This window comes from Furipterus horrens, unplaced genomic scaffold (genome assembly GCF_987537825.1).
Source record: "Furipterus horrens unplaced genomic scaffold, mFurHor1.1.pri manual_scaffold_9, whole genome shotgun sequence".
NCBI classification, from domain to species: Eukaryota; Metazoa; Chordata; class Mammalia; order Chiroptera; family Furipteridae; genus Furipterus; species Furipterus horrens.
In genome coordinates, this window is record NW_028327179.1 from 884704 (window position 1) to 1023038 (window position 138335).

At 61.6% G+C, this 138335-nt stretch overlaps 3 protein-coding genes and 2 long non-coding RNA genes across 5 annotated transcripts in view; 1 reads left to right on the forward strand and 4 right to left on the reverse strand.

Moving 5' to 3' along the window:
* The first annotated feature begins 43432 nt into the window (after window positions 1–43432).
* On the forward strand, window positions 43433–46795 carry LOC150001175 (uncharacterized). The gene is made up of 2 exons (XR_016513171.1): window positions 43433–44035; window positions 45865–46795. It is a non-coding gene; the product is annotated as an uncharacterized LOC150001175 (long non-coding RNA).
* An 8076-nt stretch (window positions 46796–54871) lies between these two features.
* LOC150001176 (uncharacterized) lies at window positions 54872–55516 on the reverse strand. The gene is made up of 2 exons (XR_016513172.1): window positions 55402–55516; window positions 54872–55315 (listed from the first exon to the last, which is right to left on the reverse strand). It is a non-coding gene; the product is annotated as an uncharacterized LOC150001176 (long non-coding RNA).
* A 4582-nt stretch (window positions 55517–60098) lies between these two features.
* On the reverse strand, window positions 60099–120098 carry PKD1L1 (polycystin 1 like 1, transient receptor potential channel interacting). The gene is made up of 57 exons (XM_090287764.1): window positions 120014–120098; window positions 118943–119069; window positions 118633–118815; window positions 117812–118134; window positions 116287–116460; window positions 115853–115972; window positions 115289–115457; window positions 114605–114844; window positions 113770–113902; window positions 111410–111616; window positions 110673–110854; window positions 109545–109766; window positions 109152–109312; window positions 107620–107922; window positions 106761–106820; window positions 104542–104718; window positions 103671–103748; window positions 101764–101906; window positions 101088–101208; window positions 99398–99509; window positions 96695–96887; window positions 95920–95976; window positions 94307–94519; window positions 93235–93462; window positions 91735–91845; window positions 91467–91624; window positions 90729–90829; window positions 90325–90517; window positions 89140–89223; window positions 87653–87860; window positions 85512–85618; window positions 84740–84962; window positions 83891–84064; window positions 82670–82789; window positions 82524–82593; window positions 82101–82147; window positions 81165–81315; window positions 80079–80217; window positions 79154–79238; window positions 78644–78820; window positions 77827–77945; window positions 77519–77574; window positions 75911–76103; window positions 75531–75641; window positions 73149–73275; window positions 72422–72505; window positions 71570–71955; window positions 70291–70525; window positions 67546–67650; window positions 67263–67403; window positions 66091–66207; window positions 65754–65957; window positions 65141–65359; window positions 63259–63420; window positions 62455–62589; window positions 60956–61195; window positions 60099–60164 (listed from the first exon to the last, which is right to left on the reverse strand). Exons 1-57 carry the CDS (start codon window positions 120096–120098, stop codon window positions 60099–60101), a joined length of 8859 nt encoding a protein of 2952 aa, XP_090143890.1.
* Window positions 120099–123289: 3191 nt separating this feature from the next.
* Window positions 123290–129508, reverse strand: HUS1 (HUS1 checkpoint clamp component). The gene is made up of 8 exons (XM_090286986.1): window positions 129439–129508; window positions 128704–128831; window positions 128418–128594; window positions 128151–128267; window positions 127270–127344; window positions 125684–125783; window positions 124546–124665; window positions 123290–123534 (listed from the first exon to the last, which is right to left on the reverse strand). The coding sequence occupies exons 1-8, from the start codon at window positions 129488–129490 to the stop codon at window positions 123452–123454; spliced, it is 852 nt and encodes a 283-aa protein (XP_090143112.1). The 5' UTR covers window positions 129491–129508; the 3' UTR covers window positions 123290–123451.
* Window positions 129509–131804: 2296 nt separating this feature from the next.
* The window catches only part of SUN3 (Sad1 and UNC84 domain containing 3), a 9962-nt gene continuing 3431 nt past the window's right edge, over window positions 131805–138335 (reverse strand). Inside the window, exons 5-8 of the mRNA XM_090287765.1 lie at window positions 134730–134845; window positions 133348–133515; window positions 132977–133069; window positions 131805–132075 (exon numbers count right to left, since the gene is read on the reverse strand). Of these exons, the coding sequence (XP_090143891.1) occupies window positions 131956–132075; window positions 132977–133069; window positions 133348–133515; window positions 134730–134845 (497 nt within the window). The 3' untranslated portion in view covers window positions 131805–131955. The remainder of the gene's footprint in view (window positions 132076–132976; window positions 133070–133347; window positions 133516–134729; window positions 134846–138335) is intronic.

Consider the following 138335-nt stretch of genomic DNA (forward strand, 5'->3'; position numbering starts at 1 on the left):
CAGCGCTGAGTGGCTCGCCCCCCAACAGGGGCTCCGGGTCATGAGTCGGAATCCTGGCGCCCACGCATCTGGCGCTGACACGCGACATTTTTCCAGGATGTCCTGGAACTACTATTCATTCCCCAGGCGTCTCCGGGAGCCCCGGGAGCCCAGGCCGAGTCCCGCAGGCTGGTCGGAGCCTTTGTCCGACGCTCTGCGCAGGTTCGCCCGCGAGTCAGTGCGGAGCCCCGCGCCCTCGGAACCGGCTTCAGGTGCAGCCCGGGGACCAGACGCCCGCGGCACGGCCACTGCCGGCCTGAGGGTCACGGCTGACGGCGCCCACGGCCTGGGGTTTGCAGACGGCAGAGGCCCGTGTCCGCCCCGACCCGTGCGTCTCCCTCGGCCTCCATCGGAACCCCTCCGCTGTGGCCCGCGCCTGCACCGGCCGCCCCCTCCCCCGGCCCCCGACGGCGGGCTGCGCGCACGGGCCGGCGGCGCTCGGGGGTGTGGCCGCTGCGGGGCGATCGCCCCTCGGTGCCGGCTGAGTGCGCCCCGCGAACGCCGCCCGGGGACACGCAGGTCCAGGCGTCGGGGCTCCGCAGACGCTGCCCCCGGACCTCGCGGCGGCTGCCTTGCGATGCCGCGTCCGCCGGGCGCGCGGGCTCCCCTTGCGTGTGGCCGGGGCCGCGCGGACGGAGAGGAGGCGAGGCCCCACGCGTCCTGCCCGTGAGAACGTGGGTCCGCCGCCAGGGGTACGTCAATGTGCCAGCGCAGAAGAGCGGCCCGTCGCGCGGACGCCCTCGTGGCCAGCAAAACTGGCGGCTTTGCTCAGGGCCGGGGAAAGGCTGGACGGGACGAACCCACTGAACCCTCCGAGCTTCGGGGAAAGACCCGAAGATGCAAGCGAGTCAGCGGAGCTCCGGAGCCCCCGCGCGGCCGCAGGACAAGCCCCGTCGCCGTCTCCCCCCCCCCCCGCCCCCGGGGGGCTTCGCGCTCTCTGGGCTGCTTCCTCCTGGGCGCCCGCCTGGTCTGCGTAAACCCGGCCAGGCCTTGCCCGGCGGGGGCGGGGGTAAGCGGGCTGAGGAGGGGAATTCCAGGGTTTAACGTTTGGAAACTCCCACAAGGTTCTCAGTCTGTTTTGCATTTGTTGTTTGTCCTGATTGGGTTTAATCAGCAAGAGAATAAAAAACATGGACTCACCTCGGCACGAAATCCCTTGACCGTCAATAATTTGCTTGCAGACCCCACAGACTTTGGCTTTTTTGAAGACCTTGTTCTTAAAACTGTGCAGACTCGCTGTTGATTCTTCTGGCTGAAAAAGTAAAGGAGAAACAGTCAGCTCTTCAAGGCCCCGCTTGTTTGCTTTTTCTTCTCCCTTTCAGGGGACAATAAATCTAGCAGAATTGTGAAGAGCTAGAACCGGAGCTTTCCCAGGCAAAGAGGGGAACGAGGAGTCACCCTGCCAAAGCGGGGATCCCCAGGGGGTCTCAGACGCCCTGCCAGCATTCCCGGCGCCAGAGTCCCAGGCGAAAGTGCACACTCGCCCAGCTTGCAGATCCCCTGCAAAGTGCGTCAGGAGCTGCACGCGGATCAACGTCGCTTACGGGATCACGTTTTAGCTTCCAGACTAGAGGCTTACAACCACCTACTCCCATGACAGAGTAATCCGGGTGCACTCCCAGAGTCTTAACGCTTTTTCTTCCGGAAGAAATGGTGAACAAACAGCAGGCTTATGTGCAGAAGATGCTACCTCACTGACTCTCCTGGCCCCTTGGCCTCCCTGAGCTGAGGAGCATTTCTGAGAGGGAGAGGCAGTGCTGAGGCTAGTGGGGTAAGATACGAGCTTCCTCCTCAAGCCTGGGATAGCGCTGAATCTGCCCCACACACTGTCACTAGGAGAAAATGAGCCTCTCATCACCCACTGAATTCATGTTTGTAGACTCAAGGCTCACAGCTGTGTGAGGATCTTAGATTCACTTTTCCTTGGAGTCCAAATACCAGTCACTGTACCCATTTCCTGGTATGTGACAATGTGTTCTATCAGTAACTGATATCCTCATGGACGCTGAGGCCATCACTCACCACCAGAATAACTACAGTTTATTGAGAAGAGGAACTGTTACCAAGAATCTAACGAACAAACTGAACTAACAAGGAAAATGGGGACAGACTCATAGGTGGAGAGCAAGATGACAGCTAGTGCGGGGAGGGAGTAGGGAAAACAAATCAAAAGAATTTTTTTTGTTATTTAAAAAAAAGAATGAAAAAAAAAAAAGAATGTGGAACAAATGGTACAACTGCTTTGGAAAACTGTTAGTTTCTTATTTTTAAATCTACACCAACCCAATGACTCAACAATTCCACTCCTCCGCACACTAGAAGAAAATAAGTGCAAATGTCCACAAAAGACTTGTGCAAGAATGGTCACAGCTGCCTGGTGTAAAAGTGCTCCTAACAGAAAATAACCCAAACGTCCATCAGAGGAAGTCTGGGTAAACCAGCCATGGTACGTGCATACGGTGGAACACTGTTCCAACATACACAAGAGCAAACTGCTGATACATATAACATGACAGGTGTACACCAAAAGCAGTATATGCTGAGTGAAAGAAGCCAGACATGCGCGCACAGAGTGAGTGGTTCTATTTATAGGATGTCCATGAGCAGGCTAATCTATGTATTTCCTCTGGGGCAGAAAAAAATGAGGCGAGCTCAACAACTGCCCCAGATTCCTGAATGGAGAGAGTCTCCAGGAGGCAGAGAAGGAAGCAGGAACCAATAATACCTGGACCCAGGAGGAGCTCAGAGTTCAGGCAGGAGGAGACAGCAAGAACTCGCTAGACAGAGCATGGAACAGAGTTTAAGATCTCTGTTTAGTCCCTCTCAAGCATTTGGCTGAGTACTGACAAGCACACACATGTGCATGTATGTACATGCATGTATGAGCAAGCTGCACCAGCAAGGATCAGAGGAAACAGTGCTCAGTGTCCTCACAGAGCTGGGAACAGTGCGTGTTCCTACAGCCAGATCTGAAGGTTTATGCAGGATTGCCTAGAAAACATAGAAAGATCTTGCCTTAATCGTGGGGGACAGGGAACTCTAGACTGAGCACTGCTCCTGTTCCACCTAAAAGCAGCACCCAAAATGATCAAACTATTCCCAAGTGACTTAACTGTGTTCTAGAACAAAGCAACAATACCTACAGGAATTTAAAAATAGCCAGTACTCAGTAAGGCAAAATTCACAATGCCCGGTATCCAATCAAAAAATAACCTGGTACCGAATCAAAAATTATCAGGCACACAGAGCAGCTGGTAAACACAGCCCATGAAAGTGACCCCAAGCTGACAGAATTAGCAGAGAAGATATTAAAGGGGGTATTACCATTGTACCCTGTATGTTCAAAAGGTAAACGGGGACCTCGAAGGTAAAAGGATCCAAATCAAACACCTGTAGGAAAAAATGGGCGGGCTCATTGGCAGATCAGACCCCGCAAAGGACAGGTGAGCGCACTTTAAGGCCTCACAGTACAAACTTCCCTAAAACACGGCACAGGAAGGAGAGGCAACCTATGTGAATGAAAACATAAACAAGCAGGCAGTATCAGTGGGACAGAGTTGTAGGACAACTTTGAGAAGCCTAACATACATGTGATTGGAGTCTCTGAGAAAGTGGGGGGTGGGCATCTTTAAAAAAATGGCTGAAACTTTTCCAAACTATAAACCCATAGATCAAAAAAACTCAACAAATTCTAAGTACAAGAAATGTAACAAAAACTACACCAAGGCATATGATAATCAAAATACACCAGTGGCAGAGAAAAACCATAAAACTACCCAACAAGAGGAAAAGAACACATTACATCCATGAGCCAACCTTTAGCAAAATAGCAGGTTTCTCAAAAAAAAAAAAAAAAAGTGAGAAGACACAGGATCAGTATAAAGCACAGAGAGAAACTCTGCCAATCTAGAGTTCTGTACCCAGCAAAAACATCTTTCAAAAATGAAAGGGAAGTAAAAGTTCTTAACATAGAGAACAGCTTCAGCCACCCTAGCCTTCCAGCGTGCACGGCCGTCCCGTCTCTCTCTCCTGCGGCTCCATCTCTCTGCAGGCCCCACCCTCCCGGGCGCTTCCTGAGCACCTTGACCTCCTCGCAAGTCCTGCCACTGACACATCTCCTGTTGTGCCTTTCAAAGGAGGGAAAGTGTCCTGCACCAAGGAAGAAGCCTTCACACCGGCTCAGCCCCCCGCGGTCTAAGGCCAGGGCCTCCAGGCAAGTCACAGAGGACACCTGCCCCCCTCCACCCCACGACTCCCAGAGCTCGGGCAGACGGCCAGATGCTAAACTAGACGCCCGCTGCAAACACTGGCAGAGATTTTAAAACAACTGCACCCCAGACTCGTTAAAGCAGATCCCACGGAGGTTGGGGTGGCGGAAATGAACTCCTTCAAAGCGCCCCGCGGTGATTCCAACGTGCAGCCTGGACTGAGAGCCCCCACTAGGTGACAGACTACACCGTGAAGGCCTCTTCTGCATACGCATCGGGCACTGCCATGACGTGTGTCTACACATGTGTATCTGGTTTCTTCAAGAGGTGGCAGGCATTTCGAGGGCAGGACTCCTGGCCCAGGTGCCTGCCGCAGAGGGGGAGGGCGCCGCTGCTGTGAACTTTCCAACATCGGCAGGGCCCTTCTGTGCCGTAACCGCGGTCCTCGCCATTCCACGGACCGGATGGTAGCACGCGAGACCGAGGCCACAGCCATGGGATGTGGGGTCAGGCCACCACACGCAGCAGGAAGCGCTCAGGCACCTGACGAGCACAGCCCTCTGTTTAGTCCCCCGGAGGGCACATATGCTCCCCTCAGATTGCATTTGTCATTTGTTTATACGCCTCCTCTCCTGGCTGTGCCGCCACCTCCCAGACCCGGGACACCGGGCCCTTGTCCCGCTGACCCCTGAGGCCCTGCATGGCGCCTGCAGACCGTGAACCAGGGGCCTCAGTTAATATTTGTTGACCGAATGAATTGGCCACAGTCTGTGGGCCAAGGCCAGACACTGTGACCCTTTATTCCTGACAAATACTTTTATTCCACCCAGGGAGAAAGAGGCTGTGTTCCTGAGGCTCTCCTGCCATGGGCCCCAGCTGAGAGGCAGGGACGGGAACAGCGGGGCTGCTGTTGGGGGCTGGACCCATTTCCGTGGCTGGATGCCCGAGGACTCACTGTGGGCAGTGTAGTAACATCTGCTCCTGGCAGCTGCACAAAACATCTCCACGGAGAAAGGAGCGAGCCCGGGTCAGGCTGCCTTTGTTCTCACCTGAGATCTGCTTTCATTTCTCCCAGAGAGGTGGGGCCCATAGCTGGGATGGGGGGCTGCCAAGGGAAGCATTTGGCAGCTCAGTTCAGGAATCTAAATGGCATTTAATTATTTGGAGCAGACAGTTGGGAGGGAGAGAGCAGGCCTGCTGGGTCCGCAGGGACTCCCTGGGGGTGTGCAGTGCTGAGTGCTGCTGGTCTTGATTACGAGGTGGTTTTCTTTTTGAAAGAAAAATCTCTGCAAATGTGAGCAAGAAAGTGCTCGATGTGAGGGCAGAACAGGAGCCCTCTGCCCTGCAGACGTGCCGCGGCACGGAGCTCTGGGCGGCATCCTCCTCGCTGACACTGTGGTGGCAGACCACCGGTCACCACACAAAAGCTCCGTCTCACAACCGAAGCCACACCCTCTCCTTGGGAAGGAGGATGCGGGAGAGCGTTCTGGTCCCTGGGAAAACTGCAGGGCATTCCAGGGAGGCAGACGCTGAGCAGAAACACAGATCAGGTCCACTCCGAAGTTCAACAGCCACGAAAGTTCCCACAAGGGCAGAGTGGACCCCAAACCTGTGGGGTGATCCTGCCTGGAGACGTGTCCACCACCGGCAGCCTTTTCTTAGCCAGAGAAAGGACTGCTCAGCGGGTCTGCCTAGTGGCCAATGTCCTCCTAACACCCAGGAACGGGGTCCAAGGAGGTGCGTTCAAGAGGCAGCTGGATTAGAAAGTTAAGCCTTGATTGTCTCTCAGTCCATGGGGCTCACCAGGGTGCCCGCCGCCCACCAGGCAAGGCCCCCCTTCTCTCCCTCCCTCCCTCTCACGTGCACACACACAAGAGCACACGAGCACACGCGGGCACATACAAGGACACCCTGGCACGAGCAGACGGTGCACGGCACATGTACAGACTTGCACAAGAGCGCGCGGGAGACGCGCACCGTCTGAAAGCGCCTCTGAGCGCCGGCAGACCCCCGTGCCCCCGCTCCGAGCACCCCACGCCCACTCACTTGGCGCCGCTGCCGGCGCGCCCGGGCCCCGCGCGCGCATCCTCCAGGCGGCCCCCGGGTCAGGGCGCGCAGCCGCATGGCGAGCCCGGCGGGGTCAGGTCCGGGATGGCGGGGGTGGTGACCCTCCAGCGGCGGTGCCCGGCAGCGGTGCCTCCTGGGCCTCAGCGTCTGGGAGTCCCAGGAAAAGCTCGACGCCTGGAGGCCCGAAAGGACGCGCCGCCACCCCACTTCACTCCGCACTCAGAAGTCAGAGGCAGGGAACAAAAGCCAGGCAGCGAGCGAGCGCACGGTCCCCAGGCGAGCCTCCATCTGACACGAATTAGCCCTCCCTCCCCCACCCCGGACCGCAGCTCCTGAGAGGAGGCTAAGGCTTCTCAGCCAAACCCGGGGAGGGTGGCGCAGAAACGCCCCCGGGCAGAGGTGGGGGCGACCTTCCGCCGCTGGGACCGGATTCCTGCGCCTGTGGCTGGGGCGCAGCCTGAGGATTTCAGACCTCGCCAAGAACGCAGACCCGGGGGCCTAAAGTGAACACCCGCAGGCCCTTTGGCCCGGGGGATTTTAAATCCTGACCTGTCCAGTCACCCTGCATGAGAGGTGGCCAGGGTCACTGGTGAGCTCCTCTGCGCCCCCCGCCCCCGCCCTACCCCGTGAGGGGTTTGCAGTGAAAGGAAAACCCTCAGGCGGGAAGACTTTCCTTTCCCATTTGCCTCTTCAACTCAGGAAACAAGGAGCTGCCTTGCTAGGAGGGGTGAGGACCCAGGGAGGCTCCAGCAAACTCAAAGCAAGGGACCAGCAACTTTCCGCTTTGGGGGTGGGGACCCCCAGCCCCCTCCCATCCTTGCCGTCCCCAGTGCTACCCAGCTTCCCTCAAATCACATCCCGTTTCCAGTCCCCTTTCCCTCCCCAGGTCGGCAGTTTGAGAAGGAAATTTAAAGCCTGGAGTTTGGGAGGTGAAGGTGATGAGTGCGGTGGGGGCAGGGTGTCACGTGATGAAGCCAGACACCTGGGAAGTGGAAGGGTCCCTCTGCCTGAAGGACAGCCAGAGGGGCTGCGCACGACCCACGGAGAGCACAGCTCCGTCCACTGCCTGTCAGGTCTGCAGGGCTGGGCTGTCACGGCTGTCGTCATGGGCGCCGTCGCGGGCAGGGGGGCGTTGCTTTCCACCAGGAGAAGCTCTGGCACCTGGGCTCAGGTGGGAGGAAGGAAAGGCTGCCCAGACGGCGGACACGCGCGCTGAGGCCGCCTCCTTGCTGCAGTGGGGCGTGGTGGCCCTTGGTGCCCAGTGTGTGCGGCTCCAGTGGCTGGCGATGCTGCCCCCACCCAGGCCTGTGCTGGCCTGACCAGACCTCAGATCTTCTGCTCAGCTTGCAACTCCTGATGCCTTGGCTCCGGCGCGCAGTCTGGGTGGGCTAGACAGGGCCTTTATGGTTAACACATGTGCGAATTCCAGTCAAGGATTCGGGCGGCATTAACCTCTCAGGGTCTGGCGCTGCACAGCCGTCTTTCCGTTTCTGCGGTGGAATAGCAAAGCTGCTCGGGACCTCCGGCCACAGAGCGCGGGGAGCCCGCCATGCCGGCTCCGGCTCCCCACCCTCCCGCAGACACGGGGCCCTTGCGGCTTCTGCCTCCCAGCCGTCCACTCGCTCATTCGTTCGTTTGCGTGATGTGTTCATCATCCTCTTTCTCCAGCGTCTGTGCAGACTGTAGTTTTTGAGCCATCTCTCGGTCCTGTTTCTGCAGACGCAGCGCCCCCACCCCCACCCCGTGGCCGCAGGAACCCCAAGAACACATCTGGGTCACCTCATGTCTGTTTCCCCTGCATCTCACATAAGCCGGGCAGAGCAGTGCGGCCAGGCAGGCTGGGGTGAACGGGGCACATCCTGTCCCTGGAGGCAGCGGGTTCCCGCAGGCCCGTGCCCCCCAGCAGATGCCAGGGGGCCCCCACGTGGTGAAGGCTGTGGGGCCCTGTAAGGGGTGGGGCCCGCCCAGGCCTGCCAGGTGGGCAACTCCCAGACCACCACCCACTTACTTAGAAGGTACAACGTTCAGAAAATCTTTACACTATTGCTAACAAGTCGCATGCACAGGATGCGCCTCACAGATGGTGGCGCCCAACAGGCGGTCACGAGGGCAGGGGAGAATCGGCAACCAGGACGAGGCCTCTGGGCCAAAGCCCGGACTACCAGAGCCTGCAGAGTGAACACCCCCAGATGCAAAACTGGAAACCCTGTGTGACCTCCACCTTGCCAGCCAGCCCCCACCCCCCACCCCAGCTCACATCTCAGGCTCCTGCTCTGTGCCCTGGAGCCGCGCCGCACTGAGGCTCTGCAGAGCCTTTCTGGGCTCAGCTGCAGACCCACCCCTCCCCCACCGGCCTTATCCTTGGGCCCAGCCCCGAGCACGGTCACCCGGTCATCCCCGCGCTCCTCCCATCTGCACGTCCTAACCTCTGTCTGGGGTTTTCCACTCACGCAGCAGCGCGGGGGCCGTAAATGCTCTGCTCTTGTGCCACGCCACCGGACGCTGGCTGCTCACTGCCTGTCTCCAGTCTCCCCTGAGGGTCTCGGGCAGCTCAGCCTCGGGGCCTCTGGAGGAACCAGGGCAGGCACCAGGCCACTCCTTCCGGTGCAAACCGTCCCAACCCTCGGCCTCCCCTGGAAGGGGCTGCCAGCCTGGCCCGAGCCTCCCAAGGCCAAACCCCCTGCTTCTCTCTGGCCCAGTGCCTACCCCCAGCACTAACACGAGGCTCTTCCTGCAGGGGACGGGCATCAGGGGCGCCGGGGCCTGGATGGGGGACAAGCTGCGGCCTCGGGCCTCGGGCCGCATCACTTGTCTGGGGCTGGAAACCCAGGGCTCTGGGGATGGCAGCCCAGCTGTGTGGCCGACGCCAGCACCCACGCAGGGGCCGGTGGCAGTGATGACACTGGATGAGGAACAAGTGAGTAAAGGTGACATCCAAGAGCCCATGGGTCCCACTGGTGGAAATGAAGGAGCCCAGTGAGGGACTGAGGAGGAGCAGGTCTCACAGCGTCCCCCACCTGGAGGGACAGGGAGGGAACAGGAGCCAGCTCAGAGGGATCTGGGGGGTTTCAGCTCCCACGTGTCCTGGGAACTCGGAGCCACATCTGCCATCTGTCACTGCCGCTCTGGAGAAGCTCTGCACAGTCTCAAATCACCTCCCTTATTTACTCTAGAAAGAGCAGGAGTCTGCCTGTGTCTGCACCAGAGAAGGCTGGCCAGGCCGCCTCGCAGGGGCTGGGCTGACAGTGGCCTTGGATGGGACGCATCCGCGGGGACAACACAGCTCTACAGCTGGTGCTCCTGCCAGGGCACAACCTGACCCAGCGGTGACCAGGGCTCCGCAGACGCCCAGGCAGGGCCTGGGTGCTGAGCTCCGTCCAGGCTCCCAGCCCAGTGTCTGCAGTGAAGTCACCACGTGCTGAGGGCAAATGCCTCCTGTCTGCATCCCCAGCCCCCAGCACAGGGCACCTGCGACGGCCCGGTCACTTGCTCTGTAACCATGAGTGCCAGGGAGTCTCCAAGAGCCACCTTTAAAAACACGTAGCCTCTGAAAACAGAGAGGACCCTTCAGGTGAAGGAGTTCCTTTCCCTTCAGCACAGACCTCCGCACGGCCCTGTCCTTGTCCCGTCGGTGGCAGGGACACCCAGTCCTGGTCACGGCCCTGGCCTTGCTCAGGCCCAGACCTCGGGGAGACCCACCTTCCCCCTCTTGCCCACAGGCTCCGTTCTGAGCCACACCTGGGAGCGCGGGCCACGCGTCAGCAACTCCTGGTGGGAGCACGATCCCGAGGGACGACCAAGGCCCCAGGGGCCTGGGAGATGGGCGAGCCCGGGGGCGGGCAGGGCCTGCGGGGAGCGTAGGCACCTCACCTGACCCGGGACATCTGTGAGGACAAGGGGCCGCCTCGCAGGCTGTGTCAGCACTAAAGGAGCTGTGGGCTTCACGCCGGCCCGCAGGGATGCCTGCGGTGCGTGGGGGACGCAGGGCTGAAGGCCTCGCTCCAACCCCAGCTTCCTGTCACCCTTCACCTCCCTCTGTGCCTCACAGAGGTCACACAGGTGCTCGATGACCCTGGGAAGGACGCATGGGTCCCGTGGCCTTGAGGGAGGTCACTTGGTCCAGCCAATTTAACCAGAATGTCTTGGTCATTGGCCACAGAATGTCAGGCAACTCTGGGGAGCCCACAGCCCCTCCCACACCACACGGCTTCTTAGAAGGAGCCAGTGGGCTGCGGGCAGCCTGGGCGGCCGGTTTTGCATGGGCTCAGAACAGGGTTTCTCACTTCCCGTCTCTCTCCCGGCCTCCGCTTCCTTCCCCGCCTTCTAGAAACAGAAACTGACTGCACAGTCAGTTTCCAGTCTGTGCTCTTCCCCTTCCCTGACCAGCGACAGCGCCTGTTTCGTTCAAGAACTCACAGAGCACAGCCGTGACGTGCCCCCCGTCCCAACCCGGGGTCTGCCCCACTTTCCTCCTTGGTCTCCCGCCAGCCCACCATCCCGGATGAAGGCCTCTCGGGGTGGGGCAGGCGGCTCCTGCCCGGGTGGGCACCAAGGCCCCAGCCTCCTGGAGGGGAAAGCCAGCCCCCCACCACCTCCACACTGGCTGCTCCACTGCCCCTGGCCGGCACAGCTCCCGGGTCCTCAGTCTCACCCTGGGGACAGTCACAGTGGGCGCGTGGGCACGGGACAGCACACATCAGAGGAGGGGAGGTCCGTGCCGAGACAGCCCAGGGCCTCCGCCCGCCTTTCTGTGTCTCCCACCCGAACCTCACACTCAGGCCGGCCGCCCACAGCCCTGAGCCCCCGGGCCTCCTGCCCCTCGCCCGCTGCTCCTGACAGTCCTGGACTGAGCAGGGCTGGGCAAGCCAGTCCCTCCCCCACCCCGTCCTGTCCTAGTGGCCCTCGGCACTGAGCCCCCCGTCCCTTCTCAGGATGTGAGGGTCACCGAGGCCCAGGGCTCAGCCCAGCACCTCTGCACCACCGCCTGCTCCACGCGCACACGCACGCGCCATGGGAATGAGCTCGTTCCTACGCACACTGCGAGACCCGCAGTGGGGGTGGACTTCGCTGCCCCCAGCACCGGGGATCCTGCAGACAGAGGATAGTCCCAGGCAGCGGCTGCTGCTCTTGGGCCTTTAAACTCTTCCCCATGGGCTTCGTGTTGAACTATTTCATGGTGACTTCTTCCTCATTTGGAGGAGAACCAGCCCAGCCTTGAAAGCCCCCCACCCAGGAGCCCCAGCCCCAGGGACATCTTCCTGTTTCTTGCAGACCGGTGGGGGCTCCAGGGCCACAGCAGAGTGGGTCCCCGGGGACGGGGGCACAGTGAGGACACAGGGACCCACGCCCCACCCCACCCCACTGGCCTTGTGCTAGAGGATCCCGGCCCAAGGCCCCACAGCTGCCCCTGTTCTGCCAGGGCCTGCCTTAGACAGTGACTGGGGACAAATGGAGACAGGGAGGCTGTCTGAGCCCTGCGTCCCCCAGGCTTGTCTCGGGAACCTCGAATTAACGCCAGCCTTCCACTCCTCCCAGTCCCTCCCAGACGGAGAAGGCTCTACCGTTTCCAACTTGGAGCAGACACGTCAGGGCCAGACCACCTCCGGAACTCGGGTGGGACTTGGCCCCGGAGAACCCAGCATGACACTCGGGGTCCCACCTGGCACCAACCATTCTCAGCCCGACCCCAGAGCCTCTTCCCAGCCCCCTCATGGGCCTGTGGCCTGCAGCCGGTTCGGGGAGTCCTGGGCACCAACAGGTGGGGACAGCGCGTGGCCTGAGCATCACCCCCTGGAGGCAGAACCGAGGTGCTGGGGCCTCCTGCCACCTGCTGCGTGTCTGCAGGTCACCTCTCGTGGGGGTGACACGTCAGTGTCCCTCTCAGAGAGCTGAGGACCTACCCCCAGATCACACTCAGAAGGCTGTCCAGCAACGTCCCCACAAAGGGGTCCCCGCAGGCCGAGACAGGAGGCCCCCCCGGGATGTACGACAAAGCAGCACCGACTCGGAGATGGCGGGCAGTCTCCCCCATTAACGAGTCTAAACTCCTTATTCCTGAGGGTTTTTAAAAAGCAAAAGTTGCTCTGTTCATTGGCACCACCACGCGTCCCCGTTTTTCTTCTCAGGCGGGGATAAGGCGCTTACTTATTTTAAAACCCTAAGGTGACGGAAGCTTTTATAATTTATAGTTTTAAAAAGGTAAAGTGTTTTTTATTATGAAAGGAATACTTCATCAGAGTCACAATACCTGCACATTTCTTTTCATCATGAAGTTACCAAACAACCCTTGCCCGTGTTTACAGATAAGACGCACCAAGACATTCCTCAGCGCCCACATTCCTGTTCCCCAGCTGTCACTGAACTCACCGAAGAAATCTGGGACGTGATCCACCTACAAATGAGTCCCGGCAGCGAGGGGGTGTGGACTCGGCTCTCACTCCTCTGGGCGCTCCATTCACAAAAGCACAACTGGAGCATTTTAACGGACTCATTCGCTTGCACGCCGCCAGGCACGATGCAAAGCAGAATGTGGTGACTCAGCCCCGCTGCAGGACTCGAACCCCTGCTGCCGAGAACGGACGGGTGGGAGGGGGCGGGGGGTCACCCAACCTGTACCCGCCTCACAGCGGGCACAGACGCCCACTCATCATGTTACACACCTGAAACGAAGCGTTATGGCCGCAATGCTTTAATGAAAGTAAATTGAAAATAAAATAAAGTCCAGGTCAGGGCCGCATTGGGACTGCTGGGTTTGGGTGAGCACCATGTCCCAGGACACTGCCGGCAGGGAGGGCTGGGCGGTCACCTCAAAACCGAGATGAAGGAAGAGTAAGTCAAAGCAGTGCAAGTAAAGAGGCCGGGGACGTTCTGGGTTTGGGTGAAAAAGAGGTAAAGCGTACGAGTCTGAAAGTGTGCAAGGCTCTCGCCCCCCTCCCCCTGGGGCTGCTCAGGTGGCATCTGAGTCCCAGCCCTGCCCCGTCCCTGCAGGTCAGACAGAGGAGCGACCTGACTGGGCCCCTGCCCGTCACTGCCCTGCGCTCGGGGGCCCACTCAGGCTGTTGCCACGCGGCATCCGCTCACCGCGTGCCCACCCGGGCACTCCTTGCTTTAGGACCAAGGGCGGTAAATCCACACAGACAGACGCCGGGCCCCAGAGGCCACGCCCACGGTGACACCTGGGCTGGGCCGCTGCCCTTTGGCTCCTGACTCACAGCCCCGCCCCTCCGTCCTTCCACTCACCCTGTGCGCCCAGAGGACAGAGCCTGAAGGGGTGGCACCCCATGCACAAGGATGGCAGTGCTGAGGCGGCAGAAACAGGGGCTCCTGGCTGGTGAGCCCACAGGCAGAGGGCAGGGGGCCGCAGGGGGCGAGGGCTCCCACCCCTGTGGCAGCAGCGGGGAGCTGGAGGCTGCCCCCCCCCCGCCCCCGAGGTTGAGGGGTCTGGTCGGGGCTGGTGAAAGGAACGCACCCGTTGGGAGCAGAGCCTCCAGGCTACCAGCTCCAGAGAGCACAGCAGTTGCAGCTTAGATGGGCCAGCCCCCTTCTGCTGAAACCGAGGTGGGGGAGGGGCGAGCAGTGGCCCTCAGGACCCCCCTGCTCCCAGGGTCTCGGCCACCACGAGCACAGGTCACAGGGACCACCTCCTGTCCTATCAGCAGGCCAGGCCCCCACTGTGCACCTGCTGTGTAAGAGGTCGACCTAGCAAAGGTCGGGGACACCGCCAAGGTCACGCGCACAAGAAAAAGTCCCTGTCCTCAAGGACCCTACATTTTCCTGGGAGAACCAGCCAGGAAACGGACGCTATAGATGTGGGACCGGCTCCCCACGAAAACAGGGCAGCCACACTGTGCCAGAGATGGGGCGCGGGGAGGGCGGGGCCCGCTGAGACGGGGCGCAGGGCGGAGCCTGAAGAACACTGAGCCAGGGGTGGGGACCGGCCGCTCCAGCCACGCACAGCCAGGCGGGAGGCAGTGGGGTCTCTGTGGTGGGACGGGGACCGGCCTGTGGCCACTGTAAGGACTTGGTCTGTGACAGGGAGGGAAGTGAAAATGGGGGGAGGGTTTGAGCACCGGAGCCAGGAGGGGGGTGGCCTGCGGCAGCGGCTGGACTCGGGCAGACCTGCAGGGAGGGCAGCGAGGGGCCTTCGGCCGGTCAGTGCCCAAACCTGTGGCAGGAGACACCCCGGAGGGGCCGCTCTGCAACGCGACCTGACCGTGTGCATCGAGGACCCAGTCCCGCGGCGGCCCGCTCGCTGCACCACCCGAGGAAGGGGGGCCCCCCGAGACCGCGCCATCTTCAGTAACAGCGGCAGGGGCCCCGAGTGCGCCAGCCGGGGAGGGGCGCGGACGCGCGCAGGGAGGGGCGCGGTCCCGGGCGCAGGGTCGCACCGCGCAGGTGAGCGTGCCGCGCAGCCAACCCGTGAATGGGGACGTTGTGTACCCGTCGCTCCTCGCACCGCCCAGGCGGTGTAACAACAAAGAGCGATTTCTGCTTTGGCGCGTTCGCTGCCGCCCACAGTGTTTCTTTGTGGGGAAGGCGGGCAGCACGCAGCCTCGGGCGGCCCGGGGGCGTCCTCCCCGGCAGGGGCGGCAGCGGCGCCCGGGACCCTGGGCGGGGGCCGTGGGCGGCGGAGGGGGAGCAGCGCCCCGCCGTGGTCTCTGACACGCCCAGCTCACTTCGCTCCTCATTCCTTTCCCCCGAAGTTCTTTCGGCTGCGAGATAGACTCGCGCGGCGCAGCAGGGCCCTGACAAATCCAAAGACGGCTTAGGGCCGCGTCCGCGCGAATCTCAGGAGCCGCGAAGCGCCTGGAATTCGGCTCGACGGAAGGGGCGTGAGAAACCATTCGCCTGGAGACACAAAAAATAGCGGCCGGCAAACCCCCTGCCTCCGTCTCAGGAACCAGCAAGACGTGTATCACTGCACACACACACACAACACCGCTGTGCACGCACGCGACGTTGCATGCACATCACATGTGCACATGCGTGCACACACACAGACGCCGTGGTGTGTACATGGAGACACGCGTGCACACACTGCACAGACCACAAGGGGCGGCAGGCAGGCAGGGCATGGAAAGCATGTGCTCGGACCCTCCGAACCCCAGTTCCCTCTTTTGTGAAATCATCTGCACTGGCTGTTCATCTGTAAATAACTGAAAAAAAGTTTTTTTTAAAGCGGTGACAACTTGTAGAATACTCTGTCATTTTTTTCATCACAGTTCATTTTTGTGAGTACTGACTGATTTCTCAGCCAGCTAAATAGGACACTTCTGCCCTGACCAGCGCGGCTCCATGGGCTGGGCATCCATCCCGGGGCGCAGACCTCGGCTGCAGTTCAGCCTGTCAGCGTGCGTACGAGATCTCTCTGACATCGACGTCTCTCTCCCTCTCTCCCTCCCTTCCCCTCTCTCTACAACTAAATAAATAAAATATTAAGTAGGACACTTCAGGGGCATTTGGGAGTGTCAGGAGTCTTTCCTCTTCAATCCTCTCCAGGACTCCCAGTGGGAGGAGGCAGGGACGCTCTGGAGTGAGAGGCGACTGTCCAGCAAGGAATCCTTCCGCCCAGAATGCTAGGAAGGGTACACGCGCAGACTAAGCAGTCACCCTCTGCTCAAAGGCAGGCATCACGGAATTTTCCAAAGAGCCTACCGACTGGAGGGATGCCCAGTTTCTGGGGAGTGAGTGAAGGAGGCATGGACCAGGCTGAGGACTTCTCCCTGCCTGCCTGTCTGCCTGTGGTTCGGAGTCTCAGGACCACTCCCACGCCTGTCACTGAGGCCCAGGCAGGTGGAGCTGGGCCAGGCCAGACCCTGTCCTGTCCTCCCCTCACTGCCACCCCCCGAGGTGCATGCTTCCTGCAGGCAAGAGCGAGCAGGCTGCCAGTTTCAGAGCCGACGCGGGCTTCGGGCGCGCAAGGGTAAGGGGCCGTGGCGAGCTGCAGCAAGCCCAGGGCGCGGGATCAAAGCCGCAGGGCCACCCCGGGTAATCCCCGCCCGGAATGCTTCCTCCACTCGCTCGCTGTTTCTCTCCTCTTTTCTTAGCCAAAGGCCAAGGCCGAGCTCCCGGCTGTTCCCTGCCTTTCAAGATGACTTGGCAGTCCGCAGAGGGTGCCTCACCATCACCCTGGGGTGTCCCCCAGAGGTCTGGAGGGGCTCCTTTCGGCAGCCTTGGGGGACGAGGGCAGGGAGAGGGTGCCTGGGTTTCACGCCAGGAAGTGGGGTTCATGCCCACCCGCCCTCGCCGGTGTGCACATTTCAATGCTCCTGAGTTCTTCCTCGCTGCAGAACGGGACGGAGTCTTTCCAGCCACACTCAGCAGGCATCCTGTGTGCAGGGGAAGGACGGGGACAGCGTGGGGGCCACGCAGACGGGCTGGCCTCGCTCTCATCCTGCCTCCATCCCTCAGCATCCATGGACCAGAGTGGGGGACCACCGGCCAACACCTCTCAGAATCCAAACAGCCCCCAGGAGCCCCCAGGACGGCGGAGGTGGCAGAGTAAATGGACCGCTTCCGTCCGAGCAGACAACTTCCCTCCCACTCCAAGGCCCAAGTTGACTGTATCCTTGAGTTAACATGCAGACGGGGACTCACTCTCTGATTTTAATAACGGGGCTGATGTTCCCTGGGGACCACTGAGGCACAGCAGGACAAAGGCTGTTGTCGAGCTCCAAGAATGTTCTAGTCCCAGGGCTACGGACCACGAATGGGGGCCAGAGGCAAGGACCCGGAGGACATACAGATGTCCTGCCAGCCAAGGACAACAGTCTTCCTGCTCTACGCATCTCAGGCCTCTGCCAAGGTCAAGGGCAAGCCCCCTGGCCCACCCTGACACCACCTCCCCTGGGCTCTGAAGGCTGCTCCCCACCCTGGCTCTCTCTGCCTGGGCCCCCGACAGGCCTCCACTTGCAACCGAGCGCCTCAGGCCTGGGCCTTATTAGCTGCTGATCGAACGTGGTGGCCGCCGGAAACCAGGGAATCTAAACCCAGCAGGCACGCGGGTGGGGACCGGCCGGCCAGGCTCCCGGCTGGGCACTGCGGCTGTGTGATCGAGGGGTGCAACCCCACAGGGTGCCGGTCCCGGAGTGTGTGGGTGACCCCACGTCAGCTCCCGGCCCCGGGGGCCCTGTTTCTTCCACTCTGGGGACGGCCTGACAATTTTCCTAAGGAGCAGCATCTGAGAAGGAATCCAGGCCACACAAGCAAGGACGGCCAGCTGCAGGGGCACGTGGGCTCCCGGCCAGAGGCCCTCCTGCAGCCCAAGGCGGCAGCGCCCGTGACAGCGGGCCTATGACACAGCTGGGGAAGCTGAGGCTTGGACCGGCCAGGAGAGCAAGTCCCCTTTCTCCAGAGTCCCTGGGGGCTGACCTGGACTCAGGTGTCTCTCCCACCTGTCAGCTGCATCAAAGCAACAGGAAGAAACAGAGGACTCACCCTTGGACGGGGCCGCACATGCACAGGTGGTTAACGCAGCTGCCACCACCCTTGGGTGGCACCTTTTGTCCTCAGCAACCAGTCTGAGGTTGATGAACAGACACCCCTTGCCCCCTGGCCCATGCTTGGCTCTCAGCCGGAGCAGGAGACTATGGAAGTTGATGCAGGGGACAGGGGTCTAGTCCCACCAGGCCAGTGTCCCCAAGGCCACAGACAGACATCACTGGTTCAGAACAAGGCCGGGGAGCTGCTGTCCCCAGGCAAGGCCACAGATCAGCAACGGGAGGGACTGTGCCTGGCACGAGACGGAGGAAGACCTCCGCGCCCCGTGACAGCAAGCGTGGGTCTCAAGGCTGTCCCACAACGCGGCTCCGTACGTCGACTTCTACCAGGGGCTCCTGCATTCCCAGCAGCCAGGTGCCACCAATTTCAATAATAGGACAACTTGAAACGTGGCTCTTTTCCAGGGAAGAACAGGGGCCAGGTTCTCGCTTCTGTAAGACGTGTGTCAAGGGTCCTCTTCTGAGAGCGAACTGAGTCCGCGGCAAAGGGACACACCAGCAACGCCGGGGGCGGCTCCGAGGGCCTCACGACACCCCGAGGACGCGGGCCAGCGCCTCGCTCTCCTCCAGGAGAGAACCTGCTTCCCGAAGGTTGCTGTGGGCTGTGGACTGGTCCCCGTCATGGAGAAGACGGGGGAGGCTCCAAGAAAGGTCAGGCCTCGTCCAAGGTCGCAGGGCTCTTTCCAGGCTCTTATCGCGCACCAACACAAGGAGCCTTGGTCCTCGTCCTTGGAAGAGCTCAGACTTGAGTGAGGACACACAGGGATGCCGTGTGCCCTGCCCGGCTCCAAACTGAGTCAGAAGGGGCAGGAGAGGCTGCCTGGGCGTCAGGAAGGGTGGCGTGGGGCTGGGGTGCTCGGGGTCCCGCCCAGACCCGGGCTGCTCCAGCCCGCAGCGCCCTCCTGCCTCCTGCCCTGGGGGTCTGTCTCTGGGACGGGTGTTAGTGCGACAGTAGGGACCCTCCTATGCGTCCAGCCATCGTTCAGCTGCGCGTGTGTCTCTAGCAGCAACCAAAGTGCTGTAAGCGCATTATCGCTTACACCTGACCTATATCCTGGGTGGTCCTGACTTAAACGGGGGTGGGGAGGGGTACAAAGCAGCGCACATCCCTCTACTGTTGCCCCTCTCCTTGCCCAAACTTTCCATCCCATAATCTGGTGACAATTGCTCCCTCACAGGCGGCGTGGGCCAAGGTCTCTAAGGGGGCCCAGGGGGTAGCCAGAGCTTCATGGAAACTGGGGTACACATGCTGCCCCTGCTTTTAGAAAAGGAAGCTCAGGTGCCACTGATGTCTCTTCACCCCAGCATGGGACCCCTTCCTCTGGGCAGCAGCCTGGGCTCCCTATGGGAGAGGGGGGCGGACCCCGAGTGCTGGTCCCCTGACTGCTGTCAGCTGCCCTGTCTCCCCATAAGCCAGCAGGACCCAGCACCAGGGTGGGAACCCAGGCCTGGGAGCTCAGTCCCCACCTCCTGCAGGAAGGGGATGCACCCCGGCTCCTGCTGCAGCCAGGACCCCAGTGCCTGTGCCCGCCCCCGGGCTGGGGGCGCCTCGCTCCCGGCCTTGGTGTCTTCATGTTCTCTCTCCAAACAGCAGAGCTGAGAACCTCCCAGCTCCACGGCCCCTCCTGGACCTGGGCCGGCCCTCTGTCTACCCCTGTGCTATACGCGGGGTCACCCCAAGAAGAAGCCCGGCCCGCGCCCACCCGGCCACAGGGCCTGTGACGGAGGGTGAAGGTGAGCAGCGCCCCGCCCGCATCCTCCACACCTGAGCACTTCTGCAGGCGCACAGGGTGGCGGGAGCCCTGGTCCCGTGCATCCGGGCGGGGGAGGGCCACGGGATGGCGTTCCTGGCTGGCAACTGGAGACACATTCTCACAGGGTAAAAATTAACCAGCAGCCACCATGTCGGCCTCAGCCCCGCCCCCTGGGGCGCCCTGCCAGCCCTCTCGGTCTCCCTCCCAGGACGGGACTTGCCGGCCAAGTCACCAAGTCGCCGGGGCCAAACCAGCACAGGCCGGGTCTGTCGCCATGAGACGCGGCGGAGGAGCCCGGGGCACTGCTCGCACACATCACAGGCTCTGGCCGCGGCTCCCAGGCTGAACCATTTACCCAAATTAAAACCAGTCTCCAGAAACAAAATCAGGCCCCTTAATTGAAAATAAAACCAAGCAACGCCAAAGGCTCTCTCTCTCTCTCTCTCTTTTTCTTTTAAATGAAAGACATTCTTCCTGCTTTCTCATTGCATTCAGCACTGAGTTTACACAATCTGTCCAAACAGCCAGTGAAGACGGTCCCTTTTCCTCTTCTGCAGGCCTGGCTCTGCCTCGGGGGCCCTGCCTGCTCAGTGGTGGGGGAAGGGGGGGGCAGGGTAGTGTCTCATGGCCACAGTGTCCCAGCTGCATGGGACCACATACATCAAGGGCCTTCAGAAAGTTCATGTTCACTTCTAGGTACAAGCTCCAAGGAATGCAATGCAGAAGCTGCCCAAGGGCCAATCAACACGAGAACAGACAAACACACGCAGTCTGCACACGCGGTGGAATAGTACACAGCCCTGAAAAGGAAGGCGAGTCTGAAACCTGCTGCCACCTGGATGGACCTTGGGGACATTGTGCCGAGTGGAATAAGCCCGACACAGAAGGACAAATACTGTGTGCATCACTTATACCAGGGACGTAAAAGAGCCAAATTCAGAGACGGGCTTGGGGAGGGGAGGGTCGAGTGCTGGATGGGGACCAAGGTCATCTCTGCAGGATGACAGGCTCTGTGGATGGACAGGTGACGCCCCCACAGCAATGTGCGTGTGCTCAACGCCACCGTGCTGTGCACTTGACAATGATTAAAATAGTAAACGTTTTATCAATCAGAAAAAGTCAGTGTTCTTTGGCCTCCGGCAGCCTCCGTAGTCCCTGTAAGGACACGACCAGCCAGGCGTTTGCCCCACGATGTCCACGAGGGCCGCATAGGCTGCAGTGACCGGAGGACAGTCACCATGCCCACACGCCCACGGACCAGGCACTGCGCTGTCGTCACAGGCCATGAGAGCATCTGGGCACTGCCGGGCGACGCCTTCACTGCCCCACCGACGCGCACACGCAGGACACAACGTAACACACCGGAGCTCAGCTCCGGCCGCTCCAGAAGCACACGGCGGCTGTACCGCCCCCTCCGCGGTGGGGAGGTCCGGGCATTTTCGTGGCGTCCTTAGCATTTCTCTACCTTTTCCGAGACTACAGCGAGCGCCTAGCAATTACAGACCACTCTGTAGAAAAAGGTCCAAGAACAGCTCAGGAGCGGAGACGGGTCCACACCTGAGACCCTTCTCTCCCCGGCCACACAGGCAGCCCAGCCCCTCCCGGGCCCAGGAGGGGGGCCCAGCCTCACACCTCCGCCCCACCAGTGCGGACCAGCACAGGCAAGGCCCCTCTCCCGCGCCCCCAGCCCCAGGCAGCCCCAGAGCCGGGGGAGCAGGGCACGCCTGTCCGTGACCACCCAGGCTCACCCAGGACCTCCTGCGGCCTCACAGGCTTGCCCGTGGGGATCAGACAGGGTGGACGCAACATTCCAGCAGGAGCCCCACATGGCGGAGACTCAGCTGGACCTCAGGAAGCAGTGGCCCTGGGGCCTCTAGCTGGACGAACAACCCCAATCCCACAAAACCCCACCCTGCAGGGAGCCTGGTGTGAGTCCCTGAGAGCCGGCCACGTCCCCAGGCTGCAGGTGGGGAGCCTCAGGGACAGTCACGACAAAGGGCAGCTCTGCCCCTGCCTCGGTCCCAGAGCCCTCGTCCCTCCCAGCCCCTGACTGAGCAGAACCTTTGATCTCGGTCCAGCATTGCCCGGGGTGAGGGCTGAGCGCTCAGGAGCCTGGAGGGAGGTGATGGATTACACGCCGCAGAGCGCGCCAGGGCCCAGTCAATGGGGCCCTTTTGTTCCCGGGCTCCAGGAGGAATGTGTGTGCAGGCGCCCCCGCGAAGAGCCTGGCCCCAGGGTGACGCAGGCCAGATGGGGGCCGCTCCCCAAGCCCGCAGCAGGGACAGAGAGGACACCCTGCAGCTATGTCGGGGGCAATGGGGGCGTGGGCTCTCGAGTCCTCGGTCCCAGGGCTCCTCGGTGACAGGAAGGACAGCCTGTGCCGCCGCACAGGACCATGTGCCTCTTTCTGTCACCACTGGACCTGGTCCTGTGTCCTCCAAGCCTCACGGACAGGCTCCCGTCAGCCCTGCCCAGCTCAGACCATCTACACCTGCGGGCCCCGAGGCGCAGGAGGGGCTGTGCGGCCCATGCCCAGCCCGGACCGGAGGGATGCCCGCAGTTTGCCTGGGGGAGGCTGGGGTGGGGATCCCCACAGGTGTCTTCTCAGTCTTACCGGCAGCGCTGGCTGGCGGGGGGCATGGGATGCTATTATCTCCCATGGAGAAGAGGAAGAGGAAGGCAGGCCGCAACCACGTGCCAGAATCGGAGCCAAAATTAGAGCCGCAGGAGGAAGGAAGGGGCCCCCACAGAAAGGCACAGGCCCCGCCTCTAGGAAGCAGCTGTGGCGGCTGCAGCTCTGACACTTGGCCCGCGTGCCCAGAAGGGGGCAGAGGGGGCGGTGGGAGGACCGTGGAGACCCCTGATCTTAGGAGGAGGTGCCAGCCCTGCACAGGAACCTGGGTTCCGATCGGGGTCCCTGCCCAGCGCCACACCCCCACACCCACGTGCAGTCCCCAGCCCCTGGGAATTGAGGGCACTCACCTTCTGTGGACGGTCGCCAGGCCCAGGCTCTGCCCCAGACACAGCTGGGTTCTCCCCCGACCTGGCCCCACCACCCTGCGGCAGGGCGGGTGGCTGAAGCCCAGCTGGGTCTCAGCCTGATTCAGAAAAAGGAGACGCTGCCGCATCCTGCGGGTTTGGGGAGCGGCCCGACCACGTCACCCCACTGTCAAAAGAAGGCACTATTCTTGCAAGGCCACCAGGCTGGGAGCAGGAGAGGTCCTGCTGCTTACCCCGGGGACATATTAGCAAAGGTCTGTCTCCCGGAGCTAGTGGCTCTGGGGAGCACAGCATGTCCGGGGCATCCCGGGCACAGCTGGGGGCTACTCAGCAGAGGGCCTTCCTTTTCAGGATCCCTGGCAAGGGCACCTGACACACGCGCTGTCATTATCTAGCTGATTTGGAATGAAATACATGATTTCCAGATCACCACCTTCTTTTTTAATTAACTAACCCTTTTAAAATGTCTAGGGGTCACCGTGATGACCACCAGCCCCTCAGTGACACCGATGGCTCCTAAAGGCGGCCCCGACGGCGGCTCCCTACCTGCCTTCACCAGCCTCCTCCCTCCTGCCCAGCAGGGGCCGCCCCCAGTGGGCGCCTGGGACACCAGGGAGGGCCCACGAGGTGAGGCGACGCTGCTGCTGTAGGGCGTTCCCAGGATACAGTCCCTGGGATTCTAGCCTTCTGCTCCGACAGGCACTGGCGGGCAGCAGGAGCAGCGCTGTCCCTGCCCTGGGCTGGCCCGCAGCGCGCAGCCTGCCCCGAGGACGCAGCCAGCCAGGAGACGCCCAGCGCCGTCCGAACCGAGAGAAGCTGACGCCCGGCGGCGGTGTTTGAGGTCTCAGAGGGGCACTGGGATGGTGAGGCCGTGCCCGCCCCACCCCGTCCCCTCCCGTGAAGCTGACGGAAGCCCTGCTCTGCAGCAGCTGGGACAGGCACTTCAGACGGTTTAACACCATGGCTAACAGTTAACCAAGCGCCTCCATAACTGACCAGCTACCCAGAACCCCTTATTCTGCATCAACAGAGAACCACCAAGGACTCTAGTGGGCGGGGCGGGCTCAGGTCACCCAGGGCCCTCCGCCCCCGCCCGGGGGGCTTGCAGGGTCCCACAGGAAAGGGGCACACAGCCAGCCACAAAGTGGGGTCTCACCGCCCCGCCAGAAGGGCTCGCTCCCCGGGAACTTCCTGCAGGAGCGCCCTGTGCCTCCCCCACCCAGGAGTTCCTGGGGGGCAGGAAGGGAGGGGACAAAAGGCCCCCCGAAGCCCTGGTGGTGTATGCCAGGCCGAAGCTGGGGGGCTGAGGAGGGCGGGCCCAGCCCGGCCCCTCGCGGGTTCCCTGGCCTGTAAGATCAGCCCTCGCCAGCGCTGGGTCAGAAATCCGGTCTCAGCCACTCCCCTCACCCGTCTTGCCTTTTCCCCCCTTCCCAAGCCACTGGTACCCCCACCACTAACCAGGCCTGGAGCCCAGGAACAGACTCTGACCCAGGGACCTTTAGCTCCCAGGGTCACGTTGGCAAGGGGCTCAGTTTAAAACCATGAGGTGCCAAAGCTACTTAGTAAGAGTCAACCTATTTGCATCCCAGAAGCAGGGGTCCCCAGGCAAACTCTCCTGGCGCTGGTGGTTTGTAAAGGAAGAATTCCCCAGCGGCCCTGGGCCCCTCAGCAGGGGACCTGCCGTGAGGACAGGGACAGGGTCCACTCACCACCCGAGGTGCAGCCCCGACGGGGTGGGCCCTGGCCCGAACCCTGGCTGCACCGCCCTGTGCTTCATCCACTCGCTTCCTGTACCTCAGTTTGCACATCTGTAAAATGGGTCTTAACCGCAGCTACCCCCCAGGGTTGTTATTTGGGTGAAATGAACAGCCCTCGGCACCAGTAAACACTCCAGGGGCCCTGGGAACCCGGGGCTCCTACTTTGTGTCTGAGGCCAGGACTTGTTCTACTGCAAGGCAAGGTTACTATTACTGCTCTTCGAGGTCAGGAGCCTGGCGCCCTGCCAGCTCCCAGCCAGCTCAGTGCGGGGAGGTCCTGATCCGCCAGCCCAGCAGGCCGGCACAGAAGCGCCTTTCTCCACGCTTGCTGATTGATTTGCAAATATAACCTCCCAGGGCCCAAGAGGGAAGGCAGAGCCACAGGGAGAGGCAAATCCAGTTCAAAAGGCAGAAACTGCTGCAGCTCCAGAAGGTTCACAGCCCGCAGCGCCCGGGGAGCCCACCGAGATGTCATGGAAGCGGGCTCTGGAGGCAGTGCTGCGGCGTTGTAACTCCTCCACGCACGTTTCAGCACATTGTACGTCCTCGGAGATCAAGCGTGCATATTACAAGGAGCGAAAAAATGGGGGAAACTCTGCCAAGAAGATCAAAGCCTGTGAAGGGCTGGGGCACCCTCAGGTCTGGGGGCTTCTCGGGAGGCAGCCATGCCCTTCCGAGGTGTTCCGGTGGCCCCACACCCCGGGGCTTCTACGTTTCAATCACTAGGAGAGTGGGGGTCGCCCGCTTGCCCTGTCTTGCGAATGGAGGGGGCTTCCCGTCCTTCCCGCCACACACAGACTTTCAAGTCACTTCGAGCACTCCAGCGGACTCGGGGGGCAGCCGGGTTGCGCGGGACCCCGCGTCCCCTCCTCCCGCTTGTCAGTGGCACGGGGCAGGCACATGCCACAGGTGGCCCGGCCACCCCGGCTCCAGGGGGCCCTGCCTCGTGCCTAGCGCAGAGAGAGGGGTGCACAGACGCCCCGCGGGAGCCGCCGGGACCAAGCGGAGGCGGGTGCCCAGCTTTCCCGTGAGGTCCCAGCTCGGCTCTCCGTCCTGCAGTCTCAGGACCGCCCTGGAGAGTGAAGTCCACCGCGCTCGGCGACAGTGCGGCTCCGGCCTTCGCCCCAGACCCGGAGCCCGTCCCCCGACCTCCGACCCTGGCCGCCCCGGCCTGCGCCCCTGGAGCCCAAGCCCGGCCGGGCCAAGTTCCTGCGCGCCCGATCTCCCTTCCCGCGCCCCCGGACTCTGTCCCCGCACCCCCAGTCCCCGAATCCTGGCCGATCCCGGTTCCCGGGCGCCGCGTTCGCCCTCCCCGATCGCGCTCCCCGCGCCCAGGGCGCAGACGCTGGCGCCGGACCGAAACAAAGGCGGCGGCGGCGCGGGGTCCCTCCGGTACCTGGGCGAGCGGCGGCGCGGTCCCGCGGGGCGATGGCGCAGCAGGCTGGGCTCCGAGCAGTGCGGGCGGCGCGCGGGCGGGCCGTCCTCCTGGCTCGCGGCCGCCGCAGGGCCCCCTCGAGGCGGCGAAGGGCAATCGCGCCGCCCGCGCCGGGCAGGCCGGTCACCTGGCCGCGGCGCCCTAACAATGTGGCTGTTTCGGGCGCTCTGCGCCCCCGGGGCCTCCCCGCGGCGGCCAGGTGGACCGGGAACTATCAGATCCACGGAGCAGCCCGGCCCCAGGTGTTCACTGGGCTGCGTCCTGGTTGGACTAGTGAGTCCTGGTTCCTGCACAACTACCTAACTTCCTTCCCTCCTTCTTTCCTTCCTTCCTCCCTTCCCTTCCCTCCTTCCCTCCTTCCCTCCTTCCCTCCTTCCCTCCTTCCTTCCTTCCTTCCTCTCTCAGGGGTGAAGGCTTCCTGCCTGCCTGCCTGCAGCTTCCAGTCTCCTTGGGACCTTACGCACACAAAGCCACCCAAGAAGACCAGGAGAACCCAAGAGAGTTGGGGCCCCCTCCAGTGTCCGGCCAATGGAGGGAGGGAGTCGGGGCAGACTTGAGAAGTCACGTGACTTCTTAAAATGAGCAGGACTCAGCAGGCGAGGAGCAGACAGGGACAAGCCCCCAGGCAGAGGGATGCCCACAGGAGGAAAGGCTGGAGGTGCAGCACCCAAAAGACCCAGAGGCCCCCACTCACCTCTGCCTCGGTGTCCCCACTACTGAAGCCAGGGGAGTGGGCAGCTTGCTCTCGAAGACCCCCTGCAGAGTGAAGGGCTCTCCCTCCTACTCCAAGAGCAGTTTTGCCAACATCTGGGGATGCCCCAAGAACACAAAGAAGGTTTTTTCAGGAAAGCTCCACACCCTACCTCCTGCAGACCAGGGACTGTATCTATGTCACTTGGGCCAAGTGCCCTCAGAGCCCACCCTCACCCCCCGCCGGAGGCTGGGGCCTGGATGGCTTTACCATGAACCGTGGATGTCACCACCATCAGGTCCAGCCCTGTGGGCACTGCCCGTGTGGGGAGTCGGGAAAGGGGGCTTGCCAGGAACATCAAAGAAAAGGGGGCAGAAAGCCCCCCCTGAAGGCCTGGTTTCCACGCAGGGGACCCAGGTTCCTCCCAGGGAAGCAACACCAGCCCTGCTGAGGTTCCACTGGAGGCTGCGAGGCCCCTTTGCGAAGCCTGGAGTCCCCGGCAAGCTCGGGGGGGCAGGAGCATTATCTCCGGGGAGGTTAAAAGCCACCGACTCAGTCCTGCCCCGCCTGGGCTGGCCGTCCATTCCCTGAGGCCAAGGCTTCCTGAGCTCTGGGCCACAGGCCTGGGTCACAGACAGAGGGTTTGCCCCACAGGCCACCCAAGGAGGCAGGAAGTCGCAGGGAGGGAGCCTCAGGGAGGTGGGGAGGCCACTGCGGCCCACTGACTCCTGAATGGGGGTGGGGCCGGGGCTTTCTCTGCCCCCTCTTTATTGATAGGGAAACAGTTAAAATCCTAGGTAACCTGGGCAGCAGCAGAACCGAAGGACCCAGGACCTTCCGTGGAGCCACCCTGCCCCAGGGACCAATGTGCCTCTTGGCTGAAGCGCCTCCCCCACTAGAGGACGGGGACCTGCAGACCCGTGTGCCCACAGTGCCGGCTGTCTGGCATCGCAGAACCTGTCACAGCCACTGCCCTCCGGGCTGAATGACTAAGTGAGCTTGAACTTCACCAGGTGGGAAACCGACAAGCCTGCCCAAGGCCTCACAGCTAGAAAGCTGAGCAGCCTCGCCCCAAACCTCCCCCCTCAGTTTACTGCCCCTCCCCTCTCCCCACCCAGGCCTGCGGGTCCCCCCACCTGCTGTCCCCCGACCACACCTCATCTCTGAGGCCACAGCATCCGGGACGCCTGTCCTTACACTCCCCATGTGTCCCCCCTGGAGGAGAGAGGGCCCCTGGGACGCAGTGTCCTTGTACGCCCTCTGCCAGCCCCAGCGGCTGCCCTCCCGATCCCCCCAAGTGCGGAGGACTGCCGCCCCCAGAGTGGGAGACTTCCGGGCCCAGGCCTCCCCACTTCACAGGCCGCAACTGAGTTTCCAAGAATTCAAACCAAAACAGGGCACGCGGCAATTATCTGGAGAAGGGAAAGCACATTTTTTCCATTCCTACCACCCAAAATGCCTCAGATCCGAACACAAAAGTCTCAGACCAGCTTAGCTGAGGGGAAGCAGCCTCCCTGGGCTCGCAGGCAGCAGAGCGGCTGGGCAGGATGACCCCCACCTGCACCCCACTCCTCGCGGGCAGCCGTTCTGCAAGAAACTTCCGGAAGCTTGTCACTGCCGTGAAGATGACCTTGGTGATGGCCAAAGCCTGATTTTGTATCCTCAGGTCACAGGAAGGACATGGGCAATGACTTGGATATTTTCCTCCTTTTTGTTTCTTGCGCTGAAGATTATTTTCCAAAGAGGCAGCAGGAAGCATGGCCGGAGGTGTAGTTTCTTGGCTCCACGACACTGAGAGTGTGAGCCCCTGTCCGCGTGGTCCCTTAGGACCCTGAGACCCTTGTCAGCTCCCAGGGACACGCCAGCCTCTCCGCCTGCCCCCCACACAGGTCCTTACCTGTCCCATCAGCCCGGGAGACCTCGGTCCTCTCGCCCCGCCAGGCACTGGCAGCCCAGCCTCCGTAGAAAGGCCCGGGAGCCCACAGCCCCGATGCAGGTGCATTCGCGCTGCTGGCCAGGTCCTGCGACCTGGGTTCTGTGGGAGGGGATGGGCCACCCCGAGCTCACACAAGCCCCCAGAGCAGGCGACCTCAGACAGGGCCACCCTGGGGCACTGCGGCTGTTACTGCAGGAGGCTGCTGTCAGTGTCTCTGAAAAAAATAACTACGGGCCGTTCAGGACACACATCGCGCAGAAACCAGGGACAGAGCCGTTGCGGAAACGTGCGTGTCTACTCAAGAGAACATGACTGTGTAATGAAAATGCAGAACACGGGACCGGCAAACATAGGCTTACAGCTGTGAGTGTGTGAAGCAGGGTTTGTTCTTATATTATTATTTATTAATTTCTGTATGTTTTTCATAACGTAAGCCTACTTTTGCCTCATCCTGTATAACAACATATGGCTTTTATCCCGAGGACGTAAAAGGAAAAATACAATAATTTTACCCACAACGTTTTACAAAATGAATGAATTTGTGAGCAGTTTTTTATAACAATAACAGCAGCCGAATCACAGATACGTTTGCCTGGTTCCTTTGTCCTGTGTGCGCTTCTAATCGGCAAACCCAGCTCCGCTGCTGCGGTCAGTCAAGCCCCGAGCCCTGAGGCTGCTCCTTCCTCGCTGAGCACCGAATCCAGAAGCACCGCGGGCTGAGCAGCGCACGGCCAGGATGTGGCTCCCACACGTGCCAGGGCCAGACGCCCCAAAACCCGGCACCCCACACAGCCTGCAGGAGGGGAGCTCACGGTCAGCACGCGGGCTTCGGACCTGTGTCCTCGAAACCAGGGGCTCTGGCCTCCGCCCCGCCGATCCCCCTACTCCCCCAGGGCCACGAGTCGAGGGCCAGGCTGAGCTTGGATCTCCTAACCCAGTGCATAGTCCCCAGCAACCCAGTCTCCCAGCGGCCCCTGGGCAGCCATGCCTCCCCACGGGAGGACAGAGGAATGAAGCCGTCCAGGACGGGGGCCCCGGGCGGGGGCACAGACAGCCCTGCCCCCACGCACCCACAGACGCAGCCCCACCTGCAGGGCCCCAGACAGAGCCGCGGGCTGCACCAGGAGGGCGCCCGCCGGGAAGGTGGGCTCCTGCCCTCACACAGCCCCTGTGCTGGGCCGGGGCGGCTGGCGGAGGTGGTTTGCAGAGTGGGCTGCGGTCCCGGCCAGACACTGCTGAGGGGAGTCCGGCCGGGGAGCCAGCCTGCCCACACCGAGGACGGAGCGGGAATTGTATCGCCACCGCTGCGCAGAGTCCCGGCCACCAAAGCCACGTGCATCCACAGGGACAGGAGCCCACAGAGCTCAGGGTGGGAGAGGCCACGTGGCAGGAGGTGGGAGGGCTCACCCGCAAGGAGCCCCGTCCAGCACCCCTTCCCCACGCATCCCAGGCACCTCGGGGTGCCTCCCTACATCTCCAGCCACATCCTACCTGTGACACTAACCAGCTGCTGTTATGGACGGAACTGTGTTCCCCAAAACCCATCCTGACACCCAGAACCTCAGAACATGAAGGTATTTAGAGACAAGACGAGATGGAGTCTTTACAGAGGCGATGAGCGGAAGGTGAGGCCAGTGGGGTGTCTCATCCGTCTGGGTTCCTTCCAAGAAGAGGGGACTGGGACTCAGGCACACACAGCGGGCCACCACGTGGGGGCACAGGGAGCTGACAGCCGTGCACACGCTGGGGGGAGTGGCCTCGGGCATTCAGCCTGGTGACAGCTGGTCGGGACACCCAGCCTCCAGGACAGGAGGGACACAGGGGACGTAAGGGCCATGCTGACTGCGACAGCGGCCCTGACTCTGGACTTGAACACGTCGTGGAGACCAGGCTTCGTTCCTTTGTGAGCCAGGCAGTCGGGGACTCGTTCCGTGCGCAGTCTTTCGCTACTGCGTCCCGCGTTCAACAGAGGTCCCTAGTGCCGCTGCGTGTCAGCACATGCGGGTGGGTGTGTCAGCACGCGTGGGTGGGCATGCCAGCACGCGTGGGTGGGTGTGTCAGCATGCGCGGGTGGGCGTGTCAGCACGCGTGGGTGGCATGTCAGCACATGTGGGTGGCATGTCAGCACGTGTGGGCAAGCATGTCAGCACTGTGGGTGGGCATGCTAGGTGCTTGCTGAACAGCCACCGCACACCCTGAGGGCACATGCCATCGGCCCTCTGCACGGGCCCTGCGCCATGGTCCGCTAAGCAGACCTTCTCCCACCCTTGCCCTGTGGCAGCCCCAGGCTTCAGACACCCACAGGGAGGCTGGGGCCTGGGTTAGGAGGCAGGGATGCTGGGTGGGGCTGAGGGTCTCAGAGTCTTGTCAGCTGGAGCAGCCCCGGTCCCACCTCATGTAGATCAGCTCAACCCCTTCCAGCCATGGCCCAGCTTTGGAGACAGCAGCCCACTGTCCTTGCTGGTTGGAAGGCCTTCCCAGAGATGTCCCCAGGGCTGAGGGGCACAGGACAGGCACCCCAAGCAATGCTCTTTAGAGTGGAGCTGGGCCAGGGCACGTATCCCTTGTGGGAAGGCAGTACACAGCAGGGCCCTGGGGGGTGCCCTGAGGGACGGGGACAGAAGCAGACTCCTGAGCACTAGCGTTCAAAGAGGGAGAGGATGGGCAGGGGGAGGGGACGGGCAAGGGGAGCTGAGAGCCAGCCCTGGACTCTTCAGACGTCCTGGTCCTTGAGGCCCCTGGAGTACCACCTCCCCACCCCTATCCACCTGTACGTGCTCCTGGCCTGGACCTTCCCCAGCACAGCGCTCACCGCGTCTGGGAACAACTTTTGTCCCCGGAACACCCTCCAAGGTCCCCGGCACTGGTGCCTGTCTCTAAGACCCAGCCCCAGCTGAGTGCTGTGGCCCGTGACACCCTCTTCTGCAGGCAAATGGGTTCTGAAGGGAGGAGGGGCATGGTGCCAGCCCCCTGCGCTGGCTGGGCTCCTCTGATGTCCGCGGGGAGCACAGTGACCATGAACTTGAACCTTCCCCTGTTCTGCAGCCGACAAACCCCTCCTCATAAACATCCACACCGACACACGGGTGCTTCGAGGGCGCACGCTCCCCTCGCTCTGTGCAGGTTTGTCCCTCAGCAACCATCAAAGAAGTTAGAGAGAACGTGGAGAGAGAGGATTCTGGGGAGACGCTCTTAGCTCAGCACCCAGCTGGGACCCTACGGCCACAGCCTGGGGGCAACGGAAGTTAGGGACCTGAGCAGTGAGGCAGGAGGCGTCTGAGCCGGTGTGGCTCGCCTGCTCTCACTCTCTCTCCTTATGTGCATACACATACATACATACATACATACACACATGTATATATTCACACACAGAGACACGTGTTCCGGGAATTGTGCATGAAACCGGGCTAGTTTGTAGAGGGTTAGTCATCAAAGATACCCTCTGAGCAAACCTGCCTTTGGCAATGAAACCTACAGTTGATTTTTAGAAACACATGCAGCCTCTCAGGAATGCATCTCTGCTTGTTGGAGGCCCCCCACCCCCAGCCCAGGATGCCTTGGGGCCGGACCCTGGGGTGTAGTGCTGGGACATGCTCACAGCCATCAGGGACCCCTGTGACCTCAGCCCGTGTGCTACATGGTGTTGGTTGTGATCTGGTTTGAGAGCGTCCCTGCACTGGACAAGTGGGCCGACCTGTGAGCAAGAAAGGCCAGCAGCTCTCCCTCTGGCCCGGGTGTCTCTCTGCAGAGCTGGGAGCCCCTGCACGTCCTAACCGGCCCGGTGTGCTGTCATGCCCGCAGGCCCCGGGGCTGCTCTTCCCTGGGAGCTCACGGGCCGCAGCCTGGAGCCAGCGTCCCGCCTGGATCTGAAACCCCAGCGTGGCCGTTGTCCGCTGTGTGGCTTTGGCAAGTTCATTAATCTCTCTGTGCCTGTTCCTTTCTGTGAAAAGTGGAGATGGGGACAGAACCCAGCCACTGGGGCTGCTGTGAGCGCTACGCCAGCCCATGGGCAGCTCTCCGTGCCCAGCACTCTCACGGGCCCCCAGGGCCGGCCTAGCAGAGACCCTTCCTCCCAGGCCCTCCGCCTCCACCCAAGGAAGCTGCCTGGCTTCTTTCAGGCTGAGCTGGCCTGCGCCCCTCCTCCCAGATGCCCGAGAAGCCTCTGGCCTCGGATTCCAGACTCGCTGCTCAGCACAGCGCGCGGGGGAGGGGCCGCCGGGCGGGCGGATTCCTGAGCCCGGAGCTCGAATTCCAGGGCTGGGTCCAGGAATGCGCTCCCAGGAGGCCTGCAGGTTTTGTCCTCGCCGCCTCCCAAGGGCGCGCGGGTGTGTGCGTGCCGGAGCGCCAGGCGCTGTCGCCTGGGCTGGCACCTGGAGCCCTCGTCCTGTCTCCCGGGGCGGGGTCGGGGGAAGCCTGTTGGCGGGGAACAGGTGGGATCGGAGGGCAGTCCCAGCCGAGCTGAGGGAGGCGGCCCACCTGCCTGCTGCCCGGGCCCAGCTCTGCCGCCGCCACCCAGGGCCGCTGCCTGACTCAGGGCCCCGGGAGGGTGGGCGCCTCCAAGGTGCAGGCCGCGGTGCAGCCCGAGAGCCCCCCGAACACTGGAGGCAGCGCGTCAGGCACAGAAAGGGGGCTGGGAAAGAGGGACACTCCACACCGCCCCCCCCCAAATGGGCAGAAGTGTCCCCGTGCGTGTCCCTCACACAGCCCCCAGGAAGCTGGCCCCAAGCCTCCCCTGCCCGCTGCCCACCGCCCACTCGGGTTCCAGCCCTCACTCAGCCCCCACAGGGTGTCAGCGGGCCCGCTTGCCTGGAGCCTGCCTATTCTTGTGACAAATGGCACTTCTCAAACTGTGGTGACCACACGGGGTGGGGGGGAGGCTGTACCCCGAAGTCCTTAATTACACAGAGAGAGGCACTCTGTTGACTGCAAGACCGAATATCGTGGACACATTGAGAGTCACCCCAGAAAGGAATGTTGGCAAGTGGGGTTATTTACTTAGAGGCTAATGTCTAGTTTGGTTGTTGGGACTTTTCCTCGCTGTTTGGGAGACCGGCGTCCCAGCTATGTGGCAAGAGCTGACCACGGGGAAGAAGCTGCTTCATGTCCATTGTTTTAGAGACGTGACCTCTGCTTTACTTAGAAAGAATGTCCACAGGTGACCCAGAGGCCTGAGGGAAGATGCAACACCCCCAGTTGCCCTGGTCTGGTCTCGTGATGAGGCCCGCTGGAAGGTCAGGGTCCACCCGGGGGAGTGTGGCCGTCATCTGCCACGTGTGCTGGTGTGGACGACGGTTTGAGTTCCGGCTGGTAAATCAAACCCCGAGGAAGCAGCCTGCTTTCTCCAGCATTCTGTCCAATGGCGTCAGAGCAGGCAGACCAGGTGACTGAGTTCACGGGACACGTTTGTGGGGTGGATTTGCTGGGTTCGGGGTGCACAGGACAGAGGAGCCATGTGTGTCAGAGTGGGGGTGGGGGGCCTGTCAAAGTGACCACAGAGAAAGGGGCTCTGGGGCGGGTCGTGGGGGAGAGACAGGGGCTGCAGGAGAGATGTGCTGGGACAGCTCAGTGGGCGCCGAGGGGCATGGCTTCTGAAGGACTTCCTCGTTCTCGCTAAAGACAGGCCAGCCTGAGACACCGGCCAGGCCTGCACGGTGACGGCCCTGGGTTAGGGTGGGGACAGAGGTGTCAGGAGTCCTGCTACAGATCCCTATTGCAAGAGTCACAGGGTCCCATTTGGCCACATGCTTACTAGCTTTTTACAGTTGTAAGTGGTATTTTATTATTAGCATTTTGAACACGAACTCTCATGCATCAGCCCCTCTGATCCTCATAATCACCCCACGAAGAGCCTTTCATTGGGCCCCCATAGCGTGAACCAGAGACTCAAGTGGGGGCACCGAAGGCCGTGCTGTGGGCTGGACCTGGGGTGCAAACCTGCAGCTTGATCTTGGAGGCCAAGCCCCGTGTGCTCCAGGCCCCTCTCCTGCAAGAGCTTAGCCACTCAGCCAAGGCCAAGCAGTCATCAGCACCCCCGGGGCTCACACGGGACGTCTCCCATCTGAGAGTGAGAACGGGGTCCCCCCACCCCTCACGTTTCCCAGGCCTGGTGTGGGCGTGGCTCTCAGGACAAGGCCAGAGCAGCTCCCTTAGCCCTGAGTCACAGGAGAGCTCGAGCTCAAACACAGGAGAGGAAAGACCAGCAGAGGGGGGTTCTCTAGCTCATGGCTTGGGATGTGCGCAGGCCCCTGGGAGGCGTGACCCCAACTGCCCAGTCTGAAGCTTCAGGAGGAAGGTTGGGGCCCTGCTTCCCCCCAGGTCCGACACTGCCCATATTGGACGTGGGAAAGTGTCACCTTTTCACAGCCCATGTCATGGGGAAGAGAGACCGAGAGGGACCCTCCCTCCTTTCACACTGACCAGTGGCTCTGGGGCATTCTGACCCCCGTCCTGTCCCCGGTGCTGGGAGCTCCATGGTCAGGGCCACGGTCCAGAACACGGCTCTGCTGGGGAAGCGGGTTCTGCCCTCCTCACAGAGCACCATTGAGTGACAGGAACTTCACCGCAGGCTCCATGTCCTTCCCCAGGTGGCCCTTCAACCAGGGCCGGTTCTTCCATTCCCATGGGCTCACCAGGCCATCCTAAGTCCTGATGACCTGACCACACATGCTTCCATCTGGTGGGGACAGCGGCCGGGGTCGCGGGCCTCACACCCACCTCTTCCCTGCCCAGAGGGAGAAAGCTGGGGACACCCACAGTCCCGGCCCCTCAGGATGGCTGTGAACCTGTCCCATCCCACGCTCTGCCAGCTCCAACGTGCCCTCATGGGACACAGTGTCCCCTCCCAGAAGAATTCCTGGCAAAAGTCCACAGTGAGACAGGCCGAAGCCGCAGGACTCCCTGGCCAGGCCTCTGCAGAGGAGCCCGAGGCTGTGTGAGCTCTGCCCTTTGAAAAGCACATTCTCGAGATGTTGGCTTAGCAGCCATGGGGGAGCTGAAGGAGTAGAGTGAGTAATTAAAGGGCCACTGCTCTTCCCAGAGACAGAAATAGCGCCTGTGTGCAGGAAGTGACATTCGAATGGCTGGCCTTTGGCCCCAGCAGGCCAGCAGAGAGAAGCTGGGACCTGCCTCCCGTCCAGACCCACACACTCGGCCGGCCTCCTGCCTGAAGTGGCCACGGGTGACCGAGGCCACATCACGTGAGCTGGGGGAGGAGGCGTGGTGGCAACGGGAGGCACAGACTGTGCGTGTCCCTCCGTCCCTGGCATCTGACGTGTAGCCACGGTCTACACGTCACAGGAGCCGACGGATAAATTTTCGGCCATCTTGAAAAATTGTTATAAACTTGCAGTTGAAGAAATTGTCTTTAAAACAGAGGCGATAAATTCTCCACACTCATTCCTTCCAAACCACTTTGCTCTGCATCACCCTGCCGTCTGTGCCGAGCGGCCCGGCTGGGGCTCCCTCGTAAGGGTCCTGTGAGAGGGGCACACTGTGCGCGCAGGGGGCAGATGCCCCTTCAGCGGGGCTGGTCCACGGGGCGAAGGACTGTCCTCCTCGGTCACACTGTTCCCTGAGCCTGGCGCCCCGGTGTGGACGCACAGCCCTGCTGGGCAAGGGTGGGACGTCGCCCGGCCACCTCGGAGCCCGCCCAGAGCTGCTGACCGAGGCCTGGGGGTCCCGAAGCTGCCAATGCGAGTGCCCCCTGCACAGGTGTGTCCTCGCGGCAGGGAAAGCAGCGCAGCTCACGAGCAGGACAAGCCTCTCGAAAGATGTGGGATGACCAGTCGCTGACTGTGAGACGCAGACCCAGCCTTCTGGAGCCTTCCATGGCTGCCTGGGGACGGGCGTGGGGACCTCCCCCATGACCGCTGCCTCCCCTGCCGCCCCCGCCCCTCTCTTCCTCGGCTGCACCTGGACGGATTGTGCTCCCCCCTGCAGGTGGTGGAGTGAACCTCCACTCTCCCTTCCCCACCATCCCTGCTCCCCTCGCCCCTGGGCTAGGGCCCCGCTGACGCGCCCTCCAGGGAGCCCGGGAGGTCGGTGGCTTCAGGGCCTCGTACCCAAGAGCATTTGTGTTTCAAGAGTTCAGCTCAGTTACCAACCTCCCTCCCGCCCTCCCTCTTCCTTTTTAGAAACCTTTCAGTGCCAGCATTGTACGGGCGCCAACCGTTGCCACGGGAGGGGTGTTGGCTCTGTTCGCTGCGGGGAGCTCACCAGACCGGAGCCTTTAGATTTTCTGCCCAAGCCTGAGCCTTCATGTTTTCTTAGCGTCTTTGTTTTGAACAAACGCAGTCAGGGTGCCCGAGAGCCGGCCCGTCCGCACGATCTCGGAACCCGGCTCCCGGCTCCCAGTGACACTGGTCCCTCTCTGGCCGACAGGGTCCTCAGGAGCAGAGCCTCAGTCAGCAGGGCCTGGGCATGTCACCTGGGACAGGACCCGACAGGACCCGCTCTGCTCACATGGAGAGTCCAACCCAAGACTTGGCGGAACCTGCTCCGACTTCGCTGTTGTCCGAGCAGGGAGCGCACCCAGCGCCGGTTCTGGTGTGGCCGCGGGGGTGTGAGCGCGGCCCGGCCTGTCTTCTCAGACGCTGCACCAGGCGCATCGCTCCAGGACGTCCCAACACGTGCGCGTGTGAGTGGGCGTGCCGTACGGCTCACACACGTGCACACACGTGCGGTGCGCACCCACACACCTGTGCCCCGGCGACCAGCCTGCACACTCGCCACTCCTCGCCCCTCTTGGCATCTTGTCCGAAGCATGTTCCAAGCTCCTGGCAGCTGGGCCTGGACTGGGTCCTTGCGGCCACTGCGGGGAGAGGAGGAGCCCCCGCGGGCGTCCGATGGCCTCCCAGCGCCAGGTCGTTGGTGGAGAACATTTGGGCAGACTTAGAAAAACGATAAAAATGAACTCTTTCACATCCAAAAGTTTCCAAAGGAGACGCGCCCGCTGCAGAGAGGGCGAAGCCACTGAGCTGCCTGCACCCCCGCATAGCCAGCTCCCCACCGGCCTCCCCGAGTCCCAGGCAGAGCCGCTGCCGTGACGCAGGAAGGACACTGGTGACAAACAAGTCTCGGAGGCCGGAGTCCAGGGCTGGACTGCGAACGGCCCGTGTCTGTTTAATTTCCGTCCCCCACCCCCCCACCCCCGCATCTGGGGTCACCTCCCGTCACTTCTCCTCCGTTTCCATCCCGGGAAACTTCCAACGGGTAGGAAACGGGAAGGGACGGTCCCACAGGTGCCCCAGCCCCGCCTAGGACCCTTGATAGAACGATTGCCGTGTGTCTTCTCTATTTTTTCCTTGAATCTAAGACACGTATCTAATTTTGATTCAAAAGAGCACAGAATGTCGACGTTTTACAGAACTAAAAAATAATTTGATCATTTTGAAATCATATATTCAATTCAAAAAACTTTTTTAGTGAATTGTTTTGTTTTTCCTTTCATCCTTTCTTTCCTGGACACCCAAAACTGAACTACAGTTCCAGCCCACCTCTCCCGAAGGCGAGAGAATTCTCTTATGGAGCCCAAACGACGGTCTCACATGTGAAAACCACGCCGTGACCCCAGCTCTCCCGCACTCAGATTTCCTCTGAGCCTTCGAAACGGCTGTTGGGGCCGGTCTCCCCGAAGCAGAATCGGATCGGCACTCACGCCACGTGCTGGCTGTTTCGTCTCCCGGCGCCTTCAGGTCTGGCGTACACCCCAACTTCTGTGATGCTGTGTTTTTAGAAACCATGTCCATCATGGTTGACATTTTGCTCACCCCAGGAAAAGGCCCGAGGGCAGTCAACGGCACCCCCAAATTCCCAGGTGCTCCTGCTCTCCACTCTGCCTGTCACCTTGGGGTCCCCCACCCAACCCCCTGGCTCGCCTCCATGCACACCACCCTGTGCTGTTTCTCTCCAACACGGCCTGGGTTTTCCCCCGGAAACCTCAGCATCTCCCCGTGGCGGCTGCAGGGGGGCAGGGACCCCTGGGCTAGCGTCTCAAACTCGTCTGCTTCCTGCCTGACCTGCATGGCCCCTCGTCCCTGGCCCGTGAGGCTGGGCGTGCAGGCTCAGAGAACAGTCACTGCACTGGTCAGCAAGTGCTTGGTGAGCCCTAGAACACGTCAGCCCCGGTACCAGGCACTGGGGATGCAAGAGCAGCCAGACGTCCTTGACCTTGGACGGGCCATGGCTCCAAGGTCAGCGGGCACCACAGCTGTGCAAGGCAGGGCCTCCTGAGCATCCTGCCTGGGGCCTGCGCTCCCCCTGCCGCTGAAAACACGGGGCGCAGGAGGTGAGTCACAACCTAGCAGCCAAGGGAGTGACGTCACTGTCTCCCCCGCGCCTGGGTTGGACCCCCTCGGCCACCCCCTTCCCTGCAGGAGCTCACCAGGAGCCCACACTCAGTCCCTTCTCCCCTCCCCTTCGTCTCTCCCCGGCGATCTGTGTGTTTGCCTGCCTTCGTTCGTTACAAAGCGCTGTCCTCTGACAGCCAGGACGGTGTCTGACGCGCTGCAGTGACACCGGCGCGCACGGCGAAGGCACGAACTACCGGATTACATAGGAAGGCGCGCGCAGCTCCCTGTCTGCTCCGCCCCCGCGGGTCTCAGCCGGGCGCTGCAGGAGCGCTCAGCACAGGCCACACCTGGCTGCGCAGTCGGGGCGCGGACCTCTCTCCCCTTGATTGTCAGATAAAAAGTGACAGCAGCCAGCACAGCACAGCCGTCCGGCGTCAAGGAATCACCATTATACCGATTTTTGGGGTCATATCAGCGAAAAATATATTTTTTGGTGTGCTGCAGAATTTAAGTAATTAGTTCATGTGCCGTGAGATGAGGAAGGTTGAAAACTGCTGACCTACTCAGGTTAAAGCATCTACTACTGGGAACTTCCGGCAGCAAGGTGGCTTCAGCTGATGTCACTTTCTGGTTCCAATCACACAGAAATGACAAGTGGGACATTATCACATAAATGTTTTATAACCAAGTGCCACAAAATCAAGGCTCCTCTCTTCCAGATGGAACCATGGTAGAACAGGAAAGCCAGAGCCATGGGAGAACCTGCCCCGTGGCGGCTGCTGGTGCGCAAGTCAGGGCTCAGGTCGCCCGAGAGCAGGCGTGATCCGGCCCGGAAGAACGGAGCGCCACCGCCTCTCCGCCTGAGGCCTGGAGACCCGGAGTGTCCCCTGTCCTTACCAACTACACGGACGTGGAGAAGCTGCCCTGGCCGGGTAGCTCAGTTCATTGGAGCATCGTCCTGATAAGCCAAGGTTGCAGGTTTGAAACCCAGTCAGGGCACAAACAGGAATCAACCAGTGATGCCTCAGTAAGCGGCCAACAAGTCCTGGTCTCTCTCTCTCTCTCAAATCAACAAACTAACAAAGATAAAAGCAAAGACATGGAGAAGCGGCAACCTTTACGTGACGCTGAGTCAGAAAAACTTACCCTGGTTTTTGTCATTCCCTTTTTGGATAGTTTATTGTTAGGGCCTGGAAGCACAATTGATTTTTGGGCGTTTATTTTACATCCTGAAACTTTGCTGAGTTAATGATTAGTTCTGACAGGTTTCCTGTGGAATCTGTCGTGTTTTCTGCCTATACAATTCTGTGAACGGAGATCATCTTATTTCTCCCTTCCCAAATTGCATACATTTTTTCTTGCCTAGTTACTATGGCAACGCGACTCTACAGTGTACAGGAGGGACAGAGGGGGCACCTTTGCCTCGTTCCTGATCGCGGAGGAAAAGCATTCAGTCTTTCACGGTTGAGCATCCTGTTCGCCGCGCTTTTTCTTATACGGCATCTGTTATGTTGAGGTAGTTTCTTCTTCTTACTAGTTCTTGGGTCTGTCTTTAAATCACAAAAGGACGTTGAGTTCTGTCAAATGAGATTTGGATCATTTGAGATGGTCACTTTTTTTACCAATCGATTAATGTGTTTGCATATCCTGGTCTTCAAATTTGGGAAGTTTTCAGTCATTCTTCAGAATAATTTTTCTGCCCCTTCCACCCTCTTTTCCCGTTCCAGGACTCCCCCAATCCACACGTCTGCCTCCTCTCTGGAGTCCCAGCGACCCTGAGGCCCGTGTACCTTCCTTTGTTCTGGATTCTTTTTGCTCCTCCGACCCAGCCAGTCTTTCTTCTGCTGCTCGAGGGTGCGGCTCAGCCTGTAGCCAATTTTCAGTTCAGTTCTTTTATCTCTTGGTTCCAGAATTTCTGATTGTTTTCTTTTTATAATTTGTATCTGTTTTTATACGCTAATTTTGTTCCTATGATTCCCATGTGCCCCTCAGTGTTTCCTTTCTCCCCCTCACTGAGCCCGGCTGAGAGCAGCGGTTGTCAGCTGTGTCCCCCCCACCCCGTCGCGTCCCCCCCCCCCCCAGGGAGCCTGATGACCGTTTCTCTGCAGGCGGAGTTCGCGCGCTTTCTTTTATTCCTTTGCGCAGCCCGTTTCCTCTTCCTGCCTGTGCCTTGTAATTCCGTGGGCGTTGGGAACGCTGGGCCTGGGAAACGAAGCCCCGGCGGAGCTTCAGGAGCCACGCGGGCGTGTCCTGAGCTTTGGACCCACCCGGACTGGGGGCTGTGGACTCCAGCCTCTCCCTGGGGCCCAAGCGCTTCCTCCCCCGACTGCGCCTGTGTAAACAGCTGCTTTGAAATGTCTTAACTTCCCAGAGAGTCTTCCTCAGGCTCCTTCTGGGGGTCTTAGATGTTAATGAATTGCTCTGCCAGGGCCTTTCTCCCAGACACCTGGGGGTCTGCAGTCCCCCTCGAACGTCCGGAGCAGGGGCTGCTGCTCCTGGGGCTTTCCCCAGCCCGAGTCTCCCCTCAGAGCCCCAAGGTGGGTGACACACACCCCCTCCAGGCGGCCCCCTGATGTGTTAGGACGGTGCCCATGAGGCTGCGGGGCTGCCTCTGGGTTCAGGGATTTGGGTACCGGGGCCCCCTCCTTCCCCCGGCTGCACTGTGCTGAGAAGGGGAGGGGATGAGGGCGCCTGAAAATGTGATCAAATTTCCTGCCCCTATGAATGCGGCCTTTTCTTTTTGGGGCTTTGGTGCTGCAGACCTTTGAGTGTCCCCCAGCTCTCGGGGGGCTATTGGGCTGGGCCGCTCTCTCCCATGTTTTCACAGGGACTCGGGCCTGGGTCTCCCCGGTCGCCATCACTGGTGCTGCACTGGTGCCTCTTGGAGTTTTGTTTCCGTTGTTGCCACCGCGAGAGCCCTGATGAATCCCGTCATTGTACAGCTGGGCAAGTTCAAAGTCAGAGGTTAGACGCCCGCCACTCACAGGAGAAGGCGTGTGGCCGGGCCGGGCCCAGTGGGTCTGGGCGTGGCTCCCTGTGTGTCCCCCAAAGCGGAGCTCCTTGAGCGTCCTGTGCATACATGTTGTGGTGGCCGGGGGTCCAGGTAAAGGCAGACTCTGACCCCTGAGGTCCAGAGTGGGGCCCGAGGCCCCAAGTTTTGCACAAACACCAACGTGAAGCTCCGGCAGCAGGTCTGCGCATCGTGATCAGGGTCCCAGCCACACGGAGGGGAGTGGCCGGCTCGTCTCCGTGGGTGTGAAGGGCGGGCAGTTTGCTGTGCGACGTGGCTGAGAGGGGCTGGTCTGGGATGGAGGCCAGAAAGGACGAGAGGAGCCGGGGTCCGGTCCCCCTGCCTCGGCAGTGAAGGCAAAGCCGACTTCCCCGAGGTCCAGGCCGTGCCTGGAGCCCCAGAGCACCCCTCAGTGGGGTCTGTGCCTTGAACAACTGCTGTAGCAGTCTCAACACCACGCCTCTCCCGCCAGCACCCCGCCAGCAGCCAGTCTGCAGCGACCCCCGAGGCAGTGCGTCCCCACGCGATACCCTCTGGAGGGCAGGTGGTGGCCTCCCACGGGCAGGTGAGCCCCGCACCAGCCCATCGATCAAACGGGACCAACGTGCTGCCACGGAGGGTGTCCGGTTGAGGCCACAGGGGAGCCCTCCGTGTCCACAGGGGCAGCAGGCAGGGAACGGGGTGTCTGGGTCGTACCCAGGGGAGCAGCAGCGGGGCTGAGACTGGTCACTGAGTCCCAGGCGCCGGGAACCCAGAGGCACGCCCTCTGCTTGGCCACAGGCCCGGGAGCTCAGATGCGTGATTTGGAGCTGCCCTCGGGGCACGGGCCACGTGCAATGCCCACGGGCTGTCGGCCAGGGTGGCTTTGACTCAGGGAAATGTTAGATGCCACCCTTGCTCTATGCCGGCGAAGCTGGTGGCGGCGGTGACAGCGTGTGGGACGTGGGCGGGCAGTTGTCATGCCCGACTCTCCTCCCTGGCCCAGGACTCACCTCTGGGGAGTCGGCTGCAGCCAGAAAGTCAGCCCAGGACCACAGGCCTGCCCGCTGCCCCCGCCACATGGCCGTGCCGGGGGGCCCTGCAACTGGTCCCCTTCGGTTTTGTCAGGGGACGTTGTCACTGCGTTGGGAGTGTCCCATGTGACTAGAATCCTGTTATCAGGAGGGATTTGGAAACCTGGTGTCAGGACATCTTTGTTCTGACACACCCAGTGCAGGCAGAGGGGGAGCGTCAGGGCTGGCTCGAGCTTGCGTGAGGTTGTGGGGGCGCCCAGGGCCCACCTGGTCATTGACGGAACCACAGACAGATCCACGGGCGGAGCCATGGACAGAGCCATGGATGGGGGCCACGGACGGGGCCACGGGCGGGCGAGAGACCCTTCCTTCACGGTTCCCGCCTTCAGCACCGACTGAGCTCTGGCTCTGCCATTCGCTCTGCACACACTTGCAGCCCGAGGAGAAAGCGACACAGACAGAGAACAAATAAACAGAGTGAGCCGCCCCGCCCCGCTCCGGCGGCACTCACAGCCCGGACCCCCAAACCGTCTCCTCTCCAAAGAGAGCCTGTGTTTCAGCGCCACCTTCCATATTGGTGCCCGGAACCCTGAGGTGCTCCCCTTTCCGCTGTCAGAGCGAAGCTCTCTGAGACCCTGTGCCCCCCTTGCCCCCCGTCCCCCTTCTGCGCTGGGCTGGGATGCGCTGGGCCTCAGCCAGGGGCAGAGGACGTCCTGATCCGGGGTCCTATTTCCGTCTCTAAAATCTCGTGCCTCTGCTGAGGTTGTGTAATTGGAGGGACTCTGCCCTCGTCTCCCGGGCAACGCCAGGCCACAGGGACGCGCTGGTGAGCGCGCCTGGATTATGACCTGACCAAAATCAACCCCAGCACCCAACACAGAGCTGCCTGTGGTCCCAAAGTTTCCTGGCGGCCCCACAGAGAGCAGCGCCCTGGGAGGGTCTCCGACCCGAGACGGATGTGGCCTGGATGTCCTTGGAGGCTTTCCTGGGACCAAACCACAGGGGACAGCTGGCTTTCATCTCAGGGGCCTCTCCGGTTTGTTTGAGGAAGTGGTGCTGACGTTCCAGAACACATCTGGGGCGCCGGTCCTGCCGACTGCAGACCCCGCAGCCCCCCGTGAGGGGCCCGGTTGGCCCCCCAGAGGCATGGGCCCTGGGTGTGTGTGGGGGGCAGTCAGTGCTCCCGTCCTGAGACCACAGGTGGCCCAGCGCCCAGGGCTGCCCTCCCCACAGCTGCTGTGCTTGAACCTCCCCGTCTTACAAGGTGAACCAGAGGCGGCAGCGCTGCGCGGTGGCCATGCTCGGGCCACGTCCCTGGGGTGAGCGGACTGGTGAGAGGTGGGTACAGGGAGGGGTCCGGCCGCGAGGGGCGGGGGGCGCTGGGAGGGCCATGGCTGCGCCCGCCGGTGACAGTTCATCAGGACCCTGGGCCCTGCCTGTTGCTGCGTCCCCCCCACGGGCTTGAACATGCCGCAGGCTTGCGTGCCCAGGAAACGCCCCGGGAGGGAGCAGCGACGGGGCTGAGCAGGGACGACATTGACACCAGTGCCATCGGACGCTGAGTGACAGGAAAAGGGCGTGAACGCTAACATGACCGGTAAACAGTTGCTGTGGGAAACGTCTTTGGTTTGACTGAGAAGTAATCGACCGCACTGCTGTGGAGGGTGAAGGGTCAGGGGCATGACAAGCCGACTCCCACGGACAGTGACATGGTGGCCCCGCTAAGTTCAGGCAGCCCCCTCCCCCGCACAGGCGTGATTTTTACAAAAGCAAAAAACCTTTTTTCTTGTGGTGAGAATTCTTCGCATCTCCCCTGCAGGCAGCTTCCCTGCTCCCAGCCGTTAGCCACAGGCACCCGGCCGAGGGCCAGAAGTTCGAGCCCCTGGGCCCCCACCCCTTCCTCTTCGGCCGCCGCCTGCTCTCTGGGTCCAGGGGCTTGGTGTTCGGTCGTGTGTGTGTGAGAAGATTCCACACAGGAGAGATGACATGGAGCTCGCCTTCTGTGGTCTGACTGAGTCACAGCACGATGCCCTCGGGGTCCAGCCGCGGGGTCCCAGACGGCTGACGTCACGCCCCACTGCGCGCTTCCATGGCCCCTCACCCGCCGGGAGTCACGCCGCGATGGGTGCAGACCCGGGCCACCCACGGTGCGCGCGCGCGTCTGCTTTGCTTTGGACGTACGGCGGCTGCTGTGGTCTGCACCCACCGCCGCGCTCAGGGTGTGTGAGGCGGGGTCCCCGCGCCCGTCCCTCCTGTCTGCGCCCGTCCCGACGCCACAGCGCCAGGCTCCGTGTTAGACCGCACGGTCCACAGAGGGTGGATATTTTCTGCCTGGCCCCTCACAGAAAAGTCGGGGACGCTCCGTTGGAAGTTCTCTCTCCTTTTTACCCACACGGACCTCGGCTTCCACTATACAGAGCAGCAACACCCCTGAAGTTTCCTTTCCCCCCCAAAACAGATTGGGTGCATTTTAAACCTTCGTGGCAGGAGGCAGGAACCGTGGCCACCTGCCCGCCACCTGCAGCGATGCCAGCTGCCCCGGCTCCCGGTTCCTGCTTTCTCATCTGGGGCCCATGCTATTCTCAGCCTGACCTTGACTCTGTCGGCGGTATGCAAAGTGAGGCCGCCCAGCCGTCTTCACGGTGACACCTCCATGTCCCCAGTGGCAGCAGGTCTCCTGAGGGGCTTTCGTTAGACTTCCTTGACTGTTTTCTGAGTTTCCCCTGTGTCCTGTGTCCTGTGACGAGGACACCGTGACGGTGTGGTCACAGGAGAGGCAGGTGCCCACCCCGGCGGCCAGCTGTGTCTGGAAAGTGGGGCCCCGTACAGTGCTGCCCCCCAGCTCAATGCAGGCCGAGCACCCCCTGCACCCTGAGGGCTGGGGCTGGCGGAGGTGGGGGGATTTGCTTGCGGACCATGCCCTGGAGGGTCTGGTGGGGGAGACAGGGGTGACCTATGCAACCAACATTCAGAATGGTGCGTGCAGTGGCCGAGCGACGGGCACGGTCGGGGGACATGCTTCTGGGGGGGGCACGGGATGCATTTCTCCAGGCAGCTGTGGCTGAGTGTGCAGCAGTGTGGAAGGGCACGGATCCCTGGGGCTGGACATGGGGTCTGTCTGGGAACAGGGGGTGGGGTGTGAGGGACCCCCGTTTATTTCTTGGCAGTGCTGAATTACCGGAGACTTCCAGCAGGGCTGTGTCCCAGAACGGAAGGTGGCTCCGTCTCCCGTTCCCACCAGCAGTGAGGAGACCCTCTCTGTGTGGGGGGCCATCAGTGCATCTGTTCCAGCCACTCTGATGGGGGTGTAGAGACATCGCATGTGGCATCAAGTGGCTCTCCCTGGTGGCCCATGACGGGCAGTACCTCTGCGTGTGCCCATGTGTGTCCTTGGCATGCGACGTTCCGAGGCCTGCGCCCCGAGGAGCAAGCCCAGCCCTCGACTTTCTCGTGCCGCGTGCAGAGCAGATTCGAGCGCAGGGTGGGATGTGTGGGGGGTGGGGCAGCTCCAGGGAGGCTCTGCCGTGAGGGGACAGCGCTGGGTCTGGACCGATGCGGCAGCTGCTCCCGTCTCCCGTGGGACTGGAGTCACGGAGCCACACCCATTGGACGCAGGCCTCTCTCCTGGTCTGACGCCGAAATGCATCCAGGCAGGAAGGTTGGGGACCGGGAGGCGGCACAAAGCCCCCACTCCGTCCTCACGAGGTCCGGCGGATTCGTCATCGTTCCATGTAAAGAGGGACAAAGCGGCTCCAGCCGCCCGAGGCGGGAGCTCACAGAACCACGGCCGTCCTCGCCTCTCCCCCAAGCTGGGCGCCTGTGTGGCCTCCAGCGGCCGCATCGCGTCCTGGACGCGGGGGCTCTGACGCTGTTCCCTGAAGAAACCGCAGAAGATCAGTGTGGGGAACTGAGGACTGTGAGGATGGAAGGAGGGCCCCCCCGCCGCCCACCCCCCACCCCAGGTCACTGAGGAATGGGAGCCTCAGGGAGCAGCCGCCCAGCCCCCAGTCCAGCCCCCTGATCCCGCCCAGGGGGCCACATCTGTGCTGAGTGACAATGCGTCCTAATGAGAAGCAATAAAGGCTAATTGTCCCGGGCTGACAGGTGTTTCTCAACACGTCTGCATCAAAGAGCCAGGCCACCCAGCTGGCCCCTGGACGGCCGCCTGGGAGGCTCCTGTCCTGTTGTTTAAACCCCCAGCGAAGCCCAGGAATCTGGGGTGGCCTGTCCCAGCCCGTGTGACAGACGCTCCCTGGGTGGGGACCCCTCGGTGGGGCAGGCTCAGCATGACCTGGTCAGGGGTCAGGGGTCAGGGTGGAGCCAGCAGCCAGTGCTCAGGCCCTGTGGTCCTGCCTGAGCCGTGGCCTGGGGCAGGCGGGGGGCTGCGACCTGAACACCTTCCCGCTGGGCACGGGCCCTGAGGGGTCCTGAGTGTGAGCCCGGGTCACAGGCCAGGCCCCTCTCTGCTCATTGTGGGGCGGTCCCTGACATCCCCCCCGAGGGCCCGACAGCCCTGAGGCTGCGAAGGCCGGACCGTCCTCTCTGCAGTCCCCTGGGGATGTGGCGGGGGACGCAGCCGGCGCCCCATCACACAGGGACAGCGGGGCCTGCTGACACTGGTCCCCGAGGCCCGAGGCTCTCACCAGTTTGTCCCTCCACCCACCAGTGACAGGACCAGTGCCGTGCAAAGTGCGGGTGACGCCACTGCCCTGTGGGGACCCTGGCAGTCAGCGCTTCCTGGCAAGCGTGGGGCCCCACACGCGGACTCCCACACGCGGACCCCTCCGTGGGGCTTCCTTGGAAGGTCGCCGCCCCAGGCCCAGGGAGCGCAGGCTGGTGTGGCCAAGCCCGTCACCAAGAGACTCTGTGACAACAGGAGATGCTGACAGGCCTCGCCGGGGCCTGAGAGGACGTGGTCAGACGGACCTGTCTCCCCGTGGCACCGCCTTGGCCTCGGGCACAAACGTGGGGCAAAGAGAGAAGCTGAGGGAGAGACAGGGCGGGAGGGTCCAGCCGCCCCCGCAGGGACATCTGTGTGGCAGCGTGACTGACCCCTGCCCTTGGAGGTGAGCTTGCAGGGGGACTGGACGCCCACAGAGCTCCAGTGAGAGGGCGCGGGCAGCTGCTTTCAGGTCCAGGTGCGGCCTGGAGGAGACCCAGGCCGTCCGAGGGGGCCCTGCTGTGCCGGGCGGGCACACAGCGGGCTCTGTCCCCGCTCCCAGGGCCCCTCTGCCCGGCACCACGGCTCCCACTCGCAACCCGGGCTGGGCCTGGGCCACAACGCCCCTGGGCTGCCGCTGCCCAAGGGGCCTCAAGCCCAAGGGGAGCCGGTTTCCATCAATTTCAGAGAGACGTTTCCATCCGGGCACTACTGCTGCCCGCTCCTGTGGCGGACCTGTTTGCGTCTGGCCGCAGGCACGCAGATCCCGGCACGGCTCTGCACCCCGCTGCTGAGGGCCCTATGCGTGATGTCCCTCTCAGGCAACTGTCCTCCGCTGCGGCCTAGACCAGCCCTCGCTCTGCTGACTTCCTTTCCTAGACTCCCCTCCGGAGCCTTGGGGCCACCTGCCTCAGTTCGGTGCTTCCTGTCCCCTCTCACCTCCTCCCTGCAGAGCTGCCTGACGGGTTTCTTTCTGTCCCTCCCCCAACTGAGCACACACAGCCCAGCCCAGCCCGATGTGTCCTTTCTCTCACTGAAGCGCTCCCATGGTGCCCCGTCTCATTCAAGGAAAGCCCCAACGTCTCAGAAAGTGCCCTGAGCAGGCCTGGTCCCTTCCCGTCTCAGGGGAGCTGGCCTCTGGAGCTCTGTGGGGGACGTGTTACTGCCCCCCTGCCCCGGGCCCTGGGCTTCACCCCGGAGTCAGAATCCCAGAGGAGACTGGCAGCGAGGACCTGTTGCCGAGGACCGCGCGGAGGAGTCCCCAGGCCCATCCCTGCCCGTGCGCAGTTTTGTCCTAAGACGTCCGATAACGTCTCCCGTAAAACCGAGCGGAATGTAGGCTCTACCACAGTAAAGCCCCGCGCGGACCCCTTCCCAGGAAATGGTCTGTCTCCACAAGCGGAGGCATCTGTTTTCTGTTGTCAGAATTTTGTATCTGTGTGACTCGGGCTCTCTGGCTTCAGGTGCCGAGAGCCGGGAACCAGAGCCGTCAGCCGCGAGCGCCTCTCGAGGCCGTGACCCTCCGCTTCCTCCGCGCGCATTCTTGGCTTGCGCGCTAACAGCCTGAGATTCCTCGGGGTGGGTGGGGGGAGGACTCGGAACTCCTGCTATTGCCTCTGGTCTTATCCACGTGATCTCACAAAGCCGTGTTTCACTTCACAGGAGACAGACGCGTAAGCGCTCTCCGGGACCCTCGCTGGACCGTCCCAGCTTCCGTGGCCTCTATCTCGTTCAGACGCCCGCACTTCTGCGGGGCACGGCCATCTTCCTTCCTGTTCCCTTTGCTTCCAGACTGTCCTCTGCCCACCCGGCCTCTGGGTCCCCACTGGAGTGGCCTTTCTAAGACTCACGCGGTGGGTCAGCTAAGTGACAAGCGAGGGTTTTTTTACTCACGCACACATGTGTGCGTGCAGGCATCCATGTGTGTAGGCAAGCGTGCGTGCATCCGTGTGCACACATTCAGGGAAGAGAACGCGACATCGAGCCTGGAACTTGCCAGTGGAGGTGAGGAAAATACTCAGATTCACAGAAGCGTCTTGCAGGAGAGGAGCTGGGGGCTCTGGTCGCCTCTCTCTGAAATCCCAAGGACAACAGGACGTTGAGTGGACCCCCTGTTACCCGGGTGTCCGCATACAGACAGGGGGCTGCACGCGGCAGATAGAGAGCAAGCGCTCCATGCCCCGCCTTCTCGGGGGACCCTGCGGAGGGCGGGGCGCTGTTTTGCAGAGAATTGCGGCTGAGCATGCTGTCTCCTCCGGGCAGGACCTCTCCACCCCCCACCTGCAGCTGAGAGTCGCTGGGGGCCGGGCACCTTCAGGCCTCAGCCCTGAGTCTCCCCGGGAGGCCCCTGGTGCGGGGGGTGGGGGAGAGGAGGCAGGCTGGCGCAGGCTGTGCTCCCATGACAGGGGCACAGAGCTGTGGGTTCCATGGGCTGGAGGTGGCAGCGGAGGGGTGGCGGTGGGTGGGGACCGAGTTGATGGGCATCTGGCCAGCGAGGGTGGGTGCTCACTGGTCTTCTTTCCTCCGGGCACCAGAAGGTGTCACTGCCCTGTGACAGGGTCATGTGGCCTGCTTCGGCCATCAGAGGACATGATGTGATCATGTCCAGCTAACAGTTCTAAGGGCGGGGGCCTGTCAGCCTCTGTCACAGAGTCACTGCCAGCTGGTCCTAGGCTGGGGCCTGGTGTGCAGGGGGACACAGCAGGGCCTCCAGCCAGCTCACGAGGGCCAAGGAGCAAGCACGGAGCCCCTGAGTTTGTTCCTGCGGCTGAGCTCGCGCTCCTGACCGATGCTGCTCTGGAGCCATGGGGCCCGACGGGGCCAGCGGCGAGGAGCAGAGACCCTGTCCCATCTCAGGGAACGGCTGCTGAGCTGTCCTGACGGGTCGGCAGCGCCTCCTGACAGGGTGACGCGGGGACCTGCCGTAGCCCAGGGACACGGTCCTACCTGTGTCCCTTTGGAAGACCTTTCACCCCTTGTCTTCTGCGGGGGCCGCCGGACAAGGCCCACGGGCGGCTTTAACAGAAGACGTTTCCATCGCTGCCCAGGGGCCTCCTGCCAGGCCTTGACCTGGCCGTGAACTTCACAGTCGTGGCCCTGCTGCCCAGGGGCCGGGTTGCTATAAGTCATCAGGGTGATCACCAGGGAAAGAATCCTGTCGGCTGCAGCAGGAGGCGGCCGGACCCCCAGACTCACTGGGGGGTGAGCGATATCATGTCAGGGGCTGTCCTGAGCACGCAGAGTGCATAAATCATGACAATTAAGTGCTGCTCCGAGCTCTCTGAGGTTCTCCTCTTTCAGGGTGTGAGCACCTATGGGAAGAGGGGCACGTGGCCAACCACCCTCGCTGCACACGTGGGTGTGATGCCCACAGTGGGCTGGAGGGCGACTGTCATCAAGAACCAGATGAAAAGCAAGTCAGTGTGTGGCTGCCTCAGTTTCCTCACGGGAACAGGCAGTCCTCCCACTTCATCAGCTGCTTAGCAGGTTAGACCAGAGAGCCAGTGGCCCGCCGATGTCAGTCCCTGCCTGGGGACAGGGACGGGGACGGGGACGGGGCAGCAGGAGGCACCGTCAGCAGAGCAGGGAATTTCCAGCCAGACTGGCCGGCACCAGAGCTGCTTCCCAGTTCTGTCTGCTTTTTTAAACCAGAACCCCCGGCTGCTTTCCCATAAAGCCAGCGCTGGGCTGTGACCAGGGCGACACTTCCCTGTGCCCTATCCCACTTGGTCAGGCGTCCCGGCTGGAGGGCGGAGGGCTACGCCAGTGACCCCGCGCAGTGCAGAGAGGGTTTGCATCGTAGGCTGGTGTGTCCTTCCCTGTCCTATTAGGAGGCGATCAGTGCTACTGGCTGGTGTGGATCGTGGCGGGAAATCCTGTTATGGGGCGTGGGGGCGGGAGACCACTGTCTCCTCTGCGGCACAGCTCCATCCGCTGGCCTTCAGATGTGAAGCCAGAACCAGACTTCATGGCCTCGGTAATGAACTTGGTTTCCAGTCTTTCTGTGAAGAGTGATGCTCTTGTCTGGCTGCAGTTGACTGTCACTTGCCCTAAAGGTCTTAAAATGGGACAGGCGTGCAGGGATAAAGGTGACCCAAGGCGATGGCTGGCTCCTGTGAATGTCCTGTCTGTCTCTTTCCCTCTCTGGCCGGCTCCCCTCCCCTCCTAACACGCCCTTCGTGATGGTGCTTGTGGAATTCCCGTAAGGCTGGGGGTGCCCTGGGTGGAAATCCCCATGAGAGATCCTGGGGATCCAGTCCTGGGGGTGGTGGAGGCGGGGCAGCCGGGAGGGAGAGGCGGGGGACCCGCATCTGAACCCGAGTTGGGTGCCAGGTGGAGGCCGGGGTGCTGGGCCAGCTGTGGGGGAACGGAGGGTGGAGAGCTCCCCGGCCCCTCCGCTTCAGCCGGGGTCGCTTTCGTCCTGGCCGCTGTTGCTTTCCTGAGCTTTCCCAGGAGCATTTCTGACGCGGGTAAGAGAAGGGAGATGACGCCGGTATCACGATCCACGACCCGGGTCTGCGAAGTGCCGCCCGGCTGTCTGAGTGACAGGCTGAAGCAGGACGTGCTGTGCTCGAGGTGACTGCGGTCCACCAGCACCCCTGACAGCGTCCCCTGTGGCGTCTCTGTGAGGAAACCGAGAGGTCAGGCCCGGAGGTGACGGCGGAGAGACCAGCAGCAGCAGGGGGTCCGGGGGTCCTCTCTCTGCTCCCGTTACCGTCTGTTATTCTTACAGTTTCTTTTTTATGCATTTTATGACACATGACAGCTGCCATGTGGGCCACAGATGCGCTTCAATGCCACGGGGGCTGAGCACCAGCACAGAGAACCGCGAGGCTGTAAAAGCCAGCGGAGCGCAGAGGCGCACTGAGAGTTTTTCGTTCCGCATCTCCTCTCCAGATGCTCGAGGCCACAGAGTCCCGCCGCGTCCCGGGGAAGAGTGCGGTCAGGGCCGCTTCACAGACGGGCCGTTCACGATCCGAAACCCGAGGTGCCCACCTTTAAAGAACAGAACCCGGACTGGGAGGGCCGCCCGTCACTTTCTGTTTACTGTGGTTGTAGCTCAGATGAAAATCAGACTGTTTACAAACTAGAAACGTTTTAGTTCCCAGCGTTGGGGTAGACACCGATTTTGCAGAAGGAATTTTTGAATCTGGGGAGACTGGGCAGCGTGCGACCTGAAGCTGCTGTCAGAGCGGAGCCGCAGGGGGATGGCGTTTCCGCCGTGGCTGTCAGCACCTGCTCCGCCCCTGCTGGTGCTGGCTTTCCATCAGCGCACAGAAGCCCAGCGCTGGAGGCGTGGCCACAGACTGTCGGTGACCGTATGGTGTCACCGCGTCTCCCAGAGCCCTCTCATGACTCGTCACCACCCTCTCCCCCGACCCCGCCTGACGGTCACCACTGTCCTGGCATCTGATGACAACCATCAGTGTTTCTCGTCTTTATAAAGTGGCTCCACCCCCACCCATGGTTCCAGTTGCCCACAGTCAACAGTGACCTGAAAATATTAAGTAGAAAACTCCAGAAACAAGCAGCTCCTGAGTTTGAGTCGCACGCCATTCTGAGTAGTGCGATGAGACCTCCCGCCTCCCATCATGTCCTGCCCCCCCGGGGTGTCCTCCCTGCAGGCCCCGTACGGCGGGGTATTTTGAGAGAGAGACCATATTCCTGTGACTTCTACTGCAGCACGTGGTCCCAATTGTTCTCTTTTGCTCCTGCTGCTCACCTCTTCCCGCACCTAATACACTAAGCGAACTTGGTCACAGGTGTGCCTGCAGGGAGAAGCCGAGCCGGCGGAAGGCAAGCATTTGCTGAGGGTTTTACTAAGAGTCAGTTGAGCCCTGGCTGCTGTGGCTCAGTGGATTGAGCGCCGGCCTCCAAGCCGAAGGGTCACCGGTTCGATTCCCAGTCAGGGCGCATGTCTGGGTTGTGGGTCAGGCCCCCAGCTGGGAGCATGTGAGAGGCCACCACACATCGATGTTTCTCTCCTCTCTTTCTCCCTGCCTTCCCTTCTCTGAAAGCTTTTTAAGAGAGTTGGCCCTACTGACTTGGAAACACGCACCATTCACCCCCGCCCTCCCAAGCCCCACAGAAACAGAAATGCCCCCCACATGCCCCTCTGTGCGCGCCCTCGGGTGCAGCCCCCACTCCAGCAGCTACGTCATGAGCAACGAAACCAGTCCAGGCCAAGACACACGGCCAGGACACATGGGCCCGGCCCTGCAGGGCCCACAGGGACTCTTGATGCCGTCTGTCCTGCTGTCGGTGACCAGGTGCTCAGAGGAGATGATGACAGGGGTGAGGGAGCCCTGTCTGCGCTGAAGACCGAGAACTTTGCGCTGGTGTCGTACTGGTTTCAAGTTCCTTTTTAAAACCAAATATTTCTTTTTTTAACCAAATGCTTAGAGCCGCCTTATGGGAAGGGGTCGCTGCTGCATGGGACTGCGGGCATGTGGCGCACTGGACGCTTTACCTACACGTGGCCCAGCTCCGCTGCGGAAGCCGCCTCTGAACGACAGCCCCAAGCCGGACACTGAGCTCTGGCCCCGCACTCACCAAGGGCTTGCACCCCGAGCCCGCCTGCTCCCCACAAAGGTGTTCAGGGTGATGATCAGGGCTGCCCCGCCTGTAGAGACCCTGCAAGATGGCCTTTAAGGCAGGACTGCTGACTCCAAGTCCAAGCCTGTTCCGCTTGGAGGCAGCTCCTCGGCTCCTGCAGGGAGGCCAAGGCAGGACGCTGTCTCGTTGGAAAGGGCCTTCCCGCTCTGCACGTGCTGGGGTCCGGGCTCCTGGGGCCTCGGCGGGCGGGCAGGCTCGGCGGGGGGCGCGAGTGGAGGTCGGGCTCAGGCGCACGTCAGCGCCCAGGCCTTAGCGGGAGCCACAGGGGGCCACCACCACTAGTCCACCCCCACAAGGAACGTTCAAGGGACTTCCTGAAGCTGGAAGGAGCGGGCACTCACCGGTGGCAGGAAAACGTGGGGAAGAAGGACTCTCACTGCCAGGGTGAGTACGCAGCCACGGCGGTAGATCAGGCACTTCTAACGTGAGTAGGAAGGTTACAGGCGCACGTGGTAAAAATAAGTGTAATTAGAATCCTTGTGACATCCAAACAGAGTGCAGAGGGGGAGGGGATCGCCGAGCCTTCAGACCCGGGTCAAACCTAAGGGGTTTCCAACTGGAAGACACACAGGCCGTGACATGTGAGCTAACGTGGCTGCAACACAAACACAGCCAGCAAAAGCAGAAGCTACAAGCAACCACGAGAGAAAGCCCCAAACCGCGGAGGCGGAGCGCGGGAGCGCAGGGCGGCCGGGAACCCAGGAGCGAAACGGCAACCGGCGCGCACCGTCAGGGGCTGCTTTAGAAGCTCACGGACTGAGTCTCCAATCGGAAGACCCCGAGGGGCAACCCGGACCCACCTCGAGGCTGCCTACGAGAGACCCGCTTTGGGGGTAGGGCCACCCAGGCTGTGAGCGAAGGGACGGGAAAAGGGATTCCAGGTGAGTGGGAATCAAAAGGAAGTTGGAACAGCTGTATTACATCAGAAAATTTAGATTTTTAAAACAAAGACCGCAAGGAGAGACAAAGGGAGGTGTTACGCAATGACACAGGGGCCAATCCAATCAGGATATAAAACTTGTCCATAGTTATGCACCCAACACAGGGCACCTAAATATGTAAAGCAAATATTGACAGACCTAGAAGGAGAAATACCAAGGACACAGTAAGGGGCTGGGGTTTCAATACCCCACGTGGGTCCATGGGTAGAGCACCCGGACAGAAGATCAATAAGGAGCCACCAGCCTCAAGGGATGTTAGACCAGGGAGGCCTAACAGATGTATCCAGAACATTCCGTCCCAAAGCAACAGAATACACGTTGTTTTCCTTGCAGGCGCAGAACCCATTTTCCAGGAAAAATCGTGTGCTCAGCCACAAAACAACTCTTCATACATTTAAGAAGCTGAAACCACACAAACCAACTATTTCAATCATAATGACAGGAAGCCAGAAGTTAACTACAAGAAGAAAACTGGAAAATTCACAAACCTGTGAGGATGAAATGACACGCTGCTGAATAACCAGTGGATCGGAGGAGGACTCGGCGGAGAAGCAGCAGAGGACACCCACGGCTCCAGGGACGGGGCGGCATGAGGGCAGCCATGGGGGGGGGGGGCTGCAGCCCCAGGCCCAGGCGGGGGAACAGGACTCAGACCCAGACCTGCCGTTGCGCCTCCAGGAGCCCTGAGAAGAAGAACAAATCAAGCCCACAGCCAGCGGAAGGAAGGAAATAACAAACATTAGAGAAGAAATAAATGGAATACAGACCAAGAGGCGATGGAGAAGATCAAAGGAAATGAAAACTGGTTCTTTGAAAATATAAACAAAATGGACAAACCCTTAGGGAGACTCAACAAGGGAAAAGACATCGGACTCAAATAAACAAAATCAGAAATGGAAGAGGAGATGTTACCACGGATGGCGCAGAAATACAAAGGACCGTCAGAGACTACGTACCGTGAAGTTCTATGCCAACCAATTGGACGACCCAGAAGAAATTATTGGATTCCTAAAAGCGCACGATCTACCAAGACTAGATCATGATGAAACAGGAAATCTGAGCAGACCGGTGACTAGTAGGGAGACTGAGGCAGTAACCACAAACCTCCCAACAAACCCAAGTCCAGGACCCGACGGCTGCACCGGGGAGCTCTACCAAGCTCCCCATCACCGGCTGGGGAGAAGACCAGAATCGACATCTCTCCAGAGAGGACATACATGACAAGATGCTCAGTGTCACTAACCTTCAGGGAGATGCAGATCAAAACAATGAGATGTCCCCCGCACACCTGTCAGGATGGCCGCTCTCAAAAAGAAATCAGTGTCGGTGAGGGTGTGGAGGAAAGGGAACGTCTTTTCAGGAGTGTGAATTGGTGCGGCCACTGTGGAAGCAGTATGGGGGCCGCCGGGCCCCCCACTTCTGGGCAACTATCTGCGGGAAGTGACATCACTGCCTGGAGAAGCAGTCTGCGCCCTGCGCGCACTGCGGCGTGGTCGGTGACCTGAGACGTGGAAGTGGCCCGAGAGGCCGTGGACACATGCATGCTCATGCAAGGGAAGGCTGCGTGGCCGGGAGAAAGGGTGGCGTCCTGCCTCTTGCGACAACCTCGGCGGACCTCAAGGGCATTTGTTAGTGAAACGGGTCAGAGAGAGAAGAACAGACACCGCGTGCTCTCCCTTACACGCGGGGACAGGACGGGCGTGACAAGCCTGCGCTTTCCGCTCCTGGAAGCTCTGTTTTCCACGTACGTCCAATCGCGCAGGTCGGTGCTGTGCTCCCAGTGACCACCCAGACAGGAAGGTGGGACACGCGCTGCTTCCTCCGTGCAGTGTCTGGGGTGGGGTACACCAGGGGGCAGAAGCAGGGTGGGGGGCCGCAGGGACAGTCATAACCTCCAGAGGGGGCTCCGGGGGCTGACGGAGGTGGGGTGCCTGGGATGAACCCTGGTGTCAGGCTTGAGCTGTTGGGTAGATCGTTGCGTCCTTTACGGTGAGAGGACATGGACTTGGGGGAAATTCCCAGCCTTTCGGAACCCTCGTTTCTTCTTCCTTCAAGCACAGGACGTGCCGTGAACGCCACCACGGCAGAAATGGGAAGGTCCTAGGACACCCACAGGGGCCTGGGACGCGGAGCGCGCCTGGGCCAGGGAACTGCGCCCCGGCCCCCGGCCGCCGGCCGCCCGCGCTGGTCTGCAGGACCGAGGCTTTCCGCTCGCGCTGCTCAAAGCCCGTCGCCTCTGAGGACGAGGGAGCAGCCCGCGTTTGTCACCGAGATGCACCGCCACCGTGCCCCCGCCCGGTGCTGCCGGCGTCCAGTCCTTTCTGGAAGGGGAGTGACAGCTTTATTTCCTTCCCAGAAGCCGACCAGGTCTGCGCTGCTCCCCGCTGTAGCTGGGCCCTCGGCCCTGGCCTGGCGCTCAGCGGGGCAGATAGTCGGGTTTCTGCGACATCTCAGGAAGGACTGGAGCCCGGAAGCAGAAGCAACGACGGGGACCAAGGTCCTGTCTGCCCAGAGCCAGTCACTAAGGGAACAACGGGACGCAAGACATGATCACACGCACACAGGTGCCTCTGCCCTCCATGACCCAGGGGCTCGGAGGGAGGGACTGACTGGTCTTCCCTTGGGAGTCGTCCCAAAGGTGCATGTGTGTGTGTGTGTGTGTGTGTGTGTGACAGAGGGAGAGAGCACGAGGTGGCCTCCGGGGGACTGGCCCCGAGTCCTGCTCTCTGGGCAGAGCTTTGGAGGCAGCAGAAGCTCCGTGTGCAGAGGGCACACATCCCTTCTTCGGTGGGAGGCTTGGCAGCCCTGCTGAACACGCCCAGGGGGTCAGAGCTGGGGGGCAGGTGCACACGTCATGCAGAGCCTCGCGCGTGTGTAGCGCCACCAAGCCCGGGGTGGCCCCGGCCTAGCACACCCGTTGGCATGGCCAGGACCGCACACCAAGGGGTGGAGGTGCCTGGCGAACTCAGCCGCCATCTGGAAAGGAAGTCAGACGCCATTTCCAAACCGTAAGTAAGCTGATTGGAAATGATGTGCTTCCTCTGGATAAATTCATTGCAGGACGTAGCTCATAAATACTTTCCCTTAATTTCTGAAAACAGACACAGAGACGGCTGCGGCTGAGTTCAAGGTGTCCTTCGCACCCGAGAAAGTGGGAGGATGGTGGGCAACTTTCACAGTGGCCCAGGGGTCAGAGCAGACGTGACACATTTGGGGGCCGGGGGCACGACCCTGCCCCTCACCAGCTCAGTCGGAAAAGCCAGCCCTGCCGCCAACCCAGCCACCATTTGCCCACTTGAGCCCCGTCCAGCAAACGCACGTCCTGTTGGGGTCTCGTCCATCATGGCTTAATTACTCTGATTAAAACGAGACGGTGATTAGATTTTACCAGGGAGCTGCGTGAGGAGGAGGGGAAATTAAATTTATCCCGGACGGGAGGAAACAGTTGAATGAGGAACATGGCCCATGATTGGATTTCGGGCCCTGCCTGCTCCAGCGTGATTCGATCCTGACACATGGGCCACGTCACCAGAGGACAAAGGCCTGTCCTTCCCTGCAGGGGCCCGCTCGCCGCGGAAACAGCCTGGCATCGGTGACCCTCTGGTTCTGAGAGGCACGTCACCTGCTCACGCCACTGGCAGAGCCTAGTCCCTGCAGGGTGGCGACGGGTCTGCGGACTTGACCGAGTAGTGATGTGTCACCTCCCATGTGGCCTCAGGACCCCGCAGAGGCTGGAAGACACGACACTCAACAAGTGCCGGGGCTGGGACCTGCTGTATCCTCACGGCCGCTTCCAGGAGTTTCACGTAAAATGGGGCCACGTCTCCCGAATAAATTAGCCTGTCAATCATGCACTTGACCCCCAGAGGGCGCCTCTCTGTGTTCCCAGATACAGCCGCGTGCACAGAGACGAACGTATGTGCTCCGGTCAGCCCAGCGCCGAGCTGCTGGCCCGTGCCGCGCGCCTTACGGGGACCAGCACTGATCCTCACGACCCGCTGCCCAGCAGGTAGGTCCCCATGGCCGGGCCCGGGTTCCGTGTGACCCGGGATGACCCTGACCCCCCTGGGGCCCCGGCCCCACCAGCAGCCCGACCCCGGGGGGCTCCGGAGTGACCGCCTGCCCTCCCACCTGCTTTCACAGCTCATCCAGGCGCTCTGAAGCTACTTTGAACCCCAAAATATGAGCGTGTGCTGCAAATTCAGTCCCCTCCTCAGCAGACTCTGATCTGAGCCCGCAGGTTTTTAAACACAGCCTCACTGGCCTCAGAGGTTCAGTTCAAATAACCATTTTATATTGAATTAGAAAGTCAGGAAACACGAGAGCTATTAATCTGGCAAGATTCAATTGCGAGCCTCGCAGAGCGAGGACTTCATTACAGAATCCCATCCTGGCCCGTTTCATTGCCTTTATTAGATTTCTGCGCCGCGCTGCCGACCAGACTCACTAGGCAGAACAGAGACGCGCACGTGGGATTCTAGTCTCTGGTTCCCGAGACAGGAAGGCAGGCTCGTGCCGACGCGGCCCGCCCCCGGCTGCTCTGGGGCGACGGGCGAGGGGCCCGCCGGAGCTCGGGTGGAGGGACGCCCCGCGCCCACCGTGTGTGAGCTGACACAGCAGTACCTTCTCGGACCCTCGGCTCTTGCTGGGGGTCACGTCGACGGCCGCCCAGACGCTTGCATGTGTGGAGGAGACACGTGTTGCGAGCACCTCCGCGCAGCCCGGGCCAGCATGGCTCCACGACGCCTGAGGAGGAAAGACGGAAGAGCTCTCTCACCGGGACACACTGGCCAGCAGCGATGGGAACGTCTGGTCTTGTCGCCCACAGATTTGGAAGGGGAGTGGGGTGCCCTCCGCAGGGCGCTGGGTGTGGCGGAGACCTTTCGAAGGTCATGTTCCTGACCGATCCCCTACACAGAGCAAAAAAATAGAGTTTGTGAAGTTTTCTGAGTATTTTGCTTCGCTTTTGTCTGACCAGTGGAATTTCATTTCTTAAAACATTGGGATAAATTAAAAAATGATAGAACCCTGTCTTTAAATCTCTACAGCTGCTTAAATGCACCCGTCATGGGTTGGGGTGCGTCCCCCCAAGACCTGCGCCTGAGACCTGGTTTTCAGAGGAAGAAATTCAGACGGGGCCCTGGGGGTGGGCACCCAGCCAGCGTGACTGTGTCCGTATACAGGGTTACAGGGCGCCCTCGGACAGAGGGATGCGCCCAGGGCGCTGTGCCATGTAAAACTCAGGGTGACGCTGCCGCAGCCCAGGACTGTGAGAAGTGGGGGGCCTGGAGCAGCACCCCCCGTCTCCAGGGGGTGGGGGACCCCAGAATTGTGTGACAGTGCGTTCCCGTGTGGGGTGTTCTTCCAGCGGCCTCCGCACGCTAACACCACATTGTCCTTATTATCGGGGAATGATTATAGTTTGTAAGCCTCTCGGCTGGGACAGAAACGCCTCCCAGAAGCAGCCGGAAGGGACAGCTGCGTGTCTCAGAAGCCGGCGCCCTTGGTTCGAGTCAGTCAGCCTGTCTCCGAGGAACGCGGGAGCCCTGGCCAGCATTGCGGCGCCGCCGTGAGAGCCACCCCAGCCCACGTGGAAACAAAGGGATTGACAGGAAGCTTTCAGCGTTGCCGGAGCCCCGTCTGCCGGGAGGGGACGAATCAGGAGCCGCGGAAACGCTCCTTCCTGGGACGCTGTCCTTAGCAGACGTGACAGGATCCGTGAAAGCCGAGAAACTCGAGCTCGGCCGTCCGCTTCCATATTTCTGTCTGGTGAGTTCCATCTCTAACACGGCCTTTGTAAGTCACGGTAAACAGCTGCAGTAAAGTTAATTAGCTTATTCGTGACGTGCGTCAGGAAGATGTTCCCGGACAGACACACAGACGAGCTGAGAAGAGACCCGCGACCAGTTCACGTGAACCATGTCCCCCAGGTGGGACCGTCACTTTGTCGTCTTTCTGCTTGAGATGCACAACGGCTCCTTTTTAAAAGCTCTCCACTGGAAATGATGTCGAACGCACAGCCACGTGGCAGGCGCGGCTCACCGGCCGCCCTACGTCCTCGCGCAGAACCACGCCCGCTCCGCGCCACGAGCCCCGCTCTCCCCACTGCCCTGCGTGCTCCCATCCCAGCAGCTGCTTCTCTCCGTCCCCGGCGAGGGCACGGCCACCGCCCGGGAAACGGGTCTCGGCGTCCACACGCGTGTCCATGCCACGGCCCGCAGTGGCCCGTGCGGTGTGCGCTGACAGACTGGCAGCCACCCTGGAGAGTGCAGGGGGTGCTCCCTGGAGCGAGGTGACATGCGTCCCTGAAAGTGTCACCAGACGGCGCCTCCTTGGACTGTTAGACACAGCACTGGCTTTTACCCTGAGAGGTGGCCTTAGCTTTTAATCACTTCAATGTCTTTTTTATTAGGGTTGGTTTTAAAAATTAGATGTTGAATTTATCAAACACAGTCATGGAAGACACCCGACCGGGGTCGCCTCCATTCTGGGCGAAAGTAACGCATCTGTTTTCTGACAGTAAAACATTTCTGTTCCTGACTCAACACTCGTGACCACGGCACGCGGTTCTTTCACTCTGAGGCTGGGTTCCATGTCCCAGCATGGGAATGGAGAGGGTTTTTTGGTTTTTTTGGGGGTATTAAAATCAATAAGACTGGCACGTGATAGTTTGTCTGTTTATATTTGGGATATTTTTGGCCACTTTGGTATGAATATATCGCTCTAGTCCACAAGGGCACAGTTGGCAGCGTTTTCTCCGTCTCTGCTCTGGAGCAGCGGCTGGAATGCCCTGTCCCTCAGCAGGTTGGTGGTTTCACCCGGACATCCCGGGCGCAGGCGCTTTGGGCCGGCTGCTGGCGCCTCCGTCACGCGCACGGCAGCGGGCGCAGGAGGGCACGCACGGGCAGCCGGGCTTGCTTCCAGTCGTGTATGTGGTTCATTTTACTTCCTTCCCGTTCTCTCCCTCTTCTCATCGTTACTTCGCACACGTATTATACTCACTTTCCCCATCACATTCAGCTGTTATTTTTGTTTGTTTTGTTTAAAGATTTGGTTATTTATTTTTAGAGAGAGAAAAAGGGAGGAAGAGAGGGAGAGAAACATCACTGCGTGGTTGCATCTCACACACCCCCAATCGGGGACCTGGCCGGCAGCTCAGGCCTGTGCCCTGACTGGGAATCGAACCAGTGATCCTTTGGCCACGCGTGGCTGCCATCCCGGGGTCCTGGTCATGCTCCGTGAGAGTCCTCAGTCCCCAGTCTCCTTGCTGATGCCCGTTTTAATTGGAAGTGAGGGAGCAGGTGGACATTTCCGTAACCAAGTTGGGCTGGAAGCCACGTCAGACAGTTCACATCACTAAGCGGCTCTTCCCTGCAGCCCGAGCACCGCCCTCCCTCACGGAATATTTATGCCAGCGGACCCCAGGGTTTGGAATGGCAACCGCTTCAGGCTTCCTTTCCGACTTAAAGAATAAAGAGATGGATAAGAATAAATCATCATCTGCTCACCCCAGCAGCTCAGTCTCCATCAGACGCTCCCACCAAGGGCCCTCCTCCTGCTCCAGCCGCAGCAGCGTCTCGGCGTCCCAAGGGCGTGCGCGGTGGGCAGTCGGACAAGCCGTCGAGCCTCCACAGGAGCTCATCCAGCAGCGCCGCAAACTCATCCAGGGAGCAGCTCTGTGGGGAAGAAGTCAGGCCGTCAGCGCCCTCAGGGTCCCATCGTCCTCTTCCTCCTCAGCGGGAGCCATTCACATCCCGGCTTCAGAGGGCACGCGCTTTGTTAGAGAACTCACGGGGCCCCGGGGTCAGGGTGCCGGGCCTGGATGTCACACACAGGTGTGCGCACCTGCCCCTTACTCAAGGACACATACAGGCATGTGCACCTGCCCCTCACTCACATGACACACACAGGCATGTGCACCTAAGGGTTATGAAGGACCGTTGAGTGGGCTTCAGGGCAGTCATCTATGGGAAAGGGCATGCTAAGGAGGGCAGCCCTGCAAGCGCCCAGGTCGTGAGGACACAGGACTGGCCCTGCAGTGCACAGGGACACTTGCACACCAGCGGTGAAGTGTGAGCCCAGAGTGCTCACAGCTGCCTGGATTTGTTCAATTTGGGTCTCAGGTGACAACACTCAAGTGAAGAAGGGACAGAGCAGGGGGTGTCCCTCTTGCCGACCCTCTAGGGTCGTTCTCGGGGTCTAAGGAGCTAAGGGTGCAGGAGCAGGAGAAACCAAAGCTTCTGGGACGGTGAGTGCAAGTCCAGTGCCGTGCGGGGTGTGGAGTGCCAACCCCAGTCCTGCTGTGGCCGGAGCACAGTCCTGCGGGGCTGGCGGGGCGCACTCACCGGGCTCTCGGCCAGCCGTGTCCCCTCCAGCGCCGGCCCCTGCAGCCCGAGCGCGCAGCGCGCCTGCCCCCACGCATAGGCTGCCACATCTCCAAGCCCCACGAGAGACCGGCTTCGCAAAGATGCTCTTTTGGGGGTAAAAGCCCTGAGGGAACCTCTCAGCTGTGGAGAAGAAAAAAATACAGACTTGATGCTAGTAAGCAAAACAACAGCTCTGTCATTTGTTCAACTGCAAAACAGAGATTACATCCAACGATGCCGTTTTATGTCCTGTCAATAAGACAGTCATTGCTCAGCAAAAAGTCAGGAAACTTAGGGACTGAACTTGTCAACAGCAGAGAGACGACCTCGGCCGTGAAACCCCTCCTGTCAGGAGTGTGTTTCCAGTAGCAGCGGCCCAGGACTGAGAATCTGAGCTGACCCCCATTTCCCTGTGCAGACCCCGCACCTGTGTTTCGGCCCCTCAGTGGGCCTGCGGGCTGTGCACAAGGCAGAAAGGGCCCCATGTCACACAAGGGAGCCAGCGCTGTCCCTGAACGTCAGCCCCGGGCTGCTTGTTTCTCTGCTGCAGGCTGGGCTTCTCAGCCCCAAAGCCTGCGGGCACCTCACAAACGTTTGCACGTCCATCCGACTGGGCTAAGAAGAGCCCAAACGAGCTGAGTCTTGGTCATTTGGAGCCTGCTTTGCAGGCTGTCGCCCACCAGAGGGACAGGGCGCCTGGGTACAGGCCCCCAACGCTGCTGCCCTTGGGGCTCCCTGACCGGAGGCTTCAAGCATGTCACCGGGCGACACCCCCATAGTAAGACCCAACCCCCCAAACTGCCTCCCCCCTTCTCCCCACAACATGGCCCTGGACAGTCTCATGGTGGGAGGGATGTCCCCACATGCAGACCCGTAACATGGCGCCCCATACTGGTTGGTCTATGGGAGTCAGCGGGGGGCGGGGGGCAGATGGCTGGGAGCTGGGGTGGTGGAGCCAGGGAAGCTTCTGGGGCGACCCCACACCGCACGTCATCCACCAGGAATTGCAAGATTTACGGCAGGTGGGGTGGAGGGGCGGGGCCTGCAGGGGAGGTGGGGAGGCCGAGGGAGCTGCCTGTGCAGGGGGCCTCTGTGTCACGGGGTCCGTGGGGCTCGGTGCCACGTCCACACAGAGCAGGGCCTCCAGCCCTGAGTCTTCAGCAGGGACACCCGGAGAGTGTCCAGAAAACTGGGCATGGCCCCTCCCCAAGGAGAGAAAGCAGCAAGCGGGGGAGGACCCTGCTGGACGCACACAGGCCTGGGCAGGTGAGCAGGGTGGGCTGGGGGCTGGGAGGGCGCACACCAGCGGCCCACCCACGTGTTAATTCAGGTGAGCCACGGGAAGTGGGTGCATATAGCCACGTCTGCACTAACGCGGGCACAGCGTGGTAATAAGTTATTCTTTGTCCACGGAAACTTAACTGCTAGCGGGATGTCCTGTGTTTCTTCTTGCAAATCTGTGGCCCTAAGTGGGGGCGGCAGGTCAAGGCCCCGGGGAACTACTGTGTGTGTGCAGGCAGGTGTGCGAACATGTCCATGTTTACGTGCGTGCGTCTGTGCGTGCACACGTGTGTCCATGTTTGCCTGTGCGTGGGCATGTGTGTGCATGAGTGTGTGTCCATGTTTAAGTGCGTTGTGTGACATGACTAGGTCTGCAGGGGCCTGGGACACAAGGGGCCCCATCGCTGGCTCAGCCCTGAACCCAGAGCGCGGCCCGCGCCGGCTGCAGGTGGAAACACGGGGACGACAGGGCAGGACAGCGGGTCCGGCCGGCAGGGGCAGGGGCAGGTGCGCCCGGGGACCAGGGACGCTCACCCCACCCACGCCAACCCCGACCTCGGAGCCCAGCTGGGGCACCCACCATTGCAAACCACAGAGCCGTCCCGGCCGCGAGCAGGGCCGCGCAGCTCCCGGCCGCCACGTGCAGTCCGGACGCGGAAGGGCCCGGGGGGGCGGCTCTCGGGGGCCGGAGCCGCAGCCGGTGCGCCGCGTCTGCGAGGGTGGCGGAGGGCGGAGCCCCGGCGAAGAGCAGCGTCCCGCGCAGGTGGGAGTGGGCGGCCAGCACCAGGAGCCCCGCCAGCTGCAGGGAGAGACCCGCCGCGCTGACCTCTGAGCCCTGGGTCAGGGCTCCCCAGACTCAGGCGGGGCTCTCAAAGCTTTAACACGAGGCTCGGCTGCAGAGGCAGGTGTGGGTCGGTAGCCGCATCACCCGGGTGTGAGCGCTGAGCCCCAGAAAGGCCGGCCCGCCCCTCCCCCACCCCAGGTGCTGCGCCCCGGCTCCCTCCTCTCGGTTTCCCTCCCACCAGCACCACGTGCACCTGAGCTGCCAGGGGCCTCGCCTGCAGCTGGGGCACCTGTCCCCCCTCTGTCCCCGGCACCCACAGGGGCTCAGCAACATGAACCACTTAGCAAAGGCCTGGGAGGAGCAGCCTCGTGTTGTTTTGTTCAGAAGTTCCCTTGCCCGGTGGTGGTACCAGGCCAGGAGCTCGGCCGAGTGTCAGGCGCATCTCAGGCCCGGGACAGACGTCGCTCCCCCGTCCCCCCCCACAGCACAGAGCGGGGCGGTAAGGAGCCCAGGAGGGGACAGTGACCACCTGCGTCCATAGTGATAGCAGCGCTGCCTCCCCGCCGTGGAAGCCCGGAGCCGGGCAGCGGTAACGCCCGGACTGACCACGGAACTGCGGGCGTGGGAGGCGTGAGACCAGACGCAGGGGCTCCGGATTCGGGTGGCGCTCCCCCCCCCCACAGGCTCACGGAGGACGACACAGATCCTATCGGTTTATCGGGGATCGCAGGATGCGGGGGGCTCACCGCTGGAGCGAGGACGCCTGAGAGCGAGCGGGACACTGCGGCGTTTTGCAGACCCAGCAGCCGGAGGCACCGCAGGGTCAGGAGGAACGAAAGGGCTCCCTGCAGCCACCGCGCCCTCTGCGGCAGAAGGACAGCAGTGCGGGGTGTCACACGAACGCGGGCGCGCAGGCGGACTCACCCGACAGGCCGTGCGTGGGGGGGGCCAGGAGCGGGCAGGTAGGCGCACCAGCGCGGGCGCTGCCCCTGCCCCGTCTGTGGGGGGCGGGGCTGCTCTGGTCACGCGCGCTTCCCCCGTGTGGCAGCTCCAGGTTCCGGGGCTGCCGAGGGGGCAGGGCGAACGCTCGGCGCCTGGGCGCCCTCCCTCCGCCTTCCGAGTGCACAGGGCGAGCTCGTTCTCCAGGCACGTTTCAGACAGTTAACCTGCCTGCGAGCTAGAAGCGCCGCGTTTCATCCGGATGGAGCCGCACACACACGGCAGGACTGAGCCAGGGCGCTGGGCTGGAGACGCAGCAGGCAGGTGCCCGGCCCTCCAGGTAGCCCTGGCTTCCTGCGCCCCCGTGGGGCTCCCTGGGGTGCATGGCCTTGTCAGTTCTCACGAGATTACAGGCCAGAGAGAAAGAAACGCCAGCTGCAGGTTCCGTCTGCACAGACAGAGGACCAGGGCTTTCTGCGTGGGTCGAGGTCAGCCATGGCTTTGAACAGCCAAACCCGCACGGCCCTGGAGACAGACCCGGGAAACGGGGGGCCTGCAGCTCCCGCCAACAGAAATACCATCTACGTGGCAGCGAAGCAGAGAATTTTCTGGTTGCCACATTTTACACACAGGTGATGTTTATTTCATACACTCTTTTGAGATGATTATGTCTAATATATTATTGTTTCAACATTATTCCGTGTAAAAGCCTGCTGCTCGCTGCCATTCAGGTCACACCATCGTTCCTCGCTCCCCAGTTCTGCTCTCCCCACGTCACAGGCACCCCGGCTGGTGACCCCCATCCCGAGGACCCCGGGCCCTCCACAGTGCAGGTCGCCCCTGCCTGCAAGCTCAGAGCATTATCACTCAATACGGGACGACTCCCTGGCTTGGAAACTTCCAGAACATGTCTGAACTCTTTCTCTGGGCGACCTCACGGAGCAGGGCCCTATGTGTGTGGCCCGAGCGCCTGTCATACCTGAGTCCATGAAGCCACGTGACTGAGATCCACAGACTCTTGCAGAAATCCCCTGTGGAACTGGTCGGTCACCTCCGCAGCCAGAGAGAGCAGGTGGCCGCAGGCTGCGTACCAGGCGAGGCCCGCTGCTGAGGTGGGCAGCTGCCGGGTGCAGAGAGGGGCCGTCAGGCGGGCGGATCGCGGACGGGCTGCCGCGCCACGGCCCTGAGCCCAAGGAGCTGGGGCGCAATGGGCCGCGGCCACGAGGGCTGCTGAGGGTTCTGGGAGACCCACCGAGGGCTACCTCCAGCCAGTTCCTGGGCCGTCGCCAGTAGCCACGGACGCCCTTGTCCGCCAGGCGGAGCAGCTGGAGGCACAGGTGGGTCAGGGTGAGCACCAGGAGGGCCAGCTGCGGGGACACAAGACAGCAAGGTGACACGTGTTGATCGGGGTCACGCAGAGGCTGAAACTCCGGGCGGCCCCAGGAGCAGATCGGACCCCAGCGGGTTCCTGGCTGTGTGGTGTGGAGCTGGGGGTGAACTGGGTCCCCTCAGGCTGCCGGGCACTGTGTACCTTCTCACCTACCAGCACTCAGAGACCCCCGCCCTGAGGGTGACAGGGACGCATGTGAGCTCAAGACGGGCCTGCTCCTGGAGCCCCGCCCTGGGCTGCCCAGCACCCAGAGGGTGCCCCACCTTTCCCCACGATGCTCAGGAGCAAGAGCTTTCAGGCGTGTGGGAAACATCTGAAGTGCGCGTCCGTCTAAAGGGCCTGCGTGTGACACATTTCTTAAGGCTCCGTGTGTGGTTCCCTCAGCATGGGTGAGTTTCCTGGTCACCCTGCCTTCACCCACTCACCCACTCACCCACTCACTGACTCATTCACTCACTCACTCACTGACTCATTCACTCACTCACCCACTCACTCACCCACTCACTCATTCATTCACTCACCCACTCATTCACTCACCCACTCATTCACTCACTCACTCATTCATTTCCTCATTCACTCATTCACTCCTTCATTCACTTGTTCATTCATTCACTCACTATTCATTCACTCATTCATTCACTCATTCATTTCCTCATTCATTCATTCATCCCTTCATTCACCTGTTCATTCATTCACTCACTATTCATTCACTCATTCATTCATTTCCTCATTCACTCATTCACTTGTTCATTCATTCACTCACTATTCATTCACTCATTCACTCACTCATTCATTCCCTCATTCACTACTCATTCATTTCCTCATTCACTCATTCATTCCTTCATTCACTTGTTCATTCATTCACTCACTATTCATTCACTCATTCACTCACTCATTCATTCATTTCCTCATTCACTCATTCACTCCTTCATTCACTTGTTCATTCGCTCACTATTCATTCACTCATTCACTCACTCATTCACTCACTCATTCATTCATTTCCTCATTCACTCATTCACTTGTTCATTCACTCACTATTCATTCACTCATTCACTCACTCATTCATTCATTTCCTCATTCACTCATTCACTCCATTCACTTGTTCATTCACTCACTATTCATTCACTGATTGATTCACTCACTCATTCATTCCCTCATTCACTTACTCATTCATTCCCTCTTTCATTCACTAACTCACTCAGAATGGAAGGGAGTGGTGCTTGCAACGGTGGAACTGTCCTATCTGAGGTCATGGCAGCCTTGTAGAGCCCCTGGGGACCCTTCCAGTTAACAGCTTTACACTAAAAAAGCCTCTTTGGGGGCCCTCCCCTTCCTCTGGGGGCGAGGGAGCGTGCCGCTCCCATGTGCCAGGTGCTGCGTCCCCCACATCATGGAAGATGGACTGGAGGGGTAATGTCTGGGAACGGCATTTTATGGTCCACAATTGCACTGACCACTAATCTCTGTTCCCACGACTGGCTGCCAGCTGCCCTGGAAGCCCAGCTTCCTGCGCCCTCGGCCCAGCCTGCAGCCAAGCGTTCCAGGCTCTGAGATGACTGCCACCCAACCCTGGACTTGGCCATGAACTCAGGGGGACCTGGGCTGAGCCTCATGCACTACCCCCTGCCTTCCCTGGAGCTGCGTGCCCTGTGCCCTGTGCCCTGTGGGCCTGCCTGTGCTTACAATTTTGATAGTTTGTCCGTCATGCATTTTTGCACGAATTCTGATTTTATGAAATGCTGCACTGGGATGTCACTCATGTTGGTGACTGAGGTGAGCGGCTCACCAGCCGAGTGTCCCCTTCTCCCGGCCTTCCCGTGCCCACACAGCAGCAGAGGCTCTGTCCACCCAAGGGAACCCTGAGTCCAGAATCGCATGGCCCCCCACCCCTTCACCCCCACAGCAGGCACGCCACCTGGGCGTCAGCAGGTGTCACTGTCCAGCCAGAAAGGGAAGCACAGGCCAGGCCGGCAGGTTTGGACGGGACAGTTCAGAATCACTTCCCCCGTTCAGAAACGGTACACACACACGCCCTCTTGCTAAGGCCCACAGTGCCGGGGCTGCGTCCCCCCAGACGCACGCGTGGGAGCCCTGATTCCCAGCATGGCTGTCCTGGGGCTGAGGCTCTAAGGGAGGCATTAGGGTCAAAGGCGCTCACAGGGGGAGCACCCTGGTGGCAGGATAGTGTCCTCAGGAGGAGAGGGAGAGGCCCCTGTCGGCCACGCAAGGACACAGCGCAAAGGAGCGTCCGCAAACCAGGGACGGGTCCTCAGCAGCCCCGGCCGGCAGCTGACCTTGGACTGCAGCCTGCAGGCTGAGGGCACCCATGCCTGCAGCAGAGGCCCGTGGGGGGTGCCCGCTACAGCCACCCACGCGGAGGCCTGGAAGGGATCTGGGTCTCAGTGCCGAGCCCCCACGTGACCTCGGTACCCCAAGAGTCCTGTGTGCGCACCAGCCACGCAGGCGTGCCTGTCCCCACGGGGCGCTGTCCCCGTCCCCTGCCCATGCCAAGTGGGCTCCCTGCCGCGTGACGGGGACAAGGCAGGGCGTGGGTGGAGGGTGGGTGAGGGTGGGCCCGAGGCCTGTCTGGTGGACGTGGCCGGTCCGGTGCACTCACCAGGGGCAGCATGAGGTGGAGCCTCGGGGTGGCGTCAGCGAGGAAGAGGGGCACCGACTCCACCCGGGCGGAGAGGGCCAGGGTCCCGGCCGGGGGCACCGCGGCACACAGGGACACGCTGGAGACGAGGCCGGCCGGCGGGCTGAAGAGGACGAAGCGCACGCACACGGTGCTGGTGCTGCGGCCGACCCACCCGCGGGCCCTGAGGGCGGCCAGGGCTGCACGGGCCGCGGGCCTGCAGAGCACGCGGATCAGAGAGGGCAGCCATCAGCTGCACGCCCGCCTGGGCCCGGGGGCCGGCCGGGGCCACACAGGCCGCGGGCCAGCAGGGGAGGCTGCGCGGGACACGCTGAGCGGGGCCCTGCTGTCCCTGGCGTGGCCCCTGTGTTGACGGCTGCGTGGATGGCCTGGCTCCTCCGACTCCTGACTGCCCACCACCCCTGCTCCTCGCCCGGGCGGGAGCGCAGGACGCGGGGACTCTGGGGAAGGGACGCCGTCCATTTCCCAGGGTCCAGTTCAGGAGAGCGCCAGCCTCTGGGGTTGTCACTGTCCTTCTCTGCTATGAGCTCTGTCGTGGGAGAGAAGCACCCTTTGCCGTCCGTGCCACCGGCGATGACTAACTCCCTTCCTTGTTAGAGTCGCTCAAAGGCACGCATCACTGTGGTTGCGCACGGCTCCCGCGTGCCTCGGACGGTCAGTGACCAGGTGCAGGCTGGCCCAGGGAGGGGCGTGGGGACGGAGACCACCATGACGCGGTGGCTGACCCTGCCAGGGCCTCTTCCCTCGTGCACAGAACACGAGGGCCCACCGCGGCCCCGTGCTCACCAGGAGGCGCCGTGGCCTCTCAACCATGATTTGCAGCCCGTGCGCCGCCAGGACTCGTGAGACAGGCAACGCCGGACTCCGCAGTCCGGGGCGCGGGCCTCCCCTCTCAGGGTCTCACATGAAGCGTGACCTCTGACAACACACGGCCGTCCCGTGGGTGCCCTGTCTCTCACCGGAAACACACACAGGCCCCACGGCAGAGCCGCGTTTTATTGGTCACAGCTGATAATAAGGCTGCATCTCGCTGGTTAATTCTTGGTGCCAGAAACCCTTACGTACAAGTACAGGCACCTGATTGTATTTTTAAAGTCACTTTGGAGCAAAAAGGTAGATAATTATTATTATTTTTTGTAAAGCAATTAAAATTATACCTATTTTTTTGTATATATTTGTATACCTATTTCTTAATATATGTTTTTGGTTGTGCCTCCGCATTTTAGTAGCTTATGCCTGCCGTGAGCTGCAGGGGGGCAGCCGCTGCTCTAGGCCTTCCGGCCGACTCTGAGACAGCCCTCGCTCTTCCTTCCTGGGCGCCAGGAGACGGGGGCCTGGCGGGCACTTGCTCCTGCTGTAGGCTGACCGCGAGGCCCGGCCAGCAGCTCCGGTCACGTCACAGGAGTAATAGACCCGGTGTCCCCTGTGGCTGTGTGTGCCCCTCGCGTCAGCCAGCCACGCATGAGTGCTGGATGGGCCAGCGTGGGCGCATGGACCCTGGCACACTGACCTGGTCCTGCCCAGGCTGAGCTCACAATCCTCTCTGCAGGGGAACTCAGGGCCATCGACGTCGGGGTGACATGCAGGTGGTGAGCCTTCGGTGAGCCCTGGGAGCAGCTGGGGAGGCTGCAGGACAAGCCAGAGCAGAGCAGGGTCAGACGTGCATTTCTGCATCCGCCCTGTGTCCTGGGCTTTCAAGCTGGGCAGCGCAGGGGCCACAATGACCTGCCACATGGCCCCATAAAGCCCCCGTGCCTCCCCCGGGCTTCTGCTCCAGCTCCAGGGCTGGCCCCCACAGAAAGGCAGCACCTGGGGGGCCCCAGTCTGGGCTGGGGGGTCAGGAGCTTCTGTCACGGATGGTCTAGGGGACATGCCACCTTCTCATACCCCTCCCACTGGGACCTGCACAGAGCGCCGGCACGGGAGGCACCTCTGCGGAGGCGCAGGCCACGGGCCCCAGAGCCCACACCCACGTCCCTGTCCCAGCCAGGCTCCCGGAGACGGCGCCCACAGCCCGTGCCCTCCTGCCCGTGGTCTCCAGGCTGGTCTCACTCAGGGTGTTTTCAGACGTGAAAAGAAAGTGACCTGTTACCTCGCACGGGCTTCCAGGAGGAACTCTGAGCTGTTTAATGACCGGCGGGCCTAGGAGGTAGCACTTCCCTCCGAGAGCTCCGGGCTGCAGGAAGAAGGGGACGCCGGAGCCTGGTGAGTGGGGGGCAGCCTCACCCAGCACGCGGACCGGCCCAGCTCACGCCACGGCCGGAGGGTGAGAGGCCAGGCTCCTCCTTCCGTTCCCGACATTCTAAGGATTAACCAGCAGCCCGAGCAGGACACAGCAGCTCCCTCCCCAGTCTCTGTGCAGAGCAGGGACCCCCCTTCCATCTCTGCTGCAGTCTCTCTGTGACCCTGGCAACCCCAGACGCGCGGCCGTGTGCCGGGAGGACCACTGTGTGTGAGGGACGCAGGACAGAGCCACTTTCTTTAAAGGCGGAAAACAAGGGAGAGGCAAGGAATGCGGTTGTTACACAAAATGCATGCTCCCTGGCAATGTTTTCTCCAGAACCCGAAACAAGCCCGGGCCTTCTCTGGAAGGTCCTGAAGGTCCCATCCCCGCTGTGTGCTCCCCTCTGTCCCCAGGGGCCCGTGTCTCTGAAGCTGCTTCCGCCCGCACACGCCCACAGGCTCTGGGGACAGGCCGCACCCTGCGTCCCGCCTCTGCCCGGGGAGGCTCCGCAGTGAGGGGGGCCTGGCACGGGGAGAACAGGGCGCGCCCCGTCGGAGGGCCCCGTGCGCGTGGCCAGGAGCGGAGGGGAGCCCACCTGCGCGCCCAGGGGGCCGGCGGCGGCAGGCGTGCTGTCGGGGTACAGGCCGTCCAGCAGCGGGCCCAGGCTCCAGGCCCACCAGGCGTCCACGCCGCTCAGGCCGCCCGGGGAGCTCCCGGCGCTTCTTAACCAAGAACAGAAAAACCAGGTCACTTCCTCTGAGATGAATGTCAGGCGGTCTGTGGAGTTAAATGGGGGCGTCGCCTGCGGAATTAGAGGGGGCCGCTGGCAGCGTGCGGGACCACGGAGGGCACCGCTCATGGTCCCCACAGCAGGCGGGGGGCAGACCAGTGCATTCGCTCCTTAGACAGCCCCTCGGCTCGTTGCTCTCTGAGTGCGCGCTCTGTACGAGGACCGCCTGCCGAGCGCCGCCCCCGCCCCAGCCCGGCCAGCCAAGCCCTGCACGCGTGGGAGACGCCCCACAGACAAAGCAGCACAACAGAGCGGGAGACACAGACATGGGGAGTGGCAGGCGGGGACTTTCGCTCCAGAGGCTGGAGAAGCTCCCACCAGAGGTGACTTTTCAGCAAAGACAGAAGGTGATGGAGGGCGGCCACAGGGATGTCTGAGGGGCCCATCCAGACGGGGGCAGTGAGGTAGGTTGGGGGACTGATCCACATATCACTGCTTTAGCGGGGGTTCGCGTTTCTACTTGGAACGTCACGAAGGCTTGGCTGAGTTCAGCAAGACCGCAAGTGAAAGTTAACTGCGTGACTCTGACAACATGACACTTGTTTGTTCCGGTGCAGCAACCAAGCGGCCCATGGCCTCGCTTCCCAGATGAGGACACTAAGGCCAGGGTCACCAACCGAGGGCTGGAGTGCAGGGGCTGCCCCCCGGGGACCTCTCCTGGCCCTGGGGCTTCTACCTGGGGTGCTGGCAAAGGCTAAGCCCCAAGGAGCTGCTGACATGGATGAGGCGCGGGGGAGGGTCTGCAGCGAGGTCTGCCTCCGTGGGACGGTGTCTGCGCCCACCAGGGGCAGCCTCTGAGCCTCGAGCACCTGCTCCGCGCACGGCCAAGGCCCAGGGTGAGCTCAGCTGCCACATTGCTGGTGTCAGTGCCAAGAGGCACAGCCACAGGAGGGACACGCCAGGTCAGGCTGACCTCCGTAACCGGAGACAAAAGGTAAGCCAGCAAAGCCAGAGTTTTCTCAGGGTGTCCCATGTCCCCAGAGAATCACCAAAGGGGTGGCTTTGTTGTGCACACAGCACCCCCTGCTGGCATGAACTGCCCTGGATGGAATCCCAGCTGTTTCTGCAAAGGCAGAGGCAGAAACCCCCTCCAGTTCCCATCAGAACGCTCGCCAGGGAGGGGGCGGGCCACTGAGCCATGGAGATGCCCGCCCCAGACCGGGCGTCCAGGTGCTACGCTGCTGCTGGGACTTAGGCCCACCTCCTTTGCATCCTCTGCGGCTGTGCATCACCTGCTCTTACAGAAGATGAAAATGGATGTCCCCAAGTCACAGATCATATTAACCAGACCTGCCGGCCACCTGCCTGCACCAAAAGAACCCAACAAAAATAACTCACATCTAATTAAATTGCTTAGTCAAAGGCAACCGAGTCACAGAAAAGCTGCAGGGAGGTGTTTTTACGTCTCCCCCAGAAAAAGCAAACCTGGCCTCAGTTCCCTCACCTCCTGCCACCCGGACCGCAACAAAGGGTCCGGCACACCCACATCGCGCACCTCGGAGTGCGAAGCCGACGGCCTCCGAGGGCTCGCGGACTGAACGCGTAGGTAGGGGCGGGGCGGGCGGGACCGCGGGCTGGGGAGCAGCCGGCGCCACACGGGGGCACAGCCAGGGCCTCGCTCAGTTTCAGACGCTCTGCGCGGCAGAGGAAACGCAGCACAGCCGAGCTGCTGGCGGTAGGTGCGCACGACTTCCCGCTTTTGTGCGGGGCTCCTCCACGTCTGCCCACCACGGGCGTCGGCAGGCTTCATAGCGGAAGGAAACACGGGAACACCCGGGGAGCGGCTGGGCCGGCAATGACGTTGCTGTCATCGACTATGAGGGGCAATAGCCCATGAGGGAAGAACCCCGCTGTTCCCCCCAAACGGAGCTGTGACGCCCTGTTCTGCAGCAGCACCTCAGCTCCAGTGTCTCGAAATGTCCTTGGTTCACTACCAACAAGAACGGGATGCGCCCACAGTCTGGGAACAGAGGCCTAAGAAGAGTGGGGACAAGCGTCCCGGAGGTGATGACAACCTGCCTGCACGCCCTCTGAGGGGCATGGAGAGGAGCCTCCCCGGGGGACACGTCACCAGGACACGGACTAGGTGGTCTGGAGCGTCCCCTCCTCTCGGTTTGCCCCAAGGAGCAGAGCGCAGGGACCCGGCCCGCGGCCCCGGGGCCAGAGGAGGCTCGCTGCGTGCCCCACCTGGTGAACGCGTCCCGGACCGCGCGGCTGAGCGTGCGCTCATCCCGTGGGGCCGTCCCGTGGAGGGTGAGCAGGTGCAGCAGCAGCATGAGGGCGGACATGCCGGCGTCCCTGCGGGAAAGAATGCAAAGCGAGCGCTTTCACCGGCCCCGCGCGTGCAGACCCACCCAAGCGCTTTCAGTGGAGGTGGCTTTTGCACCCCTGGGGGGACATTTCTGTATCAGGTGACGTCTGCATGGGGGGTCCTTCCGTATTTTTGTTTTGCACACTGACATCCAATTTTCCCAGCGCCATTTCTGAATGAGCCGACTGGTTTCACAGGGTCAGCCGGGCACGTGTGTGGCCTGCTTCAGGGCGCCCGCCGTGTTCCTGGCCGGCACGTCTGCATCACCAGGCCCATGGGGGCTCGGTGACGGGGCTTCGCGGCAGGTCCCGAGGTCGGGCGTGTCAGCCCACGGGCTCTGTTCTCCTTTTCCCAGCACTGCTTGGGCCACTTGAGCTCCTCTGCTTTCCCCGCCCATTCCGGAGCAGTTGGCAGCAACCAAACGCGGAGCTGGCGGGGCTCTGCCGAGTCTGTAGACCATGTTGGCGAGAACGGCCACCCTGGCAAGATGGGCCCCTGGCTCGCTGAGCGCAGCCTCTCCGTTCCCTCGGCTCGGGGGGTGTTCCGTCAGGGTTCTGGGCTCTCAGCAGCCCCGGGCCCCCGGCTCGCTTCACTGGTTGCCCCGGTGCTTCCTTCCTCTGGTGCTGCTGTGACGGCAGCGCTGTTTCAGTTTCCGCCCCCGCCGCCCTCGCTGGTGTAGGGACACGGCTGGGTCTAGGCGGACTCGCTCCTGCAGCCCCTCTGAATGCCCCGTTGGTCCCGGGGGCCTTTTCCACAGGCGTCCGGCTGTCCTGCGCGCCTCCTCAGGCCACCGGCCGCGGGCGGTTTACGTCTCCCTTTCAGACCTGTGAGCTCCCCGTGTCCCGGCTTTCCTGGTGCACGGCCGGGGCCTCCCAGGGAGCGCGAGGGCAGCTGCTTCTGACCTGAACAGGCGTCCACCCCCTTTACGAGTCTGGGGACGTTCCCTTTTAGTCCTAGTTTGCTGCAAGGTTTTCTGTCATCAGTTTTCATGAGAAATGTCGGCTTTTGTCAAATGCTCTTTGTGCATCTTGAGATGCTCGTACGACTTGTCTTATGTGGTCTGTTCATACGGTGCGTTACGTGGGCCACCTGCTCCTCGCGTGTTTTAACGTGCCGCCGTCTCTGCCCGGTCTCTCTCCGTGCTGGGTCCTCCCGCCGTCCCTCGCGGGGCTGCCCGGGCGCTGTCGCTGGACACCGCGACCCGGCTCAGGAGCTTGATCACAGCAAGACCGGCTGTGGGGGCGGTGTCATCCCCAGGTGACGCGTCCGCCAGAAGACACGGGACGTCTGGTTCCTCCTCTTGTTCTTTTTTTTTTAATGCCGGCTGCTGCGATGATTGATGCTCAGACGCATGAATTCACAGAAAGCTGCACATGGTCAGGTCCTGGTTCCGGCACTCCCTTCAGTGGCTCTGCCACCTCCCAGGTGTGGCGCCCCCGCCGGCGAGTCGGGCTGGCCTTCCGCTGCCTGCGTGTTAAAGCCGAGCCCCAGGGGACAACACTCGGGGCCCCACCGGCCGCACACTCCCCAGCCCCACACAGAAGACATGCCAGGAGTTCCCAAACCCTGGACAACCGCGCCAGTGAGGGAGACCAGGCTCAGCCGCCGGGTGCACGAGGCTCCTGCCAGCCGGCCGGCCCCACCCCCACCCCCACGACGCGGTGGGTGGTGCCCCCCCGAGGAGGGGTCTGAGGCCCGCTGGGGGGCTCCCCACCATGCACGGGGCGCCTCTGAGCCTGGTGCTTCATCTCAAGAAAAATTGCATCGGCTTTGCATTGAGCGCCACCGTGTGCGCATCTTACCAGTAAAACGTCCCTAAATACTGTCCTCGGGCTCCATCCATGTCCCGGGCAGAGGGGCTTACCTTGCAGCTCCCGCCCCCGCGTGGACACGCGTGCACCCGCATGCAGGGGCAGACACCTGGCAGCATGCGGGGCAGGCACGGTGGGGACAGGGCCTGATCACGTGTGGCCGTCTGCGGTGACGGGGAGCCGTGGCCGGGGGTGAACGTCCTCCCCCTTCTCACCACGGGCCCCTGCAGTACGCAGGTGGCTCTAGTCACTTCTCGGCGTCCCGCGTGCTGGGCACAGAGCGGTGACTCTGGGGCCAGTGAGGCGTCCCACCCGGGCCCCCCCCTTGAGGCAGCTGGGCCAGAGCGCAGGCCTCACCCACCTCAGTGCCGCCCGGGTGCACGTCTGTCTCCTCAGCCTCCCGCGGAGGACCCTGAGCCGGGCTGCGGACGGGGGACATGCCCCGCGTAGGCGGCGGGCTCGCTGGCGGGCAGCCAGGACCTGTGGGGTGCAGAGGGCCGTGCACTGGGGGGTGAGGCCTCATCACTGCACCTGGCCCAGGAGGGCGGGGTCCCTGCCTCTGCGCTCGGCCTGGGGTTTGGGTCCCACACACCAGGCCCGGGGGACTGTTCCCCACTCTGCCCGTCCCAGGGGCCTCGGGGTAGGGCCCAGCTGGGCCGTCACACAGCCGCGGCCACCGTCCAGTGACGGGCCGGTTCTCCTCAAGACCCCAAAGTGCGGACGGTCTTGGCAAGAAATGACCTTTGTGTCCGTGGTCACAGCTGCCCACGAGAGCACGCAAGGCCCACGCAGGTCACGGGCCCTGAGTGACCGACAGGCCTGAGCGCTTCCCTTCTCTCCCGTTTGGGAAGGAAGCAGGGATGGAGGGGGTGGGGCAGGGGGAGGGGCGTTCTCTGTGAGCAACCTCGAGTGCAAAGGGTCTAAGTTCTCCAAAACTGGAGCCAAGACTCGCATTTCTCATTTGCTTCGGTATTTTAAAATGAGCTGGTTTTCTTGGTGGTCCAACTCCTTCGGGGTTGGGGCGAAGGGAAGGGAGTGGGTCCCATGAGTTCATCTGTCACGTGCGTGCAAAGGGGCCTAAGGATCTAACCCGCCCCCACAGATCTCCAAAAACGCGGCCAAATTTGGGTTCAGAGTGTGATTCTGACCCACGCGCATGTCCCCAGCCCCGTCCTCACTCTCTCCACCGCGCCTGTGCCAGGGGTATTGCCGCAGCTGGACGTGTGGGGCGCGTGGGAGCGGGAGAGCCCCTCCAGGCCCGCGTCCAGGCCCGCGGTGGCTTCTTGCAGAGACTCGGTGAAAAAGGTCGCGTCGCTTCTCCTTTTCCAAGCGAAGCCCAGAGCCACGAGGCCTATCTGGAAGGGGACACAGGACGTGGCAGAGCCACCGCACCCTGTCTGTGCCCCCGCAGAGCTGGCCCTGCTGCCTGGTCAGAGCCCTGTGGCCCAGCTGAGACTCAGAGTGCACCTGCCGCCGGTTCCCTGCCCGCCTGCTCCCCAGCACGGCCTCCCTACAGCCCCCGAAAGAACAGCGGGGTGCCGAGGGCCGCGGGAGACTGACAGCCCCGCTCAGCTGCGCCCTGCCTCCTGTCTCCCCCATCGAGCTGTGAAAACAGTAACGTGTCCCCACACGGAGCCACCACCCCATCCCGGGTGCCGTGGTGGGGCCCCGACCGGAGGGCTGCTCACCATCAGGGGCTGGGTGACGAAGACGCAGCAGGTCACAGAGACGGTCAGCAGACACAGCCACTGCTCACACTGCCCGGGGCTGAACCTGCCCAGGGAGGCAGGGAGAGGCACTCAGGGCCCTGGGCAGGACTGTCCCCTGTGACAGGTGACCGCACGGCAGTGGTGCTGGGGGGGGGGGCAGGGATGGGCACGTTCTGCCCAACACAGGGCTCTTCCTGCTCAGAGGGGGTGTCAGCCACCCTGTGCTGCTCAGTGGGGACAGAGGAGGGAAACCCATCGACGGGAGTGGCAACGGGAGGGTGGCAGCCGTCACAGCGGTGACAATGGGCTGTGTGTCTTGTGGGCCTGGCAGGCACAGGCCCAGGCTAAAGGGCTCCCACAGAGGGTGGCGTTTGCTCTCCCGAAACCCTGCTGGCAGGGCACCATCAGCCAGCACTCCGCTGTGGCTGAGGACGCCGTGGGCCCTTGGAGCCACACTGAGTGGCCCTGCGGTCGCTGAGGAGGGACCCGGGCTGCACAGGGACCAGGATGAGGCAGGACCGCATCCAACCCACGACACTGCTCGGTCCCCGGCCTCACAGGTGTGCACTCTCTACAGCGGCAGGTGACAGGTAAGGACATGCCCTTTGCCCCCTCAGGAGCTCAGCAGCTGGGCTCCCTCCTGCCTTGGGGGAGGGTCCTGCGGCCTCGTGACATCTGGGACTGTCAGGCATGGCTGCTGTCCTGGAGAGCAGGATCCAGCCACCCTGGGGCGCTGACACAGGACACTCTTCGCCGCAGGCGGCAGGGGGAGCAGTGAGGGCCGAGACAGCGAGAGCCGCGTCTGAGCCACACCCTACAAGACCCCAGAAATGCACAGTTTCCTGATCAATAGCAGACTTGCCATCCAAAGACCTGAGGGTGTTTGAAGACCTTAACGGCTTACCTGTATCCTAGAAATCCTGTCCCCAAGCCACAGGCCACAGAGACCATCCCGCACATGGCCCACGCTGCAGATCCCAACCACGGCAGCGGCACCCTTGGCCAGCAGGATGGGGTGCGTCCTTCAGACGCACGGCTGGGGCCTAAGGACGAGAAGCCAGACACAGGCGTGTGAACTGACCTCACCATTCCCATCCACACCCAAGGTGGTGGTTAAGTTTGTCACCTTGACTGGGTCACAGGGGCCCAGACATTTAGCTGACACTGTCCTGGGGGTGTCTGGGAGGGTGTGTCTGGGTGAGCAGCACATGTGACTCAGAGCAGCCAGTGAAGCAGACTGCCCTCCCCAGGGGGTGGGCCCCCACCCAATGGGGCAAAGGCCAGTCTTTCCCCAGGGAGAGTTCCTCCTGCCCGGTGGCCTGGACTGAGACTCCGACTGGTTCCAGTCTCTGGACATGAACCGAGGCCTGGGTTTCTCCCTCAGCCACCAGGACAGGCCTTGCGAACCGCTGTGCTGAGCGCTGTGGGCATGGCCGCGCCTGCGTCTGGCGCCTGGCGGCCCGGCTCACCCGGAGCTGTGCACCGCCACCCCGGGTCCTGCGCCACGTGCCTCCCTAGGCCAGGCCTGGACGGCACCCCTCAGACGCACGGAATACTGCCTGGCTGCCCCCTCCGGGACCCGGCTGGCAGAGGACAAGCCCCTGGGACTGCGCCCCCGTGTTCCTCCCGCCCCGGCTCCCCCCGCCCGTTGCTGAACTGCGGCGCACGCTGAGCTGTGGACATTCCCTCTAATTTGCATCAGCAAATGGGAAGCTTCCCATTTCCAGATACTTAAGGAAGAGCTGAGCGTCTACCGCTGACTTTTTAAAAAGACCAGAGCAGGCCATGCAAGTGTACACTGGAACTGCCGGGCCCTGGGACGGGGCGCTCGGCTCAGACGGGCCCGGGTCACGCGGGAACAGGCCCTCAGCCCCAGCCAGCCCAACTCCGCTCCACGCCCCAACTCTCCCGACGGCCAGTGCAGGCAGGGCAGGACGGGGCCACATGCGGTAGCCCCCCCGCAACCCCCCGCCCAGGTCACCTCGTAAGCCAGGAACGCAGTGGTCACTCTTCTCCCTCGGAGCCCACTGGCCAAGGTCAGCCCCGCCGGCCTCCAGGTCAGGGGGCGGACAGCCTGCCCGATCGCCGCCGCCTGCGCTCTGGGCCAGGGCGCTCCTGGAAAGAGCGGCCCGTGCGTTTTGCTAGAAAAGACAAGGTCAGGAGCAGGTTGTGTCCCATGGAGCAGGGCGTCCTCCGCAGCAACACTTGTGAGCCTCCCAGGAGACGGCCCGGCCCGGCCCGGCCCGGCTGACCTCGTCAGGCCTCAGGCTGGGGAGGCGCAGGGCAGACCCCGGCCAGAGGGCGGTGGGGAGCGGGGGGCCGTGACGGGCACTAAGTACTAACGGCTCAGTGCAGCTGAGAGGGACGGCACCCCCGCATCCGGGCGGCGCCAGGACCCGAGAAGGGCTTTGGACGCAGAGCGGTGGGCACGGCCAGGCCTGGGCTGCAGGGCAGGGAGCCAGCCTGGGCTGCAGGGGGGCAGGCCTGGGCCACGGGCGCGGGGACACGCATCGCACTCAGGAAGGGGTTTCTGAGCAGAGAGGTGGAGACCAGGAAGCAGAGGAACCGCGCGTGCCCGACACGCTTCCGTGGGCAGCAGTCACACTGAAGGTCACGTGTGGCCGAGGCCTGGCCTGACGGACGCCGGCACGGGCAGCGATTCCTGTCCCTAAGCCCCTGTGCTGCCCAGCGTCTCCCCTGCCGCCCTGCCCTGGCCCCGGTGCCCAGCTGCTGGAATGTCGCCCGTCCCCGCCCTCTGCCAGCTGCAGCCCCCCACTGAGATCCCTGGACAGCCCCCACCCCCGGGGCCTGCATCCTGGGAGGCGGCCTCCGGTGTCCGCGGGGCCAGCCCGGTGGGCTTCCTGTCCCCTTCCCACCCTGGCGGCCTCACTTAGAATTTTCAGGATCCGCTGCTCGCTGTGCTCACCTCGTGTGGCGTCTGCACTTCTGGCATCCTTCGCCGGGACTCAGGGCCTGAAGGGAACAAGGTCAACCCCAGAACGTCACAGCGGGGAGTGGGGGTCCCGGAAGTGCCCTCTCTGCAGGAAATGCCCTCCCTGTCCCTTGACAGCACCGCAGGGCCTTCCTGGGACACTGGACGTGCTGCAAGGATGCGGTCACCCAGACAGACACCCTTAAATGCCTTGTAAATGCAGGAGGGGAAGCGGAACGTCCCTCATAATGAACCCCAAGCAAACGGGAGGCTGGACATCCAGCCTCCACCCCAGGGACTGGCCCCTACGGGCCCGCGCGATGGGACAGCGCCTCCTGCTCAGCCTCGGCCTCTTTCCTTCGCTGTGATTCCCAAGTGGACAAAACCATGCGTCCCGGCCTCCAGGTGCGGGCTCACCTCGCGCTGCTGTGGCCGGTGCGGCTCTCTGGGGCGGGCGCGGCTGTGCTGGCTGGGGCCTGCGGGCGTCCTGCGGGGCAGGGGGCGGCTCAGGGCGGGGTCCCGGGGTCCTGCCCCGGACGGCCCCGCAGAGGGGACACAGGTACCTGGCTGAGTCGGAAGAGCAGCGACAGGAGCTGAGCACCCGGGGAAGCCAGGAGGCTGCACAGGAAGCCCGTCCTGAAGAGCCCAGGAGGGACGCCGACGGGGCCGCCTCGCGGCAGGAGCTGCCGGGGCAGAGCATCAGCCAGTCACCGCGTGTGCACGGCCCAGGGCTCGCAGCCCCTCGCCCCCACATGCAGCTCCCGACTCTCAGGGATACAAGCAGAAGTCACCGGACCCCCCTGCTTTTCCACCGGCACAAGCCCTTTCCCACTGAGTGAATGCTCACCGAGCGCCTGCCGGAAGCTGGGCCCGTGCCATATGAAGCCCGTTTGTTCCTCATGACAGCCTGCCAGGAAGCCATGAACGTCCCCAAAGTGACCCCAACACCCAGAGGAGCAGAGGGAGGATCAGACAACTGGTCGATCTCAGAGGCGTGGCCAACCTCAGGGTTCACGCCCATGTCCCTGGCTCTTGTCTCCAATGGCCACGGCTGTCCCCTTCCTGCTCCCTGATAAGATGTCTTTAGCACCTTCTACAAATTCTGTACACTTTCCTCTGTAAAAAGTTCGTGCTGCGATGGCATGAACTCTGACCTCAGGGGCCATCTGTGGGGGCACCGCCAAGCCTGCCTGCGATAGACCTGCGCCACGTGCTCAGCCAGGGGGTGGGGTGCGGTGCTTGGCCACCGGTGTCACCGGGAGCCAGGGTGCCCGTTGCCCTCCCCCACACTCCTGCTGTGAACTGCCCTCAGGAGAGGCAGGGTCTCTGTTCTCACTACGAGCCCCGGCTCAGGACCCGTCTCCGTCCTGCAGGGACAATCAGACCCGAGCTGCCCCCTGCAAGCTGGTGTCCCCGGGTCACGTGAGGCCGTCAGAACTGTTCTGTTGCTTTTGTCAGGGGATTTCAAACTTTGAATGAACTGCCAACCGCAGAAGAAGCCAGGAGCCTCCCAGAGGCTACCCCAGGCTGCTGCCGCCCCCACCCCTGGGAAGGCCACGCTTCGTGGAGGCACGGGGCTCCCAGGGTCAGTGGCAGAGGCAGGGCCAGCTCCCCTGCGGACCCCCAGCCCCTGCAGGACCCGTGTCGCCCCTGGCCTCGAGCACACGGGCCTGTCCCCTGCTGGGACGCTCCTCTGAGTGCCGTGACGCCTGCTGACACCTGCGGTGAGGCGCCGCACTGCAGGCCTGCGACTCAGAAGCCACTTCGGGGAAAGCGTGTCCCACCTGCTCGTGTCCCGCGGCGGTGACCAGGGCCGCGAGGCTGGCATGGGCGCACAGCAGGGCGAAGGCCACACTGAGGCGCGGCGTGTGCAGGAGGCCCCTGCCCGCTGGCCGGCTGTGCACGGAGGCCCACACGTGGAAGTCCTCCAGGAACTCCGTGAACTTGGAGTACAGAAGCTGGAACGAGCCACAGAGACGCCCTCTGGCATCACACGCGTGGAATCCGGGTTGACGGCCGGGGCTTTCTGAGCAGAGGCTGGTTTTGTGCTTCTTCACCCCGGCGTGTCTGCAGCCCCGGGGCCTGTGGCGCTCCCAGCCATGCCTCCCACGGGCCGGGAGCTTTGGGGCGCCTGGCCCCCCGCCTCGCCTGTCTCGCTCTGGAGGGCCCTCACGCCCTTCCCTCTAGAGCGTCCGCTTACGGACCCTCACCTGGTGGGACCGATCGCGTCTCTGACTGGTGACCCCAGCAGACTTGAAACCCCTCATGCTCAGCCCTTCCCCCAACATGGTTAAACTCCATGGGGCTTTGAGCACCCCGAGAGCCAGGAGGGCCCCACCTCGGAGTCCTCGGTCACCCCGTAGAGCAGGCAGTGGGCACCATGCTGCTCAGAGTCGAGGACGGCTGGTGCTCAGTGTCCCTCTCCAGAACAGCGACAAATACGAGCGCGCGAGTGTCACAGGACGAGAATGACAGTGACTGGGGGTGGGGAGGGCGTTAATCCCGGGACCGCCCCGGAGCGCTACCTGACCAGAACGGGGAAGGAGCGAACACCATGTTTTGGGAGTTTAAAGAGAGCCGAGCCAGGCTCTGTGCCCTGCCCGTGGTCGCGTGGGGACATGGGGGCCACCTACCTTCCGGAAGCCGAGGCCCTGGCGCAGGCAGGCCAGCTCCCGCTGCACACGGCCATCCCCCCTGCCCGCGGCCAGCCAGCACTCGGCGGGGAAGAACCAGCCGCGTCCCCGGCCTGCTCGCAGCTCCTGCACCATGACGTGGCTGACGTACCAGGCGGCAGATGCCCCGCGGCTGTCATGCCACAGGCGGATCTTCTGGAGCGGGCCCAGCGGAGCCGGAACACTGAGGACACACGTATGTCCTCAGCCACGGGAGCAGTGGGACCCATCTGCAGATCGAGGGGCACACGAGGCCCCCCGGGGACACGGGACACAGGCACCGAGCCGTGACCCTGGAGCTCCTTCCAACCAGTCCCGCTACGCTCACCGGGGCCTGCCTGGCCTGGACTGCCCGCAGGCAGCCCTCTGTCTGACCGAGGCTAACAGCGGACAGCTGGCGAACCCAGAAGGCAAACTTTTCCAGAAAAGCCTCGCCTTCTCTGCAACACAGGCGCCCACTGTCCTGCCAGAGCCCCGCCCACCCGTCTCCGCACCGCCTCCCGCCCTGCCCACCCACGTGGGGCCGAGACGGGCTCCCGCAGCAGGCGCCGTATGGGAAACGCCGTGGGGTGAATTCACTGGCGTGTAAGCGAGCTCCCCCCCCGTCCACCCCTCGCGTGATGCTTATGTGCCTGTCCGTGTGGACTCGGGGTCCCTGCCAGAGCGGCGCTGTCAGGCCCCACCTGTCCCCCCAGCCCGTGTCCACGATCACGCAGGCGCGGGGGCCCAATACCTGAGGACGAAGGTGTGTCTGGAATTCCGTTCAAACAGGGGCTTCCCTGGGCAGGAGAGCTCCCTGGGCTCGGAAAGCCCGTTTTCACCACACAGGACGATGTAAACCTTGGAAGAAAGACACGGGGTGGGGGTTCACGTGCTGAGCCCGTGACCCCACCTGGTGCGGGGCAGGGCCCCCGGCACCATCCACACCTCCGTCCAGGAAGCCAGTGCCCTCGTGGGCCCCGTGGCCCGTCCCGGGAGAGAGCCTGACAGGCTGGGTCACTGGGGCACACGCCCGTCTCAGGACTGGGCACCATCGGGCTGGGCTTGCTGCTCCTTATCTGGTGGCTTTTGCAGCACAGAAACATACAATTCTGATATAGGGTCATTTACCAATCTTTCACGTAAGAAAAGTCCTTATTTGTTTCTGTTCTTTTAAATCCTTCTTGTCACAAAGCATGTATTTCCTCTGAGTCACTTCTAAGTCTTTCTTCGTCTTTAAGTCTCTAGTCTTCCGTAGTTCATTTTTGGACACAATGTGAAGGGGAGATTTAATGTTAGTTTTCTTTTCCCACGAGGAAAGCCACGGTCCCAAACATGTCACTGCACAGCCCCCATGTCTGTCCCAGGCACCTGTCCGCCTCCCGCCCACGCGACACTGTCGTGGCCACTCTGGCTTCAACGGGCCTGCTGTCCCCTCGGGGGCCCTGCCTGCGCGTCCCTTCAGTTGGGGTGACTAGTCCCACAGTTCTCTCATATTCCTGCATTTCTTCCACATATGTTTTACAATCAGCTTTTCAAGTTCCACAAAATACTTCCTGAAACTCTGATTGGATTTCCCTGACTTGAACCTCTACGGCTTGGTTGGGTATATTAATAGAACTTTTCCCAAACAATGTTTTGAGGTTTGGGGGAGAAAAAACGAAAAAGACACAGCCTGGCCCTACTTCACATTAGTGGGGTCACTAGTTTTACAGGTTAGGTTGGGAGCAGCGACAGGGAAACTGACTTTCCCATCCACGCACAAATGCCACTGTCTGTTCAGGTCTTTCATGCACGCGGCCTTGCGGATGTCCCGTGAGTTTCCTCCTGGGGCCCCGGGCTTTTGGGGCCGTGACAAGGGACAGGCTGGTCTCGGCTACGTGGTCGTGGTAAAGAGAAGGCTGTAAGGGATATTTTCTGAACCACGTAATCCAGCCACTTGCCACACTTTCACATGAATTCTAACCCTTTGACGGCAGATCGTCTCCCATTTCCTGTACCGACATCCGGCCCCCTGCAGATAACTCTCTTCTCTCTCCTTCCAAGCCTTGGACTTGCATTTGGTTCTGTCCTGCTGTCCTCGCTGAGTTCCCAGGACAAGGACGTGCCCAGGGAGAGGGCCGATGCCCGGCTCTGTGATGCGCTTCGCCTGCGCTGGGAGCCTCTGACAGGCCCGGGGCTCTGGCACGTGAGGGTCCCACAGCCCCCACCACTCTGCACCCTCTCCCTCACCCACTCCCTTCTCCAGCCCTGACCCTGCTGTTCTTCCTGTGGGGTCTGGAAAGCAGCCCAGGTGCTCTTGAGAAACGGGGTGAGCTCCAAGCACAAAGAAAACCCACCTTCTGTGGGACCAGGCAGGCTCTCAGCACTCACAGGGCTGCTGGGGCAGGCACCTGTCCCGCCCGCAGCCTCGCGTGACCCCCACGTGGCCGTGGCCTGTCTCCCAAAGACCTGCCTCTTCTTGTCGCCCCTGCCCATCCCCTCCTCACCATCACCCGTCAGGAACTCTGGGAAAACCATCGTTGGCCCAAACTCACGGCCAGCCACATCCTTGCCTGTCCCCAAAGTTGGTGTGGGCAGTTCTCACACTTTCTCGTGAGGGCTCCCTCTGGTGGCAGTGACCAGTGAGGGGTCCACGCAAACCAGACGAGCACATCCTAGTCCACAGAGTCTCAGCGACCCGCTCAGACACAACCGGGCGCTCTGGGCTGCTGTCTGCCGTGGAGGCGGGAAGGGGGAGGGGCGTGAGGCAGCCGGGGGGAGGGCGGATGCGCCCACCCAGGAGGAAGGTGGGGCCCGCGATGCCAGGTGGCGGGGACAGACAGACTGCCGCGCAGCCACACCTGTGCACACCCCACCCACACCCCAACTGCGTCTCCCAGGACACCCGGTCACCTTTGCGGTAAAGCGGGCCGGAGCCCGGTAGCCTGTGTCCACGACAACCGCGTACAGCTGGTGGCTGGGCGGGACGTCTTCTTGCAGAAAAATGTAACCAGTTTTCTCTCTTTCGCGACGATCCATGCGTCTGCTTTTAGTGACCAGAAGGGCATAAAGGGTTGTAAAAGCCACAGTAACAATGCCAGGAAGCAGGTTTTCCGGGGCTCTGCAAAGGAAGGAGGGGAACAAAGAGGGAGCCAGTCGGGAAATAGATGTGTAGTCAGAGGCTCACCAATGCCCCCCACAGACTAACACATGTGCACATGCACGCACACCGGCTAACACTGCATGCCTGCACACACAGGGCAAGCCCACGCACACACTGACTAACATAGTGCACGCACACACAGGCCAACACATGTGTTCACACACGCGCACAGGCTAACGTGCTCACACGTGTGCACAGAGAAAACCTTGTACACATCGGCTAACACACGTGCACACATGTACACACAGGGCAAACCTGCGCACACAAGCACACTGGGTAGCACATGGGCGCATGCATGCACACCAGTTAGAACACATGTTCACACATGCACACACTGGCTAGCACACACACACACACACTGGCAAACACATGTGCACACATGAGCTCACAGGGCAAACCTGTGTGCTCACACTGGCTAAAACACACAAGGCTAACACATGTACACATGCATGCTCACTGGCTAACACATGTGCACAGGCCTAGAGGAGGGGCTCCCCGCAACCCAGTGGTGTCTAAACGCACAGCTGCACCTGCCGCCCCCTGAGTCCCGGGCACGGTGCCCTGGTGGCCCTCACAGTGCAGCATCTGTGGCGTCAGTAACTAGCTGGCCACTAACTCGGCTCTGCCTACTGGTCTGCGAGGAAGCAGCTCCTGATGACGGCCTGAATCATCACAGTGGCGACCCCACGGCATCACTAGACGGGAGGAAGCGTCACATCCGACACACCAGGGAAAGCAGGCCCCCCTCTGGCGCGCACCAGGCAGAGGGCCCGCATGGCCATGGGCAGCGGGTGCTGCATGTGGGTGATAGGCAGGTGGACGGGTGGATGGATGCGCCTGGGCTCAAGCTCCCGCTCTGCGCACCCCTTTCAGGACCTGGGTCCACGTGTTCGGGCCACATGGTGGCTGCCGAGCAGGACACTGCAGATGCGTCATCGGAAATGGGGCCCTTCTGGGGACGGTAGGAGGGAGCAGGACCCGACACATCAGTCACAGCCAACCACGTTCACACGGACCTCCGCGTGGTCACCGTTCTGCTGCCGCAGGTGAGAGTACAGACGGACGGACGGGCGCGGCTGACCATGTGACACTGAGCGACAACTGCCTACTAGGAGTGTCTTCGAAAAAAAAATGGCCACGAGGACCACAGGCCAGACAGCTGCTGACCACTTGTGGGGGCCTGAGCGGTCAGAGTGCGAACAGGGCGTTTCCTGACTCAGGTGCGGGATGGACTCACCTCCGCAGCTCGGACACGTCGCTCGTCTCAAAGGTGGTGTTCAGGTCTCTTCTTGCGACAGAGAAGGCGGCAAGGCGGTCACAGCTGCAGGGAGAGGTGGGTGTGGGTGACAGTGTGCTGGGTGAGGGGTGGCAGGGGTGATCTAGACCAGGTTGAAGTGGTCGGCTAACATGTTAGAAACGGGGACTCTGACAGTGCAGCCAGCGGCCCACATCGGAGTCTGCGTGCACAGCTCCCAGGGCCACTGGCGCAGCCGTCTCCATGGCGACCTGGGTCCATGACACTGACGTCCCCGTGAGGATGGCCCGATGACCCAGCCACCTGTCAGGCTGTGCACTATGCTGGCGGGCCTGCTGCTACTGTTACCACAACGACCCGTACAAAGCCTGGCTTTTCCAAAATCAAACCCGCCCCCCAGCTCGTGAGCAGGGAGGGCCTTGCCGTGCTGATCCTCGCACCCTGGCTCAGAGGGAGGCGCCAGGAGGACCGCAGGTGACAGAGGACGGGCCATGGCATTAATGCGGAAATAGTAAGTTTCCATCGAAGGGAACGTGGAGCCGTTTGCCACACGTGTGCGTGCCCCAGCGGTGGCACCATCTAAAGCAAGAGCGGGACGCGTGCGGCCTGGACATGCCTGCCCGGACGGGCAGCCAGAAACAGTGTGTGTGACTTCACTTTCTTAAGATAACGACCATCTCTAAACACGCCTGAGCTGGGAGGTCTCGGTTCTAGAGAGACGCAGCCCCAGCCTCTCGCGTGACAGTGTGTTTGGCCCTGGACAGGAAAGGCTCTCTGACCGAGCACCGTGGCGGGCAGACCCGAAACCCCTGCGCGGCTGCCGCGGTCATGAATCTCACGTCGCAGCCCCGCTGGGGGTGGGCGGGCGTACCGGTCAGGGGGCAGGGGGCAGGTCGAGAGCAGAGGCCCTGCCCTGACTACCACCCCCTGTCCGTCCGTCTGTCCAACACACGTCTGCTGCGTGCCGCCCCACATGCCGGCTGGGGGGAGGGCAGAGCTGGGGACAGAGGGAAGGGGATCGCAGCGCCTGCTGCCCTGGAGGCTGCCCCGTGTGGGGACGGCTCTGTGCTCACAGGGGACGAGGTCAGGAAGGCTCAGGGTGGGGTCGGACGCGCGAGGAAACGCAGTCACTGAAGGCGCCAGCTCCCCGCAGCCCCGCGGCCATACCTGCAGCTCACTTTTCCCGGTGGGGCTCCTGGCTGCGGGGAGAAGCTCTCGGACGTCCGCCGCCCCGCGTCCCAGAGCAGGCAGCGGACCCCCTGGATGCGCAGGGTGTAGCTCACAGCCTCGGCCAGGTACTTGTGGGGAGGCTCCCTGTCATAGTCTGCGTCCAGCAGGGACAGGTACCCCGGGACGGGGCCTGAAGGAAGACAAGGAAATTCAGACTCACAGCTTGAAGCTGCTACAAGGCACAGCCCAGACCCGAGGTGGCCGGCGCGGCGGACAGGGGGGGCTGCAGGGATGGGGCTGATGCTGCATGGCGCCTGGCGCCCCTGCCTGTCGCGGGGGGTGGGGGTGGGGGCTTCGTCGTGCGCGCAGGGCTGCGAGCAGAGGGAGGCTCGCCCACCGACCTTGCAGCGAGGCGGCGGGCACGGAAACGTGCGCCGTGAGCCCCTCCCAGGAGTGCGTGTGTTTCACCAGGAAATCAGAAGGCGTCGGTTTCTCTGAGAACCTGGGGGACAGACAGAGCCGCGGCGTCCAGCCGGGTTCCGGGCTTTCCTCCCGAAGGCTGTTGCGCAGTGTTGTGCGGTGGCCCCTTTCACGGCGGGGCGGTGGCCGGGATGGAGCAGCCCCACCGTGTCGTTCCCCAGGGCCTGTTCACTCCTCGGTTCATCGAAGACGAGGCGCTCAGCTCCACACCCACAGTGACCGTGCTCGCCGGCCCGGAGGATGCCGCCCAGGGCTCCGGTGGGCGGGGCAGCCAGCAGCGTGGCCGCAGGAGCGCCGGGGGCAACAAAGCCTGAAGGGGAAACCCACGCTCCGCGGCCAGCACGCAGGTCCCAGAACCACGGCGGCGTAGCTCGCAGGGCGGACGCGCGTCAGCCCACCGTGCACGCGAGCCCCGGCTGAGCCCGCTGGGCCCTGAGGGCACCCGATTCTTGAGCACAACAGCGGTGCTGCCTCCGCCACCCAAGGGACCGCAGGCCGGAGCCCGCCTCCCCGGCAGACACGGGGCGCCCGCCTCCCCAACAGACACGGGGCGCCCGCCCGGCCTCACGCTGCCCCAGGAGCGCAAGTTCACGGGCAAGACCCCCTGACAGCCACACTCTCTCCCAGGCCCACTGCCCGCGAGCATCAGCCCCACGCACCTCACCAGCACCGTGATGGGGAAGGCTCTGGTGGGGGGCCGGGAGAACTGGATGCGTATCTGCAGCGACTCCGGGGGGGCCTTGGAGAGCCCCGCGAAGCGGTGGACGTTCACTCTCCCCCGAAGCAGCACGAACGTCGTCTTATCTCTGCCGTCTCCCTGTCGGCACACGGGAAACAAGCAGAGTTTTCCCCGGGGAAAGCAAAGATGTCGAAGGTTGCTGGCGCCGCCTAAACGCCGCTGCGGTGACTGGGCAGGGCTGTCCTTACCGGGCCGTCTTCCTCCCCAAACTCCACGGTCACAGGCGTCCTCAGCCGCTGTCTGTGGGGGAGCTGCCCTCTGGAGCAGCCGTGCAGGGACAGCGAGAGCAGAGCGCCAGCCTGGGGACACAGCGCGCTCAGGCCGGGGCGCCGGACGCTCGCTGCTCCAGCCCCTCACGCTGCGGACCTGGCCGGCGGGCGGGGGGGGGGGGGGGCGGGGGGCCCAGGCAAACTCTGGGTCACCAGCTAGACAGGCGGGACCCGGGGCAGGGAGGCGGGCTGAGGCTTCATTTCTGTCGCTGTCACTTAAATCCATCCCCCTTGGAGTTGACTGAAATGTCGCAGAAAAGCTACACCTTCTGAGTGCAGGGAGTGGAGGGGCCCCCAGAGCGCTGCCAGGTGGCGGGCTGGGACCCTCGTGCCAGGAACTCTGCCCGGGAGTCATGCTAGTCACTTCCCTGGGCATCGGGGACACACTGGGCAGGTAATAGACACTTTTTTTTTTGGCATGAAATCTTCCCAAGTCTGGTGTAATTTAATTGGCTATATATGGATTCTCCTAATTCATTTAAATAATAAGAGGACTTATCTGTCTGCTGCACATTCAGGTCATTTCTGGGTTATGAGAACTAATGTTGCTTTGAATCAACACAGAAAACACCTTGCTTTGAAGAAGGCTTTTCTCTTGTTTCTCTCTGCGAGGGGTGGGGAGGGGAGGAGGGGCGGGGAGGGGAGGAGGGAAGGGGAGGGGAGGAGGGAAGGGGAGGGGAGGAACCCTAAATGTGCAGCCGCTGGGCTCGAGGCTTTGAGTCTGGGCCCCAGGCGCCCAGGACGAGGGGCTGTCGGATGCTCAGACCCCTGTTCACCGCAGCTGCACACGGGGAGTCTCCACACAACTGCACTTTCTAACTTCGATTTCTATTTCTTTCCTGCTTGTTGCTATTTTCACGGGCTGCTTAGCCATGTCTGTGTCCCCAGAAAGTGGGGTGGCGAATGCTTTTGGACGAAACAAGGAGCTAGTCACTCCTTTGCATGCTCATCCATCAGGCGCGATCGGAGCCGAGGGAGCCAGGCCCAGGGGCGTGTCCGGCCCGGGAAACACAGGGCTGCCGTCACTCTGCCCTGACCCCACCCGATCTGTGTCACTCATGTGCTTTCCGGAGTGAAACAGGAGGGGAGCCCGTGCTCACAGAACCACGGAACGCTGGCAACACCCTCTCGCGTGCCCGCTGTCACACACCCACTGGCTCTGGTGCCCTCTTCTGCCCAACGTCCAGGGGCCCGTGCGGCCAGCCTTGCTGGGACACAGCTCAGACCCACGCCGGCCTCTGGCTCTGACGGTGGGTCCACGCGGCCCCAGGGCACCCTGAGGCTCCTGTTTCCCGGACACAGGAATGCCTAGGCAGGCTGAGAGCTTCTTGCAACATGACCCAGACAGCAGCTCTCGGAGCTGAACCCGGGGCACACGTGCCCCCCCACCAGAGGGGACCAGTCCCCACCCCACTGTACCTGACCAGGCGCAGGTCCCCACGGGTAGGGGCTCCCCCTGAAGAGCACGAGCTGGCTGACGTAGCAGGGGCTCCGCATCTCCCTCCTGGCCAGGTCCGCAGGTAACCGCACCTGGACGGGGCCCAGGCTCTGCATGGAGCTCCGAGGGTCGCGGTGGAGCTGCGTGAGGACCTCCATCTGCCCGGCGCTCACGCGGAGCTGGCGCTTGCTGCCCGCAGACAAGCAGCCCTGGGAGAGCGGGGCAGATGCTGACGGGCGGGGCCGCTGGCCCATCAGAGCAGGAGGGGCGGGAGGGGGGTAGGTTCCTGGGCCTGAGCCAAGACTTTGATAGGAGGACACTGGGCCGAAGGACAGGGACGCGGCTGTTTGCTTGTTTGGATACATCTCGGTGTGACATTTCATTCACGTTGTGACACCTGCCACGCTTCCCGAGGTCCTCAGCCCAGACAAGGGAGCTGAAGACGTGACTGCTACGGTTCCCGTGTCCCTGGGGCGGGAGGTGCCGGATGCGGCTCGAGCTCCCACACGTGTGGACGGTGGTCAGGGCCGCGGCCCCTGCACCCAGATGGAGAACTCGTTTACTTTCTGATTTCCCAGCATCGCACCCAGTATCAGTGAGAAAACTAGCAGGTCTGGGCACGGGGGGACACGTGGGGGCAGAGGAGACAGGGAAGCTTCTGGAAGGCGCACAATTCAGCCCTGAGACAATTTTTCAAGGTCACGGTGGCGGAAACACGCGCTCTGCCAGCAGAGCTGCCCATGACGCCGCAGGTGGTGGCGGCCGTCGCGCGAGTGCCCCGCACCCGAGGGCAGGAAGCATGCACACCACACACCGTCCTGACGTCTGTGGGGAAACCCAGCAGGGCCCACGCGGGCGGGCAGCCACCACGTCCCATGGGAGCCCCCCCGTGAAACACAGCCCACCGACGGAGTTCCGGACGTCCCGCCGCCCGGCGCCTCAGACCTCACGTGTTGGCGGCCCACTCACCGCCCCCGGTTCCAGAAGTGAGCACTGAACCGGGCCGTGCTGGGGGCGAGGGACGCGCCACCCGAGGAGAGAGGGGCCACGTACCAGCAGAGCATCCGAGATGACCTGAACTCCTTCCTCCAGCAGGTGGGCTGCGTCCCCTGGGGGACGGCGGCTGGTGCCCTCCAGGACCCCGGACACCAGCAGGACGAGCTCCTGCACCCGCCCCGCGTCCGCCTCAAAGACCGCGGAGGGCTGGTGGGGATGCAGCAGCGAGCGCGCGTGTCTGAGGATGAGGCCCGCACTGGCGAAGCCGAGCTGGTGGGAACGGAGAACAGAGCGCTTCCTCGATGCGGCGCCCAGGCCGTGGCCTCGCTGACATCCCCAGGAGGCGGGACCACTGCGCAGGGGCTCCAGGGCCTGGGGCCCAGCCCCACGCACCCCGACCCTGTGAGCGGCGGTCGGCTTCCCACAGTGTCCGGCCCTAGCGCAGCCCAGGGAGGACAGGCGGGCTCTGCACAAGGAGCTGCTCACAGCAGCGGCTGAGCACGTTTCTCGTCCCCGTGGTCGCTTCATGGGCCAGGAGGCTGACGCTCAGTGAGTGACCTGTTCCCTGAGAAGCTGGCCAACCGCTGGCCGGTGCCCAGAGCCACGCCTGTGTCTGCGCCCCGTGCTCCGCTTCCCAGCGCAGGCAGCAGAGGCAGGCTCTTCTCCGGCAGCGGGACCCCCCTGACCCACACAGAGAAGATGGTCTCTAACAGCCCTTCAGACAAGAGGCTACCGGCCTTGAACCCCAACAGCCACTTCACAAATCCCTTTCCAAAGCGGCCCCCTCCTTCTAGAACCTTCTCTGCCCCCCGCAAGGCTATTCTGTCCTCCAGCCACAGAGGCCCTGTTCCTGCTGCCGAGGAGCTGAGACCTGTGCCCGGCAACGCCTTCCTGTCTTTGCCAGTGAAAGGCTGCTCCCACCTTCTCTCTCCTGACCCTCCCTGCGGTCAGCTCTGAGCACACGGGCCAGCAAGGACAGCCCACGGCGTGACAGCCCCTCCCGGTCCCCGCTGTGGGGCGTGCTCCTGCCCCCCACTCGGCTCCTGGAGGCTGAGCTGTAAGTCCCAGGCACTGTCCCCCCCACGAACAGCAGGCGGTGCTGCACGTGGGTAAGACTCTTCCAAACACCTGCCCCCAGGCCAGGGTGACACCCACAAAACCAACAGTGACTCTTCCCACGGGAGCTCCAAGGGCCCCGGACAGAGAGCTGCGCCCGCGGGCCCCGCGGTGGTCGTGCTCACAGGGCCCGGCCAAGGGCCCGAGCGTCCCGCATCCGTGCGGCGGACGGCACGGAACCCCCGTCTGCCCCCGGCTGCTCCGGCGCAGGGTGAGATCCTCTCCGCCGGTCGTGCTTGTCTGAACGGCACGCGGCTCGGAAACGCTCCCCGAATCAAACTCTGTCCCCAGCGATAAAATCAAACTCGCTTGGCAAGTCACCAAAACAGCACAAAAGGCCCCGGACACGAGGCGACTTATCGTCAAGACAGACTCAGAGTGGGAAGAATAAACTTGCGCCCACATGGAAGTGCACTTCGGGTGTTCAGATCGGGACGGTCGGTCCTGCTTCCAATCTAAGCGTCAAAGTGTCCCCAGCGCAAATGATTCTTCAGAACTGACCCAGGTCCTCATCAGGACGCAACAGAGAGGGGCCACTTGGCAGGACGGCTCACCTGGTTGGGGAAGCAGAGCAGGTCCTGCAGGACGAGGATGGAGTCGGCCGCTTCCTCCTGGCCCGACCAGAGGAGACAGAGGTGGGCAGGGCGGGTCAGGCTGTGGGTCACGGCCGCACGGCTCTGCGCACTCAGGCAAAGACGGGCAGGTGCCCCACTTCTGGGCTCAGAGACCGAGGGGTGCCCGCGGTGTCTGGAGAGACCGCCAGCTGGGCCCCACGCTTGCCTGCTCGTGTGGCAACCCTCCCTGGGCCGCTCGTCAGCGCCCCAGCCCCATCGGGCGGTGACACGTGGGGTCGGGGCCAGGAGGAAGTGTAGGGCGTGCTCTGGGAAGGGCGCGAGGGCACGGTGGAGGGAGGAGCAATGTCGGTGTCTGGGCCATGGTGACACCGGGCTCTTAGATATCACAGTTCTCTGGGACGGGGGACGGGGCGCAGGGCCACAGACGTGCTGTGGGAAAGGACGTCACTGCCGCATGTGGCCGAGGCCCTGGCTGCTGCACCTAGTGAGTGTGGTGCCCTCGGGCCGTGTTCACCTAACTCTCGCTCACGGCCACGTGGGCCTCGCTGCGGGACACGGGCTTCTGCCCGTCCCTCGTTGGGACACCAGCGGCACTGGTTGGAGAGACGTGTGAGCAGGCGCGAGGCCGCGGCCACACGTGAGACCCCGTGTGCGGCTCCCCGGTCCCAGCACCGAGTGTGCCTCCCAAGCGTGACTGCCGGCCACTGAGCGGCCAGTCTGTCCCTGCCGCACTGACACGCACTCCGGGCCGCACCTGGTCTTGGGGCGCCAAGGCGCAGACTGCAGCAACGAACACGTCCTGAAGGCGCGGCCACAGGCCACAGGAGGGATGCCCGTCCTTCGCCCAGCGACTCAGGGACCTGCTGGCCGTGGAGACGTAGTTCCGGGTGTGCGCGGGACTCCCCGTCAGCTGGAGGGCAGACAGGTTTCTCAGGCTGGAATTGTAGCTGCAGGAGAGAGAAGAGGGACCGTCATGGCTCCCAGAGGCGGGGGCGCTCGCTGCAGAAACGCTTCCCGGCGGGGTCCGGGCAGAGGGAGGGCGACCTGGAGGAGAGCTGGTCTGTGCAGAGGGGACTCTGAAAGAACCGTGAGGGGCAACGCCTTCACCAGAGCCGACACGGGGTGCGGACAAACAAATGGAGTGAGTGACGCAGGAGCGCGGCAGCGGAGGGGGTGGGGCAGAGCCGGCAGAGGCCCGCGGGCCCCGTGGGCGAGTGCTCCTATGCGTCCCAGGAAGAGGGCTTGGTGGGCAGCACCCGGACCCCCAGCAGAGTGGGCGCCTGCCCTGTACGGGGATGACACGCATGACCGAGGGCCGTGGGTCTCAGGAGTGTCAAGAGACTCAAGCGTGAAGTCAGCCAGTGTTGCACCCCACAGGGAAAGGCTGGAGGACAAGCCCCCCTTCAGCTCCGAGGAGCTGGCGAAAACACTGGCAGAACTTAACCCCCGTCCATAATAAAAAGTCCCCCAAATCTGCAAGGGCAAGGGAACGCCTCCAAGCTGAGAAAGGCGGCCTGTGGGGAGCCTGTGCCTGACGTCCCCCCAGAGGCTGAAGGACCGAATGCCTCCTGCCTCGGGGGGAGCAAGACCAGCACCTGCACATCTGCTGATTCTGTGCGGCAAGAAAAAGAAACGAGAGCGCCCAGAGCAGCAGGGAAGAAGCAACTCTGTCGTCACAGAGGACATGACCTGAAAGACAGAAAACCCCACGGAAAACCCTAAGAGACGACCAGAGCTAATCAGTCAGCTCTGACGGTTGCGGGATACCCAGCCGCCATGTAAAAATCAATGGTACACTGCCAAAAACTCCAACTAATCACGGAAACAATTCCACTGACAGCAGCACTAAAAAGAATAAAATAGTTATGATTAAACTAACAAAAGTTCAACACTTGTACACTGAAAACTGTAAAATAAAACTAAAAGGAATTAAAGATCTAAATACATGGAAGAAACTCGTTCACGGGTCGGAACGTTCACACTGTCACGACGGCCACGTTCCCGCGGGGACCTACAGATTCAATACGGCCCCAGGTGGCATCTTTAAAAAATAGAAGTTGACAAAATATTAATGAAGAGACTCAGAATAACCAAGACAATCTTAAAAAAGAAGAAAGTTAGTCGATCGATGCTCCCAGTCCCAAACCACAGGCTGTGGGGACTGGGCAACGTGGCGCCGGCACAAAGAAGGACGTACAGGTTCTGGAAGAGCACGGTCCGGACATCAACGCTGACGCTCGGGGCGAGCGGAGTGTTGACAAAGGGGCTGAGACCCTTCAATGGGGCAAAGAGCCTCTTCCAGCCTCCGGGGCTGGGACCACACACACTCCCCCCAAGTCTCAGAGCTCAGGCGGGAGTGAGCCCCGAGTCTCTCAGAAGAAAACAGGAATAAATCCCTCCGGCCTCGCGTTAGGAGATAATTCCTTGGATGCGCCAAAGCAGAAGCAGTGAAAGAGAGCAGGTCGGACCTCACGCAGTGACTCCCCGTGAAAGAGAGAACAGCCCACGGCCGGGAGGAAACGTGCAAACCCACATGCCCTCAGAGGGACCTGGATCCAGGACGCGGGAGGAGCGCACAGCTTAGTCACCAAAGGGCAACCCTGATTAACAACAGGTGTGTGAGCAGACGTTCTCCCTGGAAGAGACGTGGCCCATGGAAAGAGGCCAATGTCATTGTCCTTAGGAAACGCACACCAGGGACATGGCTCCGGCCCTGGGATGGTACAGGAAACGGATGGTGGCGGTGAGTGCGGAGGGGCGCAGAGGGGCTGGATCCGCGGGGAAACGGGGCCGCCGCCTTGGAAAACAGTCTGGCAGGATGCCCGAGTGGCGAACACAGAGTCATCGTGAGACCCCACAGTGCCGCTGGGAGGCATCTACGTGGGAGGACTGCACCCAGCAGCCTGGAGCAGGAACGTGCCATCTACAGATGAATGGCACAGGCGTGGCGTTCCCACGCTGAGATGATCCTCAGCCACAAAGAGGAGGGGTTCTGACAGCAAAGACGAACCCCAGACACACGCCAGAAATAAACTTAGCAGTGGTCCCAGAAGACCGCATGGGCACCGTCCCATTTGCCTAAGACATCCAGAGTCGGCAGACCTGGGGACAGGAGGTGGGTCTGTGGATGAGACCCAGGTCTGGGGCTGGCGGGGCAGGGACGTGACTGTCCATAGGACAAGGTTTTGGGGGAACAGGGGAAATGCTCTCTAACGAGACTCATAGCTCTGCACGTGTGCAGAAATCCAAGGGCTTGTGCGTCTCCGGAGGGCGAGCCACGTGGACAGGGAGCTGCTTCAGGAGGGAAGCCCACGTGCTCCAGGCCCTGCGGTGGGAGTGCACAGCCTTGCGGATGCCGGGGACCCGGTGGGGCCAGAGCCACTGTGGATTCCACTGAGGCAGCCGGGGTTGGTGGGGGGACCCTGGAGTGGGGGTGGGCGCGGCGAGCCTCACTCACATGTCCTCGCCGGGGCAGCGGTCCCCATGGAGACGGGGCAGCACAGTCACGGCCGAGGCGCACGGCTGCGTCTGGGAACCTTCGCCGTCGGTGATCACTGTGGCCACCAGGACTGGAAGGAACACGGCAGCGGAGGGTCAGCGGGGCCGTCAGATGCTTCTGCAGGAGCCAGCAGCCGGAGGGCAGGTCCGCAGGCCTGACCCAGACCCCGCTGGCCCACCCGGGTGTCCAGGTGGTGATGGGACCGACAGGGTGCAGAGTGGACAGTGACTCCCTGTCCCCTGGGGAGACCACACTCCCCAAGAAACAGGACAGGACTGGGGTGGGTGCCGGAGCCGGGGGCAGCGGCGGCCCCATGGAGGGCAGGTGACCACTGTGGGGAGGGCCAGGAAAGGGCCTTCCACTCACACGCGTTTGCCCACGGTCACCAGCCCGGCCCTGTGTGCCTGCAGCAGCCAGACACCACCAGGGACCCCGCGCCTGCTCCGGAGTCCGTCATGTTAGAAGCGGGTCAAACGGGGCCGGGAGGCCCAGAGAGAGACGCAGACTCTGAGACGCAGCATCTGGGCTGGTTCCACAGACCCAGGCCCGGGGAAGGCAGGAGGCACTCCCAGGGAGGGGCGGCTGCGCAGACTCGGGTGTGGCAGGAAGGGCTTCTGGGGGCTGGGCGCTCCCTCCTGGGACAAGGCCAGGGTGGGGGCCAGCAGGTGAGGCGGGGCCGAGTCCTGTGCGCATGTCCTGCTTGGCCGTCTGCCCAGCCCTGCAGGCGGAGGGCTGCGGAGAGGAGCCCCAGTCTGAATACGAGTCCTGTTCTGACCCAGCTCCAGGAAATGGGCCGCGTGTCCACGTTGGGGGCACTTTCCAGAAGACAGCGTGGTTCCATTTAGGCTGGGGGAGCTCCGGGGGAGGCCCTGTGCTGGGACACTGAGCAGACAGGCCACCCGGAGTCCTCAGCGTCCCTGACCTGCACCCAGAAGGAGGGGCAGGGGTCTCTAACCGGACGGGTCACCCAGGGCTCACGAAGGGGAGACGAGGTTTAAATGCACCGGGTGGGCGGCCTGCTCACACTCGGGTGGAAGGAGTCTCAGCAGCCACACCAAGGAAACCTCTGCCTCAGCGCCTCGGCCTCCCGCCATGCTGTAACTATCTGGAAGCTCAAACCACGGCTGCCCCAGAAACCCCCGGTTCACAGCTCTGGGTCCTGCAGATCGAGACCCGTCGCTAAGGGGCCGTGTGTCCAACACATGCAGGGAAAGCGGGTCCCGGGGGGGGGTCTGAGCTGGAGGGGCGGCGGGACGGGGTCCGAGGACAGCCCGCCCCAGCTCAGCCTGCTGTCCCCACGGGCGCCTCTCAGCGGGAGAGCGGGATGCGGTTTCATCTACAGACGCTGGTGTCGCGGGGACCACGCACGTCACGAGTACACAGGGATGGCTGGGCCTCCCATGCTGAATTCACAGATGCAGGACGTTCCTGGCATTTGCTCATTTACACGATATTTCAGATTTCAAAGCTCATTCACACGGCATGTCCTTCCTGCCCTCAAAACCAGGCCGTCGGCCAACACTAAAAAGCATTCCACTTACTCAGATGAGAAAATAAGGAGTGTGTCTTTTTAGTTTTGGGAAACCGGGGGAAAGGTTTAGAACAGTAAGTGAGTGTAGCCCGCGACCCAGACCGCCCGGCGACTGACCCTGGTAGCTGTCCCCGGGCTCCCCGGCAGGCAGCATGAAGTATTGCTGGGCGTCTGTCCCGCGGTGCAGGGAGCGCTTGGAGGCGTTTCCTACCCGGTAACTGAATTCATAGCGGAAGTCCTGCAGCCGATGCGCAGAGAGCAGACAGCACCAGTGAGCAAGCGGACCGACACCTGCCCTCACCCCAGAGGCTCGGGCCGGGGTAACAAGCATCCCCAATGCACGAGCAGGTGGGGACCTCCTGCCTCCAGGGCCCTTTTGTCCACACATGCTGTCCCTGTCACTTGGCGGCGGGGGACAGGGGGACATGCTCTCTTGGCCTGGGGTCTCCCAGCCATCACAGATGCATGGAGCTCAGGGCCTCCTTGGGGTGAAGGGGACGAGGCTGTCCCTGCACTTCCTGTCGGGCAACATGGCAGATGAGAGACAGGACAGGGCATTTGTGGGGATGCTCCTGGCCTCAGAGCTCAGAACAGGGTATCCGGGAGGGTCTGCAGAGAGGACGGGGCCTCATGAGGGTGTCTGGAGGGGCTGACGGGACATGGGACAGGAACGGGTGGCTGTCCACACTGACAGGCCTGGGGCCTATCCCCAGGGGATGCTCTGTGCCCCATGTCTCAGCAGAAAGCTGGTGTGCGCTCCGGCTCAGGACAGATGTGGGGCTGCTGTGCTCACCGGTCTCCCCGAGGTGCAGAAGATGCCGAAGACGGTGTGGGCCTCAAGGCCGTGGGGCGGCTGCACCTGGCAGGCCACGTCCCGTGGGGCTGGGTTGACGGCCAAGTACTGCTGGGCTTTCCCTAGAAAGCGCTGCCCCGCAGCTGTGGAGGAGGAGAGACGGGGTGACATGCATGCTGGAGGGTGACAGCTGCCCCAGTTCCCGAAGCGCACACCGCGTGGCCCCGGACCCGCGGCGTCTGTGTCCCTGGGAACTTGCTGCAGCCGGGTTCCCAAGTCACCCAGACCTGTGGGGCCGGAAGCCAAGGGCCCAGAGGCGTGCGTGAGCACACCGCACCCCAGGGGCCTTCCAGGGGCCAAGGGCCCCCGCTGAGCGGCACCCACTTACGTGACCCTGTTTGCGGGGTGCTGGCCCGGCCGGGCAGCCATGCCTGAGGCCCTGGGAGATCGGGCGGACGAGACAGGCTGCGTCCCCACCAGGGAGCCAAGCAGCCACACCTGCAGCGCCTGCCCTCAGCAGAGCCGGCCGCCGGCTCCCGCGCTCACGGGCCTCACGTGGCGCAGGCACGTGCGCTGGGCTGGCTCCGCAGTGCTGACGCGGCTTTATGCTCGGCTTTCAGGAGCCGCCCTGATATCGTAAGTGATTTTCTGTGATGCCAGAGGGCATCCGGAATCTGTTGTAAATAAATATTCTCTAAGAGGCATGAGTTCTGTTTTCCAATGACCAGATATTTTATTTTCCGTTTCCTGCTACTGATCACCCTGTAACAATCGCGCTCCTACGCCAAGTTGTTTTTACTTTCACGTCTCTTCCCTGAGATAAATGACAGGTGTGAGCTGCACGCGCCAAGTTGTTTAGAACCTGGACGGCGCTGATGCCACGCCGGTGCTGCAACCTGTCTCTGCATCACCCGTCCCTTCGCCCCCCAACTCTGGTGGCAGGCGCCACAGCACCGGCCAGACCAGGGGGTGGTGACTGCTCCCGTTGCGCGCACGGGGAAGTCCTCCTGGGGACGGTGCCCTGGGCTCGGGAGAGGCACCTGGGGGAGAGTGGGCGCTGCTGACGCAGCCACAGGGGGCAGAGCTGGGGGGGGGGGGCGGAGCACAGGCGCGGGGCCCGACCTGCGTCCTCCCCGATCGTGACCGTGGCCCAGCAGAGGGTGGGCGTCCTGAGACCCAGGGCTCCGTTTCTCAGTCCATCGTGGGCGGGGCCCGAGGACGGTTACAAAGATTTAGCAAAACCCGTGAGACGCAAACGCTGCCTGGGGACTGGGCGGGGCCACTCCCGGTGTCCAACATGGGTCACCTTGTGTCCCTCCCTGGGGTGAACCGATGACGAGCAAGAGGCAGCAATGGAGGCACACGATGGGCCTCAGTCACCGCACGATGCAGACCTGGGGCCAAACCCTCGACCTCATGAACTGCTGACTCCCGGGGTGGGCTGCCCAGAACAGAGCACCCCTAGAAACGGGGACAAGGTCTAGAAGTCACCCAAAAGGCAGCTGTCACCCTGAGTCGTGACAATGCAGAGGAATGTGGGTCAGGCCAGGACGTGGGTGTGTGAGGCCACGCTGACCCCACACGCCAATGCAGGAGTGGCCGGCCAGTCCGCAGGGCAGGGGCCTATTTGCCCAGGACGGTCACGTGCACGTGTAAAGGCATGGCCGGGGCTCCCCCTAGGGTGACACAGCTGTTCCCACGGGACGGCAGCTGTGGACACGCAGACCTCCCTCTCCCGTCGCTGACACAGGAAGTGACGATGAGCGGGGAGGTGACAGTGGCCTGGGCGCATGGCAGGGTCGGGGCAACGTCCGGCCCCTGGAACAAGCGGCTGCACCTTGCGGGGAAGAGCTGCGAGCAGAACTGAAACCCTCTCACCCCCGTGGCCCGCTGGCGGCGTCACCTACCCACAGTGGCTTGCAGAACGTATGTCGCTCCCGGGCTCAGAGAGTATGGCTTTACTGTCACTGTCTGCCCCGTGATTCCTACAGGAAGGGAGGGCGGCAGGGACACGGTCACCAGGGCCTCTGAAGGACAGCTGGGCAGACACGCCCCTCAGCCCGGGCCGCCCGCACCCCTGAGGGTGCAGACTCCCATAAGCCCCGCTTGTCCCTGCCTGGAGGGCCATCGCCACGGAGCTCGAGGCTCCCATCTGGCCACACCCCCACAACAGGCCAACTGAGCTTGGCCTGTGACCGGTCAGAAAGGACGCTCCGGCCCCAGACCCCAAGGGAACTCTGGGAAGAATGGCGTCCCCGCGTTTGTGAGCAGGTTCATCAGTTTCGTCTGTCCTTGTCAAAGCAGCATCTAAGTGTCTGTAGGGGAACTCCCAGGCCTGGGGGACGGTGACCCCCAGCAGACAGGCCCTGACCTGTGCGCCTGAAGCAGCAGAGACCCGGAGGGCGAGGCGGGTGACCTGGGTGGGGCGGGTCCAACGTCACCCGGCCACAGGCGAAACCCCGGTCTCCGCAGAGGGGACGGCGCCACCAGCAGGCCTGTGCGGGACGTGGCGGCCACGCGCTGCTCCTCGTGGGCAGCGTCCCCGCTCAGTCTGCGGTCGGCAGGTCCACACCCGGGAGGATGCACGTGAGGGGGTCACCCCGCCCTCGCCCCCTTAGCCTGCAGATGGGGAACCCGGCAGGCGGGAGCCTCGGCCCATAGGCCACAGAGGGTCATGCAGCAGCAGCAAAGGCTTTGCGCCCCCAACCTCGCCTGGTCCGAGGAGAAGGGGCGGGAGGAAGGGAGGGTTTGGGGTTCCCAGACAAAGGGCGCTCCTACCGGACGCGGTGTAGCCCCGGAAAACGGCTCGGCTCACCGGGGACTTGGGCCAGTCAACCAGGAGTGCGGGCCTGGCACCCGGAGTCGGGAGGAAGGCGCCCACCAGGTTGTCCCCGTCCCCGGGGCTCTCGTCAGCGCTGGCACTTGGTCCTGACCCTGGAAGGCGGATGTGGGTCCCTGGGAAGACACACAAGCCAGAGAAGAGCCACGTGACCTCCTGAAAGCGGGGGACCGTTCAGGTTGAGATCAGCTTGGTTCCTGCTGCTTCTCTAAAGTCCCGTCCACTCCACGCAGCCCAGAGACGGACGCGTCCCCACGTGGTTAGTGGGACTGTTGCCTGTTTACTCAGCGCACACGTGCTCGGCCCACGCCGCCCAGGTGCCCGTCTGCGGGAAACAGCCGCAAAGCAGAGCGAGCCTGCTGTCCGGGCACCGGGTGAGCGTGGGGACGCACGCGGGGCAGCGTGAAGCGGGTGACGGGAGTGCCCCGGAGAAGACAGAGCAGGGCGCAGAGAGCTAGGGACAGGGCGGGGCCCCTACACAGGTGGGCGGGGCCCCTTCCGAGCTGGGCAGAGCGGTAGGCGTGGCTCCGAGAGGGACAAACTCTTCCGAGAAACTGCTCAGGGGTGGTCTGACTGCATCTGGGGGGTTAAGGGGCGGGGAATGAGACCCTCTGTTCTCGCTGTCCTCCTGTGAGTTGGGGACAGTGCAGGACAGGTCTGGGGCGTGCCAGGCTGGGCTGCGTGTAGGGAGGTGACTGGGCAGTGGGACCAGAGGCCAAGAGACAGAGGCTCCCATGTCATCGGGCAAGAGAGGACACTGGGCGTTGCTTAGGGAACGCTGACTTCAGACTCCAGTCCAGGCCAGTGAACCAGATGAAATGTTTATAAAATGGATACGCTGGACATTGGAAGGGACTCAACCTTCAGGAAGAGTAACCTGTGAACACAGTGCCTCTTCCTCACTGACTGTCACCTATCATGCACCTGCTGTGTGTGAGACAGTGAGCCCCTAGCACGGACGTGTGGGGACAGGAAGGTCCACGGGCTCCTGAGGAGCCAGGGGATGGTCACAGGATGCAGAGCAGTGAGGAGGACGAGTCCAGGAAGCACAGAGAGTCCCAAACAAGCTAGACCCAAAGAGGACCACACCACAACACATCATCATTAAAATGCCAAAGGTTCAAGATAAAGGGAGAATCTTAAAAGCAGCAAGAGAAAAGCAGAGAGCTACGTACAATAGGATGTCTATAAGACTCTGAGCTGATTTCTCAAAATAAACTTTGCAGGCAAGAAGGGACTGGCAAGAAGTATTCAATGTGATGAAAAGCAAGGACCTACAACTAAGATTCCTCTATCCAGCAAGGCTATCATTTAGAATGGAAGGGCAGATGAAGTGCTTCCCAGACAAGGTAAAGCTAAAAGAGTTCATTATCACCAATCCATTATTATATGAAATGTCAAAGGGACTTACTTAAGAAAAAGCAGATCAAAACTATGAAGTTTAAAATGACAACAAACTCACAACTATCAACAACTGAATCTAAAAAATAAAAACAAAATCCAACTGAACAAACCAGAATAGAAACAGAATCATAGGTATGGGGATCATTTGGAGGGTTATCAGCTGGGAGGGGAAGGGGGAGAAATGGGGAAATGGTGCAGGGACTAAGAAGCATAATCCATTTCTACAAAATAGACAGGGGGAAGTTAAGAATAGTATAGGAAAGGGTGAAGCCAAAGAACTTATACGTACGACCCATGAACATGAACTAAGGGGGGTGGGATTGCCGGAGGGAAGGGGGATACTGGGCAGAGGGGAGTGAAGGGGAAAAATGCGGGATGAGTGGGAATAAAGACCCTGGATCGGGGGAATGAGACAAGAAGGGGGCTTCCCAGAGCAGAAATCAAAGCCCACCAGAAAGGAGGAAGGACGTCAAGGGCGGCACTTTTGGCCGATGACAGCTAGCCCACGCACCGAGGACAGCAGAGAGACCGTGTTCCCAGGCTGGCCCCTCTGGGTGTCTGAAGCTGGGGGACCCTCCGTGCGGCAGGTGAGCTAGGGCGGACCACACCACCCAAAGGAGCGTCGACCCCCACTCCCCGGGCCTGGGGTGCAGGAGGGCACGTGGAGCTGGGTGTCAGGGCAGGCAGTGGAGGTGGATTGGGGCGAGGACGGGACCCAGGCTCGGGCGGAGGGACCAACCGCACGCTCAGTCACCTGGCTGCCTTCCTTTGGGTGGCACCGCTTCCTGGATGTCACTGTAAGAGGCTTCGAAATCTGTGCGACGGGACAACATGAGGACGCTCCATGTAGACCAACCCCCCGAAGTTCCCATGACCCTTGAGGGGACATGCCCGCTGCCCGGTCTGCTGCAGGCCCAGGCCTTGCTGTGAGGAGGCAACCCCCCCACCCCCCGCCATGGAGGCCACACTCTGTGAGAGGCCGTGTCACTGTCCCTGCCCCCAGATGGCTGGGCACACGTGGTCACTGGAGGTTGGGGCGGACGGTGAGGCCTGTCCTTATGGGGGCGGGCCTTGCTCTTGTCCCTTACAGGAGAAGCCGGCATGATGGTTTGGCTCCCACTGTCACCTTTCTGTCCCCAGGGCGCTGCCTCCCCCAAGGCTGCAGGCTTCATGGGGGCTGCCCACCAGCTACCCCGAGGCTGGGGCTCGACTCTGGGGGCAGCGGCCTTGGCCAGGGCGTGGGCACAGCACCGGCACCTGACCGTGACTGAGAGCGGCCCCGTTGAATGGCAGCAGGGAAGGGACAGACACTGAGGGAGGAGGTGGGTGCTGGGCCCGGACTGGATCCCTGACCGTGAACTTCTCTTAGCGTCTATAGGCACAGAAACAGTTCTGTCCAGCTTGGAACCCGATGCTGCAGGGAACCTGCTGGTTGTCAGGGAAGGAAAGGACGAGGAAGGTGACATGCAGGGCACTCTGGTTGCAGCCGGACTGTCTAGTCCCGGGGCCGGGAGGAGGGCGCAGGCTTGAGAGCAGCCCCATGAGCAGAGGTGGGCACCGGGCGGGGGCTCACGGGGATGAGGCTTCACACCTGCACCAGGGACAGCACTTACCAGGGGTGGGAGGGGCCGGGCTCGCCAGGGTCCCCTCGTTCCATGGACCCCTGTCCGGGACCTCAGTGTCCCCAGCAGCAGGAGCACGGTGCACAGTGACGGAGGACCCCATGGAGGTGGTCCCTGTGGCTGAGGGGTCAGGCCAGACTGAGACCCATGGCCACGGCTCCCGCAAGAATGACACAGGCGTGACGTGCGGCTCTGTCCTGATCGGCCCCAGGGACAGGGGGTACGACTCGGATGATGTCAGTCTGTCCCCCAAACCCAAAGAGCCCAGCAGTCCCACGGTCCTGCAAAAAGGGGCTTAGAGATTCCACAGCGTTAAAGCTCTGGACCAAAAACACATTTGGTTTCTAAGAGTTTGCATATTCCATACACACGTTCTGCCTGAAACAAACCCGACATCAACATGAAAACCACATGCAGGAGACCCAGCCGTGGGGCAGACCAGCTGCCAGGCCAGACGGGGGGTGGTGGACAGCGGCTGGCCCGCCCGTCTCCCCCGGGGTCCCCTCCCTCAGGCCTGGGCCACCGAGGGCAGCCCGCTGCCCGCTCTGCACCCCGGCCCAGCTGTTCACACGTGTTCTAAGAACTGTCTGGGCATGCGAGCTTCTAACCCTTACATGTGTCAATTCTAAACCATGTTGGGAGAATTTATGGGAGAGGATCAACAACAAGGAAATCTTTGCAAGGATAGAAAAGCAGCTCACAATGGTGTTGGCTTCCACGGTCCCCAGGGCCAGGTTCCGCGAGGACAGGGCTTGCCCAGAGGAAAGTGAGGCCACCGCCGGGGCCTCTGTATCCAGGGACACTGAGCACGGGCGTTGCCCCCCGCCCCATGTTCACCAGCCAGACGGCATGGGGCCCTCTGCCTCTGCGCCCCGTGTGGAAGCTTCACGTGGCCTCGGCGTGTGGAGGAAGCCCGTGGGACAGGGTGCAGGCACAGGCTGCTGAGCGCACTGGGCCGCCCACTCGGAGCAAGGCCCCCCGCTGTCAGGTCAGAGTGACCCCAGTAAAACATCGCTCAGGGGACGCCACGACCCCAGGCCAACCAGGAGCCCGCTAACCACAGGCTACACCCACATGTGATTTCCGTGGACTTCCCCTCCCTGAGGAGCCTCAGGACCCACATTTCCCCCCAAGAAAGTCTCAGAGTAGCTCCCAGTAACAGCCGCGGGGCAGAGTGAGGACCCCGTTCCCCTGGCCCCTCTGCTGAGCCCCCAGCCGTGGGGACCCTGAGGACGGCAGGCCCTGGAGGGACAATGGCCCTGGCAGGGTGGCTGTGGCATGTGTTGTTTCTAAACTAGGAAACCTGCCCCGTGGGCACGGGGTGCCGCTTCCACGGCCCCCCAGGCTGAGGCACAGCCCGAGCCTCGTCTGCTTTGCTGTCACAACAGCCACACGGGTGTGAACCAGGAGCGACGGGGACGTGGTGGCTCAGGGCCCGGCCAGATACGCCTGCGCCAACGAATAGCAGCAGCCGTGAAATAACTGTTTGCTCAGCCCACGGAACGCAGCGCCCAGGTCTGTACCTTCCTCTCTGTCCTTCCCCGTCGCGTTGACCCGGAAGAGGTCCCAGGAGTAAGAGAGCGCGGTGGCCTCGCCGCAGTCGTCACAGGCCGCCCGCAGCGAGAGCCCCTCGTTCCAGTTCACGGGGACGCCCCGGAAGGTGACCCAGGAGATGCGAACGAGCCTGCAGCGCGCGAATCGGGTGCAGAGCTCAGGAGGCCGCCTCTTCGGGGCCGCGTTCATTTAAATCGCACCCGCCCCCCTGGGAGCCCCACTGTCAGCGCAGCGGGCGGGCGTCTGGACCCCACGTCCCGCATGTGCAGCGAGTTTCCTCGGCGGGTCCCCACCCCAGCCAGGCGCGGGCTCCCAGGACCAAGCCCCGGACGGGCGCCGTGGGGACTGCAGGGCAGGGGTACCTCAGGGCCGGGTCGGAGAGGGTGGACAGGAACACCCGCGCCTCCGACGAGTTCCAGCCGTGGCTGGACACCGTCAGTGTCACAAGGAACTGGTCGTAGCCACTGCTGAGAGAGTCCGCCGCGAAGGACAGGGTGGGAGCCCCGGTGTCCAGGCTGCGGGCAGAGGGCCCGGCGAAGCAGGGGCGCCCAGGGGCGCTGGCTGGGGAGCACGTCCAGTGGTACCTGCGGGGAGTGTTGGAGGGGCTGACGTGCCTGCTGTGGGCATCGAGTGGCCACGGTGTCACTAAGGGGCTCTCCTGGGGGCCTGCAGGGAGCCCCTGGACGCTTTTCAGATGCGCGTTCCCGGTTACTGGTGTGGACGGTGTCCATGGAGGGTCTGTGCTCGAGGTGGATGGAGTGTGGGCACTGGGTCAGGCCATCCAGGGAGGGGACTGGGTGGAGCCGAGGACCAAGGCCCGAGCGTGGGGACCCAGCACCAAGGGGCATGACATGGGGAGGCATCCCACTGGGAATCCAGCCCCCCCACCCCCGCAACAGCCAATCATCGCACAGACCAGGGGTTTCAACACAAAGTCACAAATTTGCTACGGACGGAATGTGTTTCCCCCCAAATTCACGTGTGACATGAAATGCTAACCCCACAGGGATGCCGCCGGGGGCGGGGCCTGTGGGAGGTGACGGTCGTGAGGCAGAGACTCGTGAACTGGGTCAGTGTCCCCACTGAGTCCCTGCCTCTGTGACAGGAGGACATGGGGGAGCCGCCCGCCCAGGCACAGGTCTGCCCGCAGCCCGACCTTCCGCCTCCACCTGAGGGTGGACCTCTGTGGTCCACGAGCCCCCGTCCACGGCCGTCACAGCCACACAGACGACCGAGACTATCAGCCCCACGTCCCCCAGTCTGCGATCCGTCACTCTTTCAACACCCACGTAGAAAGCCCTCTCCTAAATTCCCTTATGTTTTGATCCTAAATGAAACAGTATTTCGATTGATAGGAGTCCAGGTGCTTAGAATTGTTAAAGTGATAAACCAGGGCCCCGGAGCCGAGTCTGGAGAGAGCGGTGGCAGAGAGGCTGGGGGGGGGGGCGGGGGGGGCGGGGGGGGGGACGGGCAGAGCCCCAAGCGCTCACCTGAGGGCGGCCCCAGGTCTGTCGGGGTCGTAGGACAGGGTCCCCCTGAGGACAACGGTGGACGAGGGGCTCCTGGGGACGAACAGGTGTGTGCCCTCGGAGATGACGCTGACGGGCGCTCGAGCCCGCACCTCCACCCGCACGCGGTAGGTGCTGTGCACGGGGCTGCCTTCCACCTGCACCTGGAACGCGACCACCAGGGGGCGTCGGGGACGGCAGGGTGCGCACAGGAGCCCACGCTGGCCTCGTTCAAGGTCAGAAGGAAACTTGGCAGGAAACTGGCGAGTCTGAACGTGCCATCAGCTCCCACTGAGGCTTCACTCACGGGCCACACAGAAAGAATTAGTTCTTTTCAACCCCCTGCCAGTCACCGTTGTGGAAATAAGCCCCCCACTGTGTGCCCACCGGCGACGGTGGCTGGAGTGGCCAAGGGCGAGAGCATGTTCCTTCCCACATCTGTGCTGGCACAAAGCTGGGGCTCTGGTCTGTGGACATAGTAACACCGCACGCGTCCGCACTTTGTAAGCTGCCCTGCTGACAGTGAATTTTTCACGGTCTCCAATTTCACTTAGCTCCCTCTCTGAACCCTGAACATAGTAGGGACTCAAGAGTCTGAAATTTTAAAAAAACCACCCTCCTCTGGGACAGAGCAGGTGTGGAGGGGGGGGCATCGCCAAGGCTGCGGAGAGGGGGGTCAGCGCTTGCTGGGCAGGTGCAGCAGCCCGCGGCCAGCCCACCTTGGCCAGTGCGGTGTAGCTCCCGGGCTCCAGGAAGTAGCCGGGGACGGTGACGCTCTGCCTGCGAGTGCTGACGCCAGGCGGCAGCGGCACCTGTGACCCTGTGGAGTTCGTGAAGCTCCAGGTGTAGGAGAGTCCTCGGGAGATGTCACAGGCAATGGCGGCTTCAAAGGTGACTCCCAGGGTCACGGGCTGAGACCTCCACACCTGCGTACAAAGAGAGAGGCGGCTCCCTAAGCAGGGAGTGGATCTGTTCCAGAGCAAGCGGTTAAAGCCCGCGTGTCTGTGGGATCGCAGGATGGGGGTCCCAGAGCTGCACCCCGAGGCACCTAACCACCTACCACATCTGTGTCACAGAGGACAGTGACAAGTCAAAACGGAAAGCAATGACAGCAGTGAGGATTTGTACTTACACACTCATAATCAGAAAAACCCTTCTAAGCACAAAATTGACGGGCAAATATCAAAGGGAAAGATTCATAGACTGGATTACATGAACTCTTTTAACTTCTGAATATCAAAAATGTAATTTTAAAAGCAATCAGAGGAAAGAAGAATTATTCGAAGAACATATGATATTAAAATATACTTTAATATCATTTAAAATCAAGAAAAATTTCAGTTTCCAGCAGAAAATCGAGTAAAGATATGAATAGGCAAGTCAGCAATATAAATTCTTACCTTATTGTATGGTTTTGACTATGAAATCACATAAATGTTTTATATGTTCAAAACTTAAATCGAAGCAAAAAGGAAAACAAATTTTGATCATTGGAAACAAAAGGACGTAAGCAATATTTCAAACAAGTAACAGAATAAAGACGTATTCCAAATGACCTTAATACAGAGCATCTTGAGGCTCTATTCTGAGGGCAACCAGAACTTCAGGTACATCGGGAAGCTCGCTAAGTTTTCGTTCTGGTGGGAATATCAGCATTGCTACTCTGAACGAGTTTCACGTGTTTATTAGAAAAATGCTGATCAATACTTGCAGGGCTGACGGGGCTGTCAATGGGGCGGGGGAAGGTTTCCAGAGCGGGGCGGGCAGAGCCCCCAGGGCAGTGTGTCGTGTCCCCCCCCCCCCCCCCCCCCCCCGGCCGGCTGCGTTTAGAGACAACGTCTCCAGCGGGGGCAACAATGTATCAGGACGTCCCGGCGGGTTAGCGCCCACGTGGAGGCCTCGGATGACCGTCTCCGGCCACCGTGGGACGGGGAGACGCGCTGGGGGTTGGGAAATGGGGTTCTAAAACATCGCTGTTGGTCACGAACGGAATTTCACCTTCCGCTCTCTTTCAGTGACTTTGGTCAGGATTTAAATCGATTCAGAGTTGTTTTCTTTGTTTCTCCTCTGAGAACGGAAGCATTCTATAACAGCCCTCCTCGCCACGCGGCCCGGGGTCGTGAGCAGCTCCACACCGGGATGCCGGCTCTGGACCCGTCAGTGAGGACAGACAGACACGTTCGCGGGGGGCCTGGCGGGGCGCGGGGGGCCGCTCATGGGCCGAGGCTGAGGGAGGCCGAGGGAGGCCGAGGGAGCGGCTCCCGCGGGAAAGCCCGGGGCCTGCGGGGACGGCGCACAGGCAGCCCGGCTGCCGCTGTGCTGAGGGGCGGCGGGACCCGCTGCAGCGGGACCTGGGGAGGGGGGGGGGTTCGGCTGCATGGCCCGATGTCACAGCGCCACCAACTCAGGGAGTCAGAGACTTGATAACAAGGAAGAGCAGTCACACTCTACTGTAGTGACACGGCTCTGCGATGACAGACGTGTACAGTTGCTCGCACATGCATGCTTACACGTGCAAACACACGTGCACATGCACATGTGCGTGCCCCAGGCCTGGCCCTGGGCTTGTCCTGGCTCCCTCCCCTCGCTGCTGCATCTGGGGCAGGAGGTGCTCGACCCGAGACCCACGGGGGTCACGCAGCTGACCTCTGGGCCAAGAGGCCACAGAGAACTCCTGGAAGGTGCAGCCAGGCCACAGGTTTCCATTCTGTGTGTCATTCGGGCACATTTGCCTTAAAAAGGAGAAGCTGCTCCAAACCAGAGACCTCACAGGCACGACAGACACAGCGCCACCCACTTCTGTGGCCACAGTGGCGCTCAGTAATGACTAGCTCTCCCCCCAGTTCCGACACCACATACACTCAGCACTCCTGTCCCTGAAGGCGCTGCAGGCCCCGGACAAGCACCTCACCAACAGCTTCTCACGGTGGACTGAGCTGCACCTCGGGGCAGCAGAGTGGACGCAGGATGGACTCGAAGGCCAGAGACAGGTGCCCCTCCCCTGAGGACCAGGGGGCCTAACAGGCGCCCTCATGACAAATGCAGGTGGCCTGGATGCCACGTCCCAGTGCGGCCTCACCTGCACCCGCCCCGGGCCCGAGCTCCTCACGGGCGGCGGCTGGCAGGGCTGGTGCACCACGAAGAGGCGCTTCGCGAGGCGGGCGGCGCTGACGTTGTTGAAGGCCAGGACCTGGACCGTGAACTCTCCTTCCCTGGGGGGACAAGGCACAGGCGTGGGGGTGCTGGTTCCACCCGCGGTCCCTTCACTGTCCAGTCTGTATAGTCACGGTCACAAGGCCCATGTTCACAGAGCCCACAGCTGCCCAGTTAACGGGCTGGCCGCCCACCCAGCACAGGTCAGGATGGGCAACACACCCCCAGGTGGATGTCACCTGCTGTGTGAGAAGCAGGCACCCTCATGGAGATGTGCTGCCTCCCTCCTTGGGGGCGCTCCCGGCAGCCATGGCCTGGCCCCCGGCCCTCCTCAGGGCGTCCTCGGTCCCCATGGGATGGGCACCCTGGACCCGTGACTGGGCATCTCTGGACGAGATATTCCTGCTCTGCTTCCTGTCCCAGAAGGCACAGGACAAACCCCGTGGCCTGGAGGTTAGACCAGCCAGGGAGGGCAGAGGGTCCTCGCCGTGGGAGGTGCAGGACTGGGGACAGGCAGCGCCTGGCCGAGCAGAGGCAGAGGGTCCCCGCCGTGGGAGGTGCAGGACCGGGGACAGGTGGGCAGGCAGCACCTGGCCGACCAGGCCGTGTTTACTGGGAAATGCGTGTTTGTTCTGCAAGTGATGCAGATGGACCATCGCGCAAGACGTCTGGCCTTGGGCAGAGCAGCCCCTCCGAGGACCTCAGTGTCACTTGGTCCTGGAGCGTGAGGACAGCAGGGCCTCCTGACCCGAGTGCCTCACCTGCTGTAGACGTGGCTGGTGGAGCTATTCCCCAGGCTGCCAACGCCATCCCCGAAGTCCCACAGGTAAGCGACATCGGTGCCGAAGTTGATCCTGCAGTCGAAGGCCACCGCTGTGCCCACCAGAGCCCAGGAGGCGGACGCCAGCCGGTTGGCGACCACTCTCCTCTGCGCTTGGACGTGGTGGGGCTCCGAGGCCGCGCTGCTGATGCCATTGGAAGCCTGGACCACCACGCGGTACCTGTGGGCGGGGCGGGGGGGCAGGGGAGGCAGATGGTCAGGAGGGGCAGGTCACAGGAAGGCGGGAGCTGGCCGCATCTGTGGGATTATCAGAGCGCCCGGTGATTTACACTTTGCTGGGGACAGAGGCGTGACACTGGTGACCGCCCCTCTTCATGACATGATGCATCTCTCACGGCCGTGGGCGAGCACTGTCACCTCCTCAGAAGAGGACTTCGCTGAGGCCGCGATGGCGGGGGAATGGCACCTGTACCTGGGGCTGCCCGGGCCCCAGGCTCCGCCCCTCCACCGCCTGCTCTCAACCTACGTCTGCATCCAGCTCAGAGGAGCACCAGGTGGCACCAGTGCGAGGAGGTCACTAACTGATTTCAGCAGCAGCTCGGCCTCTCCAGACGGCGCTGAGCCAACATCACAATCAGCACCGTGGTGGCGACCGTGCACGCACCTCCCGGGGACGCCGAGTCTCCTCCTGATGCTCCTGCGGCGAGTCCTCACTGGCGGAGCGTCTCCAAAGAACCACGTGAACTCCAGGGCTGTGGTTTCCGTGGTAACAGCCACAAAGGCCACGTCGGTGTCGGTGGCAAACACGGTTCCATTCGTGTGGACTGAGACAGCTGTGATGGGGGTGGGGGGCTGGGATGGTCCTGGGAGGCACTGTCCCCGCCTCCCTGCGTGCACAGCTGTGCGTGGGGAAGGGCCTGCTTGTCTGAACAGGACTGTACTGGGGGCAGCGCAGGGGCCGGGGGCCCTGGGTACTGGGGGCAGCGCAGGGGCCGGGGGCCCTGGGTCTGGGCTCATCGAGCCATCGGCCACCCCTGACTGCAGGAAACCCACGCGCGCATGTCTCCCGAGGAAGCCTAAGGTCTGTGGCTTCTAGAAGAGCCCTGGGACCAGGCAGGTGAGCACAGCGCCCAGCAGAGGGAGGGCGGGGTCTCGGAGAGCTGGTCACAGGCCCGGGGCCACGCAGGGCCTTCTAACCGCACCCGACGTGTGTCGGAATGAAACGTACGCTGCATCTGATACCGGGGGGTCACACCGCGCCAGGCGGGCCCACTGCCCCCGCGGGTCTGGGCAGAGAAGGATACGCGGTAGGTGGAAGCTGCTGAGAAATGACGCGTGACGACAGTGCCTGAAATGACAGTGAAGGCGGGAGGGAGGGCCTCCACGCTGGTCCCTCTTCTCACACGTGCTGAGGTCCCCGTTTGTTCCCCCTCCCCCCTTCAGGTCCGCAAATCTCAGAATCTGAAACCTGTGCTTTGGAACCAGACAGACCAGGGAAACCAACTTGGTCGCAAAATTGCTCCCATTACAAGGCTCGGGGTTCTCCCGACCTCTGGAGAAGGCCCTGCCGAGCCAGGACGGCGGCTCCTTTGAAAGGGGCTCAGTTTTCTGCAGGAGGGAAGGGCCCGTGCGCCGGCCGTGGTGAGCGTGCAGCTGGCGTACCTCTCGGGCCCGCGGAGGGGCCGTCGAAGGCGAGGACCTGGCCCCCGTGGACGCTGCTGCAGTTCATGGACACGGACGCGGCCTCGCGGCCCAGCGCCACGTGGTACGGCCCGAGCCGCACAGCAGCCGCGGGGGACGCGTGGTGGATGACGGCCTCGAGCGCGTAGACGCCATCTGAGGGGAGAAGAGGGTGCTGCTCGGTGCCCTGCGTGACGCACGCACAGCCGCCCGCGTGGGAGGCCATGCGCACAGGCGCCCACGCTGTCTCTTGTGGGAACAGGGCTGTTTCGTCTGCTCGGGGCCCCTGCAGGGGCTCAGGGCCCCGTACGCAATGGGGCGCAGCCCGTGGCTCACCACGCCTGTCTCCACACTGCCGTTAATAAGGGGGGCGTTCTCACTGTGCCCGGGCCCGAGTGCGGCTCTGCAGCCGACTCTGTGCGTGGGAGTCACAGGAGTGACAACAGGTGCAGGCCGTCCCACTAAGCCCCCCAAGGGAACTCTGTCGGAACCACAGTGGCAGGGGCAGGAGTGGCCCCGTCCTTCCTGCCCTCACCCCCGGGACACAGCCAGGGGGGACGGTGCAGGTCGTCCAGCCAGCGGCCGGCCGATGGACGAGGACAGGTGCCTGTGCCCTGGACAGCGCTCGCCTGCCTGTTTCCACGTGAAGCAGCTGCTGGCCCGCTGGGTGGTGGGAGACGCATGCCCGGCGTCCCCGGTCCCCCCCAGGAGCAGCCCCGCTGACCGGAGCCGTCTGAGACGGCCGAGGCCCAGGAGCTCCCCGCGGAGCCCGTCCCTGACCAGCAGGGCCACCAGCAGCGGCCGTGGAAGTGAGTCTGGCCCCAGCGCCGCCTTTGACCCCCAGCTTTCACACGTTGGGTGACTTGTACCGGGCCCTAGGGTGGCGTCCTCAGCTGGCCCGCTCCCTCCGCGGCGTGGGTGCCACCTGCTCCCCAGCCCCCAAGCACCCCCGGGTCCCCACTCCACAGAGCTGGACTGCACTTCCTTACCCCTCACTGCCCCGGGGGCCGCCCTCCTCTGCTCACAGGGCCCCTCGCGGCTCCTCCCGGGGCTTGACCACGGGACCCGGGCTGTGACTCCCTCTCCAGCCCCCGATCGGCCTCGTCCCCAAACCTCAGCGCAGCCAGAGGTGCACAGTGAACGTCCACCAAACCAACCACATGTGCAGAACGGAAAGCCGAAACCCACAGATTTCAGCAAACGGCTTCCAACCTGCTCCGCCTGCCTGTGCAGGAGGCCAGGCCAGCGCATTAGCGCGACCTCAGGACAAGTCCGACCCTCTGGCCTCCTCTGCGCTGTGAACAGTGGTCACGCACGCTGCCTCCCCAGTCAGTGGGACAGTTAAGGGGTGGAAGGGCGGGAAGGGCGGGCAGAGCGCAGGCTCTGAGCCTCCGTTGTCAGAGCGCCAGAGGCCCTGCCGGTCCAGGGCCTCCTCTGGCCCCAGTGTCCCCGCACATCGCGTAGCTCTTCCTCTCGTGTGCTCCTGAGCCTGGCACCGAGCGCGCACCTGTGCTGTACTGGTGGTAGGCGGTGACGGCCACTGCCCCAGCCGCACGGCGGACCCTCATCTGAACCCCTGCGCCGTCCCCGAAGTCCATCACCAGACACAGAGCTGCTCCGGGAACCATCTGAAGCTGGAACCCGAGACTTTGAGGTGCCCAGGTGTCACCTTGTAGCAGGCGGTGGGTGACAGGATTGGCTGTGCCCTTGGGGCCTGGGGCTGGGAAGGGTCCGGGGTGGCACTGAGTGCAGGGCCTGGGCTCCTCGCGACCAGGCTGGGGTGTGACAGGGCCATGGGCCTGGAGAGGTCCTGGAGGAGGGCTGAGGGGGCTGTGGGGAGAGGGTCAGAAGCGTTAGCACTCAGGACACGCTAGGCACACGTCACCAGGAGGGACAGGATGCAGGAGGGTGCAGCCACCAGCAAGGCTTGTGCAGCCTGATTGCAGCTCTTAGTCACTGGTTGTCACAGCGGGGTCTGGGGCCAGAGCACCCTGGGGGACAGAAGACCTCCTAGCAGGGGGCGGACACTCATGGCCGGGGAAGCGGTGTGAGGGGCTCCGTGGCCGACGTCTGCGCTCTGGCGTCCCTCTGTACGTGCGCTCTGCACGGCACACACAGGCAGACGGGGCTCATCTGGGCACACGACGGGCTTGCAGCCAAGGGCACCAGGTTCCCCAGGCGCCCGTGGGAAACAGAGGCCTCGTGCTGTGAGAGCCGTGCCACTGCGCCACTGCCGGGAGCCTCCGGCTCACTGGGCTTGTCCATGGATGTCGGGTATCCCCTGGGCTTGGGGGGGGGACGCTGGCCTCCATGCCTCACACAGCCTACCTTTTGGGCAAGATGGCCGACTGTGAAGTCGGGGTGCTGGTCTGAGCACATGCGGCTGCCTCAGTGGGGGCTCCCATGGGGACAGCAGGTGATGTGACATCTGTCCCCCGAAGCCGCTTGGAGGCCACGTCCTCTGCAGAGCGTGGGGGCCCCGCGGCACAGGCAGGGACCACCACCTCCAGGCTGCAGGGGCCCGCAGGACAGGAGCACTGGGGTCAGGGAGACGCCCGTGAGGGTCATGACAGGCTGGCGTGTGTCCTCTGCCCGACGGCCAGCGGAGGTGGGGCCTCGTGCAGCCCAGCTTCCGCACTGGCACTGGGGAAGTGTGGCAGGGGAGAGGTGGGCATTCGTACCCTCCGGGTGGCCCAGAGAGCACTCGGAGCCTGCTGTGGCCGAGGCCCCTTCATCAGGGACTGGGGACAGTGACGGGGCCCCGACTAAGCGGACAGAAAGCGAACTGTTTAAACATCAGCTGTGAATCCCAGTCGGCAGCTGAGACGTGGTGCCCAGAAGGGTGACCCACATGGTCCTTTACCGCGGGGACACATTACAGCTGCGCCTCCAAACTGCCCCGCAGCATCCAAAGGGCCAGAAGTTCAGACACGGTTCCCAACAGCCCCTAGGGCCACCTGCATCCCCGAACCTACCTGGACTCGCTCATGGAGGGTGCCATCCGCTGCCCCAGCTGCACACATTGGTTGGCGACGGGGACCGGGGTCACTGCTGCTCCAACAGCTTGTGATTTCAAAGGACGATTCCTGGGGGCTTCCGGATTGAGGGCTCAGTTCTGGGGTGACAGAGGGAGTCCCAGCACAGCTGCCTCAGGCGGGAGCCCCAGGCCGCCCCCCAGGGCCCGGCCTCCCGATGTGGTGCGTGCATGGGGTGCATCAGTGTCAGGGGAGGGGTCCCGCCGGCAGCTCAGACAGGTGTGCACGGAGCACACAGCGCACAGCAGTGCGGCCGTGACGCCCCGTGAGAAACCGGCCCCGCGGCTCAGCTCCCAGGGCAGGTCCAGGGTCCGATGTGTTAGGTCAGGACCGCCTGTTTCAGGGCCCCTGCCCCTGGACGGAGCTCATGTGGGGGCACCCGGGGACACGCCTGGCAGGCAGCCCCCCCCCCCCCCCCCCCCGAGACCTCAGCGCATAAGCGGCTGTGCAGGCCCGAGGCAGGGCTTCTCGGGAAGCAGAGGCGCCCGTCGCTTCCAGGTGCTGGCGGCTCCTGCGGGCCCTCGTGCGCAGCAATGCACCTGCATCTCCAGACGCTGCCCCAATCCTCCCTGCCGGCCCCGGACCTCCCGGTGCTGGGGCTCATCTCAGTGACTTGGCTGACCGAGGGAGGCAAAAGCAAAGGACGTTGCCAGATCCTGGTAAAGGCCACTTACCTTCATCTGAGCGGCTCCCGGGGACGGGCGGCAGCAGGGCCAGCACAGCCAGGGCTGGCACCAGTGGCCTCCAGCCGGGGCCCATGCTCCCGCTTGCCCAGACCACAGCCCTGGGGGAGGCCGCGCCAGGAGACGCGGGACGCAGGTGCTCCCGGAGCGGCAGTGCAGCCCCCTCTCCTGGTCCCCACCCAGGGCACGGCCCAGCCCACCCTGAGCGCCCTGGCAACGCTCCTCCCCAGAGCTGGGGTCTCACCCTGCACCCCCCGCCAGGCTGCTTCCTCAGATCAAAGTGTCCCGCAGGTGTGACTGTGAGTCTGCTGGAGGCCCCACAGCTGCTGCGCCAGGTCACCCTGGCGACTGAGGACACACAGCAGGGCTCTGTCCTTCCCGGGACACCTGAAGCCTTTTTGCAAGTTGGAGACAACACCGATCCGCTGCACCTGGGACTACAAGGAGTCACTTTGCCTTGTGGACTCCTAACCGCTGAATTTACAAAGGCCGTTGGGTGTGATGACACCTCCCACTGTCCCCAGTGGCTTTGGAGTAAAACCAAACATCCGGAGCTCCAGCTCGGCATTCAAGCCCCCACTGGCTGGCCCTGAAGGCCTTTGGCCCCGGGTCACTGGGAGTGTAGGGTGATGTCAGCCCCCAGCTGCTCCCTCTGTCCCCTTCCCAGCTCTCTCCACACAGACATTTGCAGCAAGCCCGCTGGAGGGACACACTGACGTCCCCAGGTCACCAGGGAGAGAGCACGGCCGTTTCCCTCACAAGCACAGTGTGCAAAGGAAGCCAGTGTGGCCGCCGGGCACACACCCCATCCCAGAGCAGAGACGCGGGAGGCACGGCACCCGCCCTCGGGGACTTCCAGGGTCCCAGCGTCTGCCGCTGCTCCACGTCAGCTCAGCGTGCTCGCCCAGCCTGGCTCCCACCTCCGTCCGCTCCTTGGAATCTTTCCCCGGAGCCCCAGGGAAGGGCAGCCTCATCCAATGGTGGTAACTCACATCCTAAGACAGGACCATCTCTTGTTCCTTGACTAGAATTTCACTGAAAGTCACAAACGTCCTGCAGCATCAGGAAGTTCTTCTGGAACGTTATTTTCAGAGATGAAACATTGTGTCAGGCCACAGGGTATGTGGCCAATCCCCCAGGGACTCTGTGACCGGAGTCTCCCTGCAAGTTCCCACAAGATGACATACTGGGTCGAAGGGCACCCCCAAGGCTTTCTGCCTCCCGCCAGTGCCAACCTGGACCCCGCTCCCAGCAGCGGGCCTGAGGGCCGCCGTGCCCCGATCCCAGGCAGCTGCCCTCACCTCCTGCCACCCCCCGGGCCTGCGCCTGTGCTGAGCAGGGGCTGTGACTGCACATCCCCTGGATGACGCCCTGCCCATTGGGCACATGAACGCGGCCAACCTGTCACCGCCTGTGTGGGGCTGGGTCCCTGCAAGGAGGGTAACCAGGTGCTTGTTCCTGCAGGAGTGACCCCTGGAGTGTGGCCAGGGCAGGACCCTAGGACAGTCCCGCACACGGCAGGTGCCGGCACAGCCACGGCCAGCGAGAGCGTGGCCACAGCTCCGAAGGCTCCTCTAAGGGGACCGCCTCCTAGGATGCTCGTCTGAATACATCAAGTTGCTATTCCCCAAGTTACAAAGGTGGCCTTGGGGTGCTGTCAGTAAGGCAGGGCCGCGGGTCTCCCTGAGTCAAACGGGGAGGGAGGAACCCCCCACCCCCATTCGAGCCTCCTGAGAGGCCAGGGCAGAGCCCCACACACGCAAAGCAGCTGGTCCTGCGAGAAGCAGAAACAGACCTGGTCTGACTCCCCGGGACACCCCCTGGGCCACACAACAGAGTCCCGCGCCATATCCACAAAGTCATCGAGGCCGCCGTTACTTCAGTCACCACACCCGGAGCCGAGGGGACCCGCTGGCTTTTAGGACCATGGAAGCCCACTTCACTACGCAGACTTGACGCGAAGATGCTCTTCCTGGGTTCGTAAAACGGCTGGTGAACGGTAGCTCTGAAACGTATTGGCCCTCATCCCAGCCACTTAGCTGCGGCGCAGGAGAGGGCTCCACATCAGTCAGGCTTCTGGGTCCTAGTCTGTCCCTGCCACCAGCTGCGTGGCCTCAGGCAGGCCCGGAACCCGACCTGCCCAATCGAGAAGCCACAGGGCAAACCTGCGCAAGTCCGAGCTGTCTGCCCAGGCGGGCACGGCGGGACATGCAGGTTAAATTCCCGAGAACACGGGGGGCGGGGGGGCATTCCGTGTCGCGCAGGTGGAGACGTCTCTCACTATTAATTCACACTAAGAAGCGATATCCTCACTATACAGTAAATGTCATCATTCAAATATTAAGAAATAACCACATCCCCAGACGGGCAAACCACGGGCCATCCTCTGCAGCAGCAATCTAGCTCCTATTCACTACTTTCGGGCCTGGCTTCCCTGTGCATCACGATTCTGAGGTTTCATCACAGCAGCCGGAATTCTGCGACCAGCCAGAGAAAGGAGGAGGCCTCACACTCAGAACGAAGCCCTGATTTTAAGGTGTTAGTGTCAGAAAAGGCTACGGCCCATCGGAACTAACACCAGGAAGCCTCAGAAGTCACTCAGACACGCTGGCTTCACCCAGCCCCAGGGAGAGGCCGCAGAAGAGCAGTTCAGTCCCGCTCAGGCCCCACCTCTTCCTCTTATTCTGAGCAACTGCCTCCCTTCTGTGCGCAACGAGGCGGTAAGACAACGTGACGATGGCCCCGCTGCATGGGTGAGCGTCAGCCGTACAGCTGCACCCAGGACAAGGACGTGGGGACAGGTCCTGAACGGCCGCGATACACAGACGCCGAGAGGCCTCGCTCGTCCCCGCTCTGGACACGCAGGCGCTCCTTCAGGACGGCAGGCCCTGCGCACTGCAGGCAAGAGCGGTCTCCTGGGACCCACACTGGCCTCAGGGGACACTGGGAGGTCAGCGGCCGGAAAGCTTCAGGTGTCACGAGGCCCTACACGCTGCCCAGGCGGCAGCAGGGCCGTCCTCGCCTTCCCGGGCTCCCAGGGACAGAGCAGGCGGAGACAGGGCACCACACATCCAGGTCTGTCCCGCGGGAGGTCGCGGCCGCACCGTGCTGGGCCGGACACAGGGCCTTGGGGAGGAAGCGCCGTGTGAACAAGGCCCAACACAGGAGGGTTTTCACAACTTCAGTAAAAAGTCCTGTTTACGGTCTGGATAAACTCTCTTTTCAGTGTCTTCAGAGCAAAACAAAACAGACACGGGAACCAGAAGGTAACAAAGTAACATGTTTATCCAACAGAGTTTCGTAATTCAGTTCCTAGTTAAAATGTTACAGAGGAAACAAGGGGGAACGCGCAGCACCTGCGCCGCTGTGAGGACAGTCGCGTGACTGCACACGCCCCGCAGCTGCCATCGGGCCGTGGCGGACCAGGGGCTATGACAGGGCCGGGATGAAGTACTGCAGGGACACATCCTCGTGGAGCAAGTCGAAGTGAACCATCTTGTGACTCACGACATCTGGGGACAGAGACGCCCATTACTGCAGAGCCCCGCACACACGGCCTTGAACCCTGGACGCCGCCCCCCACCCCGAATGTGCCGTCTGCTCTGGGAGCGCCGGCCCCAGCTGCATGATTTGCGAAGCCAGGGTCAGGCGCTGCCCGGTGAAGGCAAACTTCGCACAGAGGCCCCAGCCAGGTGGGACGCCCAGAGGAAAAGTGGCCGCAGAGTGGGACGGGCCGGCAGCCGGGGCGCAGAAGACAGGAGCTGCAGGGGGTGCGGGGGCGGATGCTCTGAAGGAAACGCTGAGGCTGGAGGCGGGCCGCGGTGAGGACCTGCGTGGGAGCCCCCGCGACCCGGAGCCCGGGTCAGAGCCTCTCCAGAGCAGCGCAGGTGGGTACAGGGGACCCCTCCCCCACCCCTCCTGTGCCGTCACCACCCAGGGCCTCCCCCTGCTCCCAGCCAACCCCCTCCCACCATCTCTCCTCCAAACGCTTGCTCTAAAGGGCTGGTCCCTGACACAGCATCTAGAATGTTCTAGCCCTCCTCCTCCTCAGCGCGCTGGTGCTGAGTGGCAGTGCGTGAGCCCAGCAGCAAGCAGAGGAGCAAGGCCCTCATGGGTGCGGGGCAGGCGTGCAGCTCGGGCAGCCGGGCCGGCCAGCACCAGACACGGGACAACCGTGGGAGCAGGTCAGGCTGAGACGCAGGAGGAAACAGAGGCATCGTGGGGATCCTGTCCAAGCTGTATGGTGTCAGGGCTCCGCAGACGTCAGGTCAGGCTAACGGGACAGGGCACCAGCACGTGCTCCCTGCAGCCCCTCTCTGGGCGCAGACCCCACGTGAGGCCTGGCAAGGCAGCATAGACCCGCCTCCGGAGCCTCTGAACCCGAGAAAACCCGATCATCTGCCGGCCCCGGAAGACCAGTGGCCCCGTGACCTGCTGCCCTGCGTTCAGGAGACCCCACAGCCTGGGCAAGCACAGGCCATGTGGCGTCTGAAACCTGAGACAGACCACACACACACACTCACTGCAGACGGCCTTGGTGGGGTTGACTTGCTGCCCGGCAAGAAGCTGCAGGAACTTCCTGATGTCTATGTGCACTTCCGCCATCTGCTCCGGGTCTCTGTCCTGAGAGGCGTTCTCGGAGGCTAAAACGACAGGAGCGTGTTCGGATGTGACAGGGGATCTAGAGGCAGCACAGTGACTGTTTGCTTAAATAAACGGGTCACGTCACCCTGATGTCAGCCTCCTGGGGAAATCCTGCCAGGTAGAGAGGCCATCACTCGTAAGCAAGAACCAAGTCCCGACTCTAAAATGCTATGCCAGTTTCCAGGAAACCCTCATCTCCAGGGACCTGACATGTGACTCCCCCTCCCCCTCAAGTCAGGGAAGGCGGGGTCCCTAAGTGCATGTCCATGTGTAGCTGGCGTGAGGCCTCACATTGCAGAGCAGGAAGAGAAGTCCTTTCAACTCGGGAGGGGCACCGGGGGGAGACCCTGTGTGCTGCTTAGTAAAACAGCAGAGGAGCAGGACCGAGTAAGCCCCTCGCTCGCCCCCAGCACGCCCGCCCCTGTGAAGCCGAGGCCCCGCAGCAGCGCCAGGGCGGGCACCGGCGACCGGAGTGAGAGCTGTTAACCCTGGAGGTGGCAGGGGCACGTGCGTGCTGGAAGGGCTGCGCGTCACTAGGAAGCCCTGGCCCCAGGCCCGGGCCGCTCCCCTCTGCCCGCCCCGCCCACACTGCGCCCACCTGCTCGCACTGACTGAGCCGCTTCCCTGGTCCCTGAGCACCTGGCGTGAGATGGCTAACCCCATTTTCTAAGCGTTAGAGACCCGAGCTGGAGAAAATCAGAACTGTCCTTCCCCACCCGACTGCACCCAGGTGGGAACTCGCCACCTCCCGGGGCAGACGCAGGGGTCTCAGAGCGGGCAGAGCCCCACGTTCCTGCCCCGGAACCTGGCTCCAGCCCCAGCGTAGGCACGGCCCCTCTGCCCAGGAGGCCACCCTCCCATGCCACTGTCCCCCACGGTGCCGGCCAGCCAGCCGTTGTATCTCTCCCCGAACGCACAACAGGCTCCCCAGGCCCACCTCTCCCCGTTTAGAGGCCTCAGGAAGGTGTGAAACGATCGAGTTTTCAGAAGCACAACCCCACCCACCAGAAAACTCACCTGACGGAGGATTTCCAAGATCTTTAAAATGAGTTGTAACACACACCAGCTCGCTTTCTATTTTCAAGTTCAAATCTCCATTTAGGTTTGCTTCAATAATCTGCAAAGGGAGTAATTTACAGTCTTAAAAAAAAAGGAAAGCCAAACCAGACCGCCCCAGACCTCAGCTCCCACCACCCCAGGAGACCAGGGCGCCCCACTAGCCCCAGAAGCCTCCTGGCAGCGCCAGCAACAGGGAGGAGACAGGCTGAGAGCCAGGGGCTCGGGGACCCCACAGGACAGGGGCCCTCAGAGTGGAGGCTCGGTGGGGACCCCTGGCAACAGGTGGAAGGAGCTGGCAGGCGCGACCTGGAGAAGCAGAGCTGTGGGAGGAAGACACTCCCCAGGCTCCGGGGCAGGGACCGAGGACAAGGCCTCGGGAGTCCTGCAGTGGTGGCTGCAGCTGGCTCAGTCCCTGGCGCAGGAAGAACAGGCCACCAGGGCCTCAGGGTGGGCCGCCCTGCCCCCCTCTCCTGGGCATCCCCAGAGGAAGCCTCCAGCCTGACACGGGCCCGCAGTAGGCAGCCCCAGGAGTACCCGCGTGGCACGCTCACACTGTGCCCGTGGGAGCCGACGGTGAGTTAGAATGAGCTCGGAGGTTAAGCCAGGAAAGGAAGTGACTCTGTAGTGGGCACCACTGTAGAGGTGACACGGCCCACACACACTTTTGAGGCTTCAGAAAACCCTGGCAGCCCAGAGCGCTAAAAGCAGGGTTCATTCCAGGCCCATCAACAGAACTGAGCCCGCTGAGGGGCAGCCCCCAGAGGTGGCCAGGTGGCTGGGCCAGAGCTCCCCTGTGCAAGAAGCTGGCAGGTCAGCAGCAGTTCCAAGACACTAGCAGGTAACTTATCACAGAGCCCTGAGCAGCTCAGAGGAAGATCTTATGCCCGGGCAGCAGCAGAAGGTCTGGGAGTTCCAGCAAATGGTGAGAAGGCCAAGTGCTTCCCAGAGGAAGACGGCCAGACAGCGCCCGGAAAGGCCCAGCACTGCGGGGCAGGGCAAGCTCCGAGGGTGGTCCTGACGGGACGGCGTGGCCGTGTTTAGGCTGAGGGAGGCAAGAGCTCAGGAGGACCCCAGCTGTGAATGGGGGCCATTCACATGGTGCCCCCGTGCTTTCCCGTGCTGTGGCGTTTCATGATGTTGCAGAGGACCGCCAGAGAAGCAACCAGAAGAGTGACGTGCCATCTGCTTGGCACGAGAGTGCTTAGGGTAAGACGTGGTGGCCTGGGGGAGCTGTGCCCTGGGCTCATGGGACACTCAACTCACCGCCAGTATCAGCGCCTTGTAAACATAGACACCAGCAAAGCAAGCATGGCGCTCGGAACCAACACAAGGCCAGGAAGCCAGAACTGCATACGCACTGTGCGTCAACCACGGGGCACCAGGGCAGGTGCGGAAGCTCTCCCCGGGAGGCGCGGGACAGCACTGGCCGGGATTCCAGGACCCCCGCAGAGCCGCAGCTCCGGGCAGCGATGGGCCCCCACCTTCGCAGAGGCACAGCCTGAAGCAGGCCCTCAGAGCTCGTCCCTGGAGAAGTGGTAACTTACAAGGTGATTGCTGATGTTTTTCATTTTCTCCACAACGCTCTTCATAGTCTTCAGGACTGGCAGATAAATGCTCACCTACAAACCCAGCGAGAAAACCCAGGAGCATCACAGGTCGGCAGAGTCAAGAGCTGACAGGCGCTCGCCACCTGCGTAGGTGTGGAGGTGCATCTACGTGTAAAAGCTCGGGAAACCTGTGTCTTTAAATCGTCTGAATAAAGCCCTTTTTAGAACAGGAAAACAGTGAGACAGCATCACTCCCACCTGCCCTGGTCACCTCTGTGACCAGCGCCCTCTGGGCATGGCTGGTTCCAGGACGCAACCCCGCGGCGAGAGGCCCCGTGTGCGCCCAGGGGAGCAGGTGTCCTCTGAGGCCTTTCTACCCGAAAAGGCACCTTGGGGGCCCTCGCAGCAGCACCAGGCAGTGCAGGCGGCCTCTAGGACAACCTCCTCCTCCAATCCTGCCCCTTCAGTACACAGGGAACAGGAGGCAAAGGACCCTCGCCCTGTCCTGCCTTCCCCTCGCCCTGGGAGTCGTCAGCAGGGCGGGAGCGGCTTCTCCCCCCGCTGTCACACACCCTGGACACGCTCCCTGGGGTGCCAGGAACAGTCGCCTCCCGTGAGCCCCACTCGGGTGCCCGCGGCCCCCAGTCCCGACGGGAACAGAGTCCTGCAAAGCACCTCCCGAGTGCAGCCCAGTCTAGTGCAGGCCCTGCCGCGCTGCCCTGGCTGGGGTCCTTCTGGAAACAACCGAAGGCAACACTGTCCCACGGCTCCTGCAGCGTCCGTCACAAACGAGCAGCACTTTCAGGTGACACACTGCACAGCCGGGCACGCCAATGACGCCCCCTGGCCGTCGAGCAACGGGACCGCGCGTCACTCACGTCGGAGTCGGGCACCGCCGGCTCCTGCAGGTTCTTCCACAGCTTCCTGGGAATGACCTTTATGGGGATGTCGTGCGTCACCATGCGGCTGCTGCCGGGCCCCGATGCCTGCGACGGCTGCGGGGACAGAACGAGAGCCGTCGGCAATGCGCGCGCCCAGGGAAACAAGCGCAAGCGAGGGTCCGCCCGGCCCTCGGGCTCCGCGTCTCTGTGCTCCCCGTCACCACAGGGACCCCGGCGGCCACGCGCGCTCCCCTCCGCGCTCACCAGCTCTACGGACACCGTCAGGCAGGGAAAGTGCTTGTTGGTCAGCTTGACTTTCAGGGACCGGGCGTTCTGGGCCGTTTTCAAGGCTCGGAAGAGGTTTTCCGACGTGAGCTCGACATAAATCTCATTGCTTTCCTCGGAGACACCTTCCATCTGGAATTCGCTGAAGAAGTTCTCCTGCGGGAGGGCGCGGGGCCGCGGGGTCACGGGGTCGCGGGGTCCTGGGGTCTCGGGGTACCCCCGCGCCCTCCGCAGCCGGTGGCCTGGGCGCGGCCCTGAGGCTCACCTGCGGCAGCTCGCACCACATGCTGACCCCGCCGCCCGCCGCAGAGTCGGCCAGGATGAAGTTGAGCTTGTGCGGGCGGATGCGCAGGGTGCAGGCTCGGGCCAGCTTGGCCACCATGCAGCTGACGCCTGCGGCGGCGAGAGCCGGGTCACTGCGCAGGGCAGTGGCGTCCGGGGGCGACACGGGGACCCCGAGGGGGCCGGCGGCCTCTGGGTCACCCGGCCGCAGGCGCAGGCGGCGCGGGGCGAGAGCAGCGCGGTTCTCTCACTCACTGGGCGGTAGCAGGGCCTTCCACGCCGGCCCCAGGAGAGGTCTGCGCCCCTGGGCCGGGTTAGGGAAGCACCGGGATGGAAACGGGTGTTCCAGGCCACCCGGGGTGTGCGCGTCGCTGTCCACGGCCCCGCCCCCAGCCCCGCCCCAATCCGGGAGCGGTTCCGCCCCCGCCCCGCCCCCAGCTGCCTTCGGCCCCGCCCCCAGCCCCGCCCCAATCCCGGAGCGGTTACGCCCCCAGCTGCTCACGGCCCCGCCCCCGCCCTCGCTGTCCCGCGCCCACAGCCACGCCCCCAGCTGCCCTCGGCCCCGCCCCCGCTGCTCGCGGCCCCGCCCCAGCCGCCCGCGCCCTCATCCCCGCGCGGCGCCTTCAGGAGCGCCGGTCATTCCCGCGGGGAGTCAGCCGCGCGCCCTCCGCCTTCCGGCCCGCCCTCACCACGCCCCCGGCGATGGCGACCCGCTCACGCGTGAAGTGGTTCAGACAGGCCGCGTCCACGATCTTGGCGCGAAACTTCATGGTGGGGAGCGACGCGCGCGCGCGCGGTCCTGCCGGCGGCGGACTGGAGTCCCGCCCTCAGCGTCCCGCCGGAAACGCGGCCGCGCGCCCGTCGTTCCGCCCGCTGTCCCGGCCTCATTCCGCTCCGGGTTCCGCCCGGGCGGGCGGCACCTGCCGTCGGATCGCGGAACCGTAGACCCCGGGCGTGAGGAGCGGGCCCGAGGGTTCGCGGGTGGCAGGAGCTCCCCGACCCCTGTCCGGTTCCGTTAAAACACCAGAAAGAAACCCGCTCGTTCACCGATAAAGGACCGAATAAAGAGATGCTCCGGAGCCCCGCTCAGCCCGCGGCGCCAAGCTGGACTGTGGATTTAACACCGTTTTAAACTTAAAGTTTTAAATAGTGGAAAACGCAGGACTTTCAAGAACGCTGACTTTAAGTGAAAATTCTGTAATACTGTTTCATGATGAATTTCACCGGATCCTGTTAAAATTCTTATAGCATAAATAATAGAAAGTATGTAGACTTAAAAATAAATAAAGCGAAAATAGAACAAAAATTGCATCCAACTTGGTTTTTCCAAGACACGATTATCCATGTGAACAATGTTATTTTAAAAGTGCTTTACACATAGGAGCCTGCAACTTTGTTTTTAACTTGACATGCAATCCAGATATAAAAATAACTCAAGTATAAAAGTGCAAAATATAAAAACTATGAACAGTTCTACCTGTTTTAAGACTGTAACATGAAGCTGAATTCCAGTCCAAAATGTTACATACGGACAAGTGTTTGCCAAACCAACAGGATACAATGTCACACCGGCGTTTTTGTTAACATGCTTTATTACTTTGTAAATTAATTTTAAAACTGAGATAAATTATTAAAAGAGGTGGTTGCTATGGAGATCATAAATATGATTTGAAAATGTATCAAATAAGCTTTGTAAACAGTGTTTCATAGTAAATTTACTTTAGATCATTTAATTTTATTCCATAAAAAATAAAACTTTTAAAAAACTTTCTAAGAGCCCTGGCCGGTGTGGCTCAGTGGATTGAATGTCGGCCTGCAAACCCGAAGGTCACAGGTTGGATTCCCGGTCCCGGCACATGCCTTGTTGTGAGCTGGGTCCCCAGTTGGGGTTGTCCCCAGTTGGGGGCTTGCGAGAGGCAACTGATCAGTGTATCTCCACATTGATGTTTCTCTCCCTCTTTCTCCCTCCTTTCCCCTCTCTTTAGAAGTCAATAAATAAAATCTTTTTAAAAAGAAACTTCCTAAGATTTGTGTGATTATGCATTCTGTGTAACAAAGGGCCCAAATTATACAAGGACTTTTGTCCCAATAGATATAAAATTAAGCTGTAATGATCCTTTCTTGGAAGACAAAAGGAATCTTATGGGCTCTTGCAGTTTTCTTAAATTTAAAATTTTAATTAAATTTAGCCAATTAATTGAATATTTCAGAATTGATAACATATTGACACATCTTCCCCACATTTTTTCAAAGGTTTCTGAGGCAAGGACAGAGGCCACCAGAGATGTCCAGGAGCCTGTGTGCACCTGAGCTCCCCAACCTGCTGAACATTCTTCTGGCTGTGAATTCCCTGCTGATTTAAAACCAGCCGAAACCTCAGAGCTTAGCAATTCAGCCCCAGGATGATCTGGGGAGCTGTGTTGATGTTCACTATGTTTCTTTATTGTGCATGAGTGCCTTCATCTTGTCCCCCAAACGGCTGTCAGGATGTGGAGCTGGAAATAGGGCTGTAATATCTTCACAGCTGCAGAGACGGAGCTACGGAGGGAAGTCTTTCCATTTCCTGTGTCTTCCTCAAGGTGTCCATCGCTGGAGAGTTTCTTCAAACGGGTAGTTTCATATCTTCGTTTATCTGATTTTTAAAAATCTGTTGTGGCTTTTGTAACTTATATCCTCTAACTGGTTGTTGTATGTATTGATGATTGATGTTGATTTATAAGTGATTATTTTTTACCCACTAAGTTATTGTAGCTTCTCCTCGTTTGTAATATATTTTTAAATGGACTTTTTCGCATTTTAAGGAGTTCATCAAATCATCTGCAAATATTCATTTTCAGACTTCCTCACTAATTTTAACCCGATTTCTTTGGCTTATCTAATGACATTGACCAGTGCCTCCTGATCAGTGTTCAATACCAGCGGTAACAGTGGACGTCACAGCTGGTCTGAATGAACAAATGACGGCCAAAATGCTGGCATGAGAAAGACTATCGAACAATACACCTTTTAGACCCAAATTCCTTTGTCAGGGCACCAGCAACATGATTCATCCTCAAATGCTGAAGTACCACAAGGAGACTGAAATCACTTTCGTAGTTTTTTTTATTAGTAAAATGCAGTCACTCCTTCCAGGCCAGCGTGAGCACAATACCCAGCTCCTGCCAGAGCAGCACATCTCAGGGGTGCGGACGTGAGCATCCCGGACCCGCGGTCACGGCCGGCGGCACCGGGTTCTCTAGCTGCGGTCCCCGGGGCTGCCGTGGACCCTGAATCTGTATAAACACGTGTACTTCGGGTGTCCCCAGTTGCTGAGGATTTTAAGTTTCACACATAATAAGGGTTCAGAAACTTCATGCTGGAAATAAAGAAAAGATGAGATTAATGCCTTCTCAAGAAACCCGTGTCCAGGAATCCTAAGGAATGCTGCTGTAGGGGACAGTAGCGTGTCCCTGCCTTCTTAGGTACAATCAGACCCTCTCTAGTGAGTGAGGAGGGAGCCCCTGTAAGGACAGAGTTCCTGAGAAAACGAAGGCAGGGCATGGAGGGTGGCATGGCAGCCCGGACACCCACGCGCTCCCACGGCCACCCATGCCCCGCAGTGCCGCCTGGTGGCCGTAGCAGGGCAGGAGGCAGAGACACAGACGTCCAGTGAAACATTCAAGTGCACCGGGACGTCTGTTTCCAGCAGCGTCGCCTCCCCGGCGGCCCAGCTGTGTCCTGACCCCGGCTCGCACCGGTGTGAGAGGCCTCCCGCCACTGAGTGCCTCCTGCGGCCGAGGAGAAAGGACACCAGCGCATTTCGCACACCTCGGCGCCCCTCCAGAGGGCTCCGCATGAGCCCCTTGTGGTTCTTCCTACTGCTTCTTCTGGAGTTAGATACTTCTTCTCTCCTCCCCCGAGCTCCTCTGCGCCACTCACCATGTCACAGGCGCCATTGCCCGAGAGGAAGGTGGCACAGTGGCTACCTAACCAAACAGCAGCAGGGACTCCAACGGGTGAGGCGAGGACCGAGGGGCTGAATGCACGCATGTGTATGTTAAAGTGAGAGCGAAGGAGGAAGAACGAGGCTCAGGAGCCACTTTGTCAGTCCCAGTCTTTTGCATTAAAATGCACGCACGCACTCAGAGCTAAGAACGGAGGTTCCGCTGGCCTGGCCTTCCTCACTTTGGTCACAGCTGTCACCACTGTGCACCCTGCAGCCCAGCACACCCCTCCGGGGGCCGGAGCCACGCGCGTTCTCGGCAGGGCTCTCGTACCTGGAGCTCAAATGTTTGCACGGAGGCTCCCGTCCTGTTGTACACAAACCGGCCCAGGAAAAGCTCTTCTCCCCCGCACCGCGCCCCGACGCCCTGTAAGGAGAGTAGCGGACGGGAGGCTGTCAGGAACGGATTCTCCAGGAGAGCAAATGGACGCAGTTGTGTGTTCAAGAAGCAACAATTCCCCAGGCATCTTGGAGCCCCACCAGGGCGCAGTGCTGTGCTCGTTGCCAGCACCCTCTCACTTTGCAGATGACAAAGCAGAGCCCAGGAAATAAGTGGCCTCCTCACAGAGGAGACCCCAGCTCCTCTTCCTGGCCAACCCCCTCTGCCCGTAGCCCGCGCCGAGTGGAGGTTAGGCAGCGGCTCACGTGGAGGGAGAACTCCTTGGGGGCGCTGGAGGTGCTGCCCGAGGGGGACACCCTCTCTGAGATGTGTTCTATGGTGACAGCGGCCGGGACAATCTCGCTGGAAAGCTTGATCAGGACGTGGCCCTGTGAACCTGGGAAGGCCCAGCACTTGCCAGGGTGCACATCCGGCTACAAAGACAACAGAGTTTCTCTCTTACATGGTTCTAGAAACCTCCCCCACCCCCACAATGCCAGGCAGCAGATCACCATTGACCACAGGTCTTGCTTATCCCGTATCGTTGAGGCCCCGTTTGGGGCGCCAATCAAACAGGAAAACTTCAGACACCTGTAGGGTTGGTTGTCCTTCCAGCTCACATTGTGCTTGTAGCTGTTAGAGCCCTGTTATGTGGCTCTGGGGGTGGAGAGAATATGATGGTGGAAGTGATCGCGGTGCTTATGATGGATGGAGGTGATGATGGTGAGGACGGTGGTGCTGGTGGTGATGGTGGTAATGATGGAGATGATGGAGGTGATGGTGGTGATGATGGAGATGATGGAGGTGATGGTGGTGATGATGGAGATGATGGAGGTGATGGTGGTGATGATGGAGATGATGGAGGTGATGGTGGTGATGATGGTGATGGTAGGGTGGTGGTAATGGTGGTGCTGATGGTGAGGATGGTGGTGATGATAGTGGAGCTGATGGTGAGGATGGCAGTGGTGATGGAGGTGATGATGGTGGTGATAGTGATGGTGACGCTGGTCCTGGTGCTGGTGTTTAGGGGAAAGTATGATGTTCTGTTTTTAGATCTAGGCTAGACTTTAGAATGAGATTCACAGGTTTGCCTCTGAAGGTGTTTCTAAATTGGAAACTCACTGCAGGTGTGTAGGCTCCAGTAGGAAGAGCTCCACCATCTGTGGGTGCCTAGTGCCTTCTGAGCAGGAGTGGAATGCTACTGGAAACCGTATGTGGAAGTTTCTCCTGCGGTGACCAGAATTTCTAGGGATGTGCTGCCTGCACAGCACGGAACTGGGCACGGTCAGGGGGCGGGAAGGGGGGGCATGAACCTCCCGTAACTGTGGGGCGGGGGGACCGAACTCACTGAGGGAAAGGAAGCCACCGAACCCATGTAAAGGTGTGGGCTATACAGGCCTTACTGGAGAAGGAAATAATCTAGTTTACTGATCTGAGCACAGCACATTAATAATTAATCCATCGCAGTGTGCTGACCATAAACTAAGCCATGGTTCTTGTGGTTTGATGACTCTGAATACACAAGGAGGCGAGTTCAGCCTCTGTGATGAGCTCAGAGCTGCGTCCGCGTTAGACATCGGCATTTACATGAGTAAAGACCATGAACAAAGCCCTAAAATAAAAAGGTGGCTCTTGACCTGGCTCTCACCTGCAGGATGACGTCAGGAGGCATCTCATAGTTCAGGAGCCCGATGCCGTGCCAGGACAGCTTTGCTCGGTCGCTCTTGTAGCTTTGCGAGGTCCCAGTGTCAACGATCGAGGCCCCTGAGATGGTGAAAGTTTAAAATAAAAAGCTGCAGAGCTCAAAACACCTCATGGAGAAGTTAATAACGCTGTTGGGAAGTGATTACTGGGCAAATCATAAATAAGATTCATACACAAGAATTGGTACAAAAAGTCTGACTTTATCTCTTCCCCACGGAAACTTGCCCCTTTGAGAAAGCCGTGTGGACTCTGCTGTTTCACCGTGTTTTAGAAACTGCTTTTATGATCAAATACTGAATTCTGAGACCATTGATTCAGAGCTGGCGACGTGATGTGGGTTGTGTTTCTCACCCGCAGACCTAGTCTAACAGCCCAGGGGACAGATGGCACTTCGCGTCGGCCCAACTCACTCAGAAACAAAAAGTGGTACAAGCAATAGTGTCATAAACGTACTAACAAGTTATATTCATAACAGCAATTCTGCAGATTCACAAGCTTTAACTTTAGTCAGAGATATAAGACATACTCACCAACTATTATGTCACCCGGTTACTTCGGTTTAGAAGCAAAATGTATGTGTAGGTAAGAAATAGAGAAAATGCAAACCACGTCCTCACTTCTCCTCTGGACATCTGATGGAAGAGCCGGGAAATAGTGCTTTTCTGAGACGGCACAATTCACAATAGTGACCGTGTGTCTGGGGTTGCAGGATTGAGCGAGTAGAAGCCCGAGACCACGAGTGAAATTTAAATTTCAGATGAACAATAACTTTTTAGTACCAATGTCTCAGGCAATATTTGGAATGTATTTATACTAAAAAAATTATATGCTGTTGGCCCGAAATTCAGTTAAACTGGGCGTCCTCTATTCTGCCTGGCGCGTGCAGTTTTGGGTGATGCCGTCCGCTGCTCAGCCAATCAGCACGGACGGATCGGACTGGCTCTGCGCTGGGCACTGAGGTCTCGGCCCTGCTCCGAGTCCGACTCTGTGAGGTGCGAGCTACAAGTCAGGCTTTTGTTTGCACCTGAATGTCTTCACTCCTCCAGCTCCACGACTTGCCGTTTCCGCCTCGTCAAACTCCAGTTCCCTGCCCGCACGCGGCTGGTGCATTTTGGGAATCTCCACTCTGTTCCTTGGATCTCACCGGCACCACGTTGTCTGTGTTCTTGCCGCTTTTCAGAAAGCCTCACGCTCGGTCCCGGGAGTCCTCCGACTCTGTTTGTCCCTTGCAGACCTGCTTGGCTGTTCCGTCCCATAACACACACCTGAGAAACGCCGGGCGGTTTCCGCGAGCAAGCCTGCTGGGACTCCACGCAGGCGGTGTGGAATCAGTGGGCAGGCTGGGGACAACGGGAGACCTTGCACAGCCTGGACAGGTGGTACCTGTACCCCTACACTGTCCCCTCTTATCCCTTTCATTAGTAGGGTTTTTTTTTTTTTTTTTTTTTTTTTTGGTTTGTTTTAGGCACACAGATCCTATGCCTATCTTACTAGATTTACACCTAAGTATTATATTTTATGTTTTTTATGGCTGTTGTGAATTGTGCTGTTTAAAATTTTTTTTCCCAATGTTTTATTACTTGTACCTGAAAATTGTATATATGGAATTTAACTTACTAACCTCACTGATTAGTTCTGATAGACTTTTTGGGTGATTTTCTGTGTAAATCATCACGTTGTCTATGGATAGAGAGGTTTTTATCTCTTCCTTTCCAGTTTGCTTGCTTCTCTCTTCTCTCCTTTTCTGCTTCTCTATAGCCATAAGGTGGAAGCTTAGGTCACTGATCTGCGACAATTCCTATTTTCTTTTCTTTTTAAAGTATATTTTATTGATTATGGTGTTACAGTAGTTATAACTTTTTTTCCCTTTGCTCCCCTCTGCCCAGTACCCCCTTTCCCCAGCAATCCCATCCCCCTTAGTTCGTGTCCATGGGTCGTGCATATAAGTTCTTTGGCTTCACCCTTCCCTCTATTCTTAACTTCCCCCTGTCTGTTTTGTACCAATCGATTATGCTTCTTAATCCCTGCACCACTTCCCCATTTCACCCCCTTCCCCCTCCCAGCTGATAACCCTCCAAATGATCCCCATACCTATGATTCTGTTCCTATTTTGGTTTGCTTAGTTGGATTTTGTTTTTATTTTTTAGATTCGGTTGTTGATAGTTGTGAGTTTGTTGTCATTTTAGTATCCATAGTTTTGATCTTCTTTTTCTTAAATAAGTTCCTTTAACATTTCATATAATAATGGCTTGGTGATGATGAACTCTTATAGCTTTACCTGGTCTGGGAAGCACTTCGTCTGCCCTTCCACTCTAAATGATAGCTTTGCTAAATCAAGTAATCTTGGTTTTAAGTCCTTGCTTTTCATCACATTGAATACTTCTTGCCAGTCCCTTCTTGCCTGCAAAGTTTCTTTTGAGAAATCAGCTGACAGTCTTATAGGCACCCCTTTGTAGGTAACTCTCTGCTTTTCTCTTGCTGCTTCTAAGATTCTCTATTTATCTTGAACCTTTGGCATTTTAATTATGATGTGTCTTGGTGTGGTCCTCTTTGGGTCTAGCTTGTTTGGGACTCTCTGTGCTTTCTGGGCTCGCATGTCTATTTCCTTCACCAAATTTGGGGAGTTTTCCTTCATTATTTTTTCACATAAGCTTTCAATTCCTTGCTGTTTCTCTTCTCCTTCTGGAACATGATTTGGATGTTGGCACGTTTAAAGTTGTCCCAGAGGTTCCTAAGCCTCTCGTTTTTTTTTTCAATTCTTGTTTCCTCATTCTGCACTGACTTTTTATTTTCTTCCTTATGTTCCAAATCATTGATTTGAACCCTGATTTTCTCCCCTTCACCATTGGTTTTCTGTGGATTTTCCTTCATTTCACTTAGCACAGCCTTCACTTCTTCCTTTATGTGTTTGCTGTACTCAAGCATATCTGTCAAGCTTGTGAGCATCTTTATCACCATGTTTTGAACTCTGCATCTGTTAGGTTGGTTATTTCCTCATCACTTAGTTCTCCCACTGGAACCTTGATCCGTTCCCTCTTTTGGACCATACTTCTCTGTTTCCTCATCTTGACAGGCTTCTGTGTTTGTTCGCCTCTGTGTTAGGTAAACTGTCACTCCTGTTACATAGTAAATAGCGGAGCCTTAGGGATTCATCAGTACAGGGCGACTCGTTTCACCACGTTGTGGCGCTGTGTGTTGGGGAGGGATCAGAGAGGGAACAAGGCCACCTTCCCAGCACTCACCGCTATTCCAGGCACATCTCCCACTTCCATATGGAACTGGCGCCTCTCTAGCTGCTGTTCTGGCCGTTGTTCCCAGAGTGGGTGGGTCTGCGGACGTTCTAGGACTGTGGGGGCCCTTTAAACAAGCGGACTCTGCTGAGAGACCAGCAGTTTCTTCCTCTGTCCCAACCCCCACCTGTCTGCACAGTCAGAAGCAATGAGGCTTGATTTTCCCCGGGGCTGGGACCCTGAGCTGTTCGGTCTGGTCTTGTGCTGGGAGTGCTCCCCAGGTGTCCCTCCTGACTTTTTAAAATGTGTGACTGCACTTT

What these genes read in the sequence shown, in the direction of transcription:
- PKD1L1 (XM_090287764.1), bottom strand. Translation starts at nt 120,098, where the DNA reads ATGGGCCCCGGCTGGAGGCCACTGGTGCCAGCCCTGGCTGTGCTGGCC. An exon ending in CGGGCCCGGGGCGGGTGCAG is followed by an intron (nt 111,617 to 113,769) that starts GTGAGGCCGCAC and finishes CTTTGTACGCAG; the next exon opens with GTGTGGAGGTCTCAGCCCGT. An exon ending in TGCTCTGCTTCCCCAACCAG is followed by an intron (nt 94,520 to 95,919) that starts GTGAGCCGTCCT and finishes CGTTCCCACCAG; the next exon opens with CTCGGCTTCGCCAGTGCGGG.
- HUS1 (XM_090286986.1), bottom strand. Translation starts at nt 129,490, where the DNA reads ATGAAGTTTCGCGCCAAGATCGTGGACGCGGCCTGTCTGAACCACTTC. An exon ending in TGTGGTGCGAGCTGCCGCAG is followed by an intron (nt 128,595 to 128,703) that starts GTGAGCCTCAGG and finishes GCCCTCCCGCAG; the next exon opens with GAGAACTTCTTCAGCGAATT. An exon ending in CGGCGGTGCCCGACTCCGAC is followed by an intron (nt 127,345 to 128,150) that starts GTGAGTGACGCG and finishes CTGGGTTTGTAG; the next exon opens with GTGAGCATTTATCTGCCAGT.